This window comes from Thalassophryne amazonica, chromosome 21 (genome assembly GCF_902500255.1).
Source record: "Thalassophryne amazonica chromosome 21, fThaAma1.1, whole genome shotgun sequence".
NCBI lineage: Eukaryota > Metazoa > Chordata > Actinopteri > Batrachoidiformes > Batrachoididae > Thalassophryne > Thalassophryne amazonica.
In genome coordinates, this window is record NC_047123.1 from 26,979,468 (window position 1) to 27,123,646 (window position 144,179).

Sequence of the window (144,179 nt, forward strand, 5' to 3'; positions counted from 1 at the left end):
CACAAAGTACTTGTCAAAGATGAGGCTTGAGTGAATTTTGTGCACTACTTAGTAATTCAGCAGCCTAATACATAATAATTTATGCACACACCATAGGTTAGTAATTTGTGTGTAGTTTGAAGATTAGTAATCTGTGCATGCAAATTACTTATTCGAGTAGATTTCATTCCAATATGTTTTAAATGCAAAGCATGCTGATTGAATGAATCAACAGAATGAAGATGAAGGAACTGATAGAATGAGGGTGACAAATTAATTTGTGCGCAAACAATAGATTAAGTAATTTGTGTGAACAAAATATTTATCACGGGCAAGACGAGTGAATTTTGTGTCCTGAATAGTAATTCAGTCACCCAGTACTTAACCGTTTGTGCACATGCTGTAGATTAGAAGTTTGCGTGACGAAATTGATATAGTTGATATATTGATATGGTATAGTTTAGTAATTTGTGCACACAAATTAATTTTTCCTCCAAGACACCTGTTGGCCTCCATGATCCTGTTTGTTTGTTTTTTGTTTTGTTTCGGGTTTTTTTTTGCTTTCTCTTTCTCTTGTCTCTCTCAGTCCCTCACTCCTCTCCTCATCTCTGCGCCGTGGATGGGGAGGGGAGTTATCAGGCCCGGCCAGTCTGGCCCAGCCCTCCTACCTGACCGCTGCCAGCAGGGAGCACCCGCTCACGGCTGAGTATCTCTGCCCACAGCAGGGAATGAGGAAATCAGGCTCGAGTAATCTATGTCGACCCAGAGCGAGCCAGCGAGCACAAGTGTGTGTGTCTGCGTGTGTGTGTGCGTGCATGTGTATGCACACATGTATGCAACATCCGGCTATAAATCTATTGTGACACGTCAAACTGAATTTATGAGCCAATCTGCTTGCAACAGACACGTTTGATTTGAAAAGGGAAAGGAGGATGCAGGAAAGCAAAATGTAGTAGTGAGAGTGAACTTCTGCTTTGAAATTCAGGCTTGAATATTTCTGCTTTTCCAAGGCGCCTCACAATATTCACATCCCTTGTCGAGAGGTCGCATGGAGATGGAACGTCAACCCGCTGCGGCGCTTTGAAGTACAAGCTCATATGTGTGAGGCTAAAATGCAAATAGATTTCTGAATATTAGTTTCTATATAATTACATGTTGGTCATGAGTGTGCAAACGCAGTACTGAATATTGATGCACATACAAACAGACAAATGTGGATGAAATTGGGATTTTAAAATGGCATGGGTGATATAAATTATGCAAATAAAAATATACAAAAGCTGGTACTTAATGAAAAGCATTTGATCAAGTTTTACTCACGTTAACGTGACAACATTTATACACACAATGACGAATGATTAGTTGATCAGGACAACTTTGGATTACTTCTGTGGCCATAATGTTTGAGATATCCTTGAAAATGTGTTTTTTGACAATTATGATATCATTTCATGACATATTTGTGATAATGTAACATGAGTCATACAGTTTGCTTCCAAATGATTTGCTGACTGATATAAGTTTGACATTATTTTGCTAGTCTTATTGGTTGCACCGATACACTGGAAAATATGTGACTGTGTGACTGTTTGTTGACAAAGTTGATATTGATCATGACCTTTGACTCATCTGCTCCACACATTAATCATCGGCAAGTTTGGTGTTAATCCGCTTGCCTGTTTTTGAGTTATTCTGTATTCAAACAAACACTCGCGGGCGATCACAATACCCTGAAATGTTGCTTCTTTAATAAAGTGATAGTGTTGGGGGGGCACTCCACTGAATGTAAAAGCTTATCAGTAAACTTGACTTGAAATTTGAAACATTCTGAGTGCAGTAATAACTCACTCAAAATGTACCTTTAGTGTACTTTGTGTTTTGTAGGAATGATGTGCATCTGTACAGGAATCCAGTTTGGGTGGATTATAAACATTGTATTTTGACAGCTATTGTGTTGCTGCTACAACAACGATGCCGCGTTGTAGATGAGGGGGGCAGGTGGGGGCTGGGGGGGGGGGTGTATTGGAAATGTTCATATATGTTTGTGTATCCACTCAACTCACAGATCAGACCCATTACCCATCAGCCCATGCTACACACTGGCAGCTTTATGAAATTATTTTTAGATAAGAAATGTTTCTGGTGACTTTGACCTTTGACCATGTGATTCTAAGATCAACAGGGGTCTAGCTGTCAAGATAATGGACATACCAAGGATGCTAGCAGTTGGGTATGGACAGCAAACATTATCACACCAAGAAGGAAATTTGGGGTTAAAAATAATACCTTCTGTGGCCTAAAGATCAAGGTTACCTTTGCTCCGTCTGACCTCCACCAACCGACAGGAGGGTTGAGGACAGAGCAGAAGTGACCTTGATGTGTAGTTCGCAGGAGAGTTGCATAAATTTTGGTGGCGGTCCCACCACTTTAACCACTATGAATTAGGTTTCTGTTGTTGATGTCATCCTTTGAAATTCTTGCCTTATGATATCATAAAGCTTTGGTTGGAATACAAGTCAGAATTTCCATTTGGAAATGGGGTTCAGTGTTTTAGCAGCTTATGTGGGTGATTCTTTAACTACGGGCACTATTGGCCTTGTAAATGTACTCCACCACACCATTGCCTTACAATATAAAGAGCCTTGGGGCAATTGTTTGTTGTGATTTGGTGCTATATACATGTGCTCTGATGTCACTGTTTATCTCCATAGAAACTACCCAAACAATCTTTCATACAAACTGTTTAAAGGGACATTACAGTGTTGTGGTTTGTTTAAAAAAAATCACAACAGTTGTATGACATTGAATACCCCAGTTATGTTTTGATTATTTCACTGATATTTTATTCAGAGATATTTTAAAACATTAGAAAAAATGTTTTTTTACCATTCATTTTTATCATTGAAGATCAAAAGTCTGGATGTGGGACAATCACAAAACAGCAATATTTGCATATAATGATGCTGAAAAAAGGTGAAAAAGTCATCATAGACTACTAGAACAAATTTCTTAAAACACTTTCATTGTAAAGATAACTATAAAAGTGTGAAATTTCCCCTTTTTTCTGTTTTTCATACAATATGATCAAAGGACATAAGTGCCCGTAATCTAAGAATCACCCATGTATGAGTTCAACATTTTACACAAGTTATGATGTTATCCAGATGAGAGACCTTGACTGATCCGACACACATACTAATCCAAAGCATGCCCAAAGACAAACGGATACATCTGTCTGTCTGTTCCCTTACTTCTCCCAGGTCCTAGTCCAGATTTCCGCCTAACTTGATATATGGATGAAGGTCGATGTCGAAATTGCCCTAAAAGGGTTTGTTTTTGGCAAAGGTCAAAGTCATTTGACCTTTGCCAAAGGTAAAAAAAAAAAAGACTCTGATGTCCATCAGACTTCACAAACAAGTATCCCACCTGAGATCAAATTGACCAAAGGGTCACTCATTGAGGTCAAAGTCATTGAGGATAGAGGTAAAAATGTACGTTTTTCACTTTTGACATCCACCAAACTTGGCAAACCTTTGTCTGGGGTTTTTGGAATATCCCATGAGATAAAATTCACCAAGGGTCAATCATTGAGGTCAGGGTCATTGGGGTCCGAGGTCAAAATGTAAGTTTACACTTTGATTTGCATCAAACTTGCCACAGACATGTATGTGGATTCTGGAAATGTCCTGGCAAGGTCTATCATAGGTCAATTGTTTAGGTGAAGATCAAGGTCATTGGGGTCAAATGTCAGCTTGCAGTAGCTCTTTCTGTCTTCATGCCCATGAGTACTATTGTCCATGGGCAACAGTGACTAGTCTTGATACCTGTGTGCATAAGAAGAGAGTCATGTGAACTGACTCATGTCCACTTGTGTTTGAGGACATCTCGAGATAAAATTGGACACCAGTCGTTGTCACACTTTGAGTGTTAGCATCTTTTCTGCAGGACAACACATCATCATGACCGCTCAGGCTGATGTTAGAAATCCCAATCCAAAGGCCACGTTAAGTGAAGAACAGCCGAGGACGTCACTCCAACACTCTGTCAAACATTCTCCATCCATCAGCCATTTGACATTTGTCAGGTTACGTCTTTGCTGAACGGTTGGTGCAGTTTATGATTATCCAAGAGGATGTAAACAGCAGATGTTTCTGTTATTGAGACGAACAAATGTCATTAGTAACACCTAATAATCTCTGATAACACATTTGAACTTCCATAGGAAGAAGATTCAGTGGGACTATTCTCAAGAGCAACTTTTATAGCAGATTCAGCAAAAGAAGGTTTTCTTTGACTTTCAGTCTTTCAAAATTAAGTGATTTGTTTAATTGTGCAGTTGTGCATTCACCAAACTGTATAAAATTATAATTTTGTTCACTCTAGTTGTAACACCTGTGCATAGTGGGAGCGCGTGCAAGGTATTTTGTTCCAATCTTTGTGGTTATTCTGAGGAATTGGTTAAAGATCCACCTGCGGTTACTATTAAGAAGAAAGTGGATTTTTGTTGCGCTTTTCCATTGAGCACAGCGGTTCCGTTTTGGTGGAACTGGTGAAATGTTCCCCCCGAGGCGCATACTACGATCCTACAGGGAATGAGACAAACCCAGATCTTTTTGTTCACTTCCAAGATTCATTCAGTCGCAAATGACGCATCGCTAGTTTATTCCACTTGGCGTTAACAACACATGATGAACTCGACAAAATCCAACGGGAGTGTCGGAGCACTGATAGGCGATGTTTGGATGATACGGAACACTATCGCCGTGCGCTGCTACTCCTCCTAGATGATTGCTGGGCTGCACTGACGCTGATAAAATTCCACACTTGCAGTAGTTGTCACTCGATAAGGCGAGTGAAAACTGCGCGAGGTCAGACTTGGGTTGTACAATAACACCCGTTTTTTTGTTTGTTTGTTTGTTACCCTGCGTCTTGGTGACTCTGTGACAGCAGGGTATTGTTTTCACTGGCGTGTGTGTTTGTGGAGAAGATAATTCAAAAACTGCTGGATGAATTGCATTCAAACTTGGTTGATATTGTCAAGGTCAAAGAAAACACCTTTTTTTTGTATATCTCAACAACAAAGAAGACCAGGTGGCTGATCTCAAGCATATAATGATCAGTAAAATATTTCTGATTGATTAATATGAATGGTTTAGTAATGAAGTCATACATAGTCAAAATCACCATCACGGACTGTGTATATATACTTGTATGTTTATATTGTGGTGTGTAGAGCACGCGGGGTATGCATCAGTTTTCAAATCCTAAAATGCATTTTCTGTCCCTTTGCTGAAGGTCTTACAGTTTGCATTTTGGTTCACCGTAAATTGTTTTTGCCAATAAGCTGCCCCCTTCCCCCCTGCCTCCACAAACACACACACACAGACACGCAGAGGCAGGTGGCTTCAGTCGAAGCAGGTGTCAGACTCTCGTGGGATTTGGGGCTTCATGTTTTTCTTCTTCTTCTTGCAGAGGTTGAAAAGTGGTGAAATTCCCAGTGTGAAAGTTAGCTTCTGGTTCTGGCCTGTTTCCACAACACACCACACTCACACGTACACCCACATTTATGACAGGAAGTTACAAAAACTTTAAAAAAAGAAAAACAAAGTCCTCATCTGTCTTTCACCATCCATCACCTCTTTTTTTTTTTTTTTCCTGTCCATCACTCACAGTTACAACTACAACCCCTGGCAAAAATTATGGAATCACCGGCTTCGGAGGATGTTCATTCAGTTGTTTTATTTAGTAGGAAAAAAAGCAGATCACAGACATGACACAAAACTAAAGTCATTTCAAATGGCAACTTTCTGGCTTTAAGAAACATTATAAGAAATCAGGAAAAAAAATTGTGGCAGTCAGTAACGGTTACTTTTTTAGACCAACCAAAGGGGAAAAAAATATGGAATCACTCAATTCTGAGGAAAAAATTATGGAATCATGAAAAACAAACGAACGCTCCAACACATCACTAGTATTTTGTTGCACCACCTCTGGCTTTTATAACAGCTTGCAGTCTCTGAGGCATGGACTTAATGAGTGACAAACAGTACTCTTCATCAATCTGGCTCCAACTTTCTCTGATTGCTGTTGCCAGATCAGCTTTGCAGGTTGGAGCCTCGTCATGGACCATTTTCTTCAACTTCCACCAAAGATTTTCAATTGGATTAAGATCCGGACTATTTGCAGGTCATGACATTGACCCTATGTGTCTTTTTGCAAGGAATGTTTTCACAGTTTTTGCTCTATGGCAAGATGCATTATCATCTTGAAAAATGATTTCATCATCCCCAAACATCCTTTCAATTGATGGGATAAGAAAAGTGTCCAAAATATCAACGTAAACTTGTGCATTTATTGATGATGTAATGACAGCCATCTCCCCAGTGCCTTTACCTGACATGCAGCCCCATATCATCAGTCACTGTGGAAATTTACATGTTCTCTTCAGGCAGTCATCTTTATAAATCTCACTGGAATGGCACCAAACAAAAGTTCCAGCATCATCACCTTGCCCAATGCAGATTCGAGATTCATCACTGAATATGACTTTCATCCAGTCATCCACAGTCCACGATTGCTTTTCCTTAGCCCATTGTAACCTTGTTTTTTCTGTTTAGGTGTTAATGATGGCTTTCGTTTAGCTTTTCTGTATGTAAATCCCATTTCCTTTAGGCGGTTTCTTACAGTTCGGTCACAGACGTCGACTCCAGTTTCCTCCCATTCGTTCCTCATTTGTTTTGTTGTGCATTTTCGATTTTTGAGACATATTGCTTTAAGTTTTCTTCTTGATGCTTTGATGTCTTCCTTGGTCTACCAGTATGTTTGCCTTTAACAACCTTCCCATGTTGTTTGTATTTGGTCCATAGTTTAGACACCGCTGACTGTGAACAACCAACATCTTTTGCAACATTGCGTGATGATTTACCCTCTTTTAAGAGTTTGATAATCCTCTTCTTTGTTTCAATTGACATCTCTCGTGTTGGACCCATGATTCATGTCAGTCCACTTGGTGCAACAGCTCTCCAAGGTGTGATCACTGCTTTTTAGATGCAGACTAACGAGCAGATCTGATTTGATGCAGGTGTTAGTTTTGGGGATGAAAATTTACAGGGTGATTCCATAATTGTTTCCTCAGAATTGAGTGAGTCCATATTTTTTTCCCTCTGCTTGGTCTAAAAAAGTAACCGTTACTGACTGCCACAATTTTTTTTCCTGATTTCTTATAGTGTTTCTTAAAGCCAGAAAGTTGCCATTTGAACTGACTTTAGTTTTGTGTCATGTCTGTGATCTGCTTTTTTTCTACAAAATTAAACAACTGAATGAACATCCTCCGAGGCCGGTGATTCCATAATTTTTGCCAGGGGTTGTATACCAACTATGGCAGCACTTGTTAAAGCGTGCTCATCTTCCAAAAGCCAGCGACAGGGTCAGGTCCAAAAATAACACTTTGGGGTTTTTTTTTTTTTTTCTTTCTTTTTCCAGTTTTGGCTTTGTGCACCGTGAAAAGAAGATGAGTGAGAGAAAAGTGATGAATTAACCGTGGATCTGAATTCCACAAATTGTATTTCTGAAGCTTTTTTATGCCACTGTCCTTCAAAGGTTGGAAGTATTATGTCGAGGCCCTTGTATCTGTTGTCGGTATCTGTTAACATTTCAGTTCCATCAAATAACACCAGAATGCTTTGAGTTATCAACCTGAATTTTTTTTGTGAGGGTTGTTCTTTGACAGGACCATTTCTTGTGGCGATGGGTGTCACCGCTCATCCAAGACGGCGGCCAGCTTGGAAACGATTTTCATCAATTAACTCGAGAATGCATTGAGCTATCAACTGAAATTTTTTTTTGTAAGGGTTGGAAGGTTCCATACCCTCGAACGTCACACAGTAGGGAGCATATGCCACACTCTACATTGCTCTTATTCTATTTGGTGCAGATGCTCAAACTGCTTTACAGTGATGCCTCACATTCACCTACTTATCCTGATGTCAGGGCTCCACCGCACGCCAAGAGTAACTTGAGGATTAGACATTTCTCAAGAAACTTTAAAGCAAGGCTCCTCTGATCACAAGCCAACCACTCAAACCTCTGGGCCGCCAACAACCCTGAATCATCACCCATATATATATATATATATATATATATATAATATGCAAGTTTATTTTGGCTTCTTCCATTTTGCTCCAGGTTGCCGCACTAGAGCCAGTCTGTACGTTTTGTGTCGTATGACTTTCCAGATGCAACCCCAGATGGACAGCGTGAGCACGGCACAGGTGGTCTTAAAGTGAGGACCTTCTCATTGGGAGGTAACCTCCCATAATTGACTGATTCTTCTCAGAAACGTGCAAAAGAGTATTTTCCTTGTAAAATGTTAACTACTATTTGACACAACTGTTTGCTGTATCTGTATATGTGGTACAACCCTGCAGAGCCTGTTCATGCACCCTTGGCCCTGCTGTAAATATCACAGTTCCTGTTAGTCCTGTTCGTCATTTCTGTCTGTGAGTCCCTCTGAGACTACGAATGAGGTGGAAATCTATATTCGAGGCCGTTGTGGTGGATCGAGCATCGGGGGTGCAGGTGTCTTCAAGGGGGTGGTGGGTGTGTGGGTGGGGGGGCTGAGATCTTGTTGGGAAGGCGCATAAATATAGATCCCGGTCTGGCCTGGCCCCCTTTGCTTCTGCAGCCTCACAGGAAAGCACGGTTCCTCAAGAGACTGAATGTGGAGTACACTGAAGTCTTTGGAGAACTATGAGTGTTTTGCTGTGGCTGAAATTATTTTCAGTGTTCAAGTGAAAACTCAAAAAAAAATTCTGTCACAGATTAAATCATTTGTGTTGCAAAAAAAAATGGTCAAACATTATTTGCTTTTCACTATATTCTGCAGTGTAGAATGCTTTTATTTGTTGCCCTGCAGTTCCTCCTGGGATCTCAAGATGTTTTCAACCCAGATAGAAGATATGCTACCCAAGGCTCTAATCCAAGTTGCAAACCTTCGAACACAGGCATCCAAGAAGCAATTTAATAAGATCCTCAATCCACCTCCTGGGCTCCATCTCATCTTGTGTTTAACTAGTGCACTGCTTTGGACTGAGCTGATTCAGAAGGCAATGATCTCAGTTTACCCGTCAATCTACATTCCAAAATCTCAACTGGTCTAGAGCATGTGCAGCAGCAGTATGGAATTGCAAAGATTCACAGCCCAAATGAGTATCAATCACAGGATAAGATGAATGAATAACAGAATGGAACTTTCTTGCATAGAACTAGCTTTTGTAGAAAGAAGTTTGGTGAGGTGGTTAAAGTATTTGTGGAGAGTTCCACATCCACCTGAGGAGACCTCAAGGTCAGCACAGTTAGGGGCTGTAGATCCTATCAGGCCTGGGAATGCCTTGGGATACCCCAAGAAGAGGAAAGAGAGATGTCTAGATTACCTTACTTAGCCTGGAACCGTGATACCCAGGGTTCCCAACCCCGGAAAAGTGGTGTAATGTTAACGGATGGATGGATCGTCATCAAACAAAACTACATCATCTGCAAAAACCAAAGAAGCAACTATGAAAACTCAATAACGGACAATGTGACCTTCAGCTGTGCCTTGTTTTTGGTCAATGAAAATCATCACCACCAAATTTTAATGTTCCTCTGACGTAACACCCAAGATTTCAGAAAAACTTGAAAAATTAGAGGTAATCTTCTTGAGTTCCAACCATATCTTGGAGGTATTTTTCAGCTCTATTCCAGTTTTGTGTTTAAAGACACTGATGAGCACTTTCTCAAATCACCATGAAGTCTAGTAAGTCCAAAGTAAACTTTCATTTTGCAATCTTTGGAGAATTCGTGTAAGTGGGTCCCATTCCCACCAAAATACAAGGAACGGTTGGCGATATTTGCTTTTTACCTTAGCTGGCTGATAAACCCGGCACAGTATGAGTCATGCTGTAATTGGAAGCTGGAAGGAAAGTTTTATGATATGCTTTTAACAACTTTATGACAAGAAACCTTTGTTTCGGCAGAGATAATGTGTGTGTAAATCAAGGGGTCAGGGGTATTTGAATACCACAGTACATACAATGAATTTAGATGCGATCTACACTTTGTGGACACAATAGAACAAACAATTTATTGACTTCAGAGAATTAGTCCAGTCAGCAGTCTGAGGATACCTCAAGCTGTTGATGTGGACGTTAAGAGCAGTTAAAGCATACATTACAGTCTATGAAAATGCTTTTCACGTTTGTTATTACTGTGTCATTTTACACAATCGATACGGCTATTTAAAAAAAAAAAAAAATTAAGTACTTAAGGCTGCATTTCAAACAGAAAAAAAACACTGACAGGCAAGACGTAATAAAATCAACACTTTATTTACTAGGCAGTATACAAAAGTACAAAAACACATGAAAACTTGGAACGTATAAAACATCACTGCGCAGAATCTAGTATAAAAAAAAAGGCATAAAATGTATAAAAAAAAGATTGTCTGCTAAGTGTTTGACATGAGCTACTGCAGTCTTGTTGAATATGCATCACAGAATAATACAAACTAGAAAAAGAAATGTATAAAAACAATCATACAAAAGTTTCATTGGGCTTTTGTTTGTAGCACAACAAAAAAAATATCAGTGTTTTGTGTGTGGATGGTAAAATTCAAGTGCAGCTTGGCGTTACTCTTACTGGGTGAAGCTCATGGTTTCACATATGTAAGGTCACTTTGGAGTTTTATATATAAATATACTGTATATTAACAAAAATAATGTTTGTTCAGTAAATGTTTTCCTCTACAGGATGCTGTGATGACCAGAAATTGAACATTGAAATGAACTTAATTTTCACTGGCAAAAACAATACAAACAAACAAACGCCAATCTGGTAATACTAAACACAGGTAACCATTTATCCTGCGAGCAAAACACGATCATTTCAATCCCGATGTAACAACAATTATGGCTGTAGCTTGTATTTGCGTGAAAAGCTTCGTGACTGAAATACAGACGTCAATTTCTGAAATTCTTAATATACCTTTTGATATGCGATAATGCTATAACAGGGTTTGAAATACTTAAGTTAAAAACACTGTGCCATTGGCCAATTAATAAAACAGAAAAAGGTAATCAGTAAAATAAAACCAATAAATTAAGTTGTTCTTTATATTAATATCAAAAATCAGAATTAATAATACAGCCCAATGTAAATTATATAGCCACCCTTTCCCATTTATAATACAACATTGTTAATACAAGGACAAGACCAGAATAGGCATTATTTATATATAAAATAAACCCAAAGAAAATTATCCATCAAAATAACAGTTTAAAAAAAGAACAGTCTTTGGTTGGTTTGAATCCAACAAGTGTGAGTGTAGAAACACAGATGGCTTGAAGCCTCTCCCAACTGTTGTACCACAACAAATATGAAATGCACTGTGCTGCGTCCAGTGCAGGAACGTTAATGTTTCCAGATCAGCGTGAGTCTGCGGCTACATGACCAGCGTCCTTGTAGGATAAGTGTTGATGTACTTGTAGCTCTGCTCGGACGCCAAAATGTGCTCCTCCGTTTTCCCACAAGTCACTTGTTCCCAAGAAGTGAGCTGCTGCTGGTAACACAAAGACAGATGTGGTGAGGTATTTTGTTGTTGTTGTTTTTAACAACTCCTCAACATTATTAACCTGCTGTTTTGTTAACAGGGCGGCTCAGAATCGAATGAACTGACTTAATGAAAAGGTTGAGTCAGACGTCACATTTTTGAGGTAAATGTGGGTAAGATCGAGGAAATTTTGAACATTGGCTGCAATTTGTCCTGTGACAAGTATTCTTCAGATTAATCTGTCTTGGTTATTTTTATGTAACATGATGCAAATATTGGATATCAGGTTTATAGTTATCTACAAAATCTGGATTTGAGTAATAGATCATTTTTTAAGTATTGTCTGTCCTTCAAAAATGACAGTTGAATACCACATTTCATGTAATGCAGAATAGAAACTGTCTGCAATTATTTCACACCAAATTCAAACTCTGCTTGTGATGCAGTGGGTCGTGCACCTTAGGAAATAACTGCATGTGTATCTTTTAATATTTAGAAGAGGTGCCATTAATGTAAAACCTAATGCAGAAATATGAGCTCACACACGCTGCAGGACTGTGTATTTGCTGTGATGTGAATTTGGATGCAGATCTGGATTAGAGTATGGTTTGGGACTGGTTCACATATGAGGGGTAAAGACAAGAACATACTGAACTTGATGCTGAAACAGAAAGATTGATTTGGATTGTTACATATTTATCATGCTACTTCTGTTTTTATTTTGATTAATGAACAACACGCACACACATCCTCTCTATACACACCTGTGGTGGGCTACCCATGGCCCTGTGAGTAAGGTTGTAGGTTTTATGCCCATCTTCATGCAATAACGAACTTGTAAGTAGGTCCTGAATGAAGGCAAAAGAAAAGGTGGGGGGATAAAATCTGTTAGCAACAAGAATCAAACCTGTCTGAATAAATCTCTGTAAAGTCTGAGGTGCTGTTTAAGGTGAACTGGAGTTGAAGGACAAGCGTGAGCTTACCGGTACCTCCTGAGCCGGGTCAGTGGGCGAGAAGAGCTGCTTGTGGAGGTCCTGTCCTTCCCACTGCATGCACAGGCTCCGCTCACAAGGGGACTCCACCTTCAGGTACGACACCCACAACCCATCATGATCATGTGACGCATTGAGTTCACAACAGTCAATAATAAACCTCAAACAACGCTGCTGAGCTTCCGTCACCTACGTTTTCTCAACACAAAAACTAAAACTTCTCATGTTTCTGTACTTGTATGAATGAAAAGTACCTCTTGTTTTATCTTCTTCAGAGGCGGCGGCTCAATGGCGCACTCCATAGGCTCCTGTTTAATTGACTCAACTATCAAGTGATTCATTGGGGAATTCTGGGCGGAGAAGAAAAAAAAACCTCAGTTAGCTACAGTGAAGACATGGTATCCAAAACCACACTATACTGAGCACCACAGAGCATATTCAAAAAGGTTGAGGCACCTAAAAAATGTTAAATAAAAATGCATAATTTGCACCAAAAAAAAAAAGGTCACAGTCTCCGGTGTACTGAGGCATCATCAAAACTGTTTTTAAAACTGTAAATACATTCTTAAGTCTCTTATCAAGCATTTATGGTATGAGTGTTGGTGTTTTTGCTAATAAACAACATAATTAGCATATCTGATAATATGAAATAAAATGTCTGTCTTAAATATTCTTGAGTTATGGGTGTCGGAAAAAAATTCAGTCTTTATGTGAAGATATGTATCGAAAAACTCTAAATTAGAATCAGCTCATCAACTTCCCACTGTATACCTATGCCATAGGTATCAAGTGCCTACCATTTAGTTTTGACTACATTAATATGCACCTGCCATGTATTAGTGTGTACACAGGAATGTGTCTGCAGACCCGTAAACAGACAAAATAATGTCCCACGTACCAGCACATAAAAATACTGAAAGTCTAACTTTGTCACACATGTCTGTCTTCATGTATGTCCTCACCAGTAGTTTAAGGGGTCCATATTTGTTCTCCTGCAAGCTCAGGCCCGACTTGAAAGGAGCTGGAGTCTGCGAAGAGGACTCTAACATGGACCGTCGCATGTTGGAAGTTCTTAATCTGTGACAGAAAAAGACAGAGCTGCTTGTATCTCCTCACTGACTGTAGCACAAACATCTGCTCAACATGATGAGGTGAGAAGAGACGCTCACATTTCATTCTCCTTCTGAGCCCTGATGGTGTGGTTACGGTGGAGGGCCGGGTCTATCAGGTGCTTGGAGTCTGCGGGCGGGCTCATTGGTAGACTGTTGCTATCTGAGTGTTCTGGGTTGAGAAACTGTGAAGCAAAAGGAAGGAACCAGTCAGTCAAAGTAGACTAATGTACTCGTGACAGGTCAATTTAGGAATGAGACTTGATTAAAGCGAGAGAACCGTGAGGAAAAAAGACTGATTCTGGAACTGTGTTGATGTCATGAGAGGACAGGATGGTGATTGGATGAGTTCTGACAAATTATTTTAACTACCTGTGAGGGTGAAAAGGGAAGCGTTCTGACTCGCTGAGGAGACGGAACCTGCCAGCGCGCCGTGAGCACTTTTGACCCCTAATTGCGTAAGACCCTGTCTGTTCTGAGAATGCTCCTATCCACGAAACCACCGGTTGTGGCCCCACCCACTGAGGAGAAGCTCTACGAACAGGGTGGGAAAATATTGGTCAAAGCCCACTATCCTGTACAGTCTAGATCTATTCACTGTTTTTATCGCAGACACGTTTTGGGTGTGATAGAAGAGGAATATTTAATATGGACGGAGCATCGATACTTACTGAATCAATGACGGATTCCATGAACTCTGGCATCGTATTTGAGAATGCCGTGCTGCCGTGCTGGTGGCGAGTGTTGTTGTTATTGTTATTGTTGTTGTGTGCGCGTGTCGAGGAGGCGCTCTCTTCTGGGAGGCACCCCTGGTCAACAGGCAGGGCAGGGGCAGCAGCCTGATAGCGAGGTAATGACAAAGCCACGCCCTCTGAGCTGTCAGTCACGGAGCTTTGGCTGAGCCAACTGGGATACGACAAACTGATCTGAGGAAAAAGAAGATTGAATGTGTTAAGGATTTATATAAAACGGGGCAATATTACAAAATGTTTTCAGATTGCTAAGATGTGCGTTTTTTGTGTTTGTAAAAAACAGTCCAGTGAACTTTAATTCACATAAATAAATAATCAAAACTCCAGAGGCAGAAACTTGCTGTCTTGGTGTAGGAAAAAAGTAATAACGTGTGCACTAATTTATAATTGCTTCTGTGTAACTGCTCATCTGAAAGCACAAAGTACTTAATTGTGCGCTCGGTTAATGATGTTTTGCACAGAAATTAAGTCTGATGAATAATGCTGTATAAGTGTTCATCTTCCTTTAAATGTGGGTGCATCTGCAAGTTTAATGCTCTTTCTTGCAAACTAAAATGCATTCAGAGATACAGGAGTTAAAACCTTTATGGCGATGGTTAAAAAAGAGAGCGAGCGCGGCAAAAGAGGGTGAGAAAAGGCGGGAAGAGAAGGGGAACTTTAGCGTAAACCAGTCAGAAGGCTGACAGCAGTGGTGGGTTGCACAAGGGCCACATAAATAAGGTGAGATAAGGTCTTATTTCATCACTTTTGCAGAAACAGACCCTCCCAGATGTTTCCTCCTCCTGGCCCTCGTCCACACACACACACACACACACACACATTCAGCCAGTGTCCTCACAGCCGGGGTCAACATACACATGAACATGTTCCCACACACACCACTCACTGGTGGTAGTGATGGCTGGCCTCGCAGCTCGTTCTCCGCCGACATGAGCAGCAGCTCGATCTCCTTCACCCTCTGCTCCTTCTCGGGGTCCTCCTCACTATAGTGTCTCTGGGAAATGGAGAGCAAGAGGTCAGTTTGTGCCTCGATGCCGCACAGCTCCCCGTAAAGGTAGACGCCATGCACGCTTACTTACCTGTATAGCAGCAGTTCCATGCTGGGGAATGTTCAAAATGTTCAGCTGCAAGGCCATCGGGAACGGCACCTTAAAACACACAAACAACCGGACCAACCGAGAGCGTGACTTCACGAAAGAAAACCGGCCTTGAAGCTGTGTGCATATCAAAATGTAATAAATAGTAAATGTTTAAATTATGTCTTTTATTTTCTTGTATTAATGCCTTTTATGACTGTTGGATTTTTTGTGTTTTTTACTTTACTGATGTTATAAAGCACTTTGTAATTAATATTTGAAAGTGCTGCAAATAAAATTATTATTATCTTGTGAATATTTGCTGTTCATATTTGTTTTGTATCCTCACCTAGCAGGTTATTTTGTTCAAAATCTAACTTGCTGAAGGCAACAAGGGGGGAGAGACAGGAATGTGACTAAATTTTTATTACATTGTGAAAATCAACTGCTGATTTTCAGTAAAGTGAGAAGTAGGCTACATTAAATTTAAAGGGGCACCTAAACATGGGAGTGGAGCCAGAATATTTTGTAAGTGCCCATAAGTATTTGGACAGTGACAATTTTTGTAATTTTGCCTCTGTACACAACCACAGTGGAGTTGACACTGAAGTAAAGACTTTAAACTTTAAATTAAAGGGTTTAACAAAAATACCATATTAACCATTTAGGAATAAACCCATTCTTAAACACAGTCACTCCATGTTCAGAGGCCATAAGTAGCTGGACAAACTAGCATTAATCTAAATCTAAGGATTATATCATCACTTCAGGGGGTGACCCATGAACATTATTATTAGGAAATAATCAGCATGGCATTGTAAGGTAAATCTCTCTGGAGTGGGCAGTTCTCAAAAACTGTGTGAACGTGAAAGAAGGAGACCAATGAGGGAAGCCATCAAGACACCCAGACAACTCTGCAGGGGTTCTAGGCTTCTATGGCTGTAATAGGAGAAACTGTACCTTTTTATGGGTTATGTTTTCACACAAGGAAAAAAAAAAGAATAAATCTAGGCTCAGATCTCACATTTGTTTTCCACTTATCTACACCACTCCACGATAAAGGTGGGAGTGTCTTAGTGGCTTCCCTCACAAGTCTCCCTCTTGCTCAGTTGCTCAGTTTTTCAGACCAGTCTACTCCAGACAGCTTTTTCATTGAGTACTGTGCTGTTTGTATTTGTCAACAATTGATGAACATGAAGTCCAAGACATATTGAATGACCTGGAAATTTTTATGAATCCGTCCCCTAACTTGATCCAAAAAATTTGCCATAAAAGTGATCATTTAAACTGGAATTTAGAATTGTTAGTTTGTCCAGTTTCTTATGGGCTCCAAAAATGGAGGGAGTGTGCATACAAATGGATGTAATTCTTAAATGATTGTTTTTTTTTTGTTTGTTTGTTTTGTTTTTTTTTGCTAAAATGCCTTTAAATTAAAGCTAAAAGTCTACAAAACTGTAAAAAAAAACTGTCTCACCATCTAAGTACTTATGGACTTGCCTGTCAGCCATATTAATGCACTTGTTTACTTATATGGCAAATTATTCAAAAACTAGTGAAGTGAGTTTGGGTCTAATCCAAAAGGTGAACTATTAACTTTTACAACAGGTCTGCAAAAAAAAAAAAAGGAAGAACCTGGAATTTCCATTAAGTGCCCTTTTTGGTGTCAAATGAAAGCTTGAGTTATAGAAAAATAACCATACAGCAATAAATTCACAAACTAAATGGAAAAAAAATATATACAATTCAGCTGCAATTTGGTGGTAACATTCTGGATTGCTTTGAAAATTATGTAAAATTTCAGACTGGTGGAATGGAAGAAGCATATTATATATATATATATATATAAACAATGAAAGTCATGATACAAATTCATGTTTCTGATTTTTTGATAAAATGAACTGCTAATAAGTCGTAATTATGAGACAAAAATCTTAAATATCTTATAATTTTGAGTTCATGTGGGATTTATTGTCATTTTTCTCCCCAGTGAAAACAGGTTTCCAAAACAAAATTTTCATTTCAGGACACTCACTCGGTGTGTGTCGGAGATGTATGTGTAGTTGAGCGGCGATACAGGAGGCAACGGCGTGTGATTGGACGAGTGGGTGGGGAAACCGATGATGTGGTTGGGGGTCTTGATGTAGGTATGGCTGATGGACAGGGGCGAGCTGGTGCTCTTTGACGTTGTCTGAAGGTAGCCTTCCTGTTCCACCTTCCGCCTCATGGTGGAGTTCCAGTGATTCTTTATGGCATTGTCAGTCCTGCAGGTCATAAATACGACATTTAACTCAAGCTCTTAGATGATCATGTTAATTTTTTTAAAAACAGAGCAACCGATGGGATTCATTTCACCTTGCCTCCTCCTTCCTCTCCTCACCTGCCGGGGAGCAGCTTGGCGATTTCCGCCCAGCGGTTGCCTAGTTTCTCATGCGCTTGGTAGATGATTCGGTCTTCCTCCTCTGTCCACGATGTCTTCTTCACCTCCGGGTTCAGGTGGTTGTGCCAGCGCTCACGGCACTGCTTGCCAATGCGGCCCTTCAGATGTTTGGCGATCACCGACCAGCGCTTAGCTCCGTACTTCTGGACGAGTTCAATCACCTGAGGTCAGTGTTTGTGCGAGAGAGGTGAGGAAAGAGGAAGGAAGGAGCAACGGCAGAGAGAGAAGTAAAGACACACGAGAGAGGTACCATAAGATATAATCAACAATATTCTGTCTGCATCCTTCGGCTCCACCCTCCTTCCTTCTTTGTCTTTCAGCTCCTGATTGAAAACACCTGCTGGTGTGCACTGAGGGAGTTTCCAGTGGAACGTTAGCCACTCTGCTAATCATTACAAAGGCATTTGGATGGAAATATAACCCCTTTGGACAGACTCACTGCTTCACTGCTTTTAAGTCAGGTGAATTTTTGGGAACCTGAAGTTTGCAACAGTGCTGGAGTTGCCACAAAATAGAGGCATAGAACATTAAGTAATGACACTCAATTATGTGTTCCTAGGAGTGGCATATACATAGTCACCACTCCAAAGAGGACCATCTGTAACACGGTGTGACAGGTAATTATTATTCCTCGGAAGGACAAAAGCTTCGTGGCTATTATAAAGTTGCTTGTAAAAAAAAGTGCAAAGCTTCTACTGTATTGTCAAAACACAAAAACCCATAGAAGTACAGTGCAAATGTTTTTAAGGCATATTTAAACTGCCAAAATATTTTTAAGAAACAGAAAATAGCTTTAAAACCACATGCTTTTTTCCCGAGGTGGTCTCCTGCAATTTCTAATTTCAAAATGTTATGGTGTCTGAAATGCTTCCATAGTTCTATGTGTGGTTTCATCATCACTCTTACATGGATGATTCCTTTCTTGTCCTTAAAGGGGACATATTGTGCCAAATCAGCTCTTATCTACATTTTATAGTTAAATATGTTTGAGGTTTATGTTAATAATCTTCCCATTTGTCCACATCTGTGTATGTACAAACTCAGCCATAAGCAAATCTTACTCATCTTCAACCGCTTACTCCAATTAAGGGTCACTGGGGGGGCTGGAGCCTATCCCAGCAGTCATGGGGCGTGAGGCGGGGTACACCCTGGACAGGATGCCAGTCTGTGGCAGGGCCACATATAGACAGACAAACATATTCACACCTATGCACAATTTAAATTTTCCAATTCACCTAACCTGCATGTCTTTGGATGTGGGAGGAAACCACACAAATACAGGGAGGACATGCAAACTCCACACAGAAAGGCCACAGGTGGGAATTGATCCCATGACCTTCTTGCTGTGAGGCAACAGTGCTAACCACTAAGCCACTGTGCTGTCCCATAAGGAAACCTGATGCCAGAGATAGCTTGCTTTACATTTTCATGATACACGTCTACCTGGAAGGGGGCGGGGCAAACAGCAGCTCCTTTACATTCAAAGCAACAAACATATAAACTGGTTGTTTGCTAAAGATGTAAAGTTTTGTGAGAGGTTATTAGGAGGCATTGCATTAGTTTCTATTGGGTATTTGTATCGGGCCTAACCAGCTCTTTTCTTACCCTCTGGTCCTCTTCTTTGGTCCAAGGGCCTTTGATGAGTTCTGGGTTGAGAACCTTTTGCCACCGGTGCTGACACTGCACATCTGTGCGGTTCTGTTGGATCACAAAGCAATAACACTCTTTAGTTGACTATGTCTTGCAAAGACATTGTGTGTGAATCGGTGCATGCATTACATACTGATAGTAAGCTTGCAATGACTTTCCAGTCTTCAGATCCATGGACCTCAACAAGTTTCTTCAACTTCTCATCCTAAGGAAAATAAAATAAAATTGTGTTTTTGCATTCAGTATTTTAATGTCAAGGTAATGAAATACATCCCCTGCAAACTAAAATAAGTCATACATTTAGAGAATGTGGTAAAAAAAAAAAATTTAAGGACATTTTGTCACTGGAAAGTGTTGAAGCAACCCTTCAATTAATTGATTAGCTGATTGACAGAAAATAGTAGTTATAACAGTAACTGTTGTTTTTAAGGCATAAACACTGAAAATTTAATATATTTGTATTTTTGTGTATTTTTATGAATTTTCAAAAACTTTATTGTTAATTTATGAAAACATTGAAACTAGTACTGATTCAACAGTCAACTAGTGGACTAAATGAAAATTGTTCAGGTTTTTATTTTTAAGCAATTGTTTACTTAATATTTATCAAGCAAATACACTAATGAACAAAAATCATATGTACAATACAAAAAAAATCATAAAGCAATAAGAGGTGTTTAAATCAAATTTACCACAAAGTGTGTTAAAGGCTAAAGAATATATTACATAAAAATCTTGCGTGAATACCCTTTACTATTAAAACATTATTTTGCTTTTACAGGAATGTCATGTTAATCAAGCCATTATTTGATTATTTTCACCTGTTTGATGTATTTGTGGACACAGACTGTTTCTACAAAAATAATTGGGTTTTTATAAATCTAAAAAAGGTCTAACTTCTTTATTTATTAAAACAGACAAAGCTCTAACTTTTTGGGGAACTTTCAAATGTGTCATTTTGTTGGCATGCTAATAAAGAAAAACAACTCTTTAAAATAACACACTCGTAAAGAAACAATTTTGCACAGAAATTGCACTGATTCCACTTCCTCAAATGTAAATAGTTGCTCATTTTCTGCAGTTCAATTTTAAAAATTCTTGTTTTGTAGACTGTGGGCAGCACATTGATGGAATCGGTTAGCATTCTTGCTTCCCAACAAGGTCCATGGTTTGAACCATTAATGCTACATTCTTCAAGTACATCTGGAGTTATCAGTAAGGGCATCCGATGTAACATTTGTGCCAAATCAACATGCAGAACCATATCAGATCTGCTATGGTGAGCCCGAGCATAAAGGGAGAAGCAGACTGTTAAATAGTCTCACTTATTCCCATTTTCCATGTGACTGCATGTATTATTTTGTGCTGAACTGTGGTTTTATGCAGGTGTGTACCTCTTCTCGTGTCCAGCGTGTTTTGCCCAGGTGGCGTTTCCCCGCCTTGTTGATGGATCCCTCATAATCATGGTCATACATCTCGGTCTCCTCCTCATCCTCCTCACTACTGTAAACACTGGAGATGGAGAAAAGAGTGAGATAAAGAGGTGCGTGGGGATAAAAAAAGAAAAGTGTGTGATAACAGAAAGGCAAATAATGGCACAATAAGTGTCGGTCTGTTTCCAAACTACTCCCTAATCATCTCTTTACAGAGTACACAAAGAACTCGGCCCACTCTTTAACTTGTCAGGTGTCAACATAGACAGAACCAGTCATTCTTGAAGGATTGGGTGCAGGCGTTTAGCCAAGACATCCACAAGGGGGGAGAGAGAGAGAGAGAGAGAAAGAAAAGAGGGAGGGAGGGATGAGAGATGGATGAACAGGTTCCAGTGTTTTTGGTTTCCACAGATACTGGGATTGGCATATGCGATCATAATTTCATGACCCTGGCATGTTCAGACCTGCAGTGGCATTGTACAACACACACTGACTGGGTTAGTAACCAATCAGAATAAAGACCAGAGACTCTGTAGAAGCTGTGTCAAGAGCAACAGGTGAACAGGAGCCTCACTGAGACGTGTGAATAATCTTCATTAATTATGTTAATTTTCTAAAACGTTTAACCACATAAAACAGAACAAGACACAAAAACAAACTGCACAAACAAGTGCACATATACTGTCAGTTACAAAAAATAGTCTGTTAAAGTCACTATTTGCTGCACAAAACAGAAATCATGACCCCATGTAAGAAAAAATGCAAATCAAACAAGTTCTCATCTGAAAAGTGCACGAAAAAGAGTTAATGAAGATACTCATAACAGACAAGTAATGCAAGGTATTAATTACACGTTGCTCTTCGCACAAGGGCACGGGCGATTTTTAAGCGATCTGGCAACATCTGTGTTTTTAAATGGGGAAATAAGTAGTTCTTATCAAAATTTACAGTGACACGTTTAAAGTTGCGAGTGCGCGAAAGCCAAATAGAGACACTGCGTCAGATTTTGCCAGATTACAAATTTATGAAGTGAATTTCTTTGCGCCGTTTTAGCGCGTTCGCTTGCTGTCATTAACGCGAACGTAGGGGGTGAGAGACATAGAATCAGAGCGAGAGAGAGAGCGAGCCGGAGAGCGCCAGCCGCTGTCATGACAGCAGCAGCGCGAGCGCACATGCTGCTTACCGCCACCTGTTAGGAGCGCGCGAGCCACACACAAAAACGACAACTTTTAACAAAAGCAAAACACAAACGTCCATAAATTAAGAGGGGAAAAAATAATAAAATGTAAGCGCTGTTATATTAAGACGCCTTTCACGCTTACAGAAGTTAAAATAAGAAGGGGCAGGGGGGGACACCAAGGTCACTCACGCGGACTAAACATAAGAAAATGATTTAAGGAGTTTGTTTTTACCTGTTTCTCGGCCGCCGAGCCATGTCGGTGTGTGAGGAGCGGCCAAGCTTCGCTAAGTGCGCTCAGTTTGTTCTCCCGGCTAACAGGCAGGTTGACATTAATTTAAACTGCAGCCGCAGCCGCCGCTGGAGGCTCCGCCCCCTGCTCCGGGTCTGCTCCGCTTATTTGGCGCTCCTCTGCGCGCGCGCGCAACCCTGTATAGCACGAGGCCGAATTGATAGCACGGGGCGTTCACGTACACTCCGACTTTCTGCTTTTATTGGTTTAAGTTTGCTCAAACGAGCATCATGCAATTGTAAAATATCTTCATGACTAATGCTCAAATGTTGTGTCCTTTGCCTTGTTTTATATGCTAGTGTGGAAAAACAATGCGCACATATGAAGTGCCTAAAACGTTTCAAAATAATGAAAAGTTATAAAATATCTCATATGATTGATACATATTTATTTGGGGCTGAGCTGATCTTGTTTGGCCACTGGAATCGAAAATAAAATTATTTCTTATTTTAACCTCAATAATTAACTTGCATCCTCTTTTTTTTGCCAAAACTGGAGCAATCTTAACTTTTGATCTCTTTAGAAAATGAAATTGGACTTTCTCTCATTCTATTTTATCATTTAATTTAATTTATAATGCGCCAAATCACAGTAAAAGCCTTCTCAAGACGCCTTACATAAAACAAGGTAACATAAAATTTAATAAATAATTAAAATATGAATTTAAAAAAAAATTCAAATACATAAATAAAAACAGAAGTAAAAGAATAAAACAAATAAAAATAAAAACTATTCACAGGAAAGAGAATAAAAATAGGTTTTCAGTCTTGACTTAAAAATGTACAATTGTACAACTCCATTTTAGTTTGTATTTTTTTTTTTTTCTGATTTATTTTATCACTCAGTAGCTCATTTGCTATGCCTTTTAGAAATGTTGATGATCAGACCACTAATTTGTTAAACTTTTCACCATGACTCGAACATAAAATTTTGATCTCTTTGTAATCCATAGTTGACTCTTAACTGGCTATATCTCCCACTCTGGAAAGGTTATAAATTATTGTGTTTGCCATGGCAGACTGAGTGCTGTTTTGATACCTTTGGTGGTACTGGAAACTTGCATGGCCATAATAATAATAATAATTAATAATTAATAATAATAACTGTCCCACTGTGCATTGTAAGCTATTTGGAATTAGAAATTGCACACATTGTTACATTTTTGCACAAGACACATTGATATGGGAATTATTTGAATTTGAGCAGATGTGCAAGAATGTGCTATTTAATCACAACAGACACCTGTAATGATTTTAATCATAAAGAAAATATTAAAACATGCCCATTACACTTTCCAAAGCAATGTTTTCAAATTAGCCTAATAGTTTTATCCAGACCTTCATTTCTGATCGCTATCAAGAAACAAAGATAGCAAATTTGTCCGCTTAAAAATGTGAAACCAGTTTTCTCTGTAAATCACTAAAGTGCTTAAATAATCAAAATGACCAAACAACTGGTATAGATTACTATATCGTTTTCGTCATGGATTGTTTTTGATGATTCAGAAGTTGATAAAGTAGTTTGTGAGTGATGATTCTGTCTCGTGTTGTGCATTATGCGACCTGAGCCATCATTAATGTACATAGTACAGCTAATATGATTTCATTCACACCCACATGTGGTTGAAGCACATGTAAGGTTGTTGTTTCCAGTCCCGTCTGTCTGCCCATCCATCCGACTGTGTGTGAAGAAAATACCTCTGCACATTTATCCATATTGGACGAGACTTATGGGAATAATTCAAGGTTAGCTGATGATGAAGTGATTTGATTTTGAGAAAAATCTGTTAAAAGACAAGGTCACAGGCTGAGGTTAAATTTTTTGTTCCAAGGATTACATTAAGGGATATTAACAGCTGTTCCAGTGAATCGATTAAAGACACGGCTATGATGGAAAGCTCAATTTTGATAACTAATTAATTGATTACATAATTTACGAATGAGATAAGATTAATCTCGATGTGGACTGTAAACTGAACATATGTTGTTGGTCAGATAAGCAATTCAACCATGCATTTATTTAGTTGTGAGTTGGAACTCCTGACGCCATGGAGATGGGGATGCTCGAATTTCCGAGGTGTATCTAAAGGTAACACGAAAGGGCACAATGTTGACGCGCGAATGTCCGCGCTAAACTTTTGTGTTTTTTTTTTGTTTTTTTTTATGACATTTCTCTTCCACTGAAAAGCAGAAGGAAGAGGGAGTTTGTGGACGAAGAAACAATTGCAGAACTCTTTTCCCCATCTGTCAAACAACAGTGAATTTTCAGACTTTGAACGTTTACACATAATTTTTTTTAGTGATAAATTAACTCCACCTGTCTCTTATCATTTGAGGATGATGACCATCAAAGTAGTAGTAGTAATAATAAAAACACCAGTCTTCATTCCGTCTTCGGGCTAAATTTCTTTAAAGGCAGCTCACTGATGATGCCTTTGAATTTATTCAAAATGACATTTAAATAAACCAGTCAAGCCTGTTTTTGAGCAGTGCTTTTTTCACACATAACTAATACACTCAGGCCCATAGATATTTGAACAGTGACACAATTTTGTGTAAATCTGCCTCTGTTCACCACAACAATGGAGTTGAAATAACTTGAAATGTTCTTCTTGTGTAGACCTTTTGTTTAATTCAGTGGATTGAGTGAAATTTTGTATTAACTGTTTAGGAATTACAGTCATTCCATACAGCAGTAGTTTCTACATTATCAGAGTCCATAATTAATTGGATATATTAAATATAAAGATTGTTGTGAGTACAAATCATCACTTTTACAGCCAGGTTTCTTTAAATAAGTCAGAAGATGGACACATGAACATCTCCAAGTCACTGACTATATCTTGGACCTCATTTACATTAATCAGTAAGAAATAAAAACCATTGTTTTGTATGGTAAATAGGCAGTTCTACCATAAAGACTCAGGACGCAAGAAAAAGTTAAGACTTTAATCCATTGTGATAACATACAGAATGTTGGGGTTCCTGTCACCATGGAATAGAGGTATAGATCTCAGATACCACCATCTGAAGAAGGCAGGGGTGGTGCCTACCCCCCATGCATCAGACAGGGACTGACTGGTGGCAGTGGAGTGGAGGAGGCAGTGTCCGGGTCAGTGACTGCAAGCAGCAGAGAGGACACTTAGAAAATACTTAAAAAAAAAAAAAAAAAGAAGAACTTGCATGTTTCATATTGGTCGTGAGTTGATGTCTGATTAGAGATTATACTTTTTATTGATTAGGTGAAGCTGAATGAAAACTTTAAAATCTTCCTGGCAGAACATACACTATGCGATATTAAATTAAAAATTGAGTGATCAAGCTACAAGGAAACTAGTGAGGGAAGCCACCAAGATACCTAGACAATTCTGAAAGAATGTGATCACACTGTGATTGGAAACACAGGTGTTCAGAGGTGAAAATCCCGAAAATTCTGTCACTGATCAAACACATGGATCTGACAGTGTGAAACATTATTATACACTGTTGCCTCACTATCTTTTGAAGTTGCCATGTTTGTTCATAGACAGGATGTGGTGGATAATTACAACACCTGCATTAAGATTTTGGGGTTTGGAATAAGCATAGGTGTGGCAGAATTTTGAAATTAAGCCCTTCCTGAATTATTCCAAACAAAGTGATGACCAAAACGAGGCTTTTGACCCCAATTATTTACTTGATTCATAAAATGATTCACAGTTTGGAAACACTCAATGTTTTATAAAATGATTTACTATTTTAAATATTCAAAACAAACCATTTTGAAAAAAGCTTCAGTGTTTTCAAATGCGCAATTTGCTCAATTATACAACTGCGTTAAAAAATTCTTAATTTTTCAAAAGGTTCAAAACACCAAATGAGACAGTTAGTTTATGAAATTATTTTATATTTTGAAATGCTCAAGTCATTACAACTGCGACATGTGAAGTAGAAAGAAGTAGAAGAAAGTGATTTGCTGTTTTGGAACACTTTTCAAAATAGATTCACGACATTTGCAGCACTAAATAAAACTGTGCTTCCAGAAAGTGATTCGCTGTTTTGGAACACTTTTTTCTAAATAGATTCAAAACACTTGCAGCACTAAATAAAACTGTACTTCAAGAAAGTGATTCGCTGTTTTGAAACACTTTTTTTAAAATAGATTCACGACATTTGCAGCACTAAATAAAACTGTACTTCAAGAAATTGATTCGCTGTTTTGGAACACTTTTTTCAAATAGATTCAAAACACTTGCAGCACTAAATAAAACTGTACTTCAAGAAAGTGATTCGCTGTTTTGAAACACTTTTTTCAAAATAGATTCACGACATTTGCAGCACTAAATAAAACTGTCCTTCCAGAAAGTGATTCGCTGTTTTGGAACACTTTTTTCTAAATAGATTCAAAACACTTGCAGCACTAAATAAAACTGTACTTCAAGAAAGTGATTCGCTGTTTTGAAACACTTTTTTAAAAATAGATTCACGACATTTGCAGCACTAAATAAAACTGTACTTCAAGAAAGTGATTCGCTGTTTTTAAACACTTTTTTTCAAAATAGATTCAAAACACTTGCAGCACTAAATAAAACTGTACTTCAAGAAAGTGATTCGCTGTTTTGGAACACTTTTTTCAAATAGATTCAAAACACTTGCAGCACTAAATAAAACTGTACTTCAAGAAAGTGATTCGCTGTTTTGAAACACTTTTTTTCAAAATAGATTCAAAACACTTGCAGCACTAAATAAAACTGTACTTCAAGAAAGTGATTCGCTGTTTTGAAACACTTTTTTCAAAATAGATTCAAAACACTTGCAGCACTAAATAAAACTGTACTTCAAGAATGATTCACTGTTTTGAAACACTTTTTGAAACTTTGCACTCTAATGCACTTTGCACCCTTCTCTCTGAATTATTAAAAAAGTAAGTTAATTTGACTTTCAAGCAGTTCACAGTCATTTTTATGACCACAGATAATTTTCCCGTCCCTGACAACTTGTCTTGACTGGTTGTCTGGGGCTCCAGTTACCCTGCAGGACAGTCTTCACTCAGCCATGCAGTACGGAGAGTAGGGGCCTCTTATTTGTCCAAATGTGTGTCAGGTCCTCCATATGCAGCCGTATTGTCCTAGTCACTTGTAATTATTGTCAAGGCAGACCAGCATATTGTCTCAGGGCGGCCTGATGTAGGCTCTGCACACAAACACAGTTATGGACTGCAAATGTCACCATTCTTATCACAACAACAGCAGCACAAATGCTCCCTGAGGCACTGAGACATGAAGAAATATGAAGAGGAAAGAGATGTATATTGGTTCAAAGAGATGCCACCTGAAAAAATTACCCTAAATCTACACTTATGTTTGAATTCCACTAATAGCTTTCAACTTAAGTGTCAGTGGATGGAAGTCAGACTGTATCACACGGTTTCCTGGTTGCATCACCTGAAGGCTTCACATCCCATGGTGACATATACACCTGTGTACACAAGCATTGTTCCAGTCATTTTTTGCCACAAGTAAGAGGACGTTTTACTCAAATTAAAGTTTAATCATGCACTTTCACAGTATTGCAAACATGTTGCATATAAGGGCTGGATGAAAGGTTATCAAGTTGGTTATGACAGGGTTGCGCCAAGTCAATGAAACGAAACGTGCATTTATTTCCGCCATTTTAAACTCATGGTTGCATTTGATGTTTTGTAGAAGTTGAAGTTTGGTGTATTTGTCAAAATGCAAAAGTTGGGTGTAACGTCCAGTGGTATTTATGGCAATACTGTTGCGACTTTGGAGATGATGCTCCGGCTTCTACACATTTACATCTGTACAGATGACGTATGCAGAGCTGGTCTACCAATATGTAGACCTGACCTCAGGTTCTGGTCATGCTACCTGTCTGTGTCCACAAGACACTTCATCTGTGTTGATCCGGTCCACTCAGGTATAAGGGTGATTCTTAGACTATGGGCACTTATTATGTCCTTTGATAATATTGTATGAAAAACAGAAAAAAGGGGAAATTTTACACTTTTATAGTTATCATTACAATGAAAGTGTGTTAAGAAATTTGTTCTAGTAGTCTATGATGACTTTTTCACCTTTTTTCAGCATCATTATATGCAAATATTGCCATTTTGTGCTTGTCCCACACCCAGACTTTTGATCTTCAATGATAAAAATGAATGGTAAAAAAACATTTTTTCTAATGTTTTAAAATATCTCTGAATAAAATATCAGTAAAATAATCAAAACATAATTGGGGTATTCAATGTCATACAACTGTTGTGATTTTTTTAAACAAAATGTAGTTGTCCCACACTATTGCCGTAATTTCCACCACAACACTGTAATGTCCCTAAACAGTTTGTATGAAAGATTGTTTGGGTAGTTTCTATGGAGATAAACAGTGACATCAGAGCACATGTATATAGCGCCAAATCACAACAAACAGTTGCCCCAAGGCGCTTTATATTGTAAGGCAATGGTGTGGTGGAAATTACATTTACAAGGCCAATAGTGCCCGTAGTTAAAGAATCACCCATAAATGGGTATAGTCTTGAGAAGCGACCTCTGATGGACTGGAGTCCCATGCAGGCAGAATTGTAGCATCTCATTTGCTTAATGCTGCAGAATCCAATAAGCACAGGGTCCAGTGGGCATCAGTGCCTACATAGGAATATTTATGATACTTACTTCAAGATGAACCAACATCTGATCAACCTGCAACTGCCAAACCATTATCATGTTCACCACATGGTGATGGATGATAGGTGAGAGATACTATGAATCAGATAGATAACGCTATCCGAAGGTATCAAGCTTGTCTCGTCCAGGGAGAACTTAAAGAATTCAGAGGTAAATGCATTTAATTTCATCAAACAGTTCAAAACCCAGGATGAATGCTGTGTTTATCATTTTGAACTACAGGTTTTAAAAAAGGTATTTAATTCAGACAAAAAGCACCTCTTCCACCTACGGGAAAGACATAACCTCAGGTTTGTGACCATGAACTACCTTCCAAAGGATGAAATTATAAACAGATAGGATGCCAGCTTTCAGGGGCAGCGACATGAGGCTGTCCTGTTTCATCAGGACAATGGCCCATCAGCAAGTTGGTAGTTGCCATGGTTGCTGTCCCTCACTGTCACTTTTATCTGTTTATCCAATCAAAAAAACCCTTCCTGACTTGCCACCATCTAACTTGAACATAGTTATTGTGTGTTCTCGCAAGGGCATGATAATAAGTCTATGAACTTTTCAGATTAACCTCAAGGAAACTCAAAGGATCAGCTTGAGTGAACATCAATATTAAAAAGAAGCCAAATAAATAAGGAAAAAATGTTCTTTACCATGTTCCATAGTCATTCTAGTAAATAAACACCTATACCCAATCAAATTTCAAGTATGACTATGTACAAAATGTTAAACAGCTACGTATGCATTCTGCACAGACATGAAATGTGCCCCGAGGGTATAAATTATTATCTAAATTAACATTGAAGAAGGTGAGCGAGCTTATGCAAATCCAACAAAGTAGGCTGAGGAGGAAGTTCAAGATCAACTGAGTCTTAGCTGAGGATATGTAAGGAATTGCACTATGGGAAGGCCCATCCAAAATTAAATAAATGGTCACCTGCATTGTTTTACTGTTGAATGAATTCACATTTGTGAGATTTCTCTAGTATTTGATTTTGTTTCATGTGTCCACTTTTTAATACATGCATCATGTTTTTAGAACAAATTGCAGTTGTCTTTACCTCCAACAGTAAGTTTTTTTTTTTTTTTTTTTTTTTTTTTTTTTTTTAAGGAGGAATATTAAAAAAAGTATTAAGTGGCTTATTTTGAAACTTATTAGTTCATATCAGAACTCATTACATTTTGGAGCCAGAGTCAGGCTCTTGGAAAGCACCACCCAAAGCTGAGCAATCCGAAAAATTAACATTGAGAACTTTAACAGAGGATTTATTTATTTAATTTATTTATTTATTTGGCTGTGTTTGTTACAATCCAGTGACTTCATTAATATCACTCCTATATAAATGTGTTTCACTGGAACTGTTGATTATCAAAATTACCAGATTTCCAGATACGGAGTGTACCGCTATTTATAAATTGGTTCCACTCTTCCAGCCATGGTAAAGGAGTCGGTATTGGGTTATTTGGTCACGTGACATTTAGTCAGGATTCTGACATTTTGCTGATTGGCTGAGACACGCCGCTCTCTGATTGGCTGCAGCCTTTGGTTACAACGTTTCAAACCTCCAAATGTTTTCGGTTGCCGTGCGAATTCCAGACACACAAAGCAAATACCTGGTTTCCATTTTGGTTTGACAGGGGAAAGATTGTTGACATTTTGCAACTAGTTTGTCTCACTTTTCAAGTCTTTTGGTTTGTTTTTCACATTTTCAGAGGTTACGCCACAGCCAATCACAGAGCGTGGTGTGATAGCCAATAGCGGCCGACGTATTAGATGGACCAATCACAGCCATGTTTTCAAAAATACGCTACCAGTTTCTTTGCACAAGAGACTGTGGTACCAGTGCTATGCTATTTATACCAGCTATTGCTATGTTGATATCAAGAATTTAATGGATCATATTATAGAAAACGCTAATGCTAGTATGTTTGATACGAATTGCAGCAGAACCTAAGACCAGTACCTCACTTGGCTGCGACTGTTGGTGACAAATTGAGAACGACATTTACGAGGGAGTTTCCAAAATGTCAGGAAACATTAGCGGGGATTTGCAATCTCCTGGTGTAAGTTGCAGGGCGTGGCTCTTGTGTCACTGAAGTTTTTGAACATATTCAAAACATTTTCACAACAAATTTTCTCCCAAAATAGTCAGGGCTCCGTTACAGAGGATGGTGTCATTTGTGAGTCCATTGTGTGTTCTAAAACTTTGCAGAGAGACAGAAGGGACGCGAAAACACCTTTCTGTGTAACTTGTGTGTCGTTGTTGTCTCCAGTGGAGTTGGGGCACTACAGATGATGTCACATTTCCACGGAGATCTGCTCCTGCTGGATTTGAGTGGTTTGCCGTGTCATGATGCCATATTTCCTCATTGTTGCACACTGAGAGAGAGAGAGAGAGAGAGAGAGAGAGAGAGAGAGAGAGAGAGAGATGGTGGACAAAACAAGCTAAATATTAAATTATTAATTTTCCACACTTCAGGTGGGATCTGTTTTGTGTGTGTGCACGTGTGGTGTGTGTGTGTGCATTTCTCTATCATTCAAGCAGGGCGCATCAGCTAAATTGGCAGAAAGTGACATCATTAGAAAATTAACACCTTTCACTGGCCTTTTTATGGCTGGAAAACAACTGAGCCATGAAAATAGAAACAGATTTTTGTTTTTTTAAAGAACCATTGCAGGGACTGAAAAAAGTCATGTGATTGGTGCCCGGTTCAGAAAACTCACCTTGTCCTCTTTTGACCGGAGCACCACACAGAGGTTTGCGAGTCAAACTCTGGATTATACAAATCATGGAAAAAGACACAGCTGATTGTGAGGTGTGTTTTCATTCAGGTGCTGTCAGGCACATGGCAGTGGGAAGAACAAAATGCACACACTCACACAAGATGAATCTTCAAACTGAATGTGCAGTGTACAGAAATGTGGAAAAAGGATTCAGTTAATATTTAGCTCGTTTTGTCATCCATGGCGACAGCTTCTTAGTTAGTTAGTTAGTGCTACAGGTTGTCATAACAGTTATATGTAATACTTGTCTGTCGTGACGCGCCCTATCGGTGACAGCCGAGCTGCATGTCAGCTTGTGTTGAATTGACACCGGAGCAGAAGCTAAAAATGAACCATCAGTCACAGGAAAAGTTGAAGACAAAGATCTCCGCATGATTTCTGTTCAAAGTTTTGAACACGCATAAAACTTTCTGACGAACTCAGTGGATATCAGCTGTCAAGGAACTCATTTTGCTGTTTATAACAGGGCATTATGAAATTAACTTTATTCATAAAAATTGTGGCACACAGCCCAGATCATTCAACGTTTGTTTGGAGGTCATGGCGTGGTCTGTGGGGTGTTTGTGCATAGCATGTGCAGTATTTGAGCACCCCCAGCCTTGGAGATTCTTGCATTTCTCAGATGCAGCTTCATACTTGACGGAGCCCATGGACACTGTGACGTGTAGTGTGCGACCACCGAGTGTGCCTTGTAAGGTCCAGGCATATGCTGCGTATTTCTATGGAGTCCTAACGCATTCATAGCATTTTCATGCTCACACAAGGGTCACAGAGTGAACTCCGCCCCTGTGCAATCCGGGTTTCACAGAGTTGTTGCGAGCGTCTCAAACCCTTCTCAATTTAGTTTCCACGACTCAGAAAGTGCACGAAATGTGAGACAACTTTGTGAGGGGTTGGTAAACCATGAAACTACATTGTGACTGATTGGAGACAAAAATGAGAATCTGACATTCTGGGCATGAGCTGGAACCTCTGGGAGAGTGACAAAATAGTGGAGATGATCAGAGAGGAACAGCACTTCTGGAAGAGGTGCGATCATGGCTGAGTGAGTCCAGCAGCCCCAGCCAAGCAGCTCTGCTGCTGGCCCAGCTACAACCCACCATGCAGGCAGGACCACAATGAAAAAAAGCTTAATGCTTTATTGTGTTATCCTCTGCAATTTTATACACTGCACTGGTTATTTTACGTACGTGTATCTTATCGCCAAATAAATCAAAAACATGCACAACCCCTAAGTGCTGTCCGACATCACGGTGTGCCATGCCATGGAGAAGTGGCTGTTTCAGGGCATTGAGGAGTGCTATGAGAGGATCCCTGGAACCCATCCAGCGGAGGATCGTATATTAGTCATTCCCCATGAAGCGAGATGGAAACATGTATCCTCCTTCAACACTGGATTCTTTTTTCTTCTTTATTTTTTTCTTCTGTGTGGCGCCACGCTAGGCTTTTTTTAAAATGATTATTTAGTGTTTTGCCTCCTGTGGTTACAGTCTGGGGTATTTCCACAGCCTCTTTTCACATAATAGCAGCCCACAACCATGTCATCAATTCAGTGTGATTCCAAGTGAAAATTTTTGCTAATTCATGCATTTTGCCACAAATTTTGTGTTCCCAACTACTCGCCAACATTTGCAGCCCTGGAATACTGGCCTAACTATTGCTGTTCACTGTGTTTAGCATCACCAGTGCTTAGCATTACATACAGTTACGCTAGTTGCAGTTAGCCTTTTATTTAATGCAGTTGTTAGCTTTATGTGACTGGGAACACATTACAGACAGACACTTAGCAGACACTTCTTCATTCTCTCTCTCTCTGTTAATATATGAGTGGATTTGAAGTTACACGAAGCTAGAGATTAGCTTGTTGATCAGTTTGTTTCATTTCTGGTGGTATTTCAGCACATTAGCATAGTGTTGGCCTTTGCTGGTGTTATATGTGAGAATAAGCTAACGTGTGCTAACTTCTGTACTTCTGAACTGTGCGTTTCTGAATCTCCACTCGTAAGCATGTCAGAAGTGCTTGTTTATTGACTTTTGTTACCTGTACCACCCATTAAAGACGGCTAAAGGTGCAGGTTTTGCATTTTCCCCTGAGGGTGGTTCCTGTTGGACACTCTTCCCATAAATTTTGGTGCCACTGGCGAATTATGTAAAGCATTATCTCATACCCACTGCCAGTTTTGTTTTGTTTTTTTCAGCTGGACCTCACCCCTCTCCCACTTCCACTTGTACGAAGGATTTATATTCTACAATTACAGGATTAACCTGATTTACATGCTGTTGTGAACAGACTGAGCGTCTTTCTCCTGCCGGTTCCATCAGGTTGCATTCAAAGTTGTAGGATGTAGCTTTAATTTCAAACAAATACATCTGCGAATGGTTACAATTTTGTTTTAAATCAGTGATCAACAGTAATTTTTTGTGCACTTAAAAAACAAACAAAAAAATCCAGTGTCTACTGAACTACTCATCCTTCATACAATCTGTCGATCCATCTGTTCATTGCCTGTAATCGTCCCTTTATTCACCCTGTGAACTGTGCAGCCCCACCGGATATTCAAAAGAAAGTCAAAGGAAATGAATGTTATGAAGAAGTGTGAAAAATCACACCTCAGTTACAATCTCATGTCTGATTTGTCCCCAAGATTGACAACCATCATGAAAACACAATCAAACGATCATGTTTAAATCAATCTAATTGACTAGAAATCATACCGCAGTACAGTATTGGGTCTAATTTTGAAGATATTATATTTCCTTTTTTAAAAATGTTTTTGTATGTTTCCTCTAAGAAGAATTATTTAAAAGCAGAAGGAGGATCTTTTAAAACCTGAAGTGGGATTGATCCAGTGGCATTAGGTCATAATATTAGCAATATATTTGTGATATTTGTTCCATTTCTCCTGTGATGGGATGTTTTCATCAATACAATTTTTTAAAAAATTATGTTTGAAATTGCTATGTATTCATGAGTGACATGATGCTGAAGGTCTTCCCCCCCCCCCCCCCCCCCCCCCCCTATTATTATTGGAATTAGAGCAAACTATTTATATGTGAAATGGCATCACAATGCAAAGACACACAAATAGCTGTTTGATATTTAACTACTAAGAAATAAATGGGATGTTACTGAAATACCGTGTGTCGTTAAACTGGTCTGATTTAATGTTTACCAGTTGAAAAATGACCTTACTACTGATTGGTCATCCAGGTTGATTTCAGAAAATGCCAGCAAATGAACTGATGAACGTTTTGGATGGAACAATCAATGGCATTGTAGTTTAATTATTATGTAATAGCCTGTTGTTACAAGCGTTATATGTATTCACTGTGTATTACCATGTAATAACCTATATGTGCCCTTTTAAAAGTCACCTTATTAACTGACACTTCCTAAAACAAGTGATCAAACAGACTGGACAGAAAAATCATTAGTGAGGTAGTTTATTACTACATAATAACCTGTTATTCATCATGTAATTACCTGTTTCCACAATTTTCTTAAAAAATAAAATCAGGTACATAGCTGACATCATCAAAAATGTATGATAAAACAGATGGGACATAACAGTCAATATCAAGGTAGTTAATTACTATATAATAACCTGTTATTAGAAGTTATACATGTATTAAACATGTAGTTACCACAAAAAAGTTGGTTATTTCACCATGTAATAAGCAATATTTCCAACTATCTCAGATTAGAGATTAGATTAGATTAGATTAGATAAAATTGTATTAATCCCGTAGGAAGACTCCCTCAGGGAAACTGAGGTTCCAGCAGCATTGGATAGCAGCACACAGGGTAAGAAGCACACAAAGTATAAAAAGTAGAAGTAAGACTCAATTTGCAAAATATAAATACCAGAAATACTGTTTTACTGGCTATAGCTGCTCCTCTCTTTCCCATCCTCTGTCTTCCTGTCACTCCTCCTCCCCCTGAGTGAGGAGTTGTACAGTCTGATGGGCTGAGAGACAAAGGAGTTTTTCAGTCTGTTGGTCCTGCATTTGGGAAGGAGCAGTCTGTGGCTGAAGAGGCTCCTCTGGTTGCTTATGACGGTGTGCAGAGGGTGACAGGCATCGTCCATAATGTCCAGCAGTTTGTCCATTGTTGTCCTCTCTGCCACCATTACCAGGTATTAATAATTGGTATTTTCATGAACTTAAAAATGCACATATTTATATTTTTTTAAATGACAGATATTTGTGTTTACTGACATTTTGCAAATACATGTTAATCTGGACCAACATGCAGAATTTATATCTGTTGGTGGTACTTTATACACTCTAATGGAATTGAGGTGACCATTGGGAAAAGCATACAATACAATGCGTGTACCAATATTCCATAAAGAAGGTGTAAGAAAAGTTTTTTTTTTTTTGTTTGCTGAGGCAACATGTTCCATTTCATGACATATCAGGTGCTGCTTTGTGCCTTTGGGTTAAAAATGTCCTAGAAACATTTTAGTGATGCAAAGGAAGAGTTCCTCCGCCTCACCTGTGCGACCTTCTAAAATGCATGCACGTGTGTGTGTCTGTTTGCAGCATGTGCATGCACGTGTACACGCGCATGTACATGGGCACGTCAGACTTCAAAATACAGGAAGTGGAATTTTAGAGGGGGGAACCTCCACCCACTTAAATGTACACATGCACACTCCCAAATAAAGGTGAAACCTGGTGCAGAATGATCTATGAACTCATGGCATCCCAGTCTGCATAATACTTCATGTTCTTACTAAACGCTGTCAATCAAGACTCTTGTTCTTAAAACTGCCACTTGTAATATGAGCGTTAGAATGACCTCAGCAGACGCCTTTGTTACTCAGCTCTATTTTTAGAAAGGGAGGTGGGGGGGAACATAACCGTAATATAAAAATATCCAATAACACAATTAGAGACAAACAAATCCTATTTCAATTCTTGTTGTGACAGACAGGATATTTCTTAAGTTGTATTCAAAGGCAAACAAGAAACTGGGTGTGTCTGTTTGAGCAACGTGCAAACCATAATTCATTTCTCACATGCATATTTCTGTTTGCACGGACATATATTCTTAAACACACATGGGTGCATAAATTCTCTCTCACAGCCACACACAAGTTTGCATTCTCATACATACATACATAATTGGAGGAGTGGGGTACTATTAGTTATACCTACAGCTAACGTTAGCTTATCTAGCCGGCTGTAGCACCGTTTATCGTAGCTTACAATATAGTTGGTTCTTTTCTGTTTGATAACCCACGTTTATTCATACTTTTGTCCACATTTATTTTTATATGTATTTGTTAATACCGTTACTGTAGGTTTAACTACGCTATTATACTTTATACTTATTACTGTTTTTGTTTATCTTGTTAGCTTGCTAGTTATGGTTGGCTTATGAACAGCTAATTTAGTTCTTCTAACTATAACTAGCTTATTTTTGTTATTTACAATTTTATTTTACATGGTGTAGATTTTTAATTATTCATCAGTTTATGTGTTCTTTAAAAGATATCAACATATAGTACCTAAGTTAGGTTTCCATTTGATAGCATATAGATTATACCTCTTATTTTCCTATAGTATGCTAGCAAAGTTACTTTAGATAGATACCAATACACATTACATCATAGCTTCTGTTTCTATAATAAAATACCAGATTAGCTTAGCCTATTAACTATAATTTAATTTTACTACTAGTCTACATACTAAAGTACCTATACTACAATCTTCTCCTGTATTAATATTTAGATTTTAAAACTTACTCTTGTATATTATATAATAGCATATTTTTTGTATATGGTGTTTATTACCCTTATTATTTATCAGTTTTATATATATATATATATATATATATATATATATATATATATATAAAATGTCTTATCTTTCTTATGTCTTATTATTTATTATTATATATATCCTTTTTCTTGAGCTGCTTGAGTGGGTAGGGAGAGTTCCCATGGGATAAAAAAGCTTTTCAACCTACCATCCCTGGTTCTCAAGACCAGGCGACTTAAGTGGCTCTACTCTACTCTTTTCTACTCTTCTATTTTACTCTTCCTTTTTAGATATTTAGATATACATTAATATACTAGCATAGTTTCACCTTAGAATTGTAATATAATATATAAGATATACCTATGGAATTTTCATGTAGTTGTAGTCGGACATTTACATACATTCATCATGGGCGTTAACGTCATCGGAATTTTAGGCTTTTAATGATGTAATTGAACTGTTCATACAGGATTAAATATATACATACATTCACTAAAATCTTTTAACTGGTGCTGAAGATTCTACATTGTCTTTTAATGTGACATAGTCAAGTATTATTAACTCATTGTTAGTGATCTTGATTGATTACACTGGTTGTTTCTCTTTCTCAGTATTAAAACTTGGGGTGGGGGTAACAGGAAGACAAGGACGGGAAGGAGAGGAACAGTAGTAGCAAGTAAGTCAATAGTGAGCAGTATTTCTGGTATTTATGTTTGTATTTACATTTTGCAAATTGTTTTTTACTTCTACTTTTGATACTCTGTGTGCATCTTATCCTGTGTGCTACTCTACATCGCTGCTGCAACCTCAATTTCCCAGAGGGAGTCTTCCCAATGGATTAATAAAGTTTATCTAATCCAATCTAAAAGGATGTGTTTGATAGCAATCACTGGACTGACCAATACTCAGAAAAATGGGAAAGTCCAAAGAACTCAGAGAGGTCTAAGAAAGAGTAGATGATTTCAAAAAGCTTGGAAGGTGTCTTAGAACCATATATATATATATATATAAAAACGCTGCAGATTCCAAGATCATCAGTTCAAACAATTGTATATAAGTAAGTTAGTTGGACCCAAACTGTCACCCTGAGATGAGAGGAAATTGGTTAGGATGTTCTGGAACAACCCAGGAAGCACCAAGGTTCAGGCCTCCCATGTGCTGTAACACCAGCATCACTGTCCACATCACCTTGGACTGAGAGGGTGCTCATCAAGAAAGAAGCCAGTGCTCCAAAATTGACACATTCAAGCTCGACTGAAATTTGCAGCTGCCCACATGGACAATGTTTTATGGTCAGAAGAGACAAATACTCAGATATTTGGCCACAGAGACAAGAGGTGTGTTTGGAGGAGTAAAACTGGGGCTTTCCAACTGAAGAACACTACCCTCTGTCAACCATGGTGGTGGTAGCATCATGCTCTGGGGCTGTTTTGCTGCCAGTGGTACTGGTGTATTGCACAAAGTGGATGGAATAATGAAGAAGCAGGACTACCCCTCAAATCAACAGCTAGACAGTTGAAACTTGGCCACAATTTGGTGTTCCAAGAAGATAGCGGTCCCAAACTTACATCAAACTGGGTGTGGGATGGATAAAGGAGGAATCTGGAATGGCCTTCCTAAAGCCCCAACCTCAACCCTATTGAATATTTGAGTATTGAAAATCTATTTACAGTTATGCTACATTTTTTAAAAGTATTGACAAAGAAAATTTTCCTGGCTTTTATGAAAGTCTTTATTGAAGGTTTAGTCTGTTTTTAGTTGTGGTCAATTTTCTAAAATTAATTTTTGTCATCAATAAGCTTTTATAAAGCTGCTTAACCAGTACAATATTCCATTTAAAGAAATTACCAAATAACTGAAGTTTTATATTTGCACTATGACAGTGTTCACATGTTAATTCTGGGTTTGGGGTCACATGCGTACAGAAAATGTCCAGATTTCAATCTGCTGTCTGGGGTGTTAGAGGATGGACAGACAAATGAATTGTCAGGTCTGCAGCAACTTCACAGGCTTTTATTTTGAAATTAAAGCTCTTATTGTGGAAGTGCGACTTGGTCCGATTACCTTGCGGTTTTCACAATTTGAATCCTCATGAAAAATACATTGATTGAGGATCACAGCCAAGGAAAGGGGAAAAAACATGTAAAATTGCCTTTTCTAAACTATTTTACAACCCCATGTTCCACATAGTGATTCATACATTTACTTTGATTTCTATTTTATTGTAGAATATATGATCCCAAGATATTTCACGTTTTGTCTGGTCAACTTCATTTCATTTGCCAGTTGGGATGGGGCAATTTATTCAAAATCAAAGGATTAAATCAATACTTTTACAGCCAGTTTTCTTGTGATGGATACATAAACATTTCCCAGTCACTGATTAATTTACATCAATCATTAAGAAATAAATTCCACAATTTGTATGTTTGTAAACAAATAAATTTCAGGGACTTGTATCTATGTATATGTTTATCAATTTGGAGAATTTAACAGTGGCGAATTTCGATCTATTATTTGAATTTTTTTGTTGCTATTCAGTTCCATTTGTTTCTGTCTTAGTTTATGTTTACTGTTATTATTTCAAAGAGCATGAAATAGCATTAAATAATAAAGAAAAATCGTGCGTGGGTCGCATTCACAATTTTAGAAAATAAATATTTTTAAAAAATCATCAAATGTTGATTTTAATTCACTGCGTTAATTTTTTCAACGCTGCAATCATAAACTGATTTGGGATCAGTTCATTTCGCACTATAGTCTTTACAGTCTATTGCCTAAAATGTGTAATGCATGTGAAATCTGATCCCAGATCTGATTCCACCGTTTAATCCAGACCAGGAAGTTACGTCAAAGAAATCGAAGAAGAAAAAAACCTTGTGTCAGTGAGTTCATAACATCGCTGCTGAGAGGCGATAAAGCAACATGTCTCGGCACAGAAATGTCAGAGGTTATAACTACGATGAAGGTAGATTAACATTAGCTTGGTGCTGGGTCAAACATAATGGCAAAGTCTTGGCTGGCTAAAGTTGTTAGCCGCGAGGCTTTGGCTCATGCTACAACATGCTAATGCTAGCTAGCTAGCTAGGTTAGCTGATAACGCTGATGTGTCCCTTGGCGCATGTCAAATCCGAGCTTCTTCTATATCTTCAGAATTTAAGATGGCATTTATAATAATATATGTTTACCGCAGTTAATTGTCAACTGCGTTTATCTGGGCAAGGTTCCACTGTTTTCCTGAACATTATGTTCTAACCTTAATCAGCACATGTGGAAAGAATATTGCCATTTTCCACCTTACTTACTGTGAATAATATCCTTTATTATTATCACTATTGCCCTTTATCTACTGTGAATCATCACCTCCAATGTTATTCTCATTCGACTTATTGTGAATGCTCGCCTATGTTGTCATTTTTCCACTTCATTGACTGAATGATCACCTACTAATCCACCAGCTGCTCCGTTCCACTTTATGCCTTCTGTGGATTTGCTGATGTTGCAGAATTGACAGTCATCACAAACGGGGTTTTCCTTTTGTTACAGTGGAATTATTGTCCATGTGTTTGTGTAATCGGGAGATTTGAATTTCACTTCTGTTTTCTCAACAGACTTTGAGGATGATGACATATACGGGCATTCTGTTGATGATGACTACTGTATATCACCAGCAACAGGTTGGTACAGATTCTCGTGGACAATGGAAAAAATTGAATTTATTTTATTTATTTATTTTTTTTTTTTACTTGACAACTTGTACTGGCATGAATTGTGACTGCTGTAGTCACAGCTTGAGCACAGTACGGGAGAAACTCTTGTTTCGTTCCATACCCAGACTGTCAACACAGTGTAGGCTAACTGGGGGCAGGCAGATAACAAAACAGTTTGTGTGTTTTGGAAAGGAAGAAAAGTGTAGTCAAGTCTTGGGAAAACACACCGGTGTTGCGCTTTGCTTCATCCACTACAGCACATAAACACCAGACAGATAACCAAACCATCCCCACCTCATGAAAGTAACCATCTATCTGCTATATCCAGGTGAAACATGGCCATCCCCTGGGCCTCCTCCAGCCACTGGAGTCCACAACATTCAGCCAGTGATACACTGGATCATGCCCAGAGGAATGCACTACATGGTGAAAATGTTGTAGCTGATGCACTTTCACAGTGTGGAAAGAAAAACACACAAGAAAAACAGGAAAAATAAATAATCGCTGAGCTGTGCACAATGAACAACAATGAAATTTCTCAGATGACCAAATGCACAAATGAAAGCAATGAAAGCATGATCAGCTTTGCTCATACATGTTATGAACTCTTATTTATTATCTCTGGGGCTGCAAGTCACAGATGCTGATATGTTTTGTGACTGGACTGAATTACTGGAAAAATAATACAATTCAATTTCACAGAAACAAATGGGAGAAGCCAAAAGAAAACTAGCCAGCCAGAATTTTTACCACTAGATTTTTGTGGCTGACTGCTTTACCACCATGAAAATGCCTCCTTTAATTCTGTTGCTTGTTTAGTTTGAAAGTGAATTAATTCACTTGTAAGTGATGACTCGTATAATCTGATGTTTTTTTTTAATTTTTTAGCTTGAGTTAAGAAATGTTTGCTTTATGCAGCAGCCCAGTTTATCTACTCCCGCCAAGAAAGGCAAGCGCCTAAAGTGGAGCCATTAGAGGAGGAGGAAGGTGAAGATGAGGATATGCCAATGTCCCCATCCATCAGCCACAACCTTAACCCTATTGATCAAGGTAATATTGTCATTAAGGCTTTTCTAACTACAAGAAAACAATGGCACATCTTCTGATTTTATATGCTGATGTTAAATCAGTGCTTTCGTATTTGTGTACTCCTTCCATTGAATATAAAGTTGTAATGGAACAACAAATTTGTGTGCCGTACTTTGCAGCTAAAATGTATTCATGTCTGGATTATATGCGGACTGTGCTGGGAGAGGCAGTGCCAGACTCAGCCCTGAGCCAGGCAGCCATAACATCTGGATTCGACCCACAGAAGGCTCTGGATTCAGTCCTGTCTGAAGACACTCAAACAGCCCCAGTTACACGCACCGTTGAAGAGATGCCAACAGTCCCGCAAGCCACCCAGGAGAGCACAGAACTTCCACAACGAGTCAAACGAGAGGCCAAGGCTGCTACACTCTCAGGGAAAGGTACATCTAGTGAATCAACAAGTGATCTTTTTATTGCTGAGAGGTTTTGGCATAGAGGATAACATGGACCAGAGTTGTTTGATGCCTATTTTTAGTTTTAGTGGCATTTAAATTCCCTGTTGCATTACTTACCAGCCTACAGTTGCTATCCTGTGCAGAAAATGTAAGAGTGGTTTCTTTCAATCAGTTTTATGCTGTAGAGTTTCTCATACTTCTAATCTGCTGTTAAAGGAGATCAAGTACCAGTGTTTCCCACCAAAAAATTTCAGGCCCGGTGCTACTCACCGAAGGGAAAAAGCAAACACCCCAATTCAAATTGCAAGGTACATTCCACGGAAAAATGTGAGGTGCTCAGAAACGCTCATTATTTTTGTAATCCTACCACAGTCTGACAAAACTTGATCGTTTTAAAAAACAAGTACTTTTCATTTCAAAGAATCCGTTTCAACATCACTACCTACACAAACTGCATGGGAGCAAACAACATATTTAGTTGTAAGCAAAATTTTATCTACTTTGTCCACACAAAATACATCCAAAGCAAATGTGGCCCATTAGTACGGCAGATAAAATATTTAGGAATGGTGATGTAAGCACCAAATTTGGCACAAATACTCCTTAGACATCACTCTTTTGGAGAAAAAAAAAAAAAAAAACGGATTGGCCACAATAGGCAGCCAGGTAGGGGTCAGTTGAAGAATTACACAGGGATCAAAATTTAAAAATGCTCCAATCATATTAAAAAATTCTATCACATTATTTGTCTGAGCATAGCTATTCCCAAAAGGTATAGCAAATTCAAAGCCTGTGTTCATTCGCAGCACAGTGGCTGACTTAATGAGCTGCTGTCTGACATCTTAAGAGTCACATTAAAGATCACAAAGTTTTATGCCATTTTTTATAATGGCACTTTGCCTTTCACAGTGCAGAGGTCTGGTATGAAACAGAAGTAATTTGAATGGTACCAATGGTTCACATGAACTAAGGTGTAGGTTAATGTCTGACTTATGTAGAGAGGACTCTGTCTGCAAAGTAGATGTCAGATTGTGATGCCTGACACTTACTGAAAGCTGTGACTGCTAAGTTTAATTGATGTGGTCAGCAGAATATTCAGCTGGAGTTTTTAACGTCTCACTGCTGTCAGCTGACCCTGATTTAAGAATAATAGGAAATTAAATAAAAAAAAGCCAATTTTCACTTTAAAAATAAGTTATTCCACAGAAGATTGTGTATGTGAGGGGAACCCAGAATGAAAGCACTGCTGATGCACTGAAATGATTATTGGCATTCCATTTAATGGATATTTGGCATATTTTTTCCGGTGATATTATTAATATAATATTTCTGGCCTGGTGGCCTGCCAGGCCTGTAATACTGTAGGGGAACTCCAGTACTGATTACATAAATACAGCACAAAAAGCTTATTGTATAGGGTTGTATAAAAGCTACACAGTTTCTGTATGTGCACAAGACAAATTTTGACAGATGAAAATGCAGGATTTACTGACTGCATTTTAACATTTTTTTATGGTTGCAAATAACTTTTTCATTTCTGATTAATCAAAGAATATTACAAAATAGGATTTTCCCCAGCCATTGCTCAGGTTTGACAGCCCATTGGGACAAAGCTGATTGCTACTGGGTCTGAAATTTAATAAAGTACACTTTCAATCTGGAAAACTAATGAGAGCAAACAGTGCTGTTGTGACAAATTAAAATTTTGATTCCCCACTCAGGCAGGCAGAAGCTCCAATAGCGGAATTGCATACCCGCCATATTGGATTTTGGCCACGCAGGGGGTTGTGGGAAATGTGTCCCTCCTGCGGACGCACAGACATGCTCGGAAAGTAAACAAAAGGCTCAGAATGCCGGGGATAACTTGTGTCCCTGGATCTTTCAATAACCATCTCGGGGATAAACGTGAACGTCTATGTTTTTCCCAAGAATACAACGCTTAGAAACAAGAATACTAGCAGGGCTGGAGTAACCAGAAAACTTACATGGTAGACAAACCAACGGTTTTTCCACCCAAACCACTTCCATCAAAACCACCAATATAGTATTGTCCACAACTCGCAGCAAAATTACGGCCACCATTTGAAGCATAATTTAGTAAATCCCTCCTGTAGAAAAAAACAAAATCTAAACATATGAATATTTGACAAAAAAAAATCTCTAAATATGTGCAGTTTACCCCATCAGTCACAAGGTAATAACTCTTAGAAGCAAGTTAGTCAGAACTTACCTGTATCAGATCCTTTTTCTTGCCTTTTAAACTTGAAATTCTGCACTTTAACCATCTTTTTAGTTCCGCTACTGTTACTGCCTCGAATGATGAGTTAATAACAGCTCCAAGTGGATCCAAAATTGGCTTAAAAGTACTGCATCCCTCTTTGTTTACATCCATGGATGCCGGCTGTAGACATACTGTCTATCCCATGATGCATTGTGTGAGGGCTACTTCCAGGCTTGTGCACTGACACATGCAATCCCCCTATTATGGAGTATAGTATCTCATATTTTTCAGAAAGTACTTTGCAATAAAAGCATTTTAATGTTAACTCTGTACAACTTGGGCTGTAAAAGCACATTGTAGTTTTATTGTGAAAGGCTAACTCGAGGATCACTGTGGATTTGAGGTAACAGACGCTAAGTGCTGTCAAAGTCCAAACAGTCACATGGATAAATGATGATGTACTTTCACAATGCATAGGTTTTACAGTGACACTGGGCTTCTTTTTGGTCAAAATGCTTTTATTGTGATATGAGATATTTGAGATGTTATTTAATTTTGTTGTCTGTAGCAGCGGAGAAAGAGATGTCTGCAGGAGTTTCCACGCTTTTCACTTGATTTTCACCCGTAAATTGACATTTTGATCACAGTTGGAATGCCAGATGTAATGCAGCATCCTTGTTACCCAGTTTGGGAAAAACCCTTGTTTTGCCAAGTGGTGATTAACAAGGAAGCTACACTTGTGTATTCATACATGTGGAGAGAGCCCTGCTTAATGTTAATAATAACAGTCTGAGTCCACCAGGATACCTGGTTCAGGTCGTCTGTGGGCTTGTGCACACATGGATACTTGCACTTCAAACATTTAGTAAATTAAATGTATAAGATGATGCATTCAAGTCATGGAGGTGATTAATGAAGTGCTTTTTTTCTCCCCCTTCCCCCCTCCCTATCTTTTTTTTTTTTAACTTAATTTGACTGCTGTTGCATCTTAATCTGTTCTGCGACTCTCCCGTCTCACACCTTCCTCTAATGCAAATGGCTTTTGTTAAGGTAAGGAGCCTGCACAGCTGCTTCTAATGCAGACATGACACACAGACTCGATACAGATTGGTGCAAACATTCACAGCCACAAGTGCAGAACCTTTGTGATCTATCACTTTGCAGACCTGAAACTCATCATTTTACCCATGAAAGTGTTAAGTCAGGTGTTGGTGGTATCAGTTTAGCACAGCTCATGTTTGAGCATGAACAGAAGAGCAAAGGAACAGGACTGTGTCATGCAAGTCAAAGTTTGAGCATTTCCCCATTGGGATTGTCTGATACACCATACCCCATGGTGTCTAACCATAACCATAGTGGTCTCTCGTTGGGAACATTGGCATCTTTAAATGTGCTTTTAGGGCCTCTTAGCTCTGCCCCATGTGCCACATCACCCTCTCTTCTTGCAGTTCCTCTGAGTAATCTGTCATTGAACAACCCCAAGACAACAACCACCACCGCATGCTCTTCTCTGACCCCTTCTCCACCTGGGCTCAGCAGTCTCAGTTCTATCCTCCAGAATAATCATCACTCAGTGGGATTTGGGACTCAAAGCAAAGCCACGATGGCGGATCTTAAGGGATCCCCATCGCTGGCTGATCTAATTCAGGAGCACTTGAACCGCAGCCCAACTCTTAGCAGCCACATTCCCGGTGCTGAGAGCAGCATGGTGTCTGTTACGTCCTCAGCGGCGACTTCACCACCACCAACGCTCTCACTGTCTCAGCTGGCTTCTCAACACCAAAGCAGGAATGAGGACAGAAGTGCATGTCTGCTCTCCCTGGCTAATTCGACCAACATCTCTCCTAAATGCCACAGCGGAAGCGAATTTGTGTCTGAGCTAACTTTGAAAAATCAAGCCCAGAATGCCTCAGCAGTCCCTCAGTGTGAACCTCCTGCATTCAAACACCCACCCGGCTTCTCTGCACAGCTCCCTGTGTCAAATTTGGCTCCTCATCAACAAAGCGAAACCACAGCCACCTCAAATGGGTCCCATCACTCCCGTGCCTCGCTTCTTTTACCAGCAAAACCAGAGAGGGCTGAGGTGTTGGCAGACCGTTTTGTAGAGAGTGGAACTAAAGCTAAGGTTCCCAGGAAACAATACTGCCAAAACTCCACATCACCGTGCGGCATGCAGAAAATGGATCTGAGGGAACTCTTGGCACAAACACCCACAAATGAAGACGACTGCTCACCCTCCCCTCCAGCACCGGTTGCGCAGAAGAAGTATTCAGTTTTCGCACAACCGTCAGCGTTCGCCAGGACATTATCGTTTCATCCTCGCAGCTCGATGAAGAAGAATGTCATGAATGGTGTACTAGTTCGAACTACCGCCACCAGTCACCATGACTTTACAAATAGATCTCAGGATCATCAGGGTGTACCCAGTGTCCAGCAAAACCCGCTACCACCAATCACACCATTTTGCTTTGACACACCCTCACCCGATGACATTGTCCTTGCTAATCAGAAAAAAGCTTTCACCAGGGATAAGTGAGACAAAATGTAAAAATGCACCCAATGTCTTTTTTGGTGCTAAAATGTCTCGCTCAGGAAGAGAACCTTGGATCTTTTCGGAACTCAATTCAAGAGATGCTCGACCAATCATGTGGCTAGGCAGCTAGAAAATAATTGCAGCAAAATAGCTTCACATGCATTAATTATGTTTAAGGTTTTTTTATTATTAATTAATTGCAACAGTTAATATTTTGTATTCTACATTTCAAATGTGATTTTTTTTTTTTTGTATACTTTGGCATTTATTAGCTTGTACTTTATGTGAAATAGTACTTATCTTAGTCAGGAAAATTAAATTCTGTGAACATAACCTCTTTTTTTTTTTGTTCCCTTCGAGTTGCATCAACCCCTTCTCAAAAAACAAAGGGGGTTAAAAGAAGAAAGAAAAAGAGGTTGCTTTTTGGCTGCAGGTGTGCGGCAGCTATTGGAATATAGATCAGTTAGCCACTGAACTGGTTTACTGCTGCCTCTGTTTGAAATGGAGGTGGGGGGGAGACATTTTGGTTAAGAGGACACCTGGAGATTTTCCCATGCGCGAGCACGAACACGTGTGAAACAGCTCCTAATTGTGTTTTAGTATTGAAGGCATTAAATGATAATACAAGGACTGTAAAATGGTTACAAATGCATTAAAATCAATACGTTGTAATCCTGAGGGTTTTGTTGCTCTCAGAAGTATTATGAATTACAAATGGCTTTACACTGGATGTTTCATCACTTGCCAGACGTCTGTCAGTTTTGCAATAAAGTTTATTTATGTAGTTGAGTGCATCTCCATCTGGGTGGGTTCGGCTTTGTGTTTTAGTCATGCTAAAAAAAAATATTGGTATTGTCATGCTGTTTATCTTTTATTTGATTTATCCTAACCACTTAAACTTGACATATGTGCCCATATTTTTAGAAAACTATATACTTTGCGAAATGTTCATGCACCCTTCTGTTTTTAAAAAGTGTCATGTTTGGAAAATCACACATGAAGTGTCTTACATTGATATTCCAACAAAAATCTTTTTTTTTTATGTAATTAAAACAAGTAATTGTTGATTCAATTAATTATCTAAAAAGAAAAAAAAAATACAGGAACAACCAAACATAATTGTGGGTGTGCTGTCTGTAATGACCACATAAAAACATGTTGCATGTCACAAAAAATAATTATAAAACTTGATTAAACACTTTAAAACCACGGTTTCCTGTGACTTGCAGAAGTTTAATTCTGTCAGCCTACAAAAGTACAGTATGTATTTTAAAGATGAACTAGAAGCACTCAGAGTGCAAACCTCCGCCAAGGCCATGGGGTCACTGATACATAATATCTACACGCCGTGGAATCATTGATCTTAAAAAAGTCTAACAATGATGTTTGCTCAGTAGTAAAAAAAAAGTTTCATCTGTTGTGACTGGATAGCATGTATCCTTAGCGCTTGGCATCACAGTTTATTGCAACTTGCACCTTTCCCAGAAGCTACTGTCATCTGAGCACTGATATTGATATTGCATCTGCTTATAGACAAAAACAAATAAGAGACAAAATTCAATTTATTATTCAACTAAACTGCAAATATATGAATTTTTGAACATTTATGAAACACTTCTCTAAACAAGGCCATAGGGTCACTGACCCTAAAGAGATTCCTTCCTTGGCACAGTGATCTATTCAACAATTCAGTGTTACAACCAAAACTATGATACATACACTTTTCTTTCCTTTATATTTGACATCCTTGACCATGAAAACATACCACTAGAACTTGGAATCACTTTTATGTCTTTATTAGTTCAAAAGTTATTGTATAAAATGATTTTTTGGTAATGGCAGTTTTCTTCTGGATCTGGCTCCATAACATTTGAAGCTACATCAAATCTGCTGACACCTTACTGAATCAGTACAGATTCAGCTACAATTTGGTGTTAGTTGTGCATCTCTAGCTTCATTTGTCACGTCACACTGACACATTTTCTATTTTCCCTATATTTTTGCATATTCTGGATCACCAGATCCGGAATCCGGATCCGATCATCACCAAACTTTATGTTTCAGTGCACCGGTATTAATGTTGGGCTTGGACAGCAAAAATGTGGATGAGTGGGTTAGCACTACTATATTAGCCAGCTTGTGTAGACAGTAATTCAAAAACAATAAATGCTGTCATCTTGTAACTTACCAAATTAGTAAGAACACAGAGAGGATGAATTGAATGGTTTGTGGTGTACTTGATACTCCCGATCAACCCCGTTTGTTTTGGGGTATGTAGTGTCCCATAGAGGTGTTTATGACACCTAAATAGATCTTTATTTGATTGGTGGATTCTCTCAAATGTTCATTATTTGTCCCATTGGTGGTGTCACTTGTGTACATGTTTAGATTATGAGCTGTGGGTTTGTCTCGCATCTGTTTCACTCTATTGCATAGCTCCTTTAATTTTTCATACAAATGCTTCCATGATACCAGGAAGCTAAATCCAGTGGTCACATTGTTCGTGGGGACATCTTTCGCGTCCGTAGAAGCTGTTTTCCAGTGGATTCATTAAAGCAGATGTGTGTTTCCACACAACAGTGAGCTCCTCAGGGCTTTTGCTCTGCTCAGCGGTGTGTTGGCTCACCTGCCTACCTGCCACCTGGACTGAACTAGTTTTCAGACACAGAGCCTATTCTGCCCCCTGCTGTCAGGTTTAAGTAAGCCAAATTTCAGATACTGCAGAGTATTTTGGTGTCATATAAAACAATTAATGAAAGAATATTTTCTTTCATTGAAAGGTGGAATGTTTCCTTGAAAAAGGCTAATGAGATCAATTAGAAAATGTGGAGAGAATAACTATACCCAGTACATGAGCAAATGCAGGATGAAATATACATATGGGAAAGTAAAGCCAGAATTACATAATGGATGGACTGTGTGACCGGGGATCAATTCAGTTTATTAAATTTATGACACGCTAAATCACAACAAAAGTTGCCTCAAGGTGCCTCACACAAAACAGTTCAAAATCAGAATTAAAATCAGTGAGTAAATTAAAAGATTCAAATACACAATTAAAAGACACAAGTAAAAGAATAAAACAGATAAAAAAAAAAGCTATTCATAAGAAAGGGAGTAAAAATACATTTTTAGTCTTGATTTAAAAATGTCCACTGAATCTGACTGCCTCACAGTCGCAGGGAGACTGTTCCATAGAGCGGGTGCATGATAAGAGAAGGCTCTTTGACCCGCTGACTTCTTCTTCCCCCTAGGAACACACAGTAATCCCGCATCCTACGGCCGCAAAACCCGGGCCGGTACGTAGGGTTTCACCAAATTGGCCAGGTAAGAAGGCGCCAGTCCATGAACAATTTTATAGGTTAACAGTAAGACCTTAAAAGCTGCTCTTACAGAGACAGGAAGCCAGTGCAAAGATGCCAGAATGGGTGTAATATGTTCAAACCTTCTGCTTTGTGTCAAAAGTCTGGCAGCAGCATTCTGAACCAGCTGGAGACCCCTAATGCTGGACTGCGGTAACCCTGAAAATAAGACATTACAATAATCCAATCTAGAAGAAACAAAAGCATGAATCAGGGTTTCATCGTCAGTCATAGACAGGATGGGATGAATCCTTGCTATATTTCGCAGATGGAAAAAGCAGTCCTGGTAATCTCCCTAATATGAAGGTCAAAGGACAACGTGGGATCAAAAATTACCTCAAGGTTCCTCACTTTGTCTGTATGATGATCCTTCCAGGACTTTTCATGTGCTACGGCAAATTAATGATGGACGCTGCTACAAAACATTTCAAGATCTATGAAACACTTGTGTATTGAACATAATTCTGGAATCTCCATAGACCTCGGTGTGCTGTGCTGCAACCCTCTGGATGCTTCAAGAATATGCATCCGTGTTAAATTACAAATATCATACTTAAAGGCTACATTCAACGTAGGTTCTATACATGCATTATCACGTACCTTCCTTATTGTGACTGTTAGGAATAATTCTGTACTATATATATAGTATATTGACGTAAGACTTGAAAAACATAGTCAAAGTAAAATGCTGGGGGAACTCTGCATTATGAATTAAAGGGCTAATTAAAGAACTAAAGGGTTAAAGAGGGCTTAAAATATGTTGTACCAATGATGTTACACAATGGAGAGTGTTTGCTGTTCTTTGGTCACAGAAATGCAGGAAAATAACAATTTGCAAGTTGCTCTGTGAGTCATACGCTTAGCTCACCTTTTTGTACACTGTTGGAAAGTCTTTGGCCTGTAAAGTTGTTTGATTGTGTGTGTGTGTGTGTGTGTGTGTGTGTGTGTGTGTGTGTGTGTGTGTGTGTGTGTGTGTGTGTGTGTGTGTGTGTGTGTGTGTGTGTGTGTGTGTGTGTGTGTGTGTGTGTGTGTCAACTTTTTCCAGGTGTAGAAAGCTGAGTGAATTGGACCCTAAGGGGGTCAAAGCTGGTGGTGAGCCTGAGGGAAATGATAGATAGTAGATGGCTGATAATTGCAATGATGATAAGTCAAACAGGTTTCTGAGTGTAAACGTCGTCCTAGTTGCGTTCTGTTGGTTCATGTGAGAATGTAGAAATCTTGATTGCATTGAAGTCAATTTTTTTAAAGCTTGCCCTGCAAAATTGTACAACGGATAAAAATGGACTCATATATATTCGTCCAGCAGCTGTTTTTCGGCCTGACGTCTTCAGGCCAGTCATTGTGTGGGCTTGAGCAGGAAGTTGCACTCTGGGGCAAAATGTCACCCCAACCTCACGTCTCGTCACAGCAGCCGATCACTTTAACTTTTCTTTTACACCACCTACGTAGGAAAATCTGATCATGCCTTGAAACTTTCATAGCTTTGAGAGATCAGATTGAGCTTTGTCTTCGCATGCTCTTTTTTTTTTTTTTTTTTTTTTGCAAGGCATAGTGTAGATGTTTTTTTGTGCACTGTGGTGTCAACAATGGAAAATGCTCTTAGTAACTAGAACTGGTCAAAGGTTTTTTTTAATTTTTTTTATTTAGACGTGCATTGCATCAATGCTGCTGCCATTGTTGTGAGGGGAAAAAAAGCCTCAAGTGAAGAAAAAAGACAAGTGGAAAATACAGCATTCATAACAACACAAAATACAGCAGTGAAGCCAATCATTTGTTTTCTGTATAGTTTGAAGGTAAATAAGTGTCCAAAAAGCACTAATCTAAATTTAATAGGCTTGCTCAGTCACTTCATAAATCAGCTAATCACCCATCATTTTTCAGCTTCGGGTGAGTGTGTTAAATGTTCGAAGTTATGCATAATACCTTGTAGAATAGCTGGAATAGTGGTGTCACTGGTGTCTTTGGAACAGACAACTTGGGGGTTTGCAGCTTAAAATATGGAAGTATTTCTCAGCAATGACAGTATTGACTCTCCATGAATGAATAATGTGTGTGTGTGTGTGGGGGGGGGGGGCTGCTGTGAAAGAAGACTTTAAACGACAATAAAATTGATTAAAAATTCATCAAATGTAATGTAGATAACATAATTTTGAATATTCATCTATGGGTTTGTAACAGTAGGTTACTTTGAGAAACTTTCCAAACCATAAAATGTCAGTGCTTTTATCTCAGCACTTTTATGGCTTTTTGTTTGTGCCTTTAGCAGATGTTGGCTGCAGAACATAAGTGGCGAAAACTTGTTTTGAGCTACTGTTGTTTATCATGCTTTGTCACACATGCGACAGAATCGGTCTTGGACAAACATTTTTTGCGAAGCAGGTTCAAAACAGAAAGTGTTGATACTGCATAAATATCACTTTGGGAAGCCCCTCACTTTAGTATACAATGCTTGTTCATTTCTGGTTAAAATGAGAATCTTAGTTTTGTTACTCAGCATTGTAAAGTATTAATTGTTTGCTGGAAACGTTTTAATAATAAAAGTTGTAATTAAATTGTCTGTCTTGAGGCTTAAAAAACAATTGTAGTCATAATTTGGTTTTATTTTCTAAACTGCTCATATTAATGTTCTTGGCTTAAATTCTGGACTTTAAATTAGTAACATTAAATATTAAGTATTCACAGTGCTTCACTTTTTCCACATTTCTTTATGTTGAGCCTTATTCCAAAATGGATTAAATTATTTTTTTTTCCTCAACATTCTGCACACAGTACCCCATAATAACATTATGAAAGTTTTTTTTTTTTTTTACATTTTGCAAATTTCTTAAAAAATAATAATAATAAAAAGAAATCACATGTACATAAGTATTCACAGCCTTTGCCATAAAGCTCAAAACTGAGCTCAGGTGCATCCTGTTTCCACTGATCATCCTTAAAATGTTTCTACAGCTTAATTGAAGTCCACCTGGGGTAAATTCAGTTGATTGGACATGATTTGGAAAGGCACACGCCTGTCTTCATATAAGGTTCCACAGTTGACAGTGGATGTCAGAGCATAAACCAAACATGAAGTCAAAGAATTGTCTGTAGACCTCTGAGACAAGATTGTCTCGAGGCACAAATCTGGGGAAAGGTACAGAACATTTGTACTGCTTTGAAGGTCACAATGAGCACAGCCATCATCCATAAATGGAAGAAGTTTGAATCCACTAGGACTCTTTCTAGAGTTGGTCGCCCGTATAAACTGAGCACTCAGGGAGAAGGGCCTTAGTCAGGAAGGTGACCAAGAACCTGTAGAGAGAGAAGAACCTTCCAGAAGGACAACCATCTCTGCAGCAATCCACCAATCAGGCCTGTATGAGAGAGTGGCCAGACAGAAGCCACTCCTTAGTAAAAGGCACATGGCAGCCCACCTGGAGTTTGCCAGAAGGCACCTGAAGGACTCTGACCATGAGAAACAAAATTTTATGGTCTGATGAGACAAAGATTGAACTCTTTGGTGTGAATGTCAGGTGTTGTGCTTGGAGGAAACCAGGCAGCATGTGGGGATGTTTTTCAGCAGCAGGAACTGGGAGACTAGTCAGGAGTGAGGGAAAGATGAATGCAGCAATGTACAGAGACATCCTGGATCAAAACCTGCTCCAGAGCACTCTTGACCTCAGACTGGGGAGACCATCTTTTAGAAGGACAGTGACCCTAAGCACACAGCCAAGATATCAAAGGCGTGACTTCAGGACAACTCTGTGAATGTCCTTGAGTGGCCCAGCCAGAGCCCAGACCTGAATGTGATTGAACATCTCTGGACAGATCTGAAAATGTCTGTGCACCGATGCTCCCCATCCAACCTGATGGAGCTTGAGAGGTGCTGCAAAGAGGAATGTGCAAACCTGCCCAAAGATAGGTGCACCAAGCTTGTGGCATCATATTCAAGAAGACTTGAAGCTGTGATTGGTGCCAAAGGTTCATCAACAAAGTATTGAGCAAAGACTGAACACTTAGTATGTGTGATTTCTTAGTTTTTTTATTGTTAATAAACTTGCAAAAAATTCAAAACTTTTTTTGCATTGTCATTTTGGGGTGTTGTGAGTATAATTATGAGGGGAAAAAATGAATTCACTCCATTTTGGAGTAAGGCTGTAACATAAAATGTGGAAAAGGTGAAGCACTGTGAATACTTTCCAGATGCACTGTATTTTGTAGCTGCTTCTTTCCTGATAACACAAAAGAATTGCCATGTACACTACCATTGCATCGACTTAGGAATTGTAATTAAGTTTTAATATAATTCATTGCCCAGCCAAATAATTCAGAAGAAATTGGATGTATTTTTCTCATTTCTTGTTTTCTTCTTGTTGCACCATTTGGGCCTTACAGGACTGATCGTTCGCTTGGACCCTTGTTTGTTTGCTGATTTTAATAATACGTCTCGTCATGGCGCGTCAGTCTGTTGTGGCTCTCTTTCTCCATAGAGTCAGAACACCACCACCAACACAACATTCATTTTTCAACTTTGCATAGAGCCGATTTTTTCTTCTTCTTCTTTGATGTTTGTTGTGTCTTTGGAAACTCCAGATCAGCAGGGTTAAGCAGTTGACTTCACTCTGTAATGTATTATCCAAAGATTTGGACTTGCACTGACTGGCGCTTTTAAATGTGAAAAGTGTTCAGTAGGTGGCGTTTTGCCTTTCATATGAGCTTTGGAACAAGTGTTCCGAAATGTTTCAGAACACTTTTTCAAATTTGCTGTAACTAATGCGCAACATCGACAAAACGTTGTTGCCATCTCCATTCACATGTTCCATCCATTACTTAATTGGTGTTTTACTTTCCCGTTGTGTTGTATATTTTGCTGTACATTTAGACATATAGTGGGCATCGTTTGTCTCCCTGTCATTGCTAGCTTAAGTTGTTAGTTCACATGATGGTGGGCACGGCATCCAGCAGGTGTCACACATCTACGTAGGCTAAATCAAGTTGCCTTTTTGATTCTGGCACAGAAAGCTCACCAGCTTTTAATCGGTTTGTGCTCTTTTTTTCCGACCTTTTATGTTTGAGACATAATAGATAATGGCATTTATTAATCCGTGTGCTGCCAAAGCAGGGTATTGTCACCAAACTCTGGGAATATTGCTTGGGCAGATACAGTGCCTTGCAAAAATATTTGGCCCCTTGGTATTTCATGCATTTTAATTTATTTATGCCATTTCAAATATAAAAAGTAAATCAGGTTTGTCAATGTAAAATTTTAGAAAATTATGTTCCTTAAACTCAAACTGAAAACAAATCTCTACAACTTGATATAAATTAATAAAAAATGTAAAAGCCAAGATGATGGGTTGCATAAGTAATGGGCCCTTTTGTATAATACCTGTAAATAATCATCTTTTTTGCCAGTTTTCTTCAGACAGGTCAGGGGATGGATACATGAACATTTCCAAGTCGCTGAAAATCTCTTGAAATTTATTGACATAACTTATGAAGAAATACAAACAGCATTGCACTCTGGTAAATCTGTATGGAGTAGACAGTTTTCAAAAACTGAGTGACTGTGCAAAAAGAAGAAGAGTGAGAAAAGCCACCAAGACATCTTTCACCAAAACATCAAATCTAGGCTTGCATCTCAGATGTACCTTCAGGGAAATTGTAGCTGAACTTTCAGGTCTTTTTTTTCTTTTTTTTAATAAAGAAAATCCTCCTCTATACCATTTCATCATGAAGCTGTATAACTGGTGATTCAAAATACAAAAATTCCACTATGCAAAATTTCTCCAATCACAGCCAGAGAAGTCTTCTTCTGGGTTTGTATGTTATACTGAGAAACCTTTTACTTTTTGTATTTGAAATGGCATAAAGAAATTAAAATGCGGAAAATACCAAGGGGCTGAGTACTTTTGCGAGCCACCGTATCTCAATATGGTTCATTGTTGGAGCAGATCGGATAAAGGTCAAAGTCAACAAATACATGGTGTGGAAACACATTTTCTGCTATATCTCTACAGCCAGTAGGGATAGAGAGATGCTGGAACATTTATATTGGTATCAAAACGTTTGTGATTAATTAGTGTGAGTGGTGTCATGATGAATAGCAAGGAAGTCACAAAGTCATGTTTATTCAGATCACGCAGGGTTTGCATCAGCTCTCTGATGCATTGAATTGGTTTTCACTTATTGGTCATCAACATTTTTGCTGTACAATCCCTGCATCACTATCTCAGGGATAGTGGTATTGATGGTTCATCCACTGAAATGGAGTTTTTGTGCACGGGCGTCTTGACGGGAAAGAATGCCTTAGAATCCAAGCTACATGGATAATATCACAACTAAACAAATCCACATCCATTTGTCTGCAGAATTACCAGGAACCCAATGAATTGGCAGTGATAATAGTTACCATAATGGAGTGCTCGTATACAGTGACCTTTATATCACTCTCAGATGTGCTGGTTTTGAGCAATCTAGATCTAGAGCAGATTTGGAGAATGTTTGCACTCTCATGAAGGCTACTCTCTTTTTGTAGGTTTTGTTTTTGTAGGTCAGTGACACAAATCCCTTTGCAGTTCCTTTTTCATTCCAGGCTGGTTTGTGAGAGTTCTCAGTCATTCTGTAAAACTTGTGGTTTGACTGTCCACTGAGTGGGTACAGAGGCTTCTATGTTATGGAAGTAATTCCTGTGAAATGTTTACTTTTGGTACTGTCACTAAATCATGCTTGTGACTCATCCTGAAAGGGACCACATGGGTCTCCTCCTCGGTTCTTGTCCCTCGGCCATCAGTCTCATTTCCTTCCTGTTTTTTTTTTTTTTTTTCCTTCACTCATTTCTTCACCACATATTTAACTGTATACATGCACATTTGTAGCATGTACATTTTAGATATCTGTGATTAAGAATATAAATTTGGACAATCAAGAGTCAAAACTCTTTTCAAACATAAATCTTTCATAGCCTTTAGCGCCCTCAAGTGGTAGTGGCTTTGATGGCCACAGTCATTTTTTTTTTTCCCCCAAACTGACATTTTGCTTTTATGATTACTGGAACAAACAGGTTAGTTTTTAAAAGGATTGGTACGTACGGTAAGTGTTGTTTTTTTATTGATGGGTGCAACTGTAAACAGTGCCGTTAAATCTTTTATTGTCTGCCAATTTTCTTTAGACAAATTGAAAATGTAATGATGAAGTGAGTGATTATCACTCACACACCCACTTGGCCCTACCGTTTTGTCAGTCATCCCATTAACTGTCCTTGTTGTTTTAGTTTTGGCTGCACACTTGTGTGTATTTGGATGGGGAGGTTGATATTTGCATATCCTGGGCAGACTCCTCTTATCCTGTGCTCAGTTGGGCCCTCAGGCCAAGGCGTACAGATGACTCACCCACCCTTATTCACTGCAAGGGTCTGCTGTACCAGAAATCCTGGATGGGAGGCAGCCAACTGTTTACCTGCCAGTCCAAACAGTGTAAAAAGATCCTGCTCACAGCCTCACAACCTGAGTGCAGGTATTGTTGCTGTCAGGCTGTTGGTGCTGCCTCGGGGCAGCATCTAAAAAGATCAGGCAATTTGGAATTCTGACAGACTGACATGTCCAATAGTTAAAAATGAGCTTTCTCTTTGTGCCTTGTGGAAAAATGTCACCGATGCCTAAAGATGTTAACACAAATAAATACTCTGTTAAGCTAATTGATATGGTTTGAGGATACCGATGGCTGTACCTTATTTGGACATTTTCTAAATAGAACTTGCATTTATCTTAGGTTTAAGTAGATTTTTTTTCTTTTATACATTACAGTAAGGTATAAGGTGGTGATATCTTGGACAATGCTTGCGCAAGAAACCTTGACATTGATATTGGAGGGACAAGAAAGCTCCCAGTTACGGGAGGACTCTGGCCTTCAGTCTGGAAATTTATTTATTTTATGTTCTTAAGTTTATTGTATCTCAATCTGAAATGGAAATGAACATACATGCATTTGTGCCATCTCATTTAGATTACTGGCAAATCAAATGGTATTGATCCTACATTTGTTCTCCATAAAGTTCAGAGTTTAGTTGAAAACTATGTTCTTGGGTACTCTGTCTCTTAGGAGAATTCTTGCTTACCGCTGGAATTACTTTGTGTCTAAAGAACAGTTAATTAGGTGGACCTCTATGAGGAGTGTCACTTGCGTTAGGTCGGAACGTCATTCCCTACATCTTTGCCATGTGGAGTGTTGTCCTGGGATGATCCAGCACACAGTTTGAGGTCCCCAGATGTGACATTCTGAAAAATCCAAAGCTAGTTTCAGTAGCTACAAGAATGAAGTTATTACCAGCTGAGCAGGAAGTACACAGTCAGGCAGTCATTGAGGAGTCTAGGGGTGACGACAGCAAGATTGGCGTTTGATATGGCACTGTTGACACGACAGAAAGTGGAAGAGAAGATCTAACTGAAATTCTAACTGAGAAAAGCATGGAACTCCTGAAATTATGGGACTGTCAGAATTCAGTTGTATCAGTGGTGTTTGACACAACAGCTGCCTCCAACACAGGCCATGTGACTGCTGCTTGTGTTCATCTCCAACGGGGCATTAGGACGGCCATTACTCTGGGCAGCATGCTGGTGAGGTGATGCTGACACAGATATTTGTTGACCTGAAGATAGAAGCTTCTAAATCACTTGACGTGTCCGTGTTGAGCAGGTTTGGGAAACACTTTGAAACTGTACGCCATATCAGCAAAGAACATCTGACACCGTTTGATTCAACTTCATATTCTGCTGAAACAAAGGCTCTGGTGCAGGAATGGAGAAGTGAAGCACTTCAGCTTCATCAGTTTCTATGCAGTATCGGCGTGATGATTATAAGGAATTCTCAGAACTGTGCTTGTACTTAGATGACCTCAGTTACACAGATTTCAGTCTCAGGCATCCTGGTGTACTAGTGCAGCAGTGAAGAGAATATTTAGAGCAAAATCCTGCAAATGGTGACACAAGCATCAAATTCGGCACAAATATTCCTTAGACATTACTCTTGAAAAAAACGACTCGCCATTTGAATTATCAATAGATGGCCAGGTTGGGGTCAATTGAAGAATTACACAGGGATCAAAATTAAAAGATGCTCCAATCAAATTGAAAACTACACTATATTATTTGTCTGATCATAACTATTCCAAAAGGTATAGTTTGGACTATCTATGGCTGAATGTTCAGGAGTTTTGGGGTAAAAACAGCAAAAATGGTGACAAAGTTTGGTTTCAGTTTGTACAGGGGTCAAAAGTTAAAGTTGCCCCAATTTTGGTAAAAAATTATGCAGATTATTAGTTAATAGGATTTTAAAAAGGAATAGTTTGGACCATGTATCATGTTACAGGGTAACTTATGTCATACGTCATAGAATCCAATGGATGTTGACCTTGTTTGACTTTTACTTTGGAGACCAAGCATTCAACACAGTCAAAACTATTCCATTTATTAATCCTATTAGCTCAACCAATAATTTGCATCACGTTTTACCAATATTGAAGGAACTTTAACTATTGACCCCTGTACAAACTGAAACTGACCTTTGTCACCATTTTTGCTGTTTTACCCCATAACTCCTGATAGTCTGGGAGCTTATGCAGCAATAAAGGCTCCCATGGGAATTTTGTGGTGAAAGCAAACCACTGGTTTAGATGTTTCAAGGGGTCCTTAAGGAACATGAAAAATTTGTTGGCAATCTTGATTCACACCGGAAGTTCCATTTTTGAGGAGTTTAATGGTGGCCACCATTGAAAATGGGGCGTAGCTAAAAGTACCAATATACTTTCCTCTAGCTGGATAAGAATGCATGAAAAATGAAAGATAAGGACAAATTACTGTCAGAAATGCAAAATAATATATTTTCAACTTAAGTAAAATTATATTTTGATTTATGGATATATTTTCAGAATCTGGATTACTACCGACAGAAATGGAACCATTTGTCTCCATGTAAGAGAGATGTGTAGCAGTTCCATACTCGGATATGAACAGTACCACTTCATAAATTACTTATTTAATAAGTCAAAGGTTTAAATGGGCCTCAAGAATACGAGGCTCCGCCAGCAATCTTCTTTTCATAACACTCTTTTGCTCTGTTGTACAGACCAGTATGTGCAGTTTCCTGATGCTCTGTGCCATGAGGCTTCATTAAGCACCAGGGTTTCGCCAGTAACATTCTTCAGTCATTTTTGTGTTTCTGGATAGATAGTCACCAAAAGATCCTCTGTCTTCTCTGTACTCTAATACTTTCTTGTGAGCCGTAGGGTTTTCCACAAGGTCTTCATCTTTCTTCTTCTGGCATATTATGCACTGCGAGTAATCTGTGTCTGTCCTTGCCTTTTTGCAGCAGGTACATAGAAACACTCTTGGTTATCCATCTTTGCTGAAAGAAGAGAAAACTACAATATTAGAAATTTGTAGATTCCTGCTACTTACCAGAAAGTACAGAAAGTGGAATAAGAAGGTATTAGTATCACATAAATACAAGTGCATTAGAAAATACAAAACACAAGCTAAATATGTGAAAATAAGCCTTTATTTCCCTTAGAAAGTGATATATAAATAATGTTGACATCTCAGAGAGAGGTCGTCTGCAAAGGCTTGACGCAACTCCAGGAACAGGTGACTAAATTAAATAATATTTATCACCCTTCATGTGAGATGACTAGGCATAAACAACTACTTCAAAAGTGGTTAATTTATGATGTTTAATTATATTCTAAATATCTGGATGCAAATACACCCAAATATTCCGCTATCCTGAAAGATAATATCTCATCTATTATGTTCTGTCTTGAAAAACGGCTAGAATATGTTGATTTTTTTTATTATTATTATAAAAATGCATAAAACATTATAAACAAGATTCTATGGCAATAATATATAAGCTGGGGTCTCTGTGCTTCATTTAGTCAGAAGGGCTGGCTCTGTCCTGGAATGTACTCTGGACCCCATACAGGTGGTAGGCGAGAGGCGAATGTTAGCTAAATTGACATCAATTGGACAGCCCCTCTCACCCCTTAATTGAGACTGATATATAAATAACGTTGACATTACAGACAGAGGTTGTCTGCAACACACAACTCCAGGAACAGGTGACTAAATGAAACAATATTTTATCACCCTTCATGTGAGATGACTAGGCATAAACAACTACTTCAAAAGTGGTTAATTTATGATGTTTAATTATATTCTAAATATCTGGATGCAAGTACACCCCAATATTCTGTTATCCTGAAAGAAAATATCTCATCTATTAAGTTCTGCCTTGAAAATGGCTAGAATATGTTGATTTTTTTTTTTTTTTTTTTTTTTTATAACAATGCATAGAACATTGTAAACAAAATTCTATGGCAATAGTGTTTAAGCTGGGGTCTCTGTGCTTCATTTATTTTATTGAGAGATAAAATGTGAATGATATTCTGGATAGTCTATGAACTTAACTACATACATACATATATATATATCTCGGTTGGCTGCTGTTTTGTTTTTGTCAAATATGACACTTCCGTTGGGATTCAGAACTGCCAACAAGTTTTTCTTTGTTCCTTAGGAACCCCTTGAGACATTGAAATCAGTGGCTTAATTTCACCACAGATTACAGATTGTCACAGATTGTCCAAACTATACCTTTTTGGAATCATTATGATCAGACAAATAATGTAGTGTAGTTTCCAATTTGATTGAAGCATTTTTAATTTTGGCCCCTGTGTAATTCTTCAATTGAGCCCTACCTGGCCGCCTATTGAAAATTCAAGTGGCTAGTTTTTTTTTTTGTTTTGTTTTTCCCAAAAGAGCAATGTCTAAGGAGTATTTGTGCTGACTTTGGTGCTTGTATCAACATTTGCAGGATTGTTTCAGGTATCCAGTGCACTATGCTGCATATGGCCAGATAGATGTCCAAACTTCTGTATTCAGTCAAAATCATTCTTCTACGTCATGAGAGTAGTTCCTTGACAACTGAAACTCCTATGATTACCAAATAAACAGAGTGGGAAGTTGCGTAACTTTGTCACATTCATGTGCTTGATCTACAGTTCGTGGTGAAACACTTATGCTAAAGCTGTGGATGTTCCTTGGAAGGACTTGTTTGTTTAAGAAGTCCCTGCAGTAGAAGGCAGTCAATCCGACTTTATCAAAGAGTGCCATAACTGCTTTATTCCATCACCTGTGGTATTTAGCTACAGAAATTATACCGCTTGCACTTTTCAGTGGCTTAACTCCATCAGATGAGCGGTGCAAATTAGCTGAGAGGCTCTTGGCAATGAAATCTGAACATTGTGACATCCAGAACACACGTAGAGATCGCAGAAACCACCTTTTCCAACTGACATCACCCAGTCTACGACACTAGCAGCGAATTCCTGCCCAAAGACGTTAGTGCGTGGATGAAGTTGCCGTCTTTCTTCAAGAACGAATCAGTGCCATTTACGTCATTAATGACTGCAGAAAGAGGCGTGAAGCTAAGTGGTGACTTTACTGGTGCTGCTAAGTCAGAAGTGCACTTTCACAATGTCCTACAAGTCGTGGAAGCAGACGGGAAGGAGAGACCAAACCTCCAGATGATGAAGCTAACGGACTAGTGCATAAACATGTGAACAGAATGACTTTATTATGGTTACCCTTGATGACTTCATTTTGGAAATACACCATCGGATAAACACTCCAGTAACTTGTCATGAAAACTTAAAGTTGTGTTTTAATTAATTTTTAACTTCTTGTTTTACTTTGTTATATGCATTGTTCAAGAAAGACTTTGTTTTTTTCTTGAGTTTCATTATTTTCCACTTTTTTTTTTTTCTTTTTAATGTGGACCCAGTAAATGTTAATCAAAATTAATGAAGTTTTGACCATATTATTTTTTCATGTGGTAGAATATTTTTAATATACCCCCATATAATGATGCATCTTAATGATGGTTGCCGGTCAGGTCCCAAGAGAGTTTCATAATGTGGAGCCTCCTAGACCTGACCCTTACCTCAATATATAGGTACACATTTGTCCCACAGGCAGGAACTATGGTTAGCGTCGAGGCTATGGGTTTGTTCAATAGAAGACTAGTCTTAATGTAGCAAATCTCAAGTGTAGCCAGCACTTTCTAACAACCTAGAAAGAATCGTCTTTGGTCTTTGATAGACCAACTGTTTTGTTGTCCCTTTTTTTCCCCACTTTTCAGAAGGAGGCATGTGGGAAGAAATGCTTTTACAATGACAAAAACCTTCAGAGTTCAGTGAGAGCGAGCTGTTTGGTTTGTGCATCAGTGTTTCAGAATGAGAGGGACTTTTTCCTCTCATGCAGGTCCAGTCATTCAGAGAACACTTGAGTTGAAAAAGTCCATTAATATCTCTGAATCATGCTTGCTTTCCTCTCGTTTTCCCTTGGGGTACTTTTTTTTTTAAATGAGGTGTATATACTGTGTGAAGTGCACAAATGGAAAGAAGAATGCGAAGAGCAAAAAGGGGGACAATTTATTTAGTTATTTTACTTTTCTTGACCTGCACATTGTTAAAATTAATTGTGTAACAGATTAGTCAGAAGGGCTGGCTCTGTCCTGGAATGTACTCTGGACCCCATACAGATGGTAGGCGAGAGGAGGATGTTAGCTAAATTGACATCAGTTGGACAACCCCTTTCACCCCTTAATTGAGACTGTGGCAGCCTTAAGCAGATTCTTCAGTAACAGATTGCTGCACCGTCAGTGCAAAACAGAACACCTCCACAAGTCATTTATTCCAACTGCAGTCAAACTTTGTAATCCCTCAGAATGTTTTAGCACCATAACCCCCTGCTGATTTTGCACCATTAACTACGTCTTCCGCCACCTTTTGTGCTTTATTACATGCACAACTGCACAATTTATCATGTGCAATAATTTTACTGTATCTATACATACTTATATACTCACATATTCAATTTTTCACGTAATCTGTTCATATTAGAATTTATGCACCCACCAGCAAACATTGCAGTATACTTTAGTCACCTTTCTTTAATGTAAATATTTTTTATTTTCTTTGCTACTGTACAACTCTTGCTGTTGCAAAAAGTGTTTTTCCCCGCAGTGGGATCAATAAAGTTTATCTTATCTTAATGCAATATAAGATTTGATACAATGCATAATTAACATTAAAACCACCAGAAGTCTTGACGCCTTCATTGCGTTGCAACATCTGAACAGATTTTCCCATTACGTTGTGTATTTGTGTGTTGTTTATGACTTGTGCCTGCAAATGCAGCTCTGTCAGTTGCATAATAATACAGACATTCTCTTCCAGGCTTTCACGTTGCTAAGATGTCAACTTGTCTATGAAATGTTGCATCACACTTGTCAATTTAGGTGGAGGAAGAAGGTAACGGTCTCTTCTGAAATTAACCATTTCTGAGCCGGCGTGCCCCTGCTATAGGCTTGCCACATACGCACACAGTGTCACAGTGTGCATTGCACTTCGCTTTGCAGCCCAGTCTAAATGAATCAGTCACAGGTTGATATGACTGGGAGTGCAAGCCAACTGGGTCACGGATGACAAAGCATTCAGATAGGAGGTTCAGAGATAGTGTCATATGGTTACATCTATAGTGTACATATATACTATGTGCCAGGAAGGTGCACAACTGTGAACAGGAAAACAGTCATAAACAAATTTTGTAGTAAATTATTATTATTTTTGCCCGTCACAGTCAATACTGCTGCAGAATACATTGTTGAATAAGCTATGAAAGTCGATGTGTGTTATGAGTATTGCTGTACTGGTTTACTCATGTTGCAGACAAAATCAAATTCTGCTGCCAAATATTGACGCACCATTGTTCATTCAGGTGCGCTGGCTTCTTGGTCCTCTTTTAAAGCTCTGTATAGTTATACTCTTCCATGTGAGTCAGCTCTTCATCCTTATGTTACTTATTAGCGGGACCCCACCTTTCAGATTCAAAGCCATGGGTGATTTAGAACTCACTCCCATTACACATTTGTCAACTGCACTCCATTAACTTAATTTATTGAGATAAGGTTGGGTTGTCACAATACTATAACTTCAAACTCCAATACCTCTCAGTGTTTTTGTTTTGTTTTACAGGAAGAAACCTCAAGCAGACCAGCCTCAGGGGGGTGGCCATCTGCTGTTGTCATTCTAACAAGACACAGTAGCAGACACAATACAAGATTAGCAGAACATGCAATAATATCAAGTTTGAGTTCAAATTTAAAATCGCTCCTGCTCTGTGTAATTGACTCTTTCCAGGACCTGTAATTCCTTGCATGCAGGGAATATTTATTTATTTTAGAATATTTATAACCTACATTCACTTAGTTGTGAAGAGATGCGTGAAAAACGGTCTTTTATGGCTTTCCGAAGCAATGCAGGTGTTTGAGATTTTTGTGTGCAGTAATCAGAGTGGAAAAGAAAAGTTAGTTACGTTGGACTCCATTAAATTTATAGAGTTCATTCATGAAGTTCATTGACATGGAAACATCTGCTTGTAACTTTTTTTTAAATAAATTTTGTCACTCCCCCAAATACTGATCTTTTGGCACTTAAATTTTATGTCAATGTTAATTTTAATGTTAATTCCCGCTAACACAGCTGTCAAAGACCATAACGACCAGAACTATTCCAACGTCCATTGATTGTAAATGATCATGTTTTATGTTGTTTATTCATATATATATATATATATATATATATATAAACTTTAATATGGTTTTCAATTACTTCAGCCAAGGAGGTTATATTTTCCTTGCTTTTTGTTTGTTAGCAGGATATCTCAAAAATTCATGAACAAATTTCAAAGTAAATCACAGAGGTAGGCTAAGCCTTGTTGTTATTGTTTTATCGATTTAATATATCTCTCCCACTGATATGCGGATGAAATGGTACCCTTTAGCTGTACTTAAACTCTGAGGATAGACAAATGGAGATCTTGGCTGTCTGAGCTCCTTCTGTTTTCATAAAGTTTTAGTGATGCTACTGGAGGTGTACACTCTTAATTGTGTTTTTCTCTATGCAACTGTGTTTGGTCAGACTTGGCAGGTACATTGGGCATGTTGATGGACAGCAGGGATTTGTTTTTTGTTATGATCAATAACATTTTTTTTTTCTGTATGTACTTTCAACTGACGGGCAGCACGGTGGATTAGCGGTTAGCACTGTTACCTCACAGCAAGAAGATCATAAGATCAATTCCTACCTGTGACCTTTCTGTGTGGAGTTTGCATGTTTTCCCTGTGTTTGTGTGGGTTCCCTCCGTGTGCTCCGGCTTCCTCCCACGGATGGGACGCTTTAAAAATTGTTTATGAATGTGCTTGTTTGTCTATACATGGCCATGTGACAGACTGGTGTCCTGTCCAGGGTGTACCCCGCCCTGTAACCCTTAATTGGAGTAAGTGGTTGAAGATGAGTGAGTGAGTGAGTGAGTGAGTGAGTGAGTTTTAACCACATCAGGAATTCTTCCACTCTGCAAGATGGTGGTAATCATTTCCTTTATGGTTTTGTTCCCCTCAGCTCTAAACGGAGACGTGACTCAGAATAAGCTGGAATCCGAAGTGGCACCAAAACTGGCCCGCATGACTGTGTCGGGCAAGAAGCAAACTATGGGCTTTGACATCCCCAGGTACCCAGCACACATCTATATGGATGAATTTACAACTTACAGTATCCTCATTATATATTTAAAATGGCATATTCCCTATTAGAGCTGAACAATTAGGTGCAAAGCCATATTGCATTTCTTCTGTGAAATAATGCAATACGAGGGCTGTCCATAAAGTATAGGTCCTTTTTATTTTTTTCAAAAACTATATGGATTTTTTTAATGAAAGACGTGCGGACGGGTCCGCGCGTCGGGACGCAGCCGGCGCGGAGCGGCGGCACAGGAAAAACACCTCCGTGTTGATAAGCATTTGTAAAATCCAGGCGGCTTTTGATGGCTTTCAGTGGAGTGAGTATATGAGAAATTGTTTAACAGCTGGACATGTTCCAACTTGTCCTTAAGGCTTCCAACAGAGGTGTTTTTCCTGTGGCGGAGCGTCGCGGCGGCTGCGAGCCGACGCGCGGACCCGTCCTTTAACAGTGGAATATCCAGATAAAATGCTGAAACCGACTTCTTCTGAAACTTCTCTGTTCTCTCACGACGTCCTGGATCAATAGAGCCTGAAATGTGGAGGTTTTCAGCTTGAAACAGGCTGATGACGCCGCCTGAGAGCGCAGCGCGACGTCTCGCACCGTGGGAAGTCCTTAAAGCGACAGTGTCACCTCAAAATCTCTCATCAGCCGTTAAAATTTTCACTGAAAACCAGCTTAATTTTTCGAACCATGTCCACTTCGATGTGTCTCACAGGTTTAGAAAAAATTTTGATCAAACAAAGCGCCAGTCTCTCAGCAACTTCTCAGACAAAGGAATTCCGACGAGGGGCTGGACGACTCCTCCCACAAGGAGTGCTCACAGGCGAATGACGTCACCGACAGGCGTGGAAAAGCTCACGCGTGCGCACGAGGGTTCAAGCATGTCTGATGTAAAAACATATGAATGAAATCCATATAGTTTTTGAAAAAAATAAAAAGGACCTATACTTTATGGACAGACCTCGTATGTTAAATGTTATGGTCTTATAATTAATTTTCCATAGTTGTCAAAGATTAATGGGCAAAAGCATTGCTGAGTGTATTTTAACATATTTATTTACCTTTACCGTACCTTGCATTTATATAGCGCTTTTCCATCTGCATCAGACACTCAAAGCGCTTTACACATTCACCCCGATGTGAGGCTGCTGCCATACAAAGCGCCCACTACACACCGGGAGCAACTAGGGGATTAAAGCCTAGTTTACACATAGATGGTTTTGTCGGCGGGCAGTACGTAGGCCGAAGTTCTCGGTAGTTCCGGCTGTTTTCGCGGTGGAAAGGGGCGGAGCATTTCGCCAGCGTTTTGGCTGCCGTACTAGCCGCAAATACGCGGATAAAACGCCGCTAAATCTGCCGAATAAAGCGGCGTTTTGACGCCGTAGCATCCGGCACACGTCAGGCAACGGGGTTAATACCCAGTTCTATCCTTTACAATCGCAGGTTAAGATGCGCGTGAGAATGGCTGTGTTCTGCTGCCGCCGATAATGCCTTGTGTACCGCTGGATTTATCCAGGCAAATCCTGCGTTACTCCAGGACCTTTTGCATATAGGCACCGCCCCCAGATTATAATAGGCTGAAGCAGCAGGAATACGTGCCTCTGTCACTGAAGGGGGAGGGAGATCATACTCAGCCTTTTCTTCTCCTTCCTTTTCCCCTCCTCAACGTGTTGCTCGTCTCCACCACAGGCCTCCCCTCTGCTTCTGAACCAGACCTCTTGGTAAGTCCTTGCCGCTGCCAATTTCTTTTAGGAGGCATACTGGAGCTTCTCTGCAAAAATATCTGGAGCTGGCCGTGAGTGAGAGGCTTGCATGCAGCGCGCTAGCGTTTTTATATTGACCGCCGCCTATCGGCCATTTGGAACGCCATTAACTGGGAGGTGGCGTTTAGAACGGCGTACTGTCCGCTAGTGCCGCCGTTTTGTCTGCCTCTGTTGCTGGTTAAAACGCCCTTGAGGACACCGATGTGGGCTCTATCGCCGTTTTACACGCCGTTGATTAGGGATACAACGCTGGCCTCCGAATAACGGTGGTGTAAACTGCGGCACTACAGGAAGGGGCAGAATGAAACAGCGATTAAAAAGTATCAAACGCCGTTGTTCGCGTTGTCTCCATCGTCACGCGAATTCTCCAGGAGCGCTCCCGGAATTATTCGACATGTTGAATAATTTTTTCGACGATTCCCGGTAAAGCCAGAACTAAACCACGCCCCCTAGTGCCGGCGTTAACATTGGCGTGTGATCCTTAAGACGGCCAAAAACTCTTCTGGGACGCTTCCAGGAGCTCTTACCGTCTATGTGTAAACGGGGCTTAAGGACCTTGCCCAAGGGCCCTTAGTGATTTTCCGGTCAGGCTCGGATTTGAATCGAGGAGCCCTGGTCTCAAGCCCAACACTTTAACGACTAGACCATCACCTAAGTATGAATTAATGAATTTTTCTTTAGATAAAGTAGATAAAAATATTAATAAAAACCTAAAAAATAATGTGAAAATAATGACAGAGAAAAAAATAAACAGATCTTAATAATACAGACAAAACAGCCCAAAACTAAATTGTTCAGTATCCAAAAGTAGTATGATAAAAGCTTATTATTCTGTCTGAGTTATTTTCATTAGTTACTTCCTCCAAACCATCAACATGTCTATTAGACCCCATTCCTACCAGGCTGCTCAAGGAAGCCCTACCATTAATTAATGCTTCGATCTTAAATATGATCAATCTATCTTTATTAGTTGGCTATGTACCACAGGCTTTTAATTAATTATTATTCCGTAATTATTGTATGGCTTTGCCTTACAATATATAGCGCCTTGGGGCAACTGTTTGTTGTGATTTGGCGCTATATAAATAAAATTGATTTGATTTGAAAGTACAAAAAGAATTGGAGTTATTGGTGCATGAAGTCGTGATTTTACTTTGTAGGTCAGGGTTGTTTTTATTTTTTTTTACTAGTGCAGTAAAGAATTTGGCCATCAAAGGTACTTTCTCAATTTCGCCTCTCTGTTACAATGAAATGAAACGCTTGTACTGGTTTTGAGAAGGTGTTTGTCCTGTAGCCTGGAAACCAGCAGATTGCTTTGGCAAATTAAAATCTCGGCTCAAATCATTGAATTCAGATTGGCAATACAGAGAAACTTGACCTGCATCCCATGCCTCATGCACTATATCCTCTTCTTCTTCATCATCATAAGTGGATGAAGATGTGGAAGAAGTAAACTCATCCTCATCAATATTTGAGGGCTTGGTGAAAATGGGTACGGGTATTGTATCACTGTGGGGAACTGGTCGTATAGCAGATGGTACGCTGGGGGCAAGTGTTGTGTGTTTTTTCTTATTAAATCACTTGAGGTTTACAAGGCAGAAGTAGCAGTCCTCTCCAGACGACTGGCACACCAAATTTGAACTTAGCATTCTTTCCTTGAGACCAGGATCTCAGCGTTTCGACGCACGTTGTGCAGACTTGGCTGTTTTGCTAAAAAAAAAATATTGATGTTACATGTTTGAGGTGGTAAAAAATATCTGCGTTATTGCAACACTTCCTTCGCTTGGAAGTTGTAGACATGTTAACTAGCATAGCGTAAAGAAGAATCAGCACAAAGTCTTCACTAAAATGTCAATTGCTGAACCTGTCGCACACTAACAAACACTCCTGTTAAGAAGCTAATGCTGCTACAGTCGAACATATGTTTTAAAATGACAGCATTTCTTAACCTTCCAACTTGGTCTGGAAACAGCTATTTTTTTCTGTCGTGGCTACTTTTCATATCAAGCGTTGAAGCAAAAGCTGCAGTCTCGCACACCTCTTCGGCACCATACATGATATTGCAGCTCTTTAATATTTCACGAACTTGGTTTAAAAAAATATGCTTTTGAAGCTGCTTTTGTGCACGATTAGTACTTGTGAGTGAATGAACAACTTTTGCGTAATCCATCGATACGGAATATGCAGATTGGGGAAAAAAACGTGATGTGGTAGAGGAAATTTGAGCTCAGATTTGGATTCAACACCCCAAAATTACCCTAAATCATTTCTCAAAGTCCATGTAAGAATCTTTTTTTTTTTTTTTTTTTTGACCAGTGTATCGATAACTTTCTTTTGATTCGAAAACCAGACAGAATTTGACTAATAGAGTGCGTCAGAATGCACATCACATCCTTCACTGTCTGCAAGCAACTATATGTCATGATGTATCATATCTACCACTACGTACGTGCTCGGATGCACATTCTAGCAGTTTTTAATACATGGAAAACTTATGACTGTCCCGGCTACTCATCAAAAAAAAACGTTTGGACTCCCCCTTCCTCCTTTCCTCACTTTCATTAGTGGAAAATTAATCTGCAGTTATTTGACACGCTACAGAATAGGAAAAAAAAGGAAGAGTCATCATTCATCCTTCACATGTAAAAACAAACACAACAAAAAGCAGCAAACATGTAGAAAGTCTATAGCATAAAAAAAAAAATGCATTTTAAGGGTAGGCTGCAAATGGACCACAGCAGCAGAAGATGCTTTGATGATTATTTAAAATGCATCATTCTCCATAGGGGTGGACGGTATACTGGTGTCGTAATCATCAAGGATGCAATACTGATGATACAGAACGCATGTTGGGCCAATTTCTATTTATTTTTTAATGCACCAAGGAAAAATAACAGGCGGAATAATGAAAAAACAACAGCAAATGTCCATTATTTTGAAATTAATAAACATTTTGTGCACAAACATATGAAACTTTTTCACCCAGATTTGTACTTTAGAAGAACCCATTTGAAAATGAAAACAGCCCAGGTTAAACCTTTGCTTCAAAAAAGAGAACAGTTTTAAAGGGATCATATAGTGCAAAATTAGTAATACTGCAGCACAAAACCATCACCGTCCAAAAAGTGAAAAATACCGTGATGTCAGTTTTGGGTCATATTGTCCACCACTACATACGATGACAGCAGCTGGCATCGCGACTAATTGTGCAGCTCTTGAGCTTAACTGCATAGGAACAGTGTGGCCCCACCTCCTGTGCAGACAGGAGGCTAAATTCCACTGCTAATGATGAGAAGGTCACATGCTGCCTCAGCTATCGTTTTTATGAGCAGTGAAATTTAGTGTTTCATTGATACTAATCTCACTTTCTACCCTCAGCACAGGGGAGAATGGTGGTGCTGCCGGTCCAGTTCGCCGAGGCGCCAGCCCTGAGAATGTCACTGCGATGCCGTCCATAGAGTTAGCTTCAAAACGTCCCGAGACGCCGTCTAAAGGGTGGAACGGAGACGAGCCCTCCTCAGTTCCCACTCCAAACCGCACCTCCGGAAAAGCCAGACAGGCCATCGATGTCAAGGTTGAACTGGAGAAGAGACAAGGGGGCAAACTTCTGTTAAATTTAGTGGTTATAGGTAAGAACAAAGCCCCTCAAACTTTTTTTTCCCAGACTTTAAAGCACAGATTGTCTCATTCTCAGTAGGGAGGGGTGTTATTTCAAGAAATTTGTAAATCTATAATTTTTTGCATGGAATATGGAAATATACACGGAATAAACCATAGCAGGATAAATTTTGGGTCATTTGGTTCCAAAAACCCATATGGACGGAGCCAGTGAAGATACCGGGTTCAAAAATCGCCAAAAATATCAACGAAAATGTCATATCTTGAGAACCGCTGCACCTAGAGACTTGAAATTTGGCTCCAAATGTTGCTTGACCCCAAGTTTATATTCAACTTCTATAGTAACAATAACCCTATCTAGTGTTTTTTTTTAAGAGTAATTGACAAAAAAAAACTAATTTCAGTACATATGTTACAATTGTAACAAACAAAATCTATGTAGTTTTTATTTCAGGAACATCAGTTGAGTATAAGCATCACATGTAAAGAATGACATGCCCACAATGAACTAATTATAAGCAACAGTAGTGGTTTTCTACGTCAACAGCACATATACGACACACGCGTTACTTGAAATTTTCAAACGCTCCATCCATATGGGTTTTTGGAACCAAATGACCCAACATTTATCCTGCTATGGTTTATTCCGTGTATATTTCCATATTCCATATAAACATTTATAGATTTCCCCATTTTTTTGAAATAACACCCCTCCTTGTTCTCAGTGGCATCAGCAGAGTGATTTTGTAGTTTCAGAAGTGCTGATGGTTGTAGTTTCCCACAGCCGGTGAAACGTTTCATTTACAATTATGTTCTCCATCCTCCCCATATCCTTGTTCCATTTTCTGTCTCTCTTGCCCCACGTATCCATTTTTACTCCCTGCCTTATCTCTGCTGTGATGTTGTCTTTTTGCCCGCCCCCCCCCCCGCCCCCCCCCCCCCCCCCCCCATCTGTGCACAGGTCACGTTGATGCAGGAAAGAGCACACTGATGGGTCACCTTCTCTACCGGCTGGGCAACGTCAACAAGCGCACAATGCACAAGTACGAGCAGGAGTCAAAGAAGGCAGGAAAGGCCTCCTTCTCTTTCGCTTGGGTTCTGGATGAAACAGACGAGGAGAGGGACAGGTATATTTTGAGGCTCACACTGCACACATATAAGCACATTAAAAACCTGCATGTGTTCATACACAGAAATTGGTGGCCCTCAAATTTACAACTTCCTCCAAGGCGAGCGCTGCTTGTTAATCAGCTTTATTACTCATTATTCCCTGCAGCCATCCCAGAGATACCCACGTGGCAAACACACCTGTAGGTCCGTTTTGCTTTTTCTTCGTCATTCAGCTGCTCCTGTTAGCAGATCAATCTCTTCCATGTCGCCCTGTCCTCTGTATCTTCCTCTGTAATGTGATGTCTAAGCTCAGGCGTTGCGTCTGTTTGAGGTTCTAGCTTTAGAAACAGGTTAGTTAGGATGAGGGAAGCCAAAAATATGAAAATGACTACGGCTCTTGCGGTTAGTAATCTTATCTATCAAACAAACATGTAGGTTGTGATTTAAATTTTGATTAAAGGCAAAGAAAAGGTGAAAATGTGCAAAAGAAAATACAACAAAACTAAATTGGGGGGTCAGGGTGAGAAAATTATCATAAAAAAAAAACCCTCCAGACCGCATCCCTGGACATCAAAAACCATAAATATTCTGGGGAATGATTTAATTAGTATTGAATGAAGTAAAAGTTCAAGAAAATCTGTCCCCCCTGAAGTAATGTGCATCTTAAAGCCTTTCTATAAAATGATCTGCATTAGAAAACAGCAGCAAAAATTAGTTAGTGAGTGAAATATAATCATGTTCCCACCTTGTTTTACCTTAAACGCTATGATGCGATCAAAAAAGGGTTTTTTCATATTAAAAAAAAGATAGATGGTGAACACAGCTTATTAATCAGCTGTGAAAAAAAATTCTGTCAGAAAATCCCTAATTATGTCTATTCAACCTCAGATGTGCAGCATTCTGAAGTGAAAACTTTGTTTTATGGGGTTTTGACAGCATGTAATTCACCGCATCACTAGTCAGTGTATCTCATGAGTCACATCAGGGTATTTCCTCTTAAATGAGGCCAACTCTGGTTTTACTGTTTTATCTCATCTCAGAATTTTATTGCACATTATGGTGTTTCTTTCTTATTAGTTGTTTGTTTCTTCATTATTTTGTTAGGATTCTTTTTTTTCTTTCACTATTGATAAGAGCTTTGCACAAGAATTCCTGTGCACCTGTGGTGTCTGTGCATGTCGAGTTAGCAGATTAAAAAACAAAATTCTAGATCTTTAGATGGAGTCTTATATTGTATGTTGAGTATGCTGTAGCACACATTATTAACTAACCTATAACAAATGTTTTATTTCTCAGTTCCACATGACTGAAATGATTCATGCAGTTACAGAAAACAGTATAGTCTTGTGTAAATCTGTTCTGGATGTGTTGTGAGAAAATGTGGATGTGTATCCGGAGAGGAAGAGAAATGAAACATTCATTCAGCCAAAGTAATGCTGAGTTTACACATAAGACGCGTTACAAACGTCATATTTGCTTCATTCTTGGCACATTCCTGACATTCTTAATGTGACTTAACACATCTAAATAGGTTTCTTAATAATGCGTGTTGGTGTGTGATATTCGTGATTTTCATGGAACATGTTTTTGGATGTCAAAAAAATCTTCCACGAATGTCATACACCACCCTCATTTCACCTCATGTGGAGGTCGCAACTGAGCGTGTTGATCCATCTTGATTAGTGGTGATCCTTAATAGAGCGTGACAGCGTTCTTCTCTGACGTGCGCACAATTCAACCCTGCTGCACTGCATTCAGTTTCATTGCTGCAGTATGCTAAAGGGCAGTGACGCCAAGTCGGCTAAAAGTCTCGTTCCAGTGCTCCTCAGCGCGCTCCTGCAGGTGTTTCACTGCTACACGTGCCTGATGTTTGGGAAAACAAGTGAGACAAGAGCCACGTGAAGCCACACATCTGGCTCTCTCCGTCTCTTCCTCCTCTCTGCATGGCCTCTCTTCCTCCGTGGCACAGAGCTCAACTTAGCATGCAGTCAAAGTTCTTATGCTGTGGATTTTGAAGAGCAAACTGGAGCGATCTGAATTGTTCAGCAACTGACGGTAGAATAAATATGGGTGGATGTGGGTGTGTGTGGAGACAACAGCCAGCAACGAGTAACATTATTCTTGACCGTGCGTAATGGTTCCTGATAATTCGCCAACAACATGTCATTAATTGTAACACGTGGTAACAGTTCCTGAGGACACCTGATGCCTCTGCCTCAAATCAGCGGCCAAGAATGTATACTTCGTGACACTCGTGCCTTGCCGTCGGTATATGTAAATGCAGCATAAGTCCCTTCAGCTGCTCCCATGTTTTCACTCGGGGTCGCCACATGTTGATTTGGCACGTTTTACACTGGATGCCGTTCCTGATACAACTCCACAATACATGGAGAAATGTGGCAGGTATGGCATTTGAACCGGGAACCTTCCGCACTGGAAAGCTAGCATGCTATCCACTAGGCCACCACCTCCTGAAACAACAACAACACGAGAGATTAATTAGGTCCTGAAGCAAATAAATATGTGGACAAGTTGGTTACACAAATTGACAAATCGGTGGTTTGGTGGTGTTTTTTCCAGAGGTGTCACAATGGATGTTGGCATGACCAAGTTTGAGACACCGTCAAAGGTGGTGACTTTAATGGATGCACCAGGACACAAAGACTTTATCCCCAACATGTTCACGGGTGCAGCACAGGTATGTCTCACTGTTTCAAAGATTGAGGGACAAATTCCTTTTGTGCGTCTGTGTGTGCTTCCGTGAATGTTATCCCAAATGTCAGGAATGGCTTGTTGTACTGCCTTTAGTTTTAGGGTCACATTATTTTTGCGAGATCCATATTTCTATAACGCGTAAAGGAACATTTTGACAGAAACAGAGTTATTACTATGGTAACGGCTAAATAAAATCACAGAATTGACCCACTACTCAGATTTGAGGAAATACTGATGGTAGAGAGCAGATGTAGGGCTGAAATTGCTCAGAGACCTCAAGTTTCTATTTGTTCCAAAGAAATATTTTTCCTGGAAATAAACTGAAATGCCTGTTTTACCTGCGCCACTGATGGCACCACGAGTATGTGCCTGTGAAACCTTTTTCACCCAGATTTGAACTGGTAACCAAATGGTTTTTTTTGTTTGTTTATGAAATGTTTGATTTGCTGATGACACTGCCCGTTCTGTGCACCATATCATGGCAAAAACGTCATGTATGACGGGGAAACTTGGTAGATAAAACCTTGGAGAAGTTCAGCAGCTGTTAGGTGCCTTGTGGCCACTAGAGGGCAGAGTCTCTGGAGCATAACTTTGATGGATCATGTTGAAACTTCCAAGTGTAGATGATACCTTCTTAAGACTTTGCACAAGTTGGGGAATGGTCTCAGCGGTGCAGGATCGGGTACGTATCGCCCTCACTGAGATGAGCTTTGCTCTATTCCAGTAACTCTGATACATGTCAGTTAAATATTAAAGTTAGACTTAACAGACGGTAACTTGACGAAAAATTGTCGGCTTCTCTCTGTCGGCAAGCCCTCAACTTACCACACCCCTCAACTTGATTATAGATAGGTTTGTGGTTTGGGGTGTAGCCACTTCTGCAGGCCTGGGTGTGCTCGTCTGCTTCAGGTTTGAGACTGTAGTGTAATTTCTCTTTTCAACAGATGACTAGCCTCTTTCGTCTAACCATCACATTTAGCCTCATCGTGTAGTGACTAAGGGGTTTCAGTTGCAGGAAAAGCAACGCAGCACTTTTACAGGACATTTTGTTACCTTGTGAATCTCCCCTGTCACCCCCCCCCCCCCCCCCCCCCCTTCGTGGGACATGTTAAGTGAAAATAATGTTACATTTGCCACACAGTTAAAACAAGCAGTTTCAGGACTGGAGTTTCGCCTTGCACAGTCACGGAATTGTGGGATATTGAATATTGTCACCTTCCTAAAATAATGACTTAATCCATTATTTTAGGAAGGTGACGATATGTTACATATGAGTAACCGTTACATTGGTAACTCAACACTGAGTGCAAAATATGACAGTTTTATTCCCACAAGAGAAGCATTCAGATATTGTGTTGTCATTAAATTAAAATTAGTTAATAAATATTAGAATTTAGCTTTTCAAATACCTGCTGTTCTTTGTTTGTGGTTGTAATGTCCTCATGAGGTCCCGTAAAGCCACAGTATGGAGGATTTAGATTAGATTAAGTCGAACTGATTTTACTGATTCCTTGGGAAGACTCCCTCAAGGAAATTGAGGTTCCAGCAGCATTGTATAGCAGCACACAGGGTAAGAAGCACACAGAATATCAAAAGTGATTTAAGAGGGTTTAGTAGCATGTCTTATTTCACATTTTACAGCATGGCCAGACGACTGAAGCAAAAGAAGACTCAGTGGTTGCTCCCCGATACACTCTACTGGTTGCTTAGTTTACGCTTAAGAGGAGAAGGAGCTTGAATCCCTATTGACGGCATAATGCAGTCTGCAGCCTCACCATTAGATGGCACTAAATCCTGCTTACCATAGCTTGAACATAACCACATGTGGCTCTGATCTTTAATTCCCCCTTCAGGCTGACGTGGCCGTGCTCGTGGTGGACGCCAGCCGAGGAGAGTTCGAGGCCGGCTTCGAGTCAGGCGGCCAGACCAGAGAGCACGCCCTTCTGGTCCGATCGCTCGGAGTCACTCAGTTAGCTGTGGCCGTCAACAAGATGGACCAGGTCAGAGGAACCGCACATTCACCGACATGCCCTGAATCGGATGGACAACATGGAACTTTACATAACATTTACTACATTTACATGTAGTCTTACACACCTCTCTGCAGCTTCTCTCCCCCTGTCATCCCCTCATTACCCCATCCCCGTAGAGACGGTGCCTGCTCCCAGACCACCAATAACCAGCCAAAATCTATTTAAGCATAAAAATTCAAAAAGAAAAAATAATATAGCACCTTCAACTGCACCACAGACTAAAACAGTTAAATGTGGTCTATTAAACATTAGGTCTCTCTCTTCTAAGTCCCTGTTAGTAAATGATATAATAATTGATCAACATATTGATTTATTGTGCCTTACAGAAACCTGGTTACAGCAGGATGAATATGTTAGTTTAAATGAGTCAACACCCCCGAGTCACACTAACTGCCAGAATGCTCGTAGCACGGGCCGAGGCGGAGGATTAGCAGCAATCTTCCATTCCAGCTTATTAATTAATCAAAAACCCAGACAGAGCTTTAATTCATTTGAAAGCTTGACTCTTACTCTTGTCCATCCAAATTGGAAGTCCCAAAAAACAGTTTTATTTGTTGTTATCTATCGTCCACCTGGTCGTTACTGTGAGTTTTTGTGAATTTTCAGACCTTTTGTCTGACTTAGTGCTTAGCTCAGATAAGATAATTATAGTGGGCTATTTTAACATCCACACAGATGCTGAGAATGACAGCCTCAACACTGAGACTCAATTGGCTTTGCTCAAAATGTAAATGAGTCCACCCACCACTTTAATCATATCTTAGATCTTGTTCTGACTTATGGTATGGAAATTGAAGACTTAACAGTATTCCCTGAAAACTCCCTTCTGTCTGATCATTTCTTAATAACATTTACTCTGATGGACTACACAGCAGTGGGGAATAAGTTTCATTACACTAGAAGTCTTTCAGAAAGCGCTGTAACTAGGTTTAAGGATATGATTCCTTCTTTATGTTCTCTAATGCCATATGCCAACACAGTGCAGAGTAACTACCTAAACTCTGTAAGTGAGATAGAGTATCTCGTCAGTAGTTTTACATCTTCATTGAAGACAACTTTGGATGCTGTAGCTCCTCTGAAAAAGAGAGCTTTAAATCAGAAGTGCCTGACTCCGTGGTATAACTCACAAACTCGCAGCTTAAAGCAGATAACCCGTAAGTTGGAGAGGAAATGGCGTCTCACTAATTTAGAAGATCTTCACTTAGCCTGGAAAAAGAGTCTGTTGCTCTATAAAAAAGCCCTCCGTAAAGCTAGGACATCTTACTACTCATCACTAATTGAAGAAAATAAGAACAACCCCAGGTTTCTTTTCAGCACTGTAGCCAGGCTGACAAAGAGTCAGAGCTCTATTGGGCCGAGTATTCCTTTAACTTTAACTTGTAATGACTTCATGACTTTCTTTGCTAATAAAATTTTAACTATTAGAGAAAAAATTACTCATAACCATCCCAAAGACGTATCGTTATCTTTGGCTGCTTTCAGTGATGCCGGTATTTGGTTAGACTCTTTCTCTCCGATTGTTCTGTCTGAGTTATTTTCATTAGTTACTTCATCCAAACCATCAACATGTCTATTAGACCCCATTCCTACCAGGCTGCTCAAGGAAGCCCTACCATTATTTAATGCTTCGATCTTAAATATGATCAATCTATCTTTATTAGTTGGCTATGTACCACAGGCTTTTAAGGTGGCAGTAATTAAACCATTACTTAAAAAGCCATCACTTGACCCAGCTATCTTAGCTAATTATAGGCCAATCTCCAACCTTCCTTTTCTCTCAAAAATTCTTGAAAAGGTAGTTGTAAAACAGCTAACTGATCATCTGCAGAGGAATGGTCTATTTGAAGAGTTTCAGTCAGGTTTTAGAATTCATCATAGTATAGAAACAGCATTAGTGAAGGTTACAAATGATCTTCTTATGGCCTCAGACAGTGGACTCATCTCTGTGCTTGTTCTGTTAGACCTCAGTGCTGCTTTTGATACTGTTGACCATAAAATTTTATTACAGAGATTAGAGCATGCCATAGGTATTAAAGGCAATGCGCTGCAGTGGTTTGAATCATATTTATCTAATAGATTACAATTTGTTCATGTAAATGGGGAATCTTCTTCACAGACTAAGGTTAATTATGGAGTTCCACAAGGTTCTGTGCTAGGACCAATTTTATTCACTTTATACATGCTTCCCTTAGGCAGTATTATTAGACGGCATTGCTTAAATTTTCATTGTTATGCAGATGATACCCAGCTTTATCTGTCCATGAAGCCAGAGGACACACACCAATTAGCTAAACTGCAGGATTGTCTTACAGACATAAAGACATGGATGACCTCTAATTTCCTGCTTTTAAACTCAGATAAAACTGAAGTTATTGTACTTGGCCCCACAAATCTTAGAAACATGGTGTCTAACCAGATCCTTACTCTGGATGGCATTACCCTGACCTCTAGTAATACTGTGAGAAATCTTGGAGTCATTTTTGATCAGGATATGTCATTCAATGCGCATATTAAACAAATATGTAGGACTGCTTTTTTGCATTTACGCAATATCTCTAAAATTAGAAAGGTCTTGTCTCAGAGTGATGCTGAAAAACTAATTCATGCATTTATTTCCTCTAGGCTGGACTATTGTAATTCATTATTATCAGGTTGTGCTAAAAGTTCCCTGAAAAGCCTTCAGTTAATTCAAAATGCTGCAGCTAGAGTACTAACGGGGACTAGAAGGAGAGAGCATATCTCACCCATATTGGCCTCTCTTCATTGGCTTCCTGTTAATTCTAGAATAGAATTTAAAATTCTTCTTCTTACTTATAAGGTTTTGAATAATCAGGTCCCATCTTATCTTAGGGACCTCATAGTACCATATCACCCCAATAGAGCGCTTCGCTCTCAGACTGCAGGCTTACTTGTAGTTCCTAGGGTTTGTAAGAGTAGAATGGGAGGCAGAGCCTTCAGCTTTCAGGCTCCTCTCCTGTGGAACCAGCTCCCAATTCAGATCAGGGAGACAGACACCCTCTCTACTTTTAAGATTAGGCTTAAAACTTTCCTTTTTGCTAAAGCTTATAGTTAGGGCTGGATCAGGTGACCCTGAACCATCCCTTAGTTATGCTGCTATAGACTTAGACTGCTGGGGGGGTTCCCATGATGCACTGAGTGTTTCTTTCTCTTTTGCTCTGTATGCACCACTCTGCATTTAATCATTAGTGATTGATCTCTGCTCCCCTCCACAGCATGTCTTTTTCCTGGTTCTCTCCCTCAGCCCCAACCAGTCCCAGCAGAAGACTTCCCCTCCCTGAGCCTGGTTCTGCTGGAGGTTTCTTCCTGTTAAAAGGGAGTTTTTCCTTCCCACTGTCGCCAAGTGCTTGCTCACAGGGGGTCGTTTTGACCGTTGGGGTTTTTACGTAATTATTGTATGGCCTTGCCTTACAATATAAAGCGCCTTGGAGCAACTGTTTGTTGTGATTTGGCGCTATATAAATAAAATTGATCGATCGATTGACATAAAAAGGCATGAAAACACCTTTTTTATGACATTAAATAAAAAAAGGATTAACTTTTAAAGTTGTGCCTTTAAACTCACTTTGAAAAAAAATTTATTCAACTTGTGAATTAAATTAAGATGTCAAAGCCAAAATAGTGTAATGTGTAAATGTGGGCACCTGTCAGTATAAAATGATCATTTTTAGACAAAGGTCAACCCGTTTACACTGCAAGTTACAAGTAGTCAACCAACAGATTGACTTAAGGTTGTTTTCTTGTTTTCAAATGTAGACTTTCACAGTTGGAAACGTCTTTGTCAGTGAAACTGTGATTTGGTACCATAAAAACACAATCACTGGTCTGCTTTCGAAGCTCTGCTGCAGGGAAACGTCTTAATACTGTTTGGGTTTTTCTCTGCGTTTACACAAATCAGGTGAACTGGCAACAGGAGCGTTTCCAGGAAATCGCCTCAAAACTCGGCCACTTTCTCAAACAAGCAGGATTTAAGGTGAGCAGTCAGTGTGTCAAAGTGTTTTTTGTTTTTTTATTTTTTATTTTTTTGCTGCCTGTGGTTTGATCCGATGTCGACGTGATTTCGCAGGAGTCTGATGTTTTCTACGTCCCCACCAGCGGGCTGTCGGGAGAAAACCTAACAACCAGGAGTTCACTTTCACAGCTCACCTCCTGGTACTCTGGTCCCAGCCTGCTGGAGCAGATCGGTAAACTGCAAATTTATTTTAGGCTGTGTTCACATTATCACTGAAAAGGGCATGAATTATGAGTTTTAGAAAAAGGAGAATAATGAGGGTTAATTTTCACATCAGGTCAGATCTAAATCTAGATCAGCTTCAGAAACAAAGAAAAACTGATTTATGAGTTATAATATCTGAGAGAAGTTAAAGTCTAACAGTTGTGACCAGAGATCAAACATCAGTGAAGTCTCAGACCAGTTATGCAAGTGCCCTGAATCTGATATAAATTAATTCAGCTTTAGCGCATTCACACTGTCTACTCATGCCGGGAAAAAAAAATCTGTGTGCAAATGTGATTCAGATCATTTTCAGCAACAGTGTGAACATATTCTTTCAACTCTGGAACAAACACACACAAAAAAAAAAAACACGTGTAGTTTTTCAATATTCTTTTTGTGACGAGTGTCTTACCCATAAATCATATTATAAAAATTGTCATTGCGCTAAAACAGGTTACCAAGCATCTTATAAATGGACAGTATTAGATATCGTAGTCAGACCTTGTGGGCGTGTACGCCAAAGTTAGCAGGAATTTCCGTGACATATGTCACGGAAGTTTTAAACAATTCCCTTCAGGCTGAAATTTTGCTTGGAGCCGGATAATTTCTGCATGCACAGTCTCACGCGTGAGCTATTTGCAGATGTTTAATATGAAACCGTAATCATAGTTAACTCTAACAGGTAAATAAAAATGTCTGTTTTGCACAAAAAATCTTTAACTATTTTGTGAAATAAGCTGACTGCACCCCGTCTTAGTGAGAGGAGCTTTAATAGCAAAGGAATAAAGTGTTCATTTATCTAATTTTTGTTTCTATAAGATAAGCTCACACTGCAGTTGTGTTGTCAGATTGTGAATGAAGAGAAACTCTGACCTTTTTTTTTTGTTTTGTTTATGAAATTTTTGATTTGCTGATGACACTGCCGGCTCTGTGCATGACGAGATGTTTCCCAAACTGCTGAGCCGGCAGAAAGTGGATGTTCATAAATCAGATGATTATAATGTCATATTGATGGGAAAGTTAACAGGAAATGAGCATCATTCTTTTTTATTTTTTTGATCACGCATGTTGTTGCTAAAGTGCTGATCGTTACAAACCTTTTCCGAAGAGGATGCTGTACAATCCCAATTCCAATGAAGTTGTGACGTTGTGTAAAATGTAAATAAAAACAGAATACAATGATTTGCAAATCCTCTTCAACCTATATTCAATTGAATACACCAGAAAGATGAGATATTTAATGTTCATAGACTTTTTTTGTTTTTGTGCAAATATTTGCTCATTTTTGAAATGGATGCCTGCAACACGTTTGAAAAAGCTGGGACAGTGGTATGTTTACCACTGTGTTACATCACCTTTCCTTCTAACAACACTCAATAAGCGTTTTGGAACTGAGGACACTAATTGTTGAAGCTTTGTAGGTGGAATTCTTTCCCATTCTTGCTTGATGTACGACTTCAGTTGTTCAACAGTCCGGGGTCTCCGTTGTCCTATTTTGCGCTTCATAATGCGCCACACATTTTCAGTGGGCGACAGGTCTGGACTGCAGGCAGGCCAGTCTAGTACCCGCACTCTTTCACTACAAAGACACACTGTTGTAACACGTGCACAATGTGGCTTGGCATTGTGTTGCTGTAATAAGCAGGGACGTCCCTGAAAAAGACGTTGCTTGGATGGCAGCATGTGTTGCTCCAAAACCTGGATGTACCTTTCAGCATTGATGGTGCCATCACAGATGTGTAAGTTGTCCATGCCATGGGCACTAACACACCCCCATACCATCACAGATGCTGGCTTTTGAACTTTGCGCTGGTAACAATTTGGATGGTCTTTTTCTTCTTTTGTCTGGAGGACGTCCATGATTTCCAAAAACAGTTTGAAATGTGGACTTGTCAGACCACAGTACACTTTTCCACTTTGCGTCTGTCCATTTCAAATGAGCTCGGGACCAGAGAAGGAGGCGTCGTTTCTGGATGTTGTTGATGTATGGGTTTCGCTTTGCATGGTAGAGTTTTAACTTGCACTTGTAGATGTAACGACGAACTGTGTTAAGTGACAATGGTTTTCTGAAGTGTTCCTGAACCCACGTGGTAAGATCCTTTACACAATGATGTCAGTTTTTAATGCAGTGCTGCCTGAGTGATCGAAGGTCACGGGTATTCAATGTTGGTTTTCAGCCTTGCTGCTTACGTGTAGAAAGTTCTCCAGATTCTCTGATTCTTCTGATTATATTATGGACTGTAGATGATGGAATCCCTAAATTCCTTGCAATTGAACATTGGGAAACATTGTTCTTAAACTGTTGGACTATTTTTTCACGCAGTTGTTCACAAAGTGGTGATCCTCATCCCATCTTTGCTTGTGAATGGCTGAGCCTTTTGGGGATGCTCCTTTTATACCCAGTCATGACACTCACCTGTTTCCAATTAACCTGTTCCCCTGTGGAATGTTCCAAACAGGTGTTCCCAGTCTTTTGTTGCCCCTGTCCCAGCTTTTTTGAAATGTGTTGCAGTGCATAGGTGTCTTGTCTAGCCTAGCATTGGACAAAAGCCAAGTTTCAGGTCTCTGTGGTTTTTATCAAGTGTAGGAGCAGAGGCTAATTTACAGTAATTTTGGTGAAAGTGGAAGCTTTTTGTTGGGTGGGTGGGGGCGGGGGGTCGTATTTTCAGCCGCTCGTTTGCTTGTGTAATTATTCATTGACCCCTACCTGGCCGCCATATTGGATTTTCAGGTGGCCAGCACTTTTTTCCTCAGACACTGATTTATGAAGAACATTCATGCTAAATCTGATGCTTGTATCACCAAATGAAGGATTGTTTCAGTTATCTGCTGCACTGCTGCTGTAAAAACTCCTTGTATTCACCTCTCTGGTGGGAGTCCCGGTGCTCTTGTACCACCTGCTCGACAGCAGGAGCATGACGAGTCCGTGACAGGGATTTGTGAAAACATTTGACAGCTTTGCTACTCATTATAATGTCTGTCTCTTTTTCCTTTTAAAGATGCCTTCAAAGCCCCTCAGAGGTCTATAGACAAGCCGTTCAGACTGTGCGTCGCTGACGTGTTCAAAGGTAAAGACGACCAACACTTGTTGGAACAAGTATGTTCCTCCTTTTATCCTGATGGATTTCTCTGTCCGCAGACCAGGGTTCAGGCTTCTGTGTGACGGGGAAGATCGAGGCCGGTTACGTTCAGACTGCAGACAAACTTCTAGCGATGCCTCCCAATGAAACGTGTACTGTCAAAGGTGTGCGCGTGTGTGCATGCACTCTGTCTGTGCAACATGCTGACAAGTCTTAATATATAATCATGCATTGTGATAAATCTCCACATGGACGATCACTTTGGAAGCAGCATCGTGCATATTTCCATCTGAATGTGACAGTGCCACCTTGTGGCAGTTTGTTGACCTGCACTTGTGTGTATGTGGATCTGCAGGGATCACTCTGCACGACGAAGCTGTGGACTGGGCTGCAGCAGGAAACCACGTCAGCTTGACGGTGACGGGAATGGACATCATCAAGATCAAGTAAGTATTAATTCCAGTCTATAAATTTAAGGAGGCTGTGGTTTTACTTGTGTGTTTGAGTCCTCTTTTCTGCAGGATGACTGAAAAACATGCAAACAGACTTTCGCAAAACATTCTCATTTTGTCCTGGTCAAAAATTCATGGCATTATGTTTATTTTCAGATCTACATAAAATGACAACGCTAAGATTTTTATTTTTATTACAGATTGTCACGAGAAATACAAAATCCTTTAGTACAGTACCAAACTAGAAAGGCACTCATTCGAATGTGATCCTTTGCCAAGACAATAATAATATTTTAACTGGTGCTGTTTTTTGCATATTTGATTTTCGATTGTTGTTTCTGTGCAGCGTGGGCTGTGTGTTCTGTTGTCCCAAGGAGCCCATTCGAGCCTGCACTCGATTCAGAGCCCGAATCCTTATTTTTAATATCGAGGTCCCCATCACACAAGGCTTCCCTGTAAGTGCAAATAATCAAATGCTGCCAAGAGTTTGTTAGCTTGCACTTTCTATCCAGCATATATTTTTGTTCCTTTAAAATTGTGCACTGATGTTAATTGTGCACTGGGTTTAGGTATTGTTGCATTACCAGACTGTCAGAGAGCCGGCCACCATCAAAAAGTTGATCAGCATTCTACACAAGAGCAGTGGTGACGTCCTCACGAAGAAACCTAAGTGAGTGTTGGGATATATATATACTCAACAAAAATATAAACGCAACACTTTTGGTTTTGCTCCCATTTTGTATGAGATGAACTCAAAGATCTAAAACTTTTTCCACATACACAATATCACCATTTCCCTCAAATATTGTTCACAAACCAGTCTAAATCTGTGATAGTGAGCACTTCTCCTTTGCTGAGATAATCCATCCCACCTCACAGGTGTGCCATATCAAGATGCTGATTAGACACCATGATTAGTGCACAGGTGTGCCTTAGACTGCCCACAATAAAAGGCCACTCTGAAAGGTGCAACTTTGTTTAATTGGGGGGGATACCAGGCAGTATCTGGTGTGACCACCATTTGCCTCATGCAGTGCAACACATCTCCTTGGCATCATCCGTGAAGAGAACACCTCTCCAACGTGCCAAACACCAGCGAATGTGAGCATTTGCCCACTCAAGTCGGTTACGATGACGAACTGGAGTCAGGTCGAGACCCCGATGAGGACGACGAGCATGCAGATGAGCTTCCCTGAGACGGTTTTTGACAGTTTGTGCAGAAATTCTTTGGTTATGCAAACCGATTGTTTCAGCAGCTGTCCGAGTGGCTGGTCTCAGACGTCTTGGAGGTGAACATGCTGGATGTGGAGGTCCTGGGCTGGTGTGGTTACATGTGGTCTGCGGTTGTGAGGCTGGTTGGATGTACTGCCAAATTCTCTGAAACAACTTTGGAGACTGCTTATGGTAGAGACATGAACATTCAATACACGATCAACAGCTCTGGTTGACATTCCTGCTGTCAGCATGCCAACTGCACGCTCCCTCAAATCTTGCGACATCTGTGGCATTGTGCTGTGTGATAAAACTGCACCTTTCAGAGTGGCCTTTTATTGTGGACAGTCTAAGGCACACCTGTGCACTAATCATGGTGTCTAATCAGCATCTTGGTATGGCACACCTGTGAGGTGGGATGGATTATCTCAGCAAAGGAGAAGTGCTCACTATCACAGATTTAGACTGGTTTGTGAACAATATTTGAGAGAAATGGTGATATTGTGTATGTGGAAAAAGTTTTAGATCTTTGAGTTCATCTCATACAAAATGGGAGCAAAACCAAAAGTGTTGCGTTTATATTTTTGTTGAGTGTATATATATATATATATATATATATATATTCAGTAACCCATTGAGCCTCACATTGTCTGATAATTTTTCACAACACCTGCAAGTCCTGCACCTTTCATAGGTACTTGAACAGTATATTACTTTTATATATATCATAAATTATACATTTTTTTAATGTAAGTTAATTTTAATGGGGTATCCTTTGTATATATGTATGCAACATTTTTTTTTATGTATGCAAATTTCCACAATTCTTACCAATTTTGGGAATAAGTGGGGATGTACATATACACACTAGGGATACAATTTTACAAATAAAAAATTTTATACGCTGTTGCATTTGGGTGGATTTCCAAAAACTAAAACTCTGGTTGAATAATAAATAAAAAAGGGGAAAAAGCATGATGCAGTCTAATCACCACTAAGGTCTTACACATACTAAGAATTTGTTGAAAGCCAAGAGCGTTGTGCGACTTTGCCCATATTCAGACAAGTTTTGCATAAGAGTACAAACAAGGGATCATGGGTGAACATTTTTAAATAGGACTCACACATGAATTTATTTTAGTTACATATGCATCATCTAAATATGATACAGGAAATTGCTTTTGAGGAAAGAAAATTAAAAGGTTGTATCCTTAATACACACTTTCAGTAAGACAAAATCAAAATGCCTCAATAAAAACAAAAAAAACATGAAGTTAAATTCAAATAATTTAAAAACAACATGCAAAATAACAGAGGACAAGATAAAGTTGTGCCGTAATTATAAGCAGCAAAAAAAAAGTATGTTTTAAGGTGAACATTAAAAGATTCCACACTAGTATCTGTCAACAGTCTTTCCCTTCTTTGTTCGCTCTCGTCTGCAGTTCAGTTTGAGATCCTCTTAATTTATTTCATGTGACAATCGATCTCAGAGTCACTCAAGGCTTCACTGTTGGGCAGGAGAGTGTTTAATGTTTTACCTGGATTTGCATCGAACAGTCGGTTTATTTAGATGAAATTTATTTTAAGCTTAGATTAATGCAATTTTAATTTTTAAAATAAACATAAAGAAGAAAAAGATGGCTTTGAAACCACCGTTTTGGGGGTTCAAACAGTTAAAAAATGATCACATAAATTCAGTTCTTATAGATGGGCTGCAACATACATTAATTATAAAATGCATGAGACCCCCCCCCCCCCCCAAAAAAAAAATCTGTATTTTTAAATTTGACCAGGTTTTACACATTTTAAAATAAATATATATTTAGAAAGTGTAATTTTCCAAATTTGAGAAACATGAAACATGTCTGGTCTGTTAAGATGTTTGATGAAGGGTATGAATGCCATCGTGGAGATCCAGACCCAGCGGCCGGTGTCATTAGAACTCTACAAGGACTACAAGGAACTGGGCCGCTTCATGCTGCGCTACGTGGGCTCCACCATGGCTGCCGGGATGGTCACCGAGGTGAAGTGTGCGACATGTAACGAGTCTTCTGCGTGAATGCAAAGAAATTCCCGCCTTTCACTTTCACTGTGATTTGTCTTTGCGGCAGATTAAAGGATGATGATTGTTTCCACTGAGACGGCGCGAGTAGGAGCCGACTCTGCAGGCGGCATGCAGCCAGAGACAAAGTGCAATTCTTCGAGATGTCGTTCATGGACTTGGAGCGTCACATTCGTCCACACTAAAAGTGCAAATGCCACCAAAATATCAGGACGTTTCTCTGCTTTGGTGCCAAGCTACAGGAGAAACCAGCCAGCTGCCCCGCCTAAGATTCGGCTGCTAAGTAGCAAAACATTTACAAATTGTGTTTGATTTATTTTAACCAGCCTGTTGCACTCGGTTATGTCACGCTGAGATGTTCATAGCAACTGCAAAAATGAACTCTGTCCTCTGTGAAGGCAGAACTCCTCTCCAGCAGACAGTCTAACTGGACATTCACCCTGGTGTAAGGACTGTATCTGTTGAGCGCTGGACTCTGCAGGTGTTTTGAAGAGACTGCAGTTCCTCCCTTATTTAAAATTTAGTTCATATCTGGATGTATCATTCTTGTTTATATCATTTGTTTTTCATCATAGAAAATTATTTTTCCACCAACTCAGCAGATGACCTGAAGTGGCTTGAAGCAGCAACCATCACTGCATAGCAAAGCTTAGTAGAAATCGGCAGAATTCAGGACAAAGCCAACATGTCCTTGGCGCCAGTGACCCACCTTTGGCAAATTAGATTGGGCAGTTTCAGAATCCACCTCCATGTTCATGCCAGATTTGGTTCAAGTGTGAGTGGAAAATGAAAATTTTGGCATTTGTCACCAATTATTGATCTTTGGTAAGTTTGAGCTTGCCAAGACAATACCAGAACCCCTTGGACTTTTATCACATTTTAATTGCTTTATGCTAATTTGAAAAATGAAAAAAAAAAAAGGGAATTTGTTAATGTTAAATTTCTAAAATGATCCTCTTTAAACTCTGAAAACAAATCTCTATAAGGTGATACAAAATATCAAACCACCAATGATGGGTTGGATAAGTAATGGAACCCTTTAGTATAACACACTAAAAAAAAATTTAAATTCAAAATTATGCAAAGAAATTAAAATGTGCAAAATCCCCAGGGTGTGTATATTTTCTATACCAACTGTATGTACCTATCTTGGTGGACATTGGATTGAAAAATTTAAATAGACCTTTGAATCCAATGAGCTTTGCCCTAACAAACACACAATGTGTCTCAAATTATTGTATGCTAAAGTTTGCAGCCAAAAACTGTGTACACACGAATGTAAAAAAAAACAAACCTAATTTTCAGGTGCTGAACAAATAACCTCTTTCTGTGTGCATGTTACTTTAAGTGGAATGGAGCTGCTACTAGCAACGCCCCCCTCTGACAAGTAAGAGGAGACGTAGGAGTGATGGAGGGCGGTGTGTGTGGGTGTGTCACACAGAGCAGGGAGGAGTTTAGACTTTAGTTTCATATGTCACGGAAGTCCAAGACCAGCCTTGTAGCGGTTGAAATTGGACACCTGAAGTTCAGCATCTGGAATTACAATATAGCTTTTGAAATCTACACTGAACAAAATTACACCCACTGCCTGCATGAAGTGTCACAAATGAATCAAAATGAGTCTGCTGGAACACATCAGCCAAGTTAAATTTATTCATGTTTGGTTACTTCAAATTATTTTTACAAAGTGGCGTTTCAGCGCAAAGCACCAGGTGTTTTTGAAGGGCTGATCTCTATTTTTGTTTCAATTTTTTTGGACAAAGACTCTGTGGAGCTGTATTCATTTCTCCTGTGTGTTAAATCAGACAAGTTGATGCTGATGGTGTGAAGGACATTAAATGAACATGGCAACAGTACACTTTGGTTCAAGTTCTGATTTATTTGACCTTAGGAATGTTATATCCTGTATAAAGTAAACCTGTGAAATTACCTTTGCAACACTTGTGATTCAGGTGAAGTATCAGTGTGCAGCAATGGTGTGTAAAATGAAACAAACAGAAAACTAGCAATGATGTTTTTAAAAAAAGATTTGGCACGTCACGTAAGGCTGATTCTTTGAGGAGCAAATATGGCTGGAGCATCTCCAGTTTGTCAACAAAGAAAACTGAAATGTTAAAAGCAATGCCCCTCAAAAAAAGGTGATTTGTGTCAGTGAAAAATTACTGTTACTGCTCATGTCTGCATGCTGGCTTGCTCAGGGTCATCCGTCGCCTTCTGGCCTGTGTTGATAGAACAGGTTTTTGTTTTAACAAACCCACGACATAACATCTGATTTTTTCCCAGACTAGCTAAAGGCCATGTTTGTATTATGGATTTGTTTACTCAAGCAAGGGTCCTTAAGATGGCTCTCTTTATTTTGTAAGGTCAGATGACTTGGTGTACGGGCATGCTGCATGACTGCAGGGTTCTAGCTACGGTGGGCGGTGCTGGGGCGTACCACCCAGCACTGCAAATTTCCTCCCGGCTCTCGGGTTTAAATTTTCTGTCCCGTCCACCACGGATTTTCCAAAAAATGAACTGAAATGTTGCTGAAAAATGTACTAATTAAATTGTATTTCAAGCTTATAGTGTCATATTTTGGTTTTATTTTGCAATTTCAACCAAATAATGAAATATATTTCTCATTTTCTTCATATCTCTGCCGCAAACAGCAGAGATCAGCAGTCAGCTGCTTTCAGTGTTCACTCTAAAGCAGATCAGAATGGAGACACTGCGTCTCTCTGCACTCTGATTTAAAGGAAAAAAATTCCATTAAAATATTTTATTAAAATAATCCAGTGTCAGTGTCCGTAGATGCTGACACATTCAGAAGTTTACAGTTTATTTTAGTTTAAAGGCTTCCGTTTCCAAAAAGCTAGGATGAAAAATGCATTGACATTGAGAGAGAGGAGGAGTTGGAGGGGAAGGGCAGGAGATAGCGTGCATGGGGGGGGCTTCAGCTCTTGTTCAAACAAGATATAAGTTAAGACAAGTTATATTGTTTTATGTGGTGGTGTTTTTTTTTATAGTAATGCAATCCCAACATGTTGGAAAAAACTGTCATGACAGAAAAACTGGATGAAAGAAGAGATGAAATTCTATATGCCCATCAAATATTAATGTGTTCTTAACCTTTTCAATGTTATTTATTTTATTAACTTAGACTTGGACAAAAACATTTTAAAAAGAACTTTGGTATTACAAATATTACAACATAAAAGTCATTGTTTTGTGTATTCATTTCAGTGCGTCTAAAACCACTCAAAACTGGTTAAAATAGGGCTTGCCAATGACATTTTAGAGGTATAAAATGCTCTGCCCCCTTGACGCCCACCGGGGGCCCCTGCATCCCCAGCCACGAGACGCGATCATGCAATTTACCCGGCACTAAACTGGTTCTAGCTAGAACCCTAATGAGGTGCCATCAATCACAGTCTCTCCAGATGCATCCATTGTCATCTAAAGCTCTCACTGCATCACGTAACTATTCCTGATGGTCCTTGCTCGCCAGTCGCATCTCTTGCTAACATCACAAAAATTCCACAACAATTTGCATGTATCTGCGTCTAGATGTTTAACGATTCGCGAAATCTGCAGGAATTTCAGTGCAACACCTTAAATCACACCAATCTAGTCATCCAGTTGTTGACTTTCTTCTTAGTTTGTAGGATGGCTGCCAACAATTGGGATTTGAACCCATGGTTCAAAAACATCTATACGTCCATGGCCAAAAACTCAAGTTGCTTTTCTGCTGGTTTTGGGCAATACTTGGGATTTGAACTCAGCACTCCTTCATCTTCAAGTGCACAGATGAGCACTTGCCCATGGAACAACTTTAACCAAACAGCTTTTGTGGATTTGATCCTTGTATCAAGATTTGAGTTGATTACATTATAATAAATACTGAAAATAATGGATTAAATGGGTTGTATTTTTTGTATACATTTGGACAAGACACCAGCAGCTGGGATGATGATGGGGGGGGTCGGCCGTTGAGGCCCCTTGGCCCCTGCCACATTCTGTGCAGCCCTGCTCAAGCGGGTATAAAGTGGAAGGTTCAGAGGTCTCCTCGTCTTTAGACGCCTGCAGTCTGAAGTGCAGCCTGCCATCATTCCTTCTGGTTTTATTTATTCATTTTGTTTGTATCATTGCAGTCATGCTGAAAATCTCCGAGCAGCACAAACAGCTGGTTCTGGAAAACTACATCGGAGGCCAGTTTGTTCCCTGCAGCCGCCATGTGGACTCCTATGACCCCTCCACTGGGGAGGTTTATTGCAAAGTACCGGACAGCGGTGAGGACGAGGTACAGTACCATCGATGCACCGTTAAATATTTAAGTGTAAACTGTCAATGCATGAGTCTGTGGAGCTGATGTAGCAGGAAAGTGCTTTTAGGTGCAAAATAAAGACACAAAAAGTGCAAAAATAGCATGTGATTCACTATAAATAGTTTTGCATTGATTTTTCTTGGGACAGTGAACATCTCATGTTATTTCTTCATGTCTGATTTGGTGATTTCTGGCTTTTTTTTCTTTCCATTTTTATGCAGTAGATAATTTCCTCATGACCAGTATACTTAATGTACACTTATGGGGTATTATTGTCTTTGTGCTTTGAATGATGATGATGTACTTGCAGACATCCTACAAAAAGGGAAGAAATATCACTTTTATTTCTCGTTTGTTGTTTAACTGCATATTTTTAGTTTAAAGGAAAACCAGCCACAAACAAGAAGGGATGGAACTTTGACCCTTCCAGAGCCAACAGTTGAATAATTATTAAACACAATGACACTGCAGCACTCAAGAGTGCATACCTCCACCAAGGACTCACCTGAGTGTGTCGCATTGTCTCACCTGCTGATTTCTCCCCCACCCACCACTTAAATGTTACTAATAGAAACCTTTGTGAGGTCACAAAGTAGGTTTTTGAAATGCACCATCTCTCAAATAAAAAGTGTTGAATTGAAATCTACTGAGGCAGATCACCCTCTAAACCAGGATTAACTAGAACACCTTCACCAACACGAGTTTCCAATTCCACAAATTTTTACATTGCAAAAGATTTTCAAGGACAAAGTCCTGTTGGAAGTATATGTAAGATAAAATATAGATCAAAAGGGCTTTTCAATGTTAAAATCAAATAACCACTAAATCTGCAATACGGATCAAATGCAGATCAAACTTAGTCTGTTCATTGAGAGTGCCAGTTTGCACCTCATTGTCACAAATGAGAATAACTGAGGCACCTTTGATTGAGATATAATGCAAAATGTACATCAAATGGGCGTTTCAATATTAAATTTAAATGTTCACAAAATCCACAATCCAGATCAAATCTGGATCAAACTTTGTCAGGTGATAATGAGTACCAGTCTGCACCTCACTTTGAAATATGAGAGTGATTGGGGCATGTTTAAGATATAATGTAAAATATACATTAAATGGGGTTTTCAATGTTAAATTTAAATGGCCACAAAATGTATAATCTGGTTCAGATCCGGATCAAACTTTGGCAGTCGATAAAGGATACCATCTTATATAACACTCTTAAATATGAAAGAAATTTGATCTTTTATAACAGTTATGAATTTCTGAAAATTCATTCAGTGTTAAAGATAGGAATTTTTCCAAGATTTTCCCTGACTTTGACCTTGAAAATTGAATTAGTTCTTGCCTATCAGGATATGAATCTTCAGTAAAAATTTCATAACAGTGTATGAAAAATTGTGGGTTCCAGGCTGTTCACAAATAGACAAACAAAGAGACAAGCAAACAGACGGGGCGAAAACATAACCCCCTCCAACCTTGTTGGCTGAGGTCATAAAAATAACAAAAGCAAACAAATCAAGCCATTTATTGAGTTATTGACACAAAATATGAAACAACAATGGATCCTAGACAGCTTCATCTGGACTTTCATCTAATGGAGTTGGTTTTTGGTTTTAATTTGATAATCTTTACCTCCTTGGCTCCTGGTGTTGAAGAATCTCTTCTTAACTGTTTGTAGGTTGAAGCAGCCGTGGCAGCGGCCAAAAAAGCTTTTCCCGATTGGTCGGCTCACAGTCCAGCACAGAGAGCCCAGGTCCTTAACAAACTGGCTGACCTGATTGAAGCCCACCTGGAGGAATTCGCCCAAGCTGAGTCCAGAGACCAAGGTACCTCGTCGCCAAAACTCAACGAGTCATCGGCTGCCTTTACGATTTTTGAGTTGCTGTGCATTGATGAGATTAAAAACATCAAACTAAACATAAGTGATGCATAAATTAAACAACAAACTTTTTTTTAATAAAAGTCAGGTCTAAAATGTTGAAAGGCCTGGTTCCATATTGATAACTGACTGATTTTATCATGAAAATGGTTTTCATCTGCCTCACTAAAACTTTGGTCCTTAGCGGCCAAATAAAGGGTTCACAAGGTTATGTCCCCAATGTGGACAAAGTTCCTGCAGCTTCCTGTGGCTCCAGATATGGGAACGTTTGCTGAAGTTTTAACTTTGTTGGTTCAAGTCTCATGTGTAGTTTCGAGTTTTTAATTCCAGCGTCCAAAATTAAAATTCAAAATCCTGAAAAGCAAGACTTATATAAGTTCTTGTCCCTGTGGTTCCAGTTGTTGGAAAACAACTTTATTGAAGTTTTAACATTATGGTCGAATCTCACCTGCAGGATTGAATTAGTTCAATATCCAAAGTTTGAAGACAAATGCTCGCACAGGTTTGTGGTTCCAATACTTAGAAAGAGGCTTTGTTGGAATTTTGACATCGTGGATTCACGTCTGTCACTCACTGCTGAATTTTAAAGTTCAACATCAAAATAACTAAAAACCTTGAAGATAAGGTTCACCACTCCAACAATGTGGCTGAAGTTGTTGGTTCAAAAACAGGGACAAGTTGGTTTTGAACCAGGAACCTTCCACACTGAAAACTAGCACACTTAACCACGTGGCCCCAACAAGTGGGACCACTTGATGGCACTAGAGGGCCCTTACCACACTGAGAAAAAATTTCTCCGTTATTACCACATTGCACGTTTTGGATTAAGTTCCAAAGTATAATGGGTATTGGTTCGTCAAAATGGCACGATCACGCTGCATATGCTTGTGGTTAGCATGAAGAGAAATGCTAATCACAATGCTAACTACAGTTAGCATGCCTGCATTTGTGAACGCAACAATATTTCTTTTTTATTTTATCTCTATAGCAGCTTTATGACATCACAAACGATTATGTATGTAATGCACAAAAGTCTATATACCCAAGTTCAAAATCTTTTGTCAGTTGGTATAAGTTAATACTGGCTGCTGATTGTTATAGGTAAAACAACAACGCTTGCACGGGAGGTGGACATTCCAAGATCAGTGTACAACTTGCGCTTCTTTGCATCATCGGCGCTTCACTATACCACAGAATGCAGTCAAATGGACCACATGGGCTTCCTCAACTACACCATCCGCTGTCCCGTGGGAGTAGGTGAGACTTCAGACTTCAAATTATAGCCTGTAAATGTTGTGTTTGTTTCTATATATACGAGGTCTGTGATAAAAGTAACAGACCTTATTATTTTTTTCAAAAACCATATGGATTTGAATCACGTGTGATTACATCAGACATGCTTGAACCCTCGTGGGCATGCAAGAGTTTTTTCACGCCTGTCGGTTACGTCATTCGCCTGTGGGCAGTCTTTGAGTGAGGAGTCGCCCACCCTCTCGTCGTTTTTTCATTGTTTAGGAATGGCTCAGAGACTGCTGCTTTGCTTGATAAAAATTTTTTTCAAAAACTGTAAGGCACAACTGAGTGGACACCATTCGATAAATTCAGCTGGTTTTCGGTAAAAATTTTAACGGCTGATGAGAGATTTTGGTCTGGTAGTGTCGCCGTAAGGACGGCCCACGGCGCCTGACGGCGATCTGCGCTTCGAGGCGGCAGCGTCTCGCCATTTCAAGTTGAAAACTTCCACATTTCAGGCTCTGTTGACCCAGTAAGTCGTCAGAGAACTTTCAGAAGAAGTCGGCATGAGGAGTTTATTCGGACATTCCATTGTTAACGGACATTTTGTAATGAAAGAACGTGCGGGCAGAGTCGCATGTCGGGCCGGACCCGACCGCGGGGGGTCGCGACAGGAAAAACACCTCCGTTGGAAACCTTAACGGGCAAGTTGGAACATGCCCAAGCCGTTAAACAATTTCTCAGTTACTCACTTGTTGAAAGCCATCAAAAGCCGCCTGAATTTTACAAATGGTTTTCAACACGGAGGTGTTTTTCCTGTCGCGGCGCACACAGATTCGTCGAGTCGTCACGGAAACGACTCGGCGAATTTGCGCGCACGTCTTTCATTAAAAAATGTCTTTAAACAGTGGAATGTCCGCATAAAGTCCTCATGCCGGCCTCTTCTGAATCTTCTCTGTTCTCTCACGACGTCCTGGGTGAATTAAGCCTTAAATTAGGATGTTTTCAGGTCGAAACAGGCCGACGATGGCGCCTGGAAGCGCGGCACGACGTCCTGCTCTGTGGGAAGTCCTTACAGCGACAGAAACACCCCATAATCTCTCATCAGCCGTTAAACTTTTCACTGAAAACCAGCTTAATTTCTCGAATAGTGTCCACTCGGTTATCCCTCACAGGTCCAGAAAAAATGTTGATAAAGCAACGCGCGCCGTCCGCAGCGGCTATTCAGACAAAGAGATTCCGACGGGCGGGGTGGAGCACTCCTCACTCAAGGCCTGCCCACAGGCGAATGACGTCACCAACACGTGTGAAAAAACTCACGCATGCGCACGAGGGTTCAAGCTTGTCTGACGTAAAAACATATGAATCAAATCCATTTATTTTTTTAAAAAAATAAAAACGCCCGCTTTTTTCATCACAGACCTCGTAAATTGTTTATATATAAATTGCACTTTGTGTACGTGGGTAGCTGGTCTTATCAGCCCCTGGAACTTCCCCTTGTACCTCCTGACCTGGAAGCTTGCCCCTGCAATTGCTATGGGCAACACAGTGGTAGCCAAACCCAGTGAGATGACCTCTGTGACAGCCTGGATGATGTGCGAGTTGATGCAGGAAGCTGGTACGTGTGCACCGCCCACAATCAATGACCATTTAGTGTAATGCAAGAGTTTTTGAGAAGAACTAGACCAGGACCATGAGCATTTAGAGGGCTAGTCACTCATGCCTTCATAAAACTGTGTCTTTAGGTGTCCCTCCAGGAGTAGTCAACATTGTTTTTGGCACTGGCCCTAGAGCAGGCGATGCCCTTGTTGGCCATCCAGACGTCCCGTTGATTTCCTTCACTGGCTCAACGGCAACTGGTCAGCGCATTACAGAGCGCAGTGCCCCCTACTGTAAGAAACTCTCATTAGAGATGGGAGGTAAAAACCCGGCCATTGTTTTTGCTGATGCAGACCTGGACCAATGCATCAGTACCACACTGTGCTCCAGCTTCAACAACCAGGTAACAACACTGGTTTTTGATGTATTTACTGAGCTATTAAAAAAAGAGACTTTTCCCCATTGAATAACATGTTAATTTCATAATAAACAAAGAAAAAAGGCCCTAATATAAAGCCTTGAGGAACCTTTAATGTTATAGCCTTACTGCTTACACCTTATAAGTAGGTTTGATGCCATTGCTTTGTGACCTGGAAACTTATCTAAACTCTTAATGTGCTGCACCTCAGTTAAAATATGGAACGACGATTGTCGTAGCAACTTGTGTCATTAAGAAGTGCCTCCATCTGAAATGAATGGTTTCTGGACATTTCCAGATTTTTGGATGTGGAGTGGAGTGGAGTGCATATGCAGTCATGTTAAAGGATGTGCCATTGTGTTAAATGAGGTTGATGTCGTGTTCCCAAGAGTTCGCATCAACTGGTAACTGTTGTTAGCGATAATACACATGGGAAGTATGGAAGAATCTTTTGATATATTAAATAACAGCATTAATTAAATAATTTTTACTTGGGAATAGTACCAGGAAACAGGACCATAAGGGCTATGGTAAACTGACACTGACCTTGACCTTCACGCAAATGATTGATGTCTGCCTTACCGTGCCAGGGCAACCCTGGAATCCACCTACGTGGTTACCACATTTGGTGGAAATCCAATAGATCTTTGCCAATACCTACTGTGTTCCTTAAGGGCAACTGTGGGGTCAACCTTCATTGACATACCAAGTTTGGTAGGTCAACAAACAGGCAGGCAAACAGGACCTTGACCCCCAGTGATTGACTTTTGACACATCCGACCTTGCTGGGTAATTCCACAACCCACTTCATAATGTGTGCTACGTTTGATGCGAATTGGAGGGTGTGATGTTCACTTTGTGTAATTAATTATGATGCAGGGAGACACTTTGTCCACATGAGGGCGCTTCTAACCCATACTTTACCATGTGGTAGCTGCATGTGGACTAGCTTTTCTTTTCGTTCCTCCTCAGGGTGAAATCTGCTTGTGCACCAGCAGGATTTATGTCGAAAGGAGTATTTACTCAGAGTTCCTCACCAGATTTGTTGCTGAGGCTAAGAAGTGGAAGACGGGCGTGCCCTCTGACCCCAGCAACAGCAACGGGGCGCTCATCAGCAAAGAGCACCTGGAGAAGGTGCAGACACAAACTGTGTTTATATTGTGCAGGTTTCTCCTTAGAAAGACTGCACTTTCAGATGTGTCTCTTTTTCATCCAGGTGCGCAGCTTTGTGGCGCTCGCCAAATCTGAAGGCGGCACAGTCCACTGTGGGGAGGGGGTCGACAAGCTGGACCTCCCAGATGTTAACGCCGCTGGCTACTTCATGCCGGCCACCGTCATCTCAGGTGTGTCCGACAGCTCCCGGGTCATGCAGGAGGAGATCTTCGGCCCCATCACCTGCGTCAGCCCATTTGACACAGAGGATGAGGCCGTTTCCAGGGGCAACGGCGTGCGTTATGGTCTGGGAGCCACAGTATGGTCCCGGGATGTGGGGAAGATGCACAGGGTGGCCAAGCGGTTACAGGCAGGAATGGTGTGGACCAACTGCTGGATGGTGAGGGATCTCAACCTGCCCTTTGGTGGGATGAAGCACTCCGGCGTGGGGAGCGAGGGAAGGTTGGATTCCTACCACTTCTTCACAGAGGTGAAGACGATCGGCATCAAATACTGAAAGGGAAAGATGCGTCAATTGTCGAAATTAAGAGAGAAAAATCACAAAAGAGAGAAAATCACAAAATAAATAGTTCTAAAAGAAGCAGAATCCAAAGACTTTCCGATGTGCCATGTGTTACAGATTATGTGCACAACACAAACCTCACACACCTCGTCCCACTTTTTGTTTGTTGTGCTGATGCAAGACTTTGAAAGGTGAACAAATGTCAAATTGTCCTTTGCAGAAGTGTGTTTTGGAGCGACATCTAAAAGCGTGCACTAGGTTTCGGTGGCACAGGAGACAAATGCTCCAAACAAACATCTGCCCCATCAAGCTCATGGGTCGCCACATTAGATTTGTTATGGATCTGCATGTTAATGGGGTACAAGTTTTACGCGGCCAGATGCCCTTCCTGATACAACTCCGGATACACCAAGGACACAGGTGGTCTTGAACCGGATACCTTCAAGTGTTCTTACCATCAAAGAAAAATTTATCGAGCCATTTTAAATAGTTTTCCCCAAAGGATAGATTGATTTAATGTTCTATTAAAGCATCTTAAATAGGTTTTATAACAGAGAACACATTAAGTCCTCCCCTATATAACCGAAGGATGCCAGTGTATATCCCCAGATCCTGTAGCATGAATCGGATGAGAGCCAATGACTCCCCGTGGATAGGGACACCAGTCCAACGCAGGTTACTTTCCCAGCCAAAGCTGGTAAACATTTACAGTTGGGTGGAGTGGGACAATACAGATGTAGTGTCTTGTCCAAGGACACAAACAAATCACATGACTGGGAAGCGAACCCATGTCTACATGTTGGTAGCCCAACTCTCAGCTGAAAAAGATGTGGATAAATTTCAGTGGTGATCAGGATCTGCCTCAAACTTAATTGCTTTTATATGCATTTATCTTTCACATTGCAAGATTGGTTTTCCTTTTATTGCTTTTTTCTTTTAACCTTTATTTCCTTATGTCACCAAGCTTTTAAGACTAAAATGTCAAAATTCTAAGTTTCTAACATTGTTTTTATGATGTCACAAAGCTTTGATACCACACACACACACACCCCCAAGCACCCCAAGATAGTCACTGTGGAAAATTCCCTGTATTATGACTTTGTATTTCTTGTACTTTATTGCCTTATGTTCAGAGGTGGGACGAAGTCACCAGCAAGTCATTCTCAAGTCATAATGACCACCAATTGTTTGCACGCTGACTTGAGACCTGAGACTTGCTGATTCACGACTTGAGAATGACTTGACAGTGACTTCGTCCCACCTCTGCTTATGATGTCACATATATATGATGAGGAAAATTTATAAAATTCTGACTTTTGATCTCTCATGTTCTTTACCATATCACACTGCTCTAGTTGGGAAAAGTGACTTGATCTTGTGACTTTGCTTTCTCGCATTATGACACCATAAAGAGCTGAAAGAAAACATAATTTTGACTTTTCATTTCTTTAACGTTCTTATGACATCACTTATGTCAGTTAGTGGAAAGGGCCGTATTAAATGGACTGCATTTATATAGCGCTTTTCCATCTGCATCAGACGCTCAAAGCGCTTTACAATTATGCCTCACATTCACCCCGTATTCTGACATTATGTATGTATTATGAATGTATTCTGACATGTATTATGAATGTATTTTGACATTTAACTTACTCTTACATTCCTGCCTTATGACATCACATAGATAACATTATGACATCACTCATGCCCGTTCATGAAAAGTGACACATTCTGACATTTAACTTACTCTTACATTCCTACCTTGTGACATGACAAAGTGACATAAAGAGAATGTGGCTCCTTTTATCCGTTTCTTTAACATATTTGCTTTATGACATCACAAAGCTTGAACCAAGAAAAGTCCATTATTCTGACTTAGCTTACTCTTCCAATCTTGCCTTATGACGTCACAATTTCTCATGAGGAAAAAGTGAAAGTTCGGACTCCTTTGATCTGTTTCCTTTGTGGCATCACAAAACTGATGAGAAAAGAGCTCTATTCTGACTTTCATCTATTTTGTGCCTTATGATGTCACAATCGCATGAGGAAAAAGTGAAAATTCTGATGTTATTTCATATGTTTGCCTTATGACTTCACAAACATCTAATCCCGCCCTCCGTTGGTTAATAGGAGTTATAATGCCTCTTCTGCATTCCTATAGCTTTTTGAACAATAACGCTTGAAACAAAGTTAGTAGGTCACTGACAAACCTGCAGCCATGGAGCAGCTCAGGAATTAAATGAACCCTAAACCCAGGGCAGTAACAAGTCTTCAACGTCTCAGGATCTCTTTTGTGTGTCTTCTGTGCTGGGTTCTTCTAATATTTCACATTTTGCTTTCTGTCAATCCACATCCTGTTGCTGATATCTAATATTTGTGTGCTGACCCTGTTTCTCTGTTGCTTGACTTGCAGAGGCAGAACCAAGCTTTTGTGTTCGCATGACAATCTGGCGCTGCTGTAAAGTCATCTTCAGCTGTTAACTCGTTGCATGAGGAAAATTCCAAAAATGATAAATCCAGAGGAAAGATGAGGAGCAGGGAAACACTTGGAGACCGAACTGTAAATTTCTGAACTGTGCCTGCACTCTGCAGCCACAAGTAGACAATAATGTTATAAACTCTGCAAGTTATTTTCAGGCTCCTGTGACTTGGGTCTGGCTGACACGTGCTTGCCCTGTGCTCTATTTTACACAAAAACAATTCATAATCTGTTGGATATGTGCTCTGTTTATTCACACTTTGCCACAGAAAAGCACCAACCAGTGAAAGGAGAAAAGCCTGCCTGCTATCAATCTGTCCTTCAGCTGGCTCCCCGTCAGACTTCGGTGTACGCTGACTGACAAAAAGCCAAATGTTGAAAAATGATGCACCGAAGGAAACCGATGAAAATGAATGTTAATGGAGGGCCGGTGCACCCCCGTGTGTGCCCGCCTAATAAATGATCTTGCAAATATAGTGATCTCATCATATAATAGAATGAGAAAAATTTTTTTTTAAAAATATGTGAAGCCTTGAGCAATCATACATAGTGAATTTGTCTCGGACTTTGTTTTCATCAATTACTAAGAAATACAAACAATATGGTACTTTAAGGTGGATATCTCAAAAACTGAGTGACCGTCCAAGAAGAAGTGAGGGAAGCCACCAAGACACCCACACAACTCTGATGAAGTTATAGGCTTCTGTGTCTGCCATTGGAGAAGTTATGCATCACTATTTATATAGCTTCATGATGAAGTGTTCAGCTACATTTTGCCAGAGGGCACATGAGAGATGGAAGCCTATATTTGATCTGTATTGTTGGATGAAAATCCTTCTCTGCTTCACTCCATTATGAACATATGAGTGCATGTGATGCAAAAATTGCACTTTGCATAATTTCTCCAGTGGCAGCCATGGAAGCCTACAACTCCATCAGAGTTGACTGGGTGGCTTGGTGGCTTTCCTCAGTAGTGTCCTTGCACGTAATAAAAATAATTAGTTCATTGATACAAGCCTGGGATCACCTCTTCAGCCCTATTTTTGTGGAAATATCCTGGAAAATGTCTTTTTTTTTTTAATGGTCTTATAAATGTGGCTCCTATCATTTGATAAAAATGATTCAGTGATTGACATGATCTTTAAAATTTCTCTTTACCCTTAATGATTATGGAAATATCCTGGAAGATGTTTTTCTGACTGTATTTTTGGTAACTCTGACTTTGATCTTTCACAGATCTGCTCTCAAAGTTAACCATCTGGAAAGACCTGCCCAACGGATAGTCTTACCAAATTTGGTGACAATCTGCTCACGGTTTCCTGAGTTATGAGTGGCAATCATTGGGATGTGTTATGCAAACGCTATGTGTATAAATGTGAATGTTTGTCCTTCCTATTTAAATTGTTACATTGCTCCCATTGAGCAAAGTTATTGGGTTTTTCCTGCCTGATGAATCTTTTATGCAGATTTAATTTTCTTCTGACAATTCAGTCAAGACAGTGTGCTTCTCCAATTCATGCCCTCAAACCGCTGTAGTTACCCCTTTTTCCAGACTCAGTGAAGACGGGACACCCTGCAGGCACTGACATACAGCTGCAAGTGTCTGGCCTCCTTTCTCACACACATGCTGGGTCTCTCAGCTGAGTTTATTTAACCTGCATGAACTCAGCACTTTCTCAGGGTTCAGGATTCATCTCAGGGCTTATCTACCACACACACACACCCACACACACACACACACGCACACGCACGCGCACGCGCACGCGCACGCGCACACGCACACGCACACACACACACACACACACACACACACACACACACACACACACACACACAACCCTAAGATAGTCACTGTGGAAAATTCCCTGATCCGAAATGTACCAGCAGGAGTTGAGCCGGGGTGGGAGGGATTGTTGAGAGAATGGGAGGTTTGCTAGAAGGACCACATGCTGTAAATCAAGATACAATTTCACATCATATGAGAATAACCTGAGAAAAAGGTAAAATATGCGCCGTTTGTGGCTCAACAGGAAAGACAGAGGTTGGGTCAGGATCTCATCTTTCTGCTGTTTTCTGGGTGGGTGGTTGCTGACACTGGCATTATCTAAATATCACAAGGAACGCTCCTATTAGCATTCATAACTGTTAATTAGTGTTCATTAAATCAATCCACGTGAGACAGTGATGTGTTTTCATAAGTTTATAGAATGAGCTTTTCATATCTAGATGGGGGGGGGGGGGGGGGGGCTCTTGGAGGCCGCCACGTTGCATGGCCATTTTGATACAGTCCTCATATCAAGGAAAATCGTCTCTTGATCAATTCCTGCATTTGATGGCGGACACAGAGAAAATCTGCACCCAGGGTCGAACGAGAGACATCTGTGTGTGGGTTTGTTCAAGCTGGGAATGTCATTGCACGCCAACAAACACACGGTCCTTGACAGATCCTTGACCTGGTCCAATGGCTGGGAAATCCCAGATGATTAGGGTCTGAAGCCCTGCTGCAGTCTTCAGCTGCCTTGACAGGTGTTGGGCTACAAGGCATCACCTCGTCCGCCTGATCCACCATTGAGGTCTTCTTGGTTCGCCAAAGCCCTGCTGGCTGTCTTTTGTTCCGGGTTCCTGTTGGGCCTTCATGGTTACCATAGGGGCCACGGGGCACACAAGGTCCCCCCTGTATTTCACCACAACAGAATCCCCTACTTGACCCGTTACCCAGGTGTCACGATGCGGATGAGGTGTTGAATTTAGACTCAAAAGGGACATACTCAACCTATCGTATTTTGCAGTGTCGCTAGACAACTGAGGAAAAAAAGATGTTGAATCAGTGGTTGCTCCCCGATACACTGTCTACTCATTTGCTTATGCAGACTAACAAATTTGCAAACCCTCATTTTTGTGAAATGGCAATCATAAATATTATTTATCACAAGAGATGTCAAAGGAAGCAAAAAACGAGAAGGGAAACAAAATCGTAACAGGTGGCAGCATTGTGCATTCTGCAGACTCACCACTAGATGACACTATATCCTGCACACTGTAGCTTTAATTTATGATTAAAATAGGAAGGAGAACTTGATTGTACTGTGATTTGGTGCACAAAAAGAGAGGCAGTATGGTTTATGAGGAGCGCATCTGCAGGAGGCAGCACTGAGAACTCTTCCTTAATAAACTACATCTTCCCGTTTCCTCACAGAGTGAAGATGAAGGATGATGTCTTTTCATTTCTTCATGCCCGATCAGTGAAGGGAAAGATAAATGCTTGGTTTGGCTGAAGTCGCTGCCAGCGGCCTTGAAGTCACGTAGAGTAGGGCGAGTTCAACTCTACGTGACTTTAAGGGAGCTGCATTAATGTTTGGGTGCAGTCTCGAGGCGTGATGGAGCACAATGCCCTCTTCCTCGCCAAAACACAGAGGGCGGGACACGCCGGCTGTGTGCTAATGTCTCGCACACACATTTCCCCTGGAGACGTGCATTACTGCACATTGACAGGGCACTGCCCTCATTTATGCATGTTTTCCTTTTCTTTCATTGGTTTTTGTGCTCAGATTGAGTGTATCACGTACTCATCGGCATGCACGATTCACATCTTTCGTGATCGATCAGTCTGACAGTTATAGTTGGGACTGTTGATTTTACATTCAGTCTGTAAATTCTCAAAAAAAAAAAAAGTTTAAAAAACGCCAAACGTCTCTGACCAAATATAAAATTAAAGGTTTTCAAATGGATTATCATCAAAATCAATTTATAGTAATTTGTTAAAGTAACTTTGTGGTTAAAGATGCATTTCAAGTGACTTAACTGCACTTTAAAATGATCCCGTCTGATGTATAACTGTTTAAAACCAGCGGATTTCTAATTTAACTTATTTATTATTGTTTAAAACTGTTTTCATTAAGCAAAATGGGTAAAACCCTGTTTAAGGCCCATATAAATTTGCTTAATAGCACATAAAACCAATCTCAGGTTCAAGGCACAGACAAGTTCAACTTCAAATCAAAAGGTCCAAGTGCATAAGTGGTCGATTCCTCTGACCCAGTGGGTCAGGCAGACTGAAAGTTCAAGGCTGAGTTTTGAGATTCTGAGATTTGAAATCCCCGTTTAGATCCTAAAGGAGGCCCTGGTGTCGCAACCGAACAGTTCCCCCCTAAAAATCGGTCCGCCTGCCTTCACTGCGCCGAGTCTGACTCTGTTCACCCAAAGTGATCAAATGGAGTAATGTGATTATTAACCATCAGATGATAAAGGTAAAACCTCTTAAATCATTATAAAGTCAGTTTTAAACAGAAACGAGGCGATACTCAATGCTTTGAAAATGACCGACGCAGGTAGCACCTCGTGTAGCTGTGGCGCTGTGATCGCTTCCTGTCTTTTATGATGAAATAATGCTGAATTTATGTGGAAACGATTGTTGTACAAAAGCTTCAGATATGTGTTGCTGAGATAGATGATGACTGGAGTGAAGTTTGAAGCAGAAACGAAATAATCCCTGAACCGTGCATGCACAGTGAAGGCAAGGCGGACCGATTTTTAGGGGGGACCTTTCGGTCTGCGACACCGGGATTATGTTTCAATAGTTTCTTTGAAATGTTCAAACATGTGACGTCCTGGACAGGGAGTTGATTCTGAAACTCCTTCAGAAGTGTCTGCAGTTCACTTATTAATTTCTCACAAAAGTTATTTCAGGATTCATCTCAGGGCTTATCTACCACCCACCCACACACACACCCACCCACACACACACACACCACCCACCCACCCACACCCACACCCACACCCACACACACACACACACACACACACACACACAGAGGAGCGGACTCATCTATATATTAAACGCCAAGTGGCCTCTGTGTGTGTGTATGTGTGTACCTTCGATCACGGACAAACTGGAGAGAGCTGACATTTTTCATTTGGTATTTTTATGTAATTTCGGTCGAGGATCAACACAATGACAACTGAAAGTTGATGGGTCTAATATTTTTGGAGAAATTAGAGATATTGGGTAACAACAGTGAACAATGAGCATTGATATCATTCGTCAGAGTCCCTGGTAACCAGACAAGATCTGAACAAAGGACGTATCTCAACCTCAACTAAATGTGCCAACTAATAAACACAATTATTCACAAAACTTTCTCATTTTAATTTCCTGCACTTTCAGTTAAAATGATTATAGAAACTTTGCATAATTTATTACCACCCTTGAAACATTTTAACTGTGTATTTTATAAACACTACCCAATGTAGATCCCCACAGCCAGTGCGCTGGTTCTGTAAATGGCTTGGATTGGATTTAAGTGGTGCAGAATTACTGAGTCCTGATCATATTCTCTGCATGTTATTTTCAGCCTGACTGTTTTTTGACAGCAAAGCCAGCACCGACATACATTTATAGGTTCACAGGTCAAAAGACACAACAACAAAGACAGTTTAAGATCGTTCCCAAAGCCGTGTCACTGAAGTTGCATGGATTTATGGACGTGGAGATATTTTTACCTCCACCACTGAAGATGGAAGAGGTTATGTTATCACCCCTGTTTGTTTGTTTGTTTATGAACAGTTTGGAGCCCACAATGTTTCATATATCATTATGGAATCTTTACTTTAGATTCATATCCTGATGGGCAAGAAAATATTCAATTTTCAAAGTCAAAGAAAAAGTCCAAGTCAGGAAAAATCTTGGAAAATTTCAAAACTTCATAACTCAATAAATATCAAATTTCTTTCATATTTGATTATATTCTGTAGAATGGTATCCTTTATCAACTGACAAAGTTTGATCAGGATCTGATCTGGGTTACCGATTTTGTAGCCATTTAAATGTATATTTTACGTTATATCTCAATCAAACGTGCCTCACTCATATTTGAAAGTGAGGTGCAGACCGGCACTCACTATCGCCTGGCAAAGTTTGATCCAGATTGTGGATTTTGTTTGACATTTCTATTTGATGCCCATTTGATGTACATTTTGCATTATATCTCCGTTTCCAGAGTCTATTCAAATGGATAATAAGAGCTGAACACTTTGTGTGCAAACGTGTCATTCGTCTTCAGCTGCTGATGGACACTTCAGTGAGATACCAACTGTTGCTCCTTCAATTATTGGGTCAATAATTTGCATCTCCACCAGTTGTGACCAGTGAGATGGGACCCTTAGTGTGCCAGTTTGAGGTTTGGTAAAACAAAAACAAAGTGGTTTATAAGCCAGAAGAATGAAATTTGCCACCACATTTGTGTGATTTAGCACATTAGTAGACTTCCTGAGTGTTTTTATGTTGTTGGTTTTAGCCCCCCCAAAAAACATGAAAACTTTGTGTACTTCCAGTTTGTCAGGACACTTCTGTGTTTTTAAGATACAGTTTTATGCTTTCTGAATGAGTGAATCCTTAAAATCCTGGAGAATCACACTCAGCAGTGTGGTGTAATGTGTTGAGAGACGTCTCTGGCGTTCAGGTGTTGTAGGTTCAAGTCTCAGGACAATAGTGTAATTTTTTTTTTAAGTTCAACAGAAAAAGTCACAACTCAAAGGGGTGAAAAAACAGAGGGTGCTCTGTTTATTCTGTGGCTCACTGTGTTAGGAGGCTGTGCTGGAGTTCAGAAGTCTGTGAGTTCAAATCTCACTCTCTCTTGTCTTTTAAAATCCAACAACTAAAGGGAAAAGATAAAACTCCCAGGAGAAAAGCTCCAAATGTGAAGGGTACTCGTGGCGCAGAGGGATAGTGTCCTGAACCTTAGATGTCAGTGACACAGCGCTGGTTCAAATCCAGTCCTGCACCAAGTACCTGGATCATTGAATGAGTGTTCGGGTGAATGCTCGGGAGGGGCCGTGTCCCTCCCGAGTGTCCGGGAAGGTAAAAGTAGGGGGTTATACAACCGCATGGTCTGAGCAGCTAAAATTTTACTGAAAGTTTTGTCGCAAATAAAGTACTGTGAGTTTGTGGAATGCGGCCGCTAGGCTAGCGATCAATGTTTTTGAAAAATTTTCATTCTGGGAAGAAAAAAAATAATCTTTCAGCTCATCAGTCTTCCAGAAGTCCTCACTCCAACTGTCCATAGTTCTCTGTAGACCCCATGTGCCTCAGTTGTGTAAAGAAACACTGGGATCAGATGGATGGACAGAAGGCTCTAAGAAGCCCAGCACTTGGTCCTGATGCTCTGGTTTATCAGCAACAGGGAACAAAGCTCAAATCTAGACAGACTGAGAAATATCTCAACCATGAGATGGATCCAATTTCCCATGATCAACTGGATCAAACACTTCACACCAGCAAAGGATCACTCACCACTTTAATAAGTGCTGTCTCAGTGGAGTGAAAGTTCTCAACTACAGTGGCTCAAAATGATCGTTACCAACAAGATAAACACTAAACTGCTCTGGAAGCAATTTTTCAAGAATGTCTGAGCAGAAAGGTAGATTCCCTACCAGCCTCGAATTTGCCAGGAAATTAGTTAGTGAAATAAGTTCGTTCACAATTTTCAGCACTGTTGTTCCAAGTGAAGTGATCCTTAAACAAGTTTGCTGGTAATGAATTAAGGACAAATTCTGACAGCAGACCAAACCAGAGGGTGTGAAAAAATGGTAAATGTTGGTTTCTATCAGAATTGATGTCTGTAGTTACAGGAGCACTCAGTCTGACTAATGTCCTCTATTTTCTTCACCAAGTAATAAAAAAATAAATAAAATAAAAAAATCTTGGGGTGTAAATGTTGAACAGCTTACTGGTGGGTTCCCTTGAATCCGCAGTGTCAAACAGGAATTGTGGATTATGCTTGTTTTGTGAATTAAATGAGAGTAATAAGCTGTTTGCAGCCAATAACCACTTGCTTGTACCCCAAAACACCATCAACCATAAAACACCAAACACCATAAAAGATGTGGTGGAGAATCAGATGTTTGAATTGTAAAAAAATAGAAAATGAATTTTCACTGCAGTAACCCCATAACCAAACCATCTTTTTTAGGTTCCGAAGATGATCAAAACACAATCAGGATGATCCCATCAACTACATTACAACTGCATCGTTTTGAAAACATTCACTGGAAAAGAATTGCTTCATGTCACAATAATTTTATTTATTTATTTTGGTCTAAATAATCTGATTCATAAATTTAAAATGAAAATGGTTTCCAAAATGGCAATCAAACAATGAATAATAATCTCATATTTTGATGGATTTTGGACATCAATTTTTATATCTGGCTTCACACCAGTCTTTACTTTTGGGATAATTTTGATTGTCTTTTTGAGTCATGTAAGCAGCTGACAGGTCTGGTTTAGTTTAGGGGGGGGGGGGGGGGTGCAAGGGAGTGGTCTCCCTTTCTTACATTGTGTTTTTGGACTCTGAGCAACTTTTGGCTGCAACTATAAGAGCAGACAGCTGGTATCACTTTTTTAGAAGATAGTTGTCGGTTTGATACAGTATTCATACAAGCAAGGTGATGCACAGCAATGCGAAGCTCACTCATCATGGTACAGGGAGTCCCAAACAGGAAGTGCCAAATTTGGAGTCCACAGTCAAACAGGAAATGTCAAATGTCAAACACATCCTGGATTCACAGACAAGATCTCATGAAATCTCACAGAAACTCAGTGGCAAGTTCACACTGAAACAGGAAGTGCAAAATTTTGGGTTCATAGTGAAACAGGAAATGTCAAATGAACACTTCCTGATATGGGTGGAGCTAGAGCGGAGGCCAGGGTTGCACTGGACTCCCATGAAATCTGATTGGATGTATATTTTACAGGATATCTTAATCAAACATGCCCCAATCACTCTCATATTTGAAAGTGAGATGCAGAATGACATTCACTATCACCTGACAAAATTTGATCCAGATCTGATCCAGACTGTGAATTTTGTGGCCATTTCAATTTAACATTGAAAACCCCACTTAATGTATATTTTACATGATATCTTTATCAAACGCACCCCAATCACTCTCATATTTGAAAGTGAGGTGCAGACTGGCACCCACTGTCACCTGACAAAGTTTTATCCAGATCTGATTCGGATTGTGAATTTTGTGACCATTTCAATTTAACATTGAAAACCCCACTTTATGTATATTTTACATGTTATCTTTATCAAACGCACCCCAATCACTCTCATATTTGAAAGTGAGGTGCAGACTGGCACCCACTGTCACCTGACAAAGTTTGATCTGATCTGGATTTTCTCAACATTTGAATTTAATATTGAATAGCCCATTTGCTGTACATTTTTCATTATATCTCAATCAAAAGTGCCTCAATCACTCATTTGTGACAATGAGGTGTAAACTGGCACTCTCAATGAACAGACTGAGTTTGATCCGCATCTGATCCGTATTGTGGATTTAGTTGATATTTTAACATTGAAAAGCTCCTTTGATCTATATTTTGTATTATATTTTTAGCTTATGAAAAGCCACTTCCAACAGGAGTTTTACCTTGATTTTTTTCCCCCAAAATAAAAACCTGTGGATTTATAAACTCGTGTGGGTGGAGGTTTGGTTTCTCTGGTCTCATGTGGATCCACGCACGCGCACAGCACACCTGTTGCAAATTAATGCAGTTTGAACTTTTAGCTCCTCGTTTTATTAGTCCGTCAGAAATGTTGTCTAAAGTACTAGACATTGAAAAAAAATTTAACTGTTTTGCACCTTGAAAGCAAACAAGCTTATAACTGTCGTAAGATATGATACTTTTTAGCAAATATAATGTAGTACTTCAGCAAAAACGTTCCGAAGTTCAGCCTTTGACTTTCAGCAGCGTCACGAACAACCACAAGATAAACTCCCCACATACAAAAATAAATATATATGTCAGCTTCTCCTTCCAATGTTAACAGTTCTGAACTTTGTAAAACTTTAAAACTTTACCCGGTGTGGATTTTCTCTGCAGATTCACAGTTCTTTTATGGTTTTCATTTTCAAGACAAATTTACAACAGCGCCACCGCTTGTTCTGGAGTGATGCAAACAATTACGTTATTATATCAACAGTGCAGATTTATTCAACTGAAGGAGGGAGGAAAAACAAAAACAAAGCATTCTTTAAGAGATCGAGACAAGATTAACTTCGCAGATGACACATTCCTTTTATTTAGTGTGGCAAATGCTTTAAAACAAAAATTTCGTTTCTGGAACAACTGTCTCATATAGTTTGTAGTTTTTTGGTAAATGCAAAACAGTGGATCACTGACAACTTCAGCTTATATTTATTATTTTTTTATTGCCTCAAATAAGTACACATTTTATGCACTAACATTTTTTGACCCATACAGGTCACCATCATTTTCTGAAACAATTGTTTCACTTAGGGTTTTGAGACTGAATCATTACAATAATTACATGAGTTACTGAATCTTTTTTCAGAAGAAATTGTTTCATTTAGTCTTTCCAGAATTTGGAAACAAAGAGGCTTCATAAAATAATTTTCCACTTACTTTTGGAACCACTTCAAAAATCAGTTCATTGCTTTGAAACTGTTGTTTCAGTTTGTTTTGAGCACTTGGAAATAAAAAGTTTCATTAACTGTTTCAAAAGTAATAATATTCGAAAGCAAAAGTTTCTTGAACACTTGTTCGGCATTTCAAAACACTTACCCACTTCTGTTTCAATTAGTGTTTTGAGGCTGTTGAAAGTGTCAAACACTGTCAAAACATTTGGTGAATTTTGCATTTTGAATCTGTCACCAATTTCTGTCACTGTTCACAGATTACCTACATGCATGCATTTGTACTTTCAATATTGTGCTGCATCAGTCATATGCTTACAAAAATCAGTTCATATAGACAAAAAAAACTTTAATTCGGTGGTTTCCACAACATGTTTTACTCAAATCTGAAATTTGACCTACTTTAGGTCACCTTTGACCTCAAGATAAACCTTGAAGGTCAAGATCGATCGCTTATCCCAGGTAATGGCTTATGGGCAGGGCCAATCACTGCATTCATGAAAACTTTTTAAGGCAAAATTTCAATAAGTGCGACCAGGAATCTAGTGTTGACCTTTGACCTTGATGTGAAGTTGCAAGAGTGTGCGATGTAAACTGTGTTGCTGCAGAACGAGCTAAAGGAGAAAAATGCAATAATTACAGAAAAATAAACAAAAAGAAAACAAACAAACATACATACGGAGTAACATCTTGCCAAAAACAAATGGCAAGATAATAATAATGAGAGCGTTTACCTCAAGCAAGGTTGAACAATCCTTAAAGTTGATTTGATAAAAGTGATACTTCCAGAGGAAATGACTATCTCACTGGACTGTGATGGGAAATAATAGTTTGTGTGCACACCAGATCTGATTAGAACCAACATTTCTCATTTGATACAGGAAAGCAAACAGCAGATAAAGTTTTCCTTTGACTCGGAAAGACATAATCTTTACATTACGTAAAGCTCTGCTGCATACCGGTGGCTGGATGCCAAATATCTCCAATAGATTCTTTAAAAATAGTGTCTGACTGGGACAAGTTCCAAGAGTTTGGTTTTATTCCCCCCCCCCCCCACACAGAAGGGAGGATGACACCAAATCTTGCCTGAATGGATGAATAAAGAAGCGACATGTCACGGTAGAAGAGCGTGGCGGAGTTCTCGCCTACGGCATCGCTGCTTCACAAAGGCCATCAGAACTGTGCTGAGGCCAGTCTGCTCATGCGGGGGTGGAAGCGAGCGAGTATCGACGGGAGAGAGAGCGATGGTTACCGACTGAATGCTGACTGCTGACTTTATGGATCGAGGGCCAGATGGTCCAGTTCAGGCAAACAGTCAGCTGCTGTATTTTGTTGTGGGATATATGCTAAGCGTCTTAAAACTTACTTACGTGTATTTATCTTGAAAAATCTCTCATTTTTATGTTAAACATTGCACAGATTGATACATAAATTAATCCACCAAATGGGTCTTGGGTGACTGGTTTAGTCACCAAACTCATTAACCTGCATTACTCCGTGAGATCAGAGTATTAGCTTGCAAAGACATGATGAAGACCGGTTTGAGAGAAACAATCTGATTGGTTGAACTCATGTGATCTCAGAAAGATTTTGAAACACTGTTGAGGTTTCTTTTTGTTTACTTTGTAGTAAACTCATGTGAGTATTATGATGAAGATGTAAACAGTGTCTCAATTCAGGGTTGCATCCTTCGAAGGCTGCACTCATAGACCACATGCATGAGTCTCATTTTGAAGGCTCCTTGGAATGTGGCCAACGAATGCATGCTTCTTTCTCCAGACAATTTAGAATGCAAGAAGCATATCCTTCGAGGTACAAACAAACCCATAAGTCATTGTGTGTGTGTGTGTTTAAAAGTAAAATGTGTGTGTTTAAAAGTAAAATAGAAAGACTACTTTGTCCCTCAGCCCACCAGACTACGTCTCCTCACTCAGGGGGAGGAGGAGTAACAGGAAGACAGAGGAAGGGAACAAGAGGAACAATAGTAGCCAGTAAGCTAGTATTGATCAGTATGTCTGGTATTCATATTTATATTGCAAACTGTTTTTCTTTTTTACTTTCACTTTTGATACTCTGTGTGCTTCTTACCCTGTGTGCTGCTGGAACCTCAATTTCCCTGAGGGAGTCTGCTCAAGGGATCTATAAAGTTCTATCTAATCTAGTCTGAAATTTAAATAAGTACAGAATTATTATTAGTAGTAGTATTTTTTTTTTTTTTTTTTTTTTTACAAAATTACAGGTTATGTCCACTATGCTAGCTGTGTGATTGACAAGGTTGCTAGGCAACAGGGGTAGGCATGGGATAAGAAGCCCAATCTCACGTTTTTTGTTTTTTTTTCCTTCGTCCTCCCGTCACAAAATTATTCAAATTTTCGTGACGGGGTTTTTTTTTTTTTTAAGCTCACTATTACTAACCCTACTCCTTCCCCTAACCCTAACCTGTACCACCCTGACACTCCCCACCTGCACTTTTAATTACGTGCACCCGTCACAGAATGAATTAGAATAAATTTGTGCTCCCATGAGAATTTTGCACTTTTCCTAACAATATGACAAACCAATATATTGTCTATTTCGTGCTGCTGAATCACGACATGCTGTGAGACTGTGTTGGGGATAAGATAATGGCGCAATCACAAAATGCTCTGTGGGTTGGGTTTCTTGTTTCAGAATGGTTGGTTTGGTCTGTACCGTCTTGGAGGACCATTTCTTCATAGAATGTAACCTTTGAAGCATGCGGCCACATTCTAACGCACACGGCTCAGTGGATTTAGTGCAACTCCATTTTGTTATTTACAAGGCCTGTAATCTGACCAGAGGGTGCCAACGGGCGTTTTGGCCGTAACATTATTTAAACTAATCAGACTGTCACCTGTCATTGCCTTACCAGTGTAACTTAGATGACAATCTTAGAAGTGAGAGGTTTTCTGGCAAGACAAGAGTTCTGTGCATTGAAGCAAGTGAAGTGAAACTAAGATTTTTTTTGTGTGTTTAGCAGATAGAAGTTCAATATTGTACTCATTGTATTCAGTGGGAATACCCTTTTTGTGGGTAGTAAACAAAGTTCTCGGGAATTTTCCGCTTTTACTGGAAAATTACTCATTAAAGTATAATGCAGGCATGGATATTGCCTGAAGTTCCAAACAGTCCACAACGTCCCATACGGGACATCAGCCCAATGCAGTTGACTTCTCCAACCAAGAATAGTGACTATTTACAGCTGGACAGACTGGGACAATTCAGAAAAAAGTTTATTGTGCAAGAACACAGACAAGTAGCTTAATGTACACATGTGGAATCAAACCCTGGTATACTGGACATCAGTATATTGCGATATATTGCATTTTGGCAGTCCAAGTCCTATCCCACCTGCTCTGCACATTCCATTCCAAGTTTAATGATTATTTCAAATTCAAATCACTTGTCAAAGTTATAGTTAGGTTTTGAAAAGTGTATTTTACTGAAGAGAGGAGGGGAAAAACAAAAAACAAAGACACATTGTGTGAAGAGTGTGATGGAATAAAAGGAACAGGTTGGAAACTGGGACACATTCTTCTTCTTCTTTGTCTTTCGGCTGTTCCCGTTAGGGGTCGCCACAGCAGATCAATCGTTTCCATCTCACCCTGTCCTCTGTATCTTCCTCTGTCACACCCACCACCTGCATGTCCTCTCTCAGCACATCCATGAACCTCCTCTTTGGTCTCCCTCTTCTCCTCCTGCCTGGTGGCTCCATCCTCAGCATCCTTCTCCCTATATACCCTGGGTCCCTTCTCTGCCATCTCAATCTCGCCTCTCTGAATTTGTCTCCAAACCGTCCCACCTGAGCTGTCCCTCTGATATGTTCATTCCTAATCTTGTCCATTCTTGTCACTCCCAAAGAGAATCTCAACATCTTCAGCTCTGCCACCTCCAGGTCTGCCTCCTGTCTTTTTGTTAGTGCCACTGTCTCTAAACCATACAACATAGCTGGTCTCACTACTGTTTTGTAAACTTTCCCCTTCACCCTTGCTGATATTCTTCGGTCACAAATCACTCCTGCCACCTTTCTCCACCCACTCCACCCTGCCTGCACTCTCTTCTTCACCTCTCTACCACACTCTCCATTACTTTGAACAGTTGACCCCAAATATTTAAACTCATCTACTTTCACCACTTCTACACCTTGTAACTGCACTATTCCACTGGGCTCCCTCTCATTCACACACATGTACTCAGTCTTGCTTCGACTGACTTTCATTCCCCTTCTCTCCAAAGCATATCTCCACTTCTCCAGACTAGACTCAACTTGCTCTCTACTCTCACTACAGATCACAATGTCATCTGCAAACATCACAGTCCATGGGGACTCCTGTCTGATCTCATCCGTCAACCTGTCCATCACCACTGCAAACAAGAAAGGACTCAGAGCTGATCCTTGGTGTAATCCCACCTCCACCTTGAATGAGTCTGTCATTCTGACTGCGCATCTCACCGCTGTCACACTATTCTTGTACATGTCCTGCACTACCCTAACATACTTCTCTGCCACTCCAGACTTCCTCATACAATACCACAACTCTTCTCTTGGCACCCTATCATAAGCTTTTTCTAAGTCCACAAACACACAATGTAACTCTTTCTGTCCTTCTCTGTACTTTTCCAACAGTATTCTCAGAGCAAACATTGCATCTGTAGTGCTCTTTCTCGGCATGAAACCATATTGCTGCTCACAGATCTTCACCTGTTTTCTAAGCCTAGCTTCTACTACTCTTTCCCATAACTTCATGCTGTGGCTGATCAGCTTTATGCCTCTGTAGTTACTGCAGCTCTGCACATCACCCTTGTTCTTGAAAATAGGAACCAGCACACTTGGTCTCCACTCCTCAGGCATGCTCTCACTTTCCAAGATTTTATTAAACAATCTGGTTAGAAACTCTACTGCCATCTCTCCTAGACATTTCCATGCCTCCACTGGAATGTCATCTTTCCGACTGCCTTTTCACTCTTCATCCTCTTCATAGCAGCCCTCACGTCTTCCTTGCTAATCTCTTGTACTTCCTAATTTACTCTCACCACATCATCCAAGCTTTTCTCTCAGTCATTTTCTTTATTCATCAACTCTTCAAAATATTCCCTCCACCTTCTCAGCACACATTCCTCACTTGTCAGCACATTACCATGCACATCTTTTACCACCCTAACCTGCTGCACATCCTTTTCAGCTCTGTCCCTTTGTCTGGCCAATCGGTACAAGTCCTTTTCTCCTTCCTTACTATTCAACTTCTTGTACAGCTCGCAATATGCCTTTTCCTTTGCTTTTGCCACTTCTCTTCTTGCCTTACGCCGCATCTCCTTGTACTCCTGTCTACTTTCTTCATCTCTCCGACTATCCCAAAACTTTTTCGCCAACCTCTTTCTCCTTATGCTTTCCACCACCAAGTCTCCTTGTCTTCCTTCTACTGTCCAGATGTCATACCCAGTACTGTCCTAGCTGTCTCCCTCACCACATCTGCAGTACTTTTCCAGTTGTCCAAAATTGTTTCCCCTCCAACCAGTGCTTCTCTCACCTGCTCGCTAAATTTCACACAACAGTCTTCCTCCTTCAGCTTTCACCATCTGATCCTTTGTTGAGCTCTCACTCTCCCCGTAGAGACGGTGCCTGCTCCCAGACCACCAATAACCAGCAAAAATCTATTTAAGCATAAAAATTCAAAAAGAAAAAATAATATAGCACCTTCAACTGCACCACAGACTGAAACAGTTAAATCAATCAATCAATCAATTTTTTTATATAGCGCCAAATCACAACAAACAGTTGCCCCAAGGCGCTTTATATTGTAAGGCAAGGCCATACAATAATTATGTAAAACCCCAATGGGTTTTATGTTTAAATGTGGTCTATTAAACATTAGGTCTCTCTCTTCTAAGTCCCTGTTAGTAAATGATATAATAATTGATCAACATATTGATTTATTCTGCCTTACAGAAACCTGGTTACAGCAGGATGAATATGTTAGTTTAAATGAGTCAACACCCCCGAGTCACACTAACTGCCAGAATGCTCGTAGCACGGGCCGAGGCGGAGGATTAGCAGCAATCTTCCATTCCAGCTTATTAATTAATCAAAAACCCAGACAGAGCTTTAATTCATTTGAAAGCTTGACTTTTAGTCTTGTCCATCCAAATTGGAAGTCCCAAAAACCAGTTTTATTTGTTATTATCTATCGTCCACCTGGTCGTTACTGTGAGTTTCTCTGTGAATTTTCAGACCTTTTGTCTGACTTAGTGCTTAGCTCAGATAAGATAATTATAGTGGGCGATTTTAACATCCACACAGATGCTGAGAATGACAGCCTCAACACTGCATTTAATCTATTGTTAGACTCAATTGGCTTTGCTCAAAATGTAAATGAGTCCACCCACCACTTTAATCATATCTTAGATCTTGTTCTGACTTATGGTATGGAAACTGAAGACTTAACAGTATTCCCTGAAAACTCCCTTCTGTCTGATCATTTCTTAATAACATTTACATTTACTCTGATGGACTACCCAGCAGTGGGGAATAAGTTTCATTACACTAGAAGTCTTTCAGAAAGCGCTGTAACTAGGTTTAAGGATATGATTCCTTCTTTATGTTCTCTAATGCCATATACCAACACAGTGCAGAGTAGCTACCTAAACTCTGTAAGTGAGATAGAGTATCTCGTCAATAGTTTTACATCCTCAATGAAGACAACTTTGGATGCTGTAGCTCCTCTGAAAAAGAGAGCTTTAAATCAGAAGTGCCTGACTCCGTGGTATAACTCACAAACTCGCAGCTTAAAGCAGATAACCCGTACGTTGGAGAGGAAATGGCGTCTCACTAATTTAGAAAATCTTCACTTAGCCTGGAAAAAGAGTCTGTTGCTCTATAAAAAAGCCCTCTGTAAAGCTAGGACATCTTACTACTCATCACTAATTGAAGAAAATAAGAACAACCCCAGGTTTCTTTTCAGCACTGTAGCCAGGCTGACAAAGAGTCAGAGCTCTATTGAGCCGAGTATTCCTTTAACTTTAACTAGTAATGACTTCATGACTTTCTTTGCTAATAAAAGTTTAACTATTAGAGAAAAAATTACTCATAACCATCCCAAAGACGTATCGTTATCTTTGGCTGCTTTCAGTGATGCCGGTATTTGGTTAGACTCTTTCTCTCCGATTGTTCTGTCTGAGTTATTTTCATTAGTTACTTCATCCAAACCATCAACATGTCTATTAGACCCCATTCCTACCAGGCTGCTCAAGGAAGCCCTACCATTATTTAATGCTTCGATCTTAAATATGATCAATCTATCTTTATTAGTTGGCTATGTACCACAGGCTTTTAAGGTGGCAGTAATTAAACCATTACTTAAAAAGCCATCACTTGACCCAGCTATCTTAGCTAATTATAGGCCAATCTCCAACCTTCCTTTTCTCTCAAAAATTCTTGAAAGGGTAGCTGTAAAACAGCTAACTGATCATCTGCAGAGGAATGGTCTATTTGAAGAGTTTCAGTCAGGTTTTAGAATTCATCATAGTACAGAAACAGCATTAGTGAAGGTTACAAATGATCTTCCTATGGCCTCAGACGGTGGACTCATCTCTGTGCTTGTTCTGTTAGACCTCAGTGCTGCTTTTGGTACTGTTGACCATAAAATTTTATTACAGAGATTAGAGCATGCCATAGGTATTAAAGGCACTGCGCTGCAGTGGTTTGAATCATATTTATCTAATAGATTACAATTTGTTCATGTAAATGGGGAATCTTCTTCACAGACTAAGGTTAATTATGGAGTTCCACAAGGTTCTGTGCTAGGACCAATTTTATTCACTTTATACATGCTTCCCTTAGGCAGTATTATTAAACGGCATTGCTTAAATTTTCATTGTTACGCAGATGATACCCAGCTTTATCTATCCATGAAGCCAGAGGACACACACCAATTAGCTAAACTGCAGGATTGTCTTACAGACATAAAGACATGGATGACCTCTAATTTCCTGCTTTTAAACTCAGATAAAACTGAAGTTATTGTACTTGGCCCCACAAATCTTAGAAACATGGTGTCTAACCAGATCCTTACTCTGGATGGCATTACCCTGACCTCTAGTAATACTGTGAGAAATCTTGGAGTCATTTTTGATCAGGATATGTCATTCAATGCGCATATTAAACAAATATGTAGGACTGCTTTTTTGCATTTACGCAACATCTCTAAAATTAGAAAGGTCTTGTCTCAGAGTGATGCTGAAAAACTAAGTCACGCATTTATTTCCTCTAGGCTGGACTATTGTAATTCATTATTATCAGGTTGTCCTAAAAGTTCCCTGAAAAGCCTTCAGTTAATTCAAAATGCTGCAGCTAGAGTACTGACAGGGACTAGAAGGAGAGAGCATATCTCACCCATATTGGCCTCTCTTCACTGGCTTCCTGTTAATTCTAGAATAGAATTTAAAGTTCTTCTTCTTACTTATAAGGTTTTGAATAATCAGGTCCCATCTTATCTTAGGGACCTCATAGTACCATATCACCCCAATAGAGCGCTTCGCTCTCAGACTGCAGGCTTACTTGTAGTTCCTAGGGTTTGTAAGAGTAGAATGGGAAGCAGAGCCTTCAGCTTTCAGGCTCCTCTCCTGTGGAACCAGCTCCCAATTCAGATCAGGGAGACAGACACCCTCTCTACTTTTAAGATTAGGCTTAGAACTTTCCTTTTTGCTAAATAGTTAGGGCTGGATCAGGTGACCCTGAACCATCCCTTAGTTATGCTGCTATAGACTTAGACTGCTGGGGGGTTCCTTTCTTTCTCTTTTTGCTCTGTATGCACCACTCTGCATTTAATCATTAGTATTGTAACTGTTTGTTGTGATTTGGCGCTATATAAATAAAATTGATTGATTGATTGACTCTCTTCTTCTTCTTTACCTCTAAAGTCATCCTACAAACAACCATCCTGTGCTGTCTAGTGACACTCTCTCCTGCTACCACCTTACAGTCTGTGATTTCTTTTAGCTTGCATCTCCTATAAAGAATGTAGTCCACCTGTGTGCACCTTCCTCCACTCTTATATGTTACCCTGTGATCCTCCCTTTTCTTAAAGTAGGTATTCACCACAGCCATTTCCATCCTTTTTGCAAAATCAACTACCATCTGTCCTTCCCCATTCCTATCCTTGATACCATATCTACCCATTACTTCCTCATCACCTCTGTTCCCTTCACCAACATGCCCATTGAAGTCTGCTCCTATCACCAGTCTTTCATGCTTGGGCACACTCTCCACCACCTCATCTAACACACTCCAGAAATCTTCTTTCTCCTTCATCTCACAACCTACCTGTGGGGCATATGCACTGATGATATTCATCATCACCCCTTCAATTTCCAACTTCACACTCATCACCCTGTCAGACACTTGCTTAACCTCCAACACACTTTTAACATACTCTTCCTTTAAAATGACCCCAACACCATTTCTCTTCCTGTCCTCACCATGGTACAACTTGTACCTACCGCCGATGTTCCTGCTCTTACTTCCCTTCCACTTGGTCTCTTGCACACACAATATGTCTACCTTTCTCCTCTCCATCATATCAGCCAGCTCTCTCCCTTTACCAGCCATACTACCAACATTCAAAGTTCCCACTCTCATTTCCACCCTTCTAGTTTTCTTCTTCTGCCGCTGTTCGTGGCAACGTTTTCCTCCTCTTCTTCGTCGTCTTCGCCCAGCAGTAGCCCAATTTCCACCGGCACCCTGTTAGGCAATAGCACCGGTGGCGCACGTTGTTAACCCGGGCCGCGACCGATCCGGTATGGGAATTTGATTCTGAGTCTGCATAGTTGGGTTGGCTTGTTTTACGCCGGATGCCCTTCCTGACGCAACCCTCCTCATTTATCCGGGCTTGGGACCGGCACTCAGAATGTACTGGCTGCACACCCCATGTGGCTGAGTTACTGGGAAACTGGGACACATTGAAACAGTAAAATCAGTGTTCAAAATCCACAGGTTTTTATCAGCCAACCTGCTAATCATGTGTCTGTTCACATCAAAGCTCCATAGCCCCACCTCTTCTACACATCACGCCACCGTGATAAGTCAACATCCTGACCCCGCTTGCACGTTCATGGCTTCACATTGCTCGCTTTTGGTTTGTAGGCTCAAGCCCTTCCCTTTGATGTTATTGGTCAGCTGGTGGCACTCCGCCCGATGGGAACCCAGATGCGGCGACTAAACATACGCTTAAACACACAAAGCGCTCATCGGTGGTTGACCCTTTGTTGAGCCACGTGCCTTGTAGTTTCCATTCCATACCTGATGGTAACCGTCACTTGTTCTTCAGTGTTTCTTTTTCATAATTAGAAGCCAAAATGTTTCAACTTGTAACCATCCAAGTAATGCAATGGTCATTTTAAATAGTTCTACAATCCCATGGCCTGAAATGTATTGCAAGTTATTTCCCAACATGACAAATATTTACCTGTTAAATCAGAGCGAGGCCAATTGAGTTGGAGTACATTGACCTCTGTTACTCTCACACTCATGGCCATGAGGCCTTGTCTTCTTGGGTTTCCTGAGGTATAAGCCCTTTCCGTAGATGCTTCTGCTGCGATGGCCTCATGCCCAATCTACACAATTGAACCGTCACAAAGACTTGGACCTCCCGTTCTCAAAGGCTGAGGGTCCAGACATCAATGAATGCCTCAGTAGGTTCAACACTTGTGCCACATACAGAAAGTTTAGAAAGTCACGAAAGCGTGGATCTTAGTTTAAAACCAGGGCAACGACAAAATCGGACACAGATATCTGATCACTCACTCATTAGGAACTAGACTTTGGATAATTTACAGAACAGAAAGAGAAAGAAAGAGAGAGGAAAACAATTGAGACCTAGTTGTTCTCCATATTCCTGCCAGACTAAAATGATGACAGGTCTGATTTATTGGCTCTATTCACAGAAACAAAAAAATACACTGTAACAATGGATACATTTATTATTTAACCTTTGTACAAAAATATTCCAACTACTGGACCTGGATCTTTGCATTTAAACAAATCTGAATTTCCTATGTTGTGTCTCACACACATGCTGTAAAATTATTTTGTAAATCAAGACCATTTGAATTCAATTTACAGTTATTGACGAGAATGATCAATCGATAATAAATAAATAATTACAAATCCCTATTGCATCCATAACCAGATACCAATCACCAAGCACAATTAAAAGAAGAAAAAAGAAATAAAGAAAATAATAATTAACATTGCGTAACATTTTGGTGGGACTTAAAAACAAAGCAGACTAAGAGACAATTTAAAATTAAAAATGTTAAAAAAAAGTAGAAAAGCATTAGTGCACATTTTAGCAAAGGGTTGAACAATTATTGAAGTTTGCTGAGATTAAAAACATTAATATAATTGATACCACTCATAGCTGAATGGATCTGAGACAAAACATACAATTATATATATATATATATATATATATATATATATATATATACACACTATTTAAAATGTGCACAATTTCTTGGTTTAGCTTACACATCACTTGTTCATGAGATGCTCTGAAAAATAGGTTTAAAACCCCATTTTATGAACATGGTACAAATTATATCAGCACAACAGTACAAATATATTTGCCAATATGATCCTTTTTTCATCTTACACATTTTGTTAAGCGGTGAGAGTCCGTCCCAAGTTGTGTAACGCTGGGGGGCATGAAAGTCGAACAAGAGCTCTGGAAGCAGAGTTTGTCCTCACAGAGGCTGTCAGTCGTGCCACCGCAACCGCCTGGAAGATTAAAGAGAAAAGAAGAGACAGAGAGAGAAAGCGAGTGATAGAGGTGATACAGGAGAGGAATAAAAAAGAAGGATTGCTGTGTCGATGCACAGCAGGAACTCTCAGCACCCCAAGGCCATCTATTGGCCGACTGGGAGCCTGAGATCAGGATACAACGGGAGCATCTGTAGAGGAGGAGAGAGGAAAGAAGTCAAAGAGACAGAAGAGTGTGCAGAATCATTCTGTTTCACAAAACAACAAAAAGTGATGTTCTAGATTCACCTGAGACTTTCTGCTTTTAGGGTCAAGTCTTCCATGTGCTGTTGATTAAAAATGGGTTGGCGTGGTGCAGAAGCTAGTTTAACTTCTACATAATTTGTTGCCTGGATGTGTGATTGCCTTAATTTAATGACTGATCTGGTGTTGATGAACTCACTCCATTGATTTAGAGGTGTGGTCTAGTTTGCTGGAATTCGGGTCTTCCCTTCCTTGTTTACCCATCTGTTGTGAGAATTGCAACTTTTTTTTTTAATCGCTGCATGTTGTAACAATTCTGCATCATGCTTTTGTGCTATGTGTGAGTTTTCCCAAACCAGATGACCACCCCACTCAGTCTGGTCTGCTTGAGGGTTCTTCCTGTGATAAAAAAAAAATGCCTGAGGGAGTTTTTCCTGTTGTGCTTACTCATAGGGTGGGTAAGGTTAAACTTTGCTTGTACATTGTGGCTGAGGACTTATTCTGTGGTTTAGCGGTGGATAAATACATTAAATTTAATTGCTTCATGGAGGAATTTCCAACTTACCGCATCTGATTAACGTTCAACTCTTGTTTTTGTTGATTTCCGATTAGGCGGTTTGCACACCAGCCACGCCAACTCTCACAGGGCATCTCCACTGGAGACTTTTAAATGAACCTGCCCTATTATAAATGTCATGATTGTTTGGTTTAAGAAATGTTGCGAGTTGGCATTTCGTTGGCCATCAATGGGTCTAACGTGCACATGTATCCTCACCTAACTCATAGGGAGGAGGATCAAAACACCCCTTAGATAACACGACTAATGTCATTACCGACAGCTGTTTATATGCAAATACCATATAGGGATTGTTTTTTAAAAGGGGTGGGAGTGGGATGGTAGGAGGCGGGAACAAGGAGGAGGTGAATGTTTGGTTTTTGTGAAGGGTGTGTGAGGAAAGTGTGTGGAAGGTTCACGTCAGGATGGAGCCAAAGTATAAACAGACCAACGGAAACAGTGAGTGTGTACACACGTTACTGCTGATGAATGAACATGAGATTAAGGTTACTACAGTGCACATGAGCGTGAGCGATGCATTTTATGTCAAAACATACTTTTCAAACTAAAATTCTACTTATAGAAATGGAAAATCGTATCTGCATCCCTCACTCCTATAATTGCAATTTCTTATTTATGTCTATATCGTGTGTAGCACGAGCCAAATGATACTGTTGTAGGTTAGCATAAGTAGCTATATAGCTTGATTCACACACTTTACTTTCTTATATTCAGTCATTTAGAAATAGATTGTCTCAAGTGTCTATGCATGAAAGATGACATTAGCTAGTTTCAAATTTTTGCATGAATTAAACTAACGTTAGCTAGCGTCAACCAAGTTCAGTGCGACAGCACATGCTAATGCAAATTACTAACGTCTGGCCATATGTAGTAATGGATTACATTGAATTATGTTTTCTTTAATATGGCTAATCGATGGTCAAAGATCCCATATCAACCTCACAATATGACCTAAATAGCACAGCATCATCAAATCTGGCAATTAATTTCAATTCATTTTATTTCATATATATAGCACCAAACCACAACAAAGCTGCCTCAAGGTGCTTCACACAGGTATGGTCTAACCTTACCAACCCTTAGAGATAGCACACAGGTAACAGCAGTAAGGAAAAACTCACTCTGATAATATTGAGGAAGAAACCTTAAGCAGACCAGACTCAAAGGGGTGACCCACTGCTTAGGCCAGTCTACCAAAAAGGTTTACAATACAGAAGCCAACACAACAACAACAACTGATGAGAGTCCTTGCAGATGCCCAGTCCATTCAGGAAGGGTTGGGGAGGGGGGGTCATCAAGCCACTCAGTAGGTCTGTTCCTGCAGTAGAGTCCATTCTGCCTCCGTTACAAAAATCATCTAATCCAGCATGTGGATTGAGCCGTATCTCAGACAGAGAGAAAAAAAAAAAACCCAGAATCAGCCAGCCAGAAAAACTACACTTATGGTATGATTTGTCAGTATTAAGCAACAGGAAAGCAGAAGAAATACTAAGGTGATCGTCAGCCACTAGCCCTAAGCTTCACTAACATTCCCTTTAGATAAAGTTGAGGCCGAGACCCGTTCTGTTTACTAAGGAAATTAATTTAAAAGGGCAGGACGCATAGTACCATACTATGCCAGTATGCTAGCCATATGAAAGGGAGAATAAATGCATCTTAAATCTGGACTTGAAAATCTCTACAGATTCTGCCAGTTTTATTGATGCAGGGAGATCATTCCACAAATTAGGTGCCCAATAAGAGAAGCCTCTGTGGCCCAAAGACTTTTTATTTACTCTAGGGACACAAAGTAGCCCTGCGCCCTGAGAACGCAGAATCCGGGCCGGTACGTAGGGCTTGACTAGGTTAACTAAGGGGGGAAAAAAAACAACTTTCACTGCTAATCATTATGCAATTTACTTTCACTGAAAGTGGTTGCTGGGTTCTTCTACTTGAAATGATTGATTCAATTAAATGTTGTGGACATTGGTTGAGCATCTTCTTGCACAAAACAGCTAAAAAGTTGGAAGTATAAAGGATGGAAGTATAAAGTCAAAGCTAAACTCAATGTATCCATGCTGTACATGATTAAAAGGTTATACTTTTGTGCCAATGGCATTTTTTTCTGCTTTGAAATGCTAATGTGGACATGCAGCGCTTCCAAAACAAAAACAATGCCACGGGGTTGAAAACTAAACATTGGTGGAGCTGTTGTCCCTTGATGTCTGAAATGATTCTGGATGACCACTGTGATAATTAAGCCCCGTTTTTAGTTTTACAGAGTGAACTCGGCCTGACCGAGGCAAGATCAAAAGACGGTAGAGGACAATCTTCACCTCTCTGTAGGCTGACAGGAGACACATCTATATTAAGAGACGTGCTGACAAGGTTCGAGTAAGAGAACTTGCGGTGTTAAAAGGTTATGGGCTGTAAAAACAGACAAAGACTTTGTGCTTCACTTTCTTTCCTGCTTCTTTGGGGCCTCGCACATATCTGACTCACTGCCTCTTCTGTCCATCAGGTTGCGTGTCGGTATGTGCACTTGTATTTGACCCAGAGGACACCAGCTCAGACTGCTGTCTCCAGGGCTGCTTCCTGTCATCGGAAGGCTGCGCTTCCTGTGTTGAAGGCACTATTACAGTCTACATGTCAACTGTAGATGCCTAATTACGAATGATTTTCAGTAGTAAGTAGAAGGACTGAGTCATGCATTCAAAACGCTGAGGACATGCTGGAGTATTATAAGTCGGAGTATAAGTCACACCTGTCAACAAATCGGGAGAGGAATGCATTGTCCCAACTCTATAGTTCTATGGAATAAAGAGTTGAGTGACTAATATGTAGCCGATGCTTGCAGTGTCCAAGTCCATCCAGCTGTAAATGTTACCACCCTTGAAATAACCTAGTCGGACTGGTGTCCCATTCAGGGGGAATCGTACATTCTCACACGCTTCATGCTACAGAATTCAAAGATAAGTACCAGCACCAGTGAGCCTCAGGGACAACACTGGACTTAATACATGCAGATAGCCGTAGAGTTGTCGATTCTTACATCATAGTACAACCACCTTGTGTCTGTTTGGATTTTGCCCCAATGTATACACTATTCAAAAGTTGCCTCCGATAGCATTCCCTTACCAAAAAATAGTACTGATAAGTATATCAAAAGTAAACTGGAAGTATACTTGAAACATACTTGCATGTACTACTTTTTGGTAAGGGTTGCTGCTGGCACTTGCGTCTTACTCAGTGAGTACTAGTTTAAAGGATATATATGTGTGTTTATAGCTTTCTCTTTTGGACAACACAGGTCTACATAAAAGGCACTAAATCTAAACAGCAATTTGACAGTCCGAACTGAAAAAAGAAAAGTTGCACTAGCAATTCTTCATCCTATTGTTCACATGCCAAGATGCTTTATGGCTTTAATGGCCCCTCCTCTTGGAGTGAGTCCAGCCTGACACCAAAAAGCTTGAGCTGACTATAGATGGGTGGATGAAGTTTGGGTCAAGGCTAAAGGTGAAGGAAGCCTCTTAAAATAGCATGTGCAAGCCAAAGCCATTGTCTGAAAAGTTCGAGAGTCTGTCATTGTGGACAACTCCATGACTGTCAGCGACAACCCCCTTCTACAAGAGCTCGGGGGGTAGACACACAGGCACCAGGGAAGAAGCTATTGTGTTGCAGGATGAGTCTTTGAAAACACTAGCAAAAGAGAATAATGTCATTTGAGAAAATAATACAGAAGGTCTACAAGGAAGAGACAATGCCAGAGGAATAGAGAGAATTCGCCCACGAGCCACTGTGGAGTGTTTAGCATATGATGATTGGGGAAACAATTTTTAAGAGATAAGGCTAAAGGAATATGCCATTATAGGAGAACGAGTGTTTGGTTTTAGGTCAGAACAAGGAACAACTAATGAAGTGTTCACAGTGAGAAGGCTTTTAGGTTAAAAGCCTAATGATTGCAGTCCAAATCCGATTGTTTTTTGTATAAACAACCAGAATCTGATCTTCCTGACTACTCATTCACATTATATATTGCAAATGACCAGATCCAATTTGTGTGTCAGTGTTGACATTCTCTAATCCACATTGGTTGCTATAGGCTATGTTTACGAACATTAACAAATGAAAATGGAGAGTAGCGGCTGAGTTCATGTCTCTCCTGGTAAACTACCTTGTTCTAATATGTGCCCTCTAACGCTGCCTGAACTGAGGTTTCCACTGACTGTAGTGGTCATCGCAATTATCGTTATTTGCCATTATTACTCTGCTCACACAGTCGCGTCGCGCTGAATAATATTGCAAGTGATGCCAGGCATTACTGTAAAGCGCTTTGAGCTTCTGATATAAATGGAAAAGCTCTATATCAATGCAGTCCAGTCCATCCATCCAGCTGAACATTGGTACTGGCCTCGTCTGGGGATGTAACCTATGTTGGATCCATCCAGGGGGTGTTAGACTCTCATGGGCTTCACGCCACAGAATCTGGCAATAAGCACACACACATCCGGGCCTCACGACTTACTTATTCTTCTTTTGATTGGTTAAAAAAATGTAATTTTCCAAAGCAAATGGTGTATTTGCCATTTCGACCATTCCGCAACAATATTTCAGGAGGAGTCGGGCCACGATTCCCCACCCCGCCTATGGTGGCAACTCTCACAAGCTCTCATAACCACTTCAATCCATCTGTTGGTCTTCGTTACTGTTCGCCCTAACGTTTGCTATTAAGACACCGACCACATTACATTCACTAATTCAAAAGATAACAAACGAGTACATCTCTGCTGATCACCAACCCAGAGGAACTAATTATTCTGTCAGCTGAAAGAAACACGCAGGGCTGGAAAGGAAATGAGGAAGTGGAGGTTCCATGAGATAAGGAAAGGACGTGAGAGGAGAAAGAAGATGAGATTGGGGCAATGAAAAGAAATGGTAAAGGAGAGATAATTACTGTAGCATGGGGGCGGGCGGGGGGGCTTCAAAAGAACTAATGGTGATGATGAAGAAAGCCTGGCGGAGGAAAGGCACGAAAGATTTGACTGCTGATACTGAACAGAAGAAATGAGGAGAGGGAGGAAAAATACACTCAACAAAAATATAAACGCAACACTTTTGGTTTTGCTCCCATTTTGTATGAGATGAACTCAAAGATCTAAATCTTTTTCCACATACACAATATCACCATTTCTCTCAAATATTGTTCACAAACCAGTCTAAATCTGTGATAGTGAGCACTTCTCCTTTGCTGAGATAATCCATCCCACCTCACAGGTGTGCCATACCAAGATGCTGATTAGACACCATGATTAGTGCACAGGTGTGCCTTAGACTGCCCACAATAAAAGGCCACTCTGAAAGGTGCAGTTTTATCACACAGCACAATGCCACAGATGTCGCAAGATTTGAGGGAGCGTGCAGTTGGCATGCTGACAGCAGGAATGTCAACCAGAGCTGTTGATCGTGTATTGAATGTTCATGTCTCTACCATAAGCAGTCTCCAAAGTTGTTTCAGAGAATTTGGCAGTACATCCAACCAGCCTCACAACCGCAGACCACATGTAACCACACCAGCCCAGGACCTCCACATCCAGCATGTTCACCTCCAAGACGTCTGAGACCAGCCACTTGTACAGCTGCTGAAACAATCGGTTTGGATAACCAAAGAATTTCTGCACAAACTGTCAGAAACCGTCTCAGGGAAGCTCATCTGCATGCTCGTCGTCCTCATCGGGGTCTCGACCTGACTCCAGTTCGTCGTCGTAACCGACTTGAGTGGGCAAATGCTCACATTCGCTGGCGTTTGGCACGTTGGAGAGGTGTTCTCTTCACGGATGATGCCAAGGAGATGTGTTGCACTGCATGAGGCAAATGGTGGTCACACCAGACACTGCCTGGTATCCCCCCCAATTAAACAAAATTGCACCTTTCAGAGTGGCCTTTTATTGTGGGCAGTCTAAGGCACACCTGTGCACTAATCATGGTGTCTAATCAGCATCTTGATATGGCACACCTGTGAGGTGGGATGGATTATCTCAGCAAAGGAGAAGTGCTCACTATCACAGATTTAGACTGGTTTGTGAACAATATTTGAGGGAAATGGTGATATTGTGTATGTGGAAAAAGTTTTAGATCTTTGAGTTCATCTCATACAAAATGGGAGCAAAACCAAAAGTGTTGCGTTTATATTTTTGTTGAGTATAAATAGAAGACATAGAAGGAGGTAATGCATGGTGACACGGAGGAGTTCATCAGCAAGGAGTAACAAGGAGAGAACACAATCAGAGATAATGTGCAAGAGACGAGTTTTCATGAACTCATCACCTTTCCGGTTTGCAAAAACACGGCCCACTTCCCGTCTTCTACCTTCTGTTTGTTCGTGTGTGCTGCACATGTGCATGTACTGACACTCAGGTGAATAAAGACAACTGTCACGGGAGCAGGTGCACACTGTGTGTGACAGTGGAGGTATTTATTCCCTCCCCGGGATATGAAATGATAAAAGACGCGGCCCAGTGACATATGAGGGGCGACCTAATCCGCTTTATAAGGCGAGTCAGCACAGACAGCCATCAGCACACTGCGCGTACTTATTATTCTGTCTGATTCTGTGCTCTCTCTTTCTCCTGACTCATGGCAGGTAACGTTAGAGAAGCAGAAGGAAGTCTCTCAGGAGGCACAGCGGGGGGGTGGGGTGTGTGTGTGTGTGTGCAGAAGCACAGCGGCTCCAGCAGCCGTCTGAGGATGTGCTGCATTTCTTAACTCCGTTCTCCTCTGCACATTCAGTCTGCAAAGTTTGGGCAAACCTTGCTCGGGTGCAGGTTGAAATATCGCTTAAAGCTGCAGTGTGTAAGATTTTGCATGATCTAGTGGTGAGGTTGCAGATTGCATTATGTCATTGTCAGTTATAATTCTGTTTGCCTTCTTGTTTTCGCAACTAGTAGACAGCATATTTTTTTCTTCAGTCTTCCAACGGTGCTGCAAAATGCAAAAGATAAAATGACAACTGATGAAGTGTTCAAAGTGAGAAAGTTTTTAGGCTATATTCACATTTCAGCCCAAATCCAATTGTTTTTTTGTATATACAACCAGAATCCGATCTTCCTGACAACCCATCCATAATATATATTCCAAATGACCAGATCCAGTTTGTGTGTCAGTGTTAACATTCTCTAATCCACATTGGTTGCTATTGGGCTACTCAAGCTTTTAGGCTACTATATCAACAAGGGTGTCCAGTGAGTGAGCCGGGAGGAAGAGTAGGTAGGCAGCTTAACTGGATAGACAAGTAAATTCTCCCCAATTTATTAACAATACATTTAAATAAATAAATGCTGTCGTCTCGTCTCATCACAACTGATCAAATTAACAAAAGCAACTTTGCTTAGTTTCGTAATATCCTACAGGTGTGTCTGCCGCAAGTTAGATGGCTACTGAATTGATGATGGATTAGGAGCAGGTGCAGTTCTAGCGAGAGAGAGAGAGCCCATTTCTGCACAGAAATGGGCTGTATTTTCCAAAGTAAAAGTCAGTTTTTTTTACTAGTTTTGGAGGTCCTGTTACTAACGCTTCTGTACAACTTATATACCAAAAACATCAAGTGTGTATTATTATTATTATTATTAAAAAAAATATCAATCATAAAAGTACATGACAGAAATCCATTAAAAATCGCAAATAAAACAGCTGACTATACAGAAAAAAGGTACGACTTATACTCCCATGCTGCTTTTTGCCTCTTCAAAACTTATTTTTTGACAGGTGCGACTTATACTTTGTAAAATACAGTATTAAATCACTGAAGAAAACTCTTTGTTTCTTTACAGCTGTGTTTATTATGATTATGTTGAATCAAAATCTAATAGAACCCCAAGTAAGCAGGCAGCCAGGACACAAAACTGAGTATACAAAAACCAAAGGTGCTTTAACAGTCCAAAAGTGAGAAGAAAAGATAAACATGTACATTTATTGTAATGCACTTCCATTATAACTATGTAGGATTAACAACATAAACATATCAGGCTGCAAGAACTGTGCAAGTGGTATCAGAATAATTAGATAATGTCCACTCTGCTGCCTTCTTTCTGATTGTTGTACGTCTCATATTATTTTTGCAGTTCTTTTTCTCCAGTGTTTTTATTTTTTTGCCACTTTGAGTGTTTCTCTCTTGAACTCGATACTTCCCGCAAGACGGCTTTAATACGTATTTCCATTTCAAAGCAGCTCTGGATTGACTGTTTTCACATCAGAGTGTCCCTATCTGCATGACAGCGTGCGTACAAGCTTCCTGCTCAAATGTTGAGTGAAATCTCTATTAGCCTCTTACCTAAAAACCAAAGTTTTAGACTCTTCAAAGGCACCCGAAGGGAAAAACAGTGGAAAAAAATGCACTTTTACCCCAGACAAACTGTCAAAAGGAAGACGTCAATTCAATTTATTACATTTATATAGCGCCAAATCACAACAAGTAAGGTCTAACCTTACCAACCCCTAGAGCAAGCACACAGGCAGCAGTGGTAAGGAAATACTCCCTCTGATGATTTGAGGAAGAAACCTTAAGCAGACCAGACTCAAAGGGGTGACCCTCTGCTTAGGCCATTCTAACAACTGCAGGGTTTTACAAAATTGAAGAAACAGAAAATAGAAAAACAAACAACATAATAATATAAAGAAGATGAGAAGTTCACATGTGTCAGCATCACAGGCAGGGGTTGTCCACACCGTCAGTGGGCCTGTCCCCGCGACAGGGTCACTTTCAAATGAGCAGCATGCAGCACCCACTTCAGGTCTTCTACCTCACAGTCTGTCCGGGCCCTTCAGTTCAGATCCGTCCATCGTTTGTACCTCGGATAGAGAGAAAAAGAGCAGAATCAGTCAGCTGGAACAAAACTACAGCCAATTCATCCGCCATAAATCAACAGGAAAACAGAGAAATTATTAGGTGATCGACAGCCGCGAGCCCTAAGCTTCACTAACAGACCCAAAACTTAGATGGAGTTGAAGCCAAGACCTGTTTTGTTGCTAATAAAATTACTTTAAAAGGATAGGAAGCATAGTACCATACTATCCCAGTATGCCAGCCATACGAGAGGGAGAACAGATGCGTCTTAATTCTGGACTTGAAAGTAAAGATATTCCTGCTGTGAAGGAACTTGCACATAATACATGAGATAAAACCTGTCAAAAAATTTTTAATAATCTTGTTGAGCAGGAAGAAATAAACTGCACATAAAGCATGAAATAATCCTTTTTGAGGAATTTTTGAAAAATTCTACGAAGCAAGAAGAAGCAAATTGCATATAATATATGATGTTATTCTTCTTGTTTTTCTACTAAGCAGGCAGTTGCATATAATTTATGAGGTCCTGCTTTTTGAAATAGTTTTGTAAAATAATTTTACTCAGCATGAAGCAGCAATTGAGTAATTTCTTTGAATATTCCTGCTATGAAGAAACTTGCACATAATACAACCTATTGAGATTTTAGTTAAATAATCTTGTTGAGCAGGAAAAGTCAAACTACACAAAGTATGAAGCAATCCTTTTTGAGAAATTTTTGAAAAATCCTGCAGAGCAGGAAGAAGCAAAATACATATAATGTATGACATTCTTGCAACACTTTCCAATTAAGCAGGAAGTTGCCCATAATGCTTTTTGAGGAAATTTTTAACCCATTTATGCCCAGATTTTTTTTTTTTATAAGTGGAAATAGTTGCATTAGTACCTTTGAGATTTTTGATTGTGAGTAGAAAATGACAGTGATACACTTTGGCAACAGTTGTTGCCAGTGGGGCAAAACAGGTTAAAAATCATGCAAAGCAGGAAGAAGCAAACTGCATATAATGCAAGTTTCTTGCATCAGTTTTAATAATCCAACTAAGCAGGAAGTTTGATTTATCAGGCAATGAGTTTTGAGTAAGTACTTACGTAACACTATGAAGCAGGAATTAGGAAGTTGCAGAAAATTCTGAGATCACTCAGTTTGAGCTTTTAAATATTTTAAATTATGTTTGCAATTAATAAAAAAAATTAAATCAAGAAACAGAAATGCAAAAGCAAAGATTTCCTTGTTGTACTTGAGAATATTATCAGAATCAAAGCTATTTTTAGACCTTCATCCTTCCTTTTGACCATAATCTCGTATTTTCTTGCAACATAAGTCTGTAGCAATGTTATGATTCACATAATCATTCTTATGTTGAGTTAAAAATTAATGTTCATTTCACTAATCAGCTGTAAAATTATTGACATGACTAAGAATTCATTATTGTTCATTTTTACCTTTGGTTGCACGGAAAATAATTTGCAATGCAAAAAAAAATGTGCTTATGTGTGGGAATGTGCACATGTGTTTTATGCATTTTAGTGCAGTAAATGGTGCAAATGTGTGACGTGCATGTGGATATATGCGCTTTAAACCTTAAAATCCCAGTGGATATTAACAAATGCAAAACAGCGGGAATAAAAAGTACAAGCCTGAGAGATGAAAGAGAATTTGGAAGCAGCAAAAGATTATTTTTGTAACTGGAGGCTACATCTCCCTGCAATGAAGTTTTCTTAACACTATCCAACCTACACTATATTTGTGAAGAAGCATTTGTGATAACTTTTTTTTTTTTTTTTGGGGGGGGGGGGGGGGGGGTCATATCATATATCATATCAAATCTGTTTATGGGCTCACGTTCACATATGTTCATTAAGCATTAAACAGATATTTAAGAAAGTATCCAAAAATACCACATCTTCACACAAATTAGCAAGTTATGATTTTTTTTCTAACCAATACATTGAAGAAAACTGAACAATGGATGAAATGGCAACTCTTGCAGGTTGATGATTCGAGATGACATAGAAAAACTCGACACAATGAGCACAGTTCAATTCAACAGAATGCAGTAAGTAAGTAAATAGAAATAAGACTGGGTTACAATATACTCGTACAAATGGTGACTGGTTTATCGGGCAGCATGATGGAATGTCATCCCTCGGGGTGACATTATGCTGCCCAATAAACCAGTCACCATTTGTTTTATTATACATCTCACATTCTTTGATTGTTCAAACTCTGGATTCCCCATAATAGTGCAGCAGATAACAGAATATTTACAGAGGAATACTTCAAATGGTGACAAAAGCACCAAATTTGGACACCTTAGATATTACTCTTTTGGAAGAAAAAACAAAACAAAACGACGGGCCACTTGAATTTTCAATAGGCGGCCACGTAGGGGTCAGTTGAACAATATTAAAAATTATACCACATTATTTGTCTGATTGTAAAGATTCCAAAAAGGTATAGTTTGGATTATCTGTGACTGAATTCTATAGAGTTATGGGGTAAAAACAAGAATGGTGACAAAGTTCATTTTCAGTTTATACAGGGGTCAAAAGTTAGAGTTGCTCCAATTTTGCTCAAAGGTGATTCAAATTATTGGTTAATAGGGTTTCAAAAAAGAATAGTTTGCACCATGTATCATGCTTAGTTATCACGTTACGGGGTAACATTATGTCACATGTCATAGAATTCAATGGATGTCAACATTATTTGACCTTTACCTTAGAGACCAAGCATTCAACACACTCAAAACTATTCCATTTATTAATCCAAGTAGCTCAATCAACAATTTGTACCATTTTTTACTAAAATTGGAGCAACTTTAATTTTGGACCCCTGTACAAACTGAAATTGACCTTTGTCACTATTCTTGTTGTTTTTACCCCATAACTCCATAACATTCAGTCATAGATAATCCAAACTATACCTTTTTGGAATCTTTACAATCAGACAAATAATGTGGTATAATTTTCAATATGACTGGAGCCTTTTTATATTTTGACCCCTATGTAAATTTTCAATTGACCCCTATGTGGCCGCCTATTGAAAATTCAAGTGGCCTGTCGGTTTTTTCAAAAGAGTAACGTCTAAGGAGAATTTGTGCTGGATTTGGTGCTTTTATCACCATCTGAAGTATTGTTTCAGTTATTTTCTGCACAAAATGTCAATACCCTTAAGGAACCTGGATATCACGTACCGTAGTGAGTTCATGGTACTGTGTTTCAGCCTCTGGTCAGACTTGGAGCGCACTGATGCATATAACTGTCCCAGTTCATGGTCAAGTATGGCAGTGGGAAGCTTCTCGAACTCATCGGGTGACCATGCAAATCTTTCCCGTCGTCCTTCGCTAAAAACTCCGTGAACATTGCGGAACTTTTCTTGATACTTTTCGCGGTACTCTCACTGTCTTTCTTGAATAGAAGAGCATTTATCCCATCAGTATCCACGGAAGCAAACCTTCTGCTCTCCGCCGTGATGTCGTCTACATCGCATGCGCGAAACATTGTTGCCCCGTTATGATAAAATTGGTCCGCAGTCACTCATAATGTTGCCCGAAATGGTTCAGAATCAGTCAATAATGTGGCTATTGTTAACTTTGGATGATTTATTGTGAAACGTATTGCAATTATTACACGCGAATCAGCCAATCAGAACAAAGGATTTCAGTCAGATGTATAATAATGAACAATGTCTTTCAAAAATACAGCTGAAGTTCATAAACAAGGTTTGGAAAATCATGACAATTCTGTTGGAAATTATGGTAAGAATCTTATTCTTTTAGGTTTCTGGCAGCTTTGGTGCACTGTAAAACATCCTGCTGCCCCCTGCAGTATGATGTGAAAATGTCAGCTAATGCAAAAAGGCTATTTTAAGATGTCTTGCAGGATATTTTAAGATAGTGGCAGATTTAACAAATTGAACTTCCTTCAAACTTTATTTCATGTGTACGCAAAGATCTGTGTGTGTACGCAAGATTGTTGAGCGTTTATGTGACCGATGTGGCCCACTTATCTGTTTGTTTGTCCTAAGGGTGTGGACTACAAGAACTTGCAATATAGCATATAAATAAACCATAATTACAAGATTGAGACAAATCGTCTGAGACGTGTTTCTTGTTATTTACCAAAAGTTGGTTGTTAAGGTTTTCTTTATGACATCATAAGGCAGGGAGGTTAGGATTTTCTTTATGAAGTCATCATGGAGGTAGGTTCAATTTTTTCTTGATAACGTCACAGGACAGAAAGGCTACAATTTTGTTTGTGATATCATGATAAAGGAAGGTTGTGCTTTTCTTGATGACATGAAAAGGCAGCAAGGTTGTAACTCTGATTATGAAGTCATAAGGGAGTTAGGATATGCTTTTCTTTATGACATCATAAGGCAGAAAAGTTCAGCTTTTGCTTATCAAGTCATAAGGTGGGAAAGTAATGTTCTATATGATGAAAATATATCAGTGTTGACAAAAATACTTGTTTTTTTCTGTTGTAACATTAGACAAGACTATTGAAATGAAAAGAAAAAAAAAAACAAGTGAAATGCGTGTGTGTGTGTGTGTTGGGGGGTGGATAGGGTGGATATGAGTCCATGTGCAGATACAGATTCACACCAAAATTTCTTGGCTCATGCAACACTCCTCCACCAAACATCATGAAGATCCAAATATTTTAAATGTTCTGTTTAAGTCTGTCCGAGTCTCTTCCAATAACCTATTTAACAGGAATCCTTTTATTTTCATATAATTGATAATAAAACAGATTTTTTTTAAAACAATATGAAATACTATATTCAAATAATAATGTAATATAACATAAATACACCTCTTTGTACATCCCACTTTCAAACACAGCCACATACGACCATCCATGATAAATCTACTTGTGCTCCCAATTTTCTGTAGGAATACAAACTTCCTAGGGGGCGCTGTGCTTGTTTTCTTTAAAACATGAATCAAACATATTTGTGGCCCAAAACAGTGGGATAAATAATTTTATTATCCTGTCTTAATGGGGCAATCCACTGACGGCTCAGTGTATATATGTGAATAAATGCATGCTGGGAGAAGAGAAACCAGGTCACCTCCCCAGGGAAGACAGTCTGAGCCTCATATTCAATGCTCTTTATGAAGGCGAGCTGTCCTCCCTGTCAGATCTCACTCGCTTCCTCTTCTCCCCATGCCTTCATCTCTTTTCTATTCATCTTTTCCTTTTCTCTCATCTGCTCAACCCTGCAGTGCACTCCTTCTATTTCATTCATCTTCCGCTGCGTATCTTTTTCTCCGAATCAATTTCTCTTTGAACCGGTTGCCGCTCACAGTCATTACAAGTCCATCGCGGCAATGGTGATGAAATTGAAATTCTTGCCTCACAGCAAAACATATACGCCCAGACTCGGTCTTCAGAAAAGTCTCAAGAATTGGACTTGCAAAATTTTGATGAAATTAGAAGATGATATATTCAAACGAGTCAGTAAACTTTTAATTTTAAAGATGGAGCTTTGAAGTTTGACCTGCGAATCGCTGAGCGACATTTCTTTGTGCTCCCATTGGCGCAATTTACAGTTCCAACACCTCTAAATGAGAAACTTTACGAAGACTGAGATCGGTGAGATGTTTCCGCTAGTACAGAAAGAATCATCAAAAACATTTGAAAATCAGTAGTTTTATGAGCAGAAACACCAAAAAAAAATGAACTTATTTGTACCTTTACCTAGAAGGTAATTAGAGCATTAGATACATCATTGGCTGATAACGTTGGCACACACGAGCCTTTCGCAAACAATATCGATATCTGTGTTATTTTTACTGATAAGAACAATAAAATGATACTAAAAATAAAACCTGATGAAAACAAATCAACATCTGGAGCGAGAAAATTTAATTGTAGACCAATTACTCATTCATCAATTGTTGAACATAGGCAATGAAAATTGGTGGGGAAGTGTTAATAATCCATCTAACAACAGACAGATCACAGCTATGTTCACACTGCAAGCTAAAGTGATCTGAATCTGATTTTGTTGCCTGCATGTGACAGAAATTGGAATATAATGTAAATTTCTTGGCACTAGCGGAGGTGTGTGCTCAGTTCACAACTGAATTTACATCTAAATCAGGATAAATGTACCAAATTTTGAAACGGCCTGCATTTCTGTCGTGTTTTCCATGTAAAAAGCCTTTACTATGATGCCTCATATTCACCCATTCACATGCACATTCAGTGTTGTATAAAGTACCGGAAAATCACACTTAAGTAAAAGTACAGATACCCATTAAAAAATGACTTTGGTAGAAGTTCAAGTCACCGACTGAAATGCTACTCAAGTAAAAGTCTTAAAGTATCTAGTATTTATTGTACTTAAGTATGACAAGTAATGTACAACTAAATGTACTCAAGTATTGAAAGTAAAAGTACAAGTAAATGTTAATAATCAAAAACGGACTGATTTTTCTAGGCTTGTAAATGACTAGTATTAAATGACTCGATTAAATGCTTGTAAATGACTGGTAGTATTAGTCAAAATACTGAAAATTGTGCACATCACACAAAAACACTTCAGAAACAATGTTTCAAAACCTAAACGACATAGGCTACTCACTGGGTGTTCACAGGAAACAGTTATTTATTTCTATATGTATTTATTTATTTTCATTGTTACATGGTTTTATCTTTTCTGTTGTTTTGTTTCATTAGGTTCTTTTTGTCTCTTTCTCTAAAATTGTATTGTAACATTATTAGTCTATTATTATTGACTATTATTGTCTATTATGTAGACTACTGTTGTTGCTATTATTAATATATGAATAAAAATAAATTTAAAAATTACAATTTGACTCTTATGACAACGAACGCTTTGATTGGTTCAAGGTTCAAAGCAAAGCCGCGCTGCAGAAAAGTTGATTACAGACCAGCTGCAGGTCTGTAATCAATGTAGAGACATTATAATTTTCCTGACAAACACCCCCCAAGTGTGCAACTGCAAAAAAGCCTACCAGACATGCCTCATGACAAATCGGTCTGACTTCGTTGTAGTCACTAGTTGTCTCTGGGTGAAAACACGACTTTTTTTCGTGTGTGTGTGTGTGTGTTGTTGTTGTTGGTTTTTTTTTGTAACGAGTAACGGCATGGCGCACAGAAACTGTATTGGAGTAGAAGTATGCAATTAACGTCGGAAATGTAGTGAAGTAAAAGTGAAAGGAAGGTGAATTAAAAAAACTCAACTAAGTACAAAGTCTCCCAAAACATAAGTAGAGTAGTGAAGTATTTTTACTTAGTTACTATACAACACTGTGCACATTCACACAATGATGTCAGAGCAACTTTAGGGACGGAGGACGTTTTTTAATGGACTACCTCAGTCATCTGCCAGATTGTACTATTGTGTCCAGGGGTTCACGCAGAAACTCTTCCAAACCTGTTGCTGTTGAGTCACAACAGCAAACTTTAACACTTACTGGAGTGTTTTTAAATATTTTTAACTCTCACAAAATGCTCAAACACCAGAAGATTTCATATTATTATTAGAATTATTACTCTGGAGAATCAGTAAATTGTACGCCCTTGGTGGAGGTGCATGCTTTTAATGAGCTCTGCTCCTGCAGTTTCCTTCCTCACATTATTTCATTTTCTCTGTCAATTCTGTCACTTTTTCAACTTTGAACACACACACACACACACACACGACACGTCTATGTTACTTCCAGTTAACGTTTTTAATCATTTCTCCTTTGCGGCAGCGGCGGGCGCTCAGCAGTCAGTCACTGGTGTGGCGCCAGACAGGAAGCAGCTGACCGCTGTGCTGGACAATAAAGGACACACTCAAAGGGTTTGTGTGCATGTGCACATCACGTGTCGCTAATTGTGAACAAATGCATTCACGCTATTGTTTTCAGCGGTGCAGTCGAGGGTAAAAGCTGCTAAACTCACTTTGTCACTCCTTTTTAATGGCAACGTTAACACCGACATTTCTAGGCCAGTTCTGAAAAGGTGTTCACATTAAACAGTACATTTATAAAGATTTAATTAATTTTACACCATTTCACCCCAAAATAAACTTTTCCGCCTTTAACAAATCAATCAACACTTTTGAACCCATTTTAGTTTTTGTTTGTTTTGAGAAATTAGAGACATCCAATAATAATTTTTTAACTACTTTAAAACAGCAAATCGAGCAACTGTGTCATTTGATATTTGGAGCACTCTTTTAATTTTAAAGATAGAGCTTTGAAGTTTGACCTGCAAATCACTGAGTGACATTTCTTTGTGCTCCCATTGGCGCAATTTACAGTTTTGATACCTCTGAATGAGAGAACTTTTACTAAGACTGAGATCGGAAATGTTTCCGCTAATACAGAAAGAATCATCAAAAGGGAGTTGTTTTTTGAAGCGATTGGTTGAAAAGTTGAAAAAAAAAAAATGTTTGAAAACATCTTCCATCACAATGTGTGGACTACTGGGTTCAAAACCAAAATTCACCTTATGACATCATAAAGAAAATCCTAATCTTTCTATTGCAGCTGTCCAAGCTGCAGGATGGAAAAGGATCTGGATGGTTTATGACAAAGATGCAAAAACAATGTTATAAATCACCAACTGGTGATTTGTAACTTGTGTTAAAACGTAATCAGCAGCGACATTTCGGATGATTATTTACGTTTTGGAAACTGGATTCAGTCAGGTCCAAATGTTTTTGACCTGTGACAATTTCATATAAGACAGCATCAAGTCTAGACTTGAGTCTTCCAGAAATTTTGGCAAAATGTAGCTGAAATGTCACTTTTTTTTTTTTAACAGAAAATCTGCACTCAGATTTGCAACAACCAAAGA

The 144,179-nt window shown here is 39.6% G+C and overlaps 3 protein-coding genes and 1 long non-coding RNA gene across 7 annotated transcripts; 2 read left to right on the top strand and 2 right to left on the bottom strand.

The window, feature by feature from the left end:
* Positions 1 to 10,324: 10,324 nt before the first annotated feature.
* Positions 10,325 to 22,548, bottom strand: myb (v-myb avian myeloblastosis viral oncogene homolog). 3 transcript variants are annotated; one of them, XM_034162494.1, is made up of 15 exons: positions 22,425 to 22,548; positions 20,974 to 21,091; positions 19,713 to 19,784; positions 19,535 to 19,627; positions 17,870 to 18,090; positions 17,525 to 17,753; positions 15,496 to 15,564; positions 15,306 to 15,410; positions 14,336 to 14,590; positions 13,725 to 13,849; positions 13,518 to 13,632; positions 12,810 to 12,905; positions 12,547 to 12,645; positions 12,328 to 12,411; positions 10,325 to 11,572 (listed from the first exon to the last, which is right to left on the bottom strand). In XM_034162494.1, the coding sequence occupies exons 1-15, from the start codon at positions 22,445 to 22,447 to the stop codon at positions 11,456 to 11,458; spliced, it is 1,821 nt and encodes a 606-aa protein (XP_034018385.1). In that variant the 5' UTR covers positions 22,448 to 22,548; the 3' UTR covers positions 10,325 to 11,455. The 3 variants fall into 3 exon arrangements, with proteins under 3 accessions (XP_034018385.1, XP_034018386.1, XP_034018383.1); XM_034162495.1 differs by having other exon boundaries at positions 10,325 to 11,569; positions 15,303 to 15,410; XM_034162492.1 differs by having other exon boundaries at positions 15,303 to 15,410.
* Positions 22,549 to 40,561: 18,013 nt separating this feature from the next.
* hbs1l (HBS1-like translational GTPase) lies at positions 40,562 to 91,768 on the top strand. Of its 2 annotated transcripts, XM_034161951.1 has the most exons (18): positions 40,562 to 40,676; positions 41,320 to 41,385; positions 42,337 to 42,468; positions 42,627 to 42,887; positions 67,514 to 67,622; positions 72,775 to 73,025; positions 73,976 to 74,141; positions 76,705 to 76,822; positions 78,693 to 78,839; positions 82,789 to 82,863; positions 82,957 to 83,074; positions 86,106 to 86,174; positions 86,246 to 86,350; positions 86,542 to 86,632; positions 86,985 to 87,093; positions 87,208 to 87,308; positions 89,729 to 89,873; positions 89,962 to 91,768. In XM_034161951.1, the coding sequence occupies exons 1-18, from the start codon at positions 40,634 to 40,636 to the stop codon at positions 89,971 to 89,973; spliced, it is 2,118 nt and encodes a 705-aa protein (XP_034017842.1). In that variant the 5' UTR covers positions 40,562 to 40,633; the 3' UTR covers positions 89,974 to 91,768. The 2 variants fall into 2 exon arrangements, with proteins under 2 accessions (XP_034017842.1, XP_034017843.1); XM_034161952.1 differs by lacking the exons at positions 67,514 to 67,622; positions 72,775 to 73,025; positions 73,976 to 74,141; ... (9 more) ...; positions 89,729 to 89,873; positions 89,962 to 91,768 and adding an exon at positions 46,179 to 48,440.
* Positions 91,769 to 93,968: 2,200 nt separating this feature from the next.
* On the top strand, positions 93,969 to 101,593 carry aldh8a1 (aldehyde dehydrogenase 8 family, member A1). The gene is made up of 7 exons (XM_034162640.1): positions 93,969 to 94,194; positions 95,900 to 96,047; positions 97,202 to 97,357; positions 98,802 to 98,951; positions 99,079 to 99,335; positions 100,323 to 100,484; positions 100,567 to 101,593. Exons 1-7 carry the CDS (start codon positions 94,048 to 94,050, stop codon positions 101,017 to 101,019), a joined length of 1,473 nt encoding a protein of 490 aa, XP_034018531.1. The 5' UTR covers positions 93,969 to 94,047; the 3' UTR covers positions 101,020 to 101,593.
* Positions 98,597 to 102,144, bottom strand: LOC117503414. The gene is made up of 3 exons (XR_004558559.1): positions 101,609 to 102,144; positions 101,458 to 101,464; positions 98,597 to 98,607 (listed from the first exon to the last, which is right to left on the bottom strand). It is a non-coding gene; the product is annotated as an uncharacterized LOC117503414 (long non-coding RNA).
* Positions 102,145 to 144,179: the final 42,035 nt, after the last annotated feature.

Excerpts from the sequence above, each read along its gene's own strand:
- hbs1l (XM_034161951.1), top strand. The coding sequence starts at position 40,634 with ATGTCTCGGCACAGAAATGTCAGAGGTTATAACTACGATGAAG. Across the intron at positions 42,469-42,626 it reads CCTTAACCCTATTGATCAAG|CTAAAATGTATTCATGTCTG; the intron begins GTAATATTGTCA and ends CGTACTTTGCAG. Across the intron at positions 74,142-76,704 it reads ACAGACGAGGAGAGGGACAG|AGGTGTCACAATGGATGTTG; the intron begins GTATATTTTGAG and ends TGTTTTTTCCAG.
- aldh8a1 (XM_034162640.1), top strand. The coding sequence starts at position 94,048 with ATGCTGAAAATCTCCGAGCAGCACAAACAGCTGGTTCTGGAAAACTAC. Across the intron at positions 94,195-95,899 it reads CGGACAGCGGTGAGGACGAG|GTTGAAGCAGCCGTGGCAGC; the intron begins GTACAGTACCAT and ends AACTGTTTGTAG. Across the intron at positions 100,485-100,566 it reads GCAAAGAGCACCTGGAGAAG|GTGCGCAGCTTTGTGGCGCT; the intron begins GTGCAGACACAA and ends TTTTTCATCCAG.
- myb (XM_034162492.1), bottom strand. The coding sequence starts at position 22,447 with ATGGCTCGGCGGCCGAGAAACAG. Across the intron at positions 15,565-17,524 it reads ACATCTCCGACACACACCGA|GTGCCGTTCCCGATGGCCTT; the intron begins GTGAGTGTCCTG and ends GTGTGTTTTAAG. Across the intron at positions 12,412-12,546 it reads ACCCGGCTCAGGAGGTACCG|GACCTACTTACAAGTTCGTT; the intron begins GTAAGCTCACGC and ends GCCTTCATTCAG.